This window comes from Salvelinus alpinus, chromosome 25 (assembly GCF_045679555.1).
Source record: "Salvelinus alpinus chromosome 25, SLU_Salpinus.1, whole genome shotgun sequence".
Lineage (NCBI taxonomy): Eukaryota > Metazoa > Chordata > Actinopteri > Salmoniformes > Salmonidae > Salvelinus > Salvelinus alpinus.
This window is the reverse complement of record NC_092110.1, coordinates 22,503,865-22,625,760: the sequence shown is the minus strand read 5'-3', so window position 1 is coordinate 22,625,760 and position 121,896 is coordinate 22,503,865. Positions and strand designations below refer to the sequence as shown.

The following is a 121,896-nucleotide window of genomic DNA, read 5'->3' as shown; positions in this document are numbered from 1 at the left end:
GTCTCTTCTTCATGCGAATGACGGGGATTTGGGCCTTGTCGGGTGTCTGAAGAAAATCCTTCACGTCCGACTCATTAAAGAAAAAATCAGCGTCCAGTATGAGGTGAGTAATCACTGTCCTGATATCCAGAAGCTATTTTCGGTCATAAGAAATGGTGGCTTAATTTGTACTTATGTAAAAAATAAAAACACACACACACAATAGCACAATTGGTTATGAGCCCGTAAAACCTCAGCCATCTCTTCTGACTCCATCATTCTGTTACCCTTGTTTTACAGTTTTTTCAAATGTATGTTAATTAATATAATATATGCCATTTAGTAGACACTTTTATCCAATGCAACTTACAGTCATTTGGCAAACATTTCACGTTTCAAATGTATGTTAATATAATATATGCCATTTAGTAGACTTTTATCCAATGCAACTTACAGTAATTTGGCAAACATTTCACGTTCAGGTCGTCCCTGGAATCGAAACCAATATCCTGGCATTGCAAGCGCCATCTTCTACCAACTACCATACTGTACCAGACTGGCCAATATAATATTACTATAATGGCCAGTCTGGTACGGTTTACATATAACACATTGACTCCAAAAAGTTTATTTATTTTTTCATTATTTTCTAAATTTTCATATAACAATGATATCTGAAACTGATCACATTAAAGTCAGGAAAACTATTTGAATATACCAAACTAAAAAACATATAATCAAAATGCTTGCAAAGGTCAATACCTACAATTTTATTTCACAATTATCATTCAAGTCCGTAATAAATTGTTTAGTGCACTTTAACTACTCCTCCCATGATGCATTGTTTTCAGGAAGTGGATGCGTCAGAGTTGAAAGTTCAAAACGTCCAACCCAAATGCTACAACAACAAACATCTTCAGGACGTTGATATTACGTTTGTTTTGTTATTTTATTGTAAGAAATAAAGATAAAATGACAGGAAATAAGGCGAAAGACCTTTTGCAGATGGACCTGTATGGTCTACTGGGTATAGAAGGCACAGCGACGGCGAAAGAGGTGAGTGATAGCTAGCTAACTTGCTAAGATTCTAACTAGGCTAGCTAGCCAACGTTAGATTGCTTGCAAATTTTGACGCCTTGTAGCTTATGAGTAGTTTAGCTAGCTAGTTGCTTTGAAGTTGGTACAGTACAAATAAAATGTATTCGTTACATGCTTCGTAAAAAACAGGTGTAGACTACAGTGAAATGCTTACCTACGGGCCCTTCCCAACATTTCAGAGATATAAAATAGATAAATAATTGAAAGTAAAACACGTAACTACACGTTAATAATTATACACAATGAGTAAAACGATAACTTGGCTATATACACGGGGTTCCAGTACCGAGTCGATGTATATGGTCATAAAACTAGGAATAAAGTGACAGATAATGAACAGTAGCAGCAGTCAAAAAAGTTTGTGCAAAAATGGGTCGGTCAATGCAGATAGTCTGGGGTAGCTGTTTGGTTAACTGTTTAGCAGTCTTATGGCTTGGGGTAGAAGCTGTTCAGAGTCCTGTTGGTTCCAGATTTGGTGCATCGGTACAACTTGCCCTGTGTGTTCTACGAGTAAAATATCTTCAAATGGCCACTAAGTGGCAGCATAGTACCATTCACAATTCTATGTAATTTAGTAGTCCTATGAATGATGACGTTTTTTTTTCAGAGCAGTGGTGGAAAACGTACCCAATTGTCATACTTGAGTAAAAGTAAAGATATATTTTCTGTTAAGGTGACTCAAGTAAAAGTGAAAGTCACGCAGTAAAATACTAATTGAGTAAAAGTCTAAAAGTATTTGGTTTTAAATATACTTAAGTATCACAAGTAAATGTAATGACTAAAATATACTTAAGTATCAAAAGTAAAATTAAAAATAATTACAAATCCTTTATATTAAGCAAAACAGACGGCACTATTTTATTATATAGATTTATTTACGGATATCCAGGGGCACACTAACACTTAGACATCATTTACAAATTAAGCATTTGTGTTTAGTGAGTTCGCCAGATCAGAGGCAGGGATGCTCTCTTGATGTGTGAATTGGACCATTTTCCTGTCCTGCTGAGCATTAATTATGTAACAAGTAATTTTGGGTGTCAGGGAAAATGTATGGAGTAAAAAGCACATTATTTTCTTTAGGAATGTATTAAAGTAAAAAATATACCCCAAAAAACGACTTAAGTAGTACTTTAAAGTATTTTTACTTAAGTACTTTACTCCACTGATTGGGATGCTGCAGGGATCTATTCATCCCGCCGATTCTGTTGCAAAACGTTTCTCAAACGGAAGCAAACGGAACAGGGAGGGACTTTTGATAGGGCTGCGGCGGTCATAAAATTTTGTCTGCAGGTTATTGTCATGCAAAAGACTACCGGTCTCACGGTAATTGACCTTTAATTAACAAAAACACTTTTAGCATCTTCAGGCCTCCACACATACTAGCCGCTGATGTCCACCTTTGGAACATCTGCATTTAAAAAAAGTCTAATCTATTTAATATAAATCCATTATTTATTTCAGTCAGATCTAAAGAAACATGATATAAAGAAAATGTATTTCAGAAGAACAGAAAGAGTTTGCCTACTGTAGGCCTATGTTATCTGGCTATGCTCCCATGCCATAGGCTGTAGGCTTGTTAATTTAGCTGACAAGATATGCTTATAAGTGCTATTATTTTATCAGATTAAATAGTAAAAAGAATATAAATTAATTTAGCTTATTAAAATAGAAAGGATATTTTTCCCTTTACAGAGCGAGTGCGCATATGAAGTGGCTATGTTGATAATTTGACACAGGTCCTATATGCTGGATTTTGAGTTATTTAGCAACTTTAGTTGTGAATTATACAAACCTTAGAATGCCTTAGAAATTAAAACGTATATGGGCTGCATAATGCGACTATAGCCTATTGATGATTTGAGAAAGTAGCAACAAAAGCTTGCACTCTGCTTGCCTCAGGCGGACAGCTGTTCTCTTATCAAGTGATCATATTTTCACCCATCAAACTATTCTCAATTTAATCTTGTCTTTACTAATATGTAAAATAAGTTTGATGGGGTTGAGGTCAGGACTCTGTGCAGGCCAGTCAAGTTCTACCACACTGATCTCGACAAACCATTTCTGCATGGACCTTGCTTTGTGCATGGGGACATTGTTATGCATGCTGAAACAGGAAAGGGCCATCCCAAACTGTTGCCACAAAGTTGGAAGCACAGAATCGTCTAGAATGTCATTGTATGCTGTAGCATTAAGATTTCCCTTCATTGGAACTAAGGGGCCTATCCCAAACCATGAAAAACAGCCCCAGACCATTATTCTTCCTCTACCAAACTTTACCATTGGCACTATGTATTCGGGCAGGTAGCGTTCTCCTGGCATCTGCCAAACCCAGATTTGTCCATCGGACTGCCAGATGGTGACGCGTGATTCATCACTCCAGATAACGCGTTTCCACTGCTCCAGAGTTCAATGGCGGTGAGCTTTACAGCACTCCAGTCGACGCCTGCATTGCACATGGTAATCTTGGCGCTTGTGTGCGGCTGCTCAGCCATGGAAACCCATTTCATGAAGCTCCTGACAAAGTTCTTGTGTTGACGTTGCTTCGAGGCAGTTTGGAACTAGGTAGTGAGTGTTGAAACCGAGGAAAGATGATTTTTACGCACTCTGTGCTTCAGCACTTGGTGGTCCCTTTCTGTGAGCTTGTGTGGCCTATCACTTCACTTCACAGCACCTACAGTTGACCGGGACAGCTCTAGTACAGCAGAAATTTTACAAACTTACTTGTTGGAAAGGTGGCATAATATGACGGTGCCATGTTGAAAGTCACTGAGCTCTTCAGTAAGGTCATTCTGCTGTCAAAACAAATTTGATTGGTCACCTACATGTGATTAGCAGATGTTATTGTGGGTGTAGCGAAATGCTTGTGCTTCTAGCTCCGACAGTGCAGTAATATCTAACAAGTAATATCTAACAAATTACACAACATATACCCTATACACACATCTAAGTAGGAATGAATTAAGACTATATACATATGGACGGGCGATGTCAGAGCGGAACCAGACTAAGATACAGTTGAATAGAATACAGTATATACATATGAGATGAGTAATGCCAGACATGTAAACATTATTAAAGTGACTAGTGTTCCATTCCTTAAAGTGGCCAGTGATTTCTAGTGTATGCCTAATAGGCAGCAGCCTCTAATGTGCTAATGATGGCTGTTTAACAGTCTGATGGCCTTGATAGAAGCTGTTTTTCAGTCTCCTGGTCCCAGCTTTGATGCGCCTGTACTGACCTCGCCTTTTAGATGATAGCCAGGTGAACAGGCAGTGGCTCGGGTGGTTGATGTCCTTGATTATCTTTTTGGCCTTCCTGTGACATCGGGTGCTGTAGGTCTCCTGGAGGGTGAGTAGTTTCCCTCTGGTAATGCGTTGGTCAGACCACACAACCCTCTGGAGAGCCTTGCGGTTGCGGGGGGGGCAGTTGCCGTACCGGGCGGTGCAGTTGCCGTACCAGGCGGTGATACAGCCCGACAGGATGCTTTCAATTGTGCGTCTGTAAAAGTTTGAGGGTGTTAGGTGACAAGCCAAATTTCTTCAGCCTCCTGAGGTTGAAGAGGCTCTGTTGCACCTTCTTCACCACACTGTCTGTGTGGGTGGTCCATTTCAGTTTGTCAGTGATGTGTACGCCAAGGAATTTGAAGCTTTCCTTCTCCACTGCGGTCCCGTTGATGTAGATAGGGGGGTGCACCCTCTGCTGTTTCCTGAAGTCCACAATCATCTCCTTTGTTTTGTTGACGTTGAGTGAGAGGTTATTTTCCAGGCACCACACTCCCTGAGCCCTCACCTCCTCCCTGTAGGCTGTCTCGTCATTGTTGGTAATCAAGCCTACTACTGTTGTGTCATCTGGTAACTTGATGACTGAGTTAGAGGTGTGCTTGGCCACGCAGTCATGGTTGAACAGGGAGTACAGGAGGGGGCTGAGCACGCACCCTTGTGGGGCCCCAGTGTTGAGGATCAGCGGAGTGGAGGGGATGCTTCCTACCTTCACCACCTGGGGGTCGGCCCATCAGGAAGTCCAAGACCCAGTTGCACAGGGCCGGGTTCAGACCCAGGGCCTCAAGCTTAATGATGAGCTTGGAGGGTACTATGGTGTTGAATGCTGAGCTATAGTCAATAAACAGCATTCTTACATAGGTATTCCTCTTGTGCAGATGGAATAGGGCAGTTTGCAGAGTGATGGCGATTGCATCATCTGTGGATCTATTGGGGTGGTAAGAAAATCAAAGTGGGTCTAGGGTGGCAGGTAAGGTAGAGGTAATATGATCCTTGACTAGTCTCTCAAAGCACTTTGTGATGACAGAAGTGAGTGCTAGTCATTTAGTTCAGTTACCTTAGCTTTCTTGGGTACAATAACAATGGTGGCCATCTTGAAGCATGTGGGGACAACAGACTGGGATAGAGAGAGATTGAATATGTCCGTGAACACACCAGCCAGCTGGTCTGCACATGCTCTGAGGACGCGGCTAGAGATGCCGTCTGGGCCAGCAGCCTTGCGAGGGTTTTACTCACGTCTGCCACGGAGAAGGAGAGCCCACAGTCCTTGGTATCAGGCCGCGTCGGTGGCACTGTGCCATCCTCAAAGTGTGCAAAGAATGTGTTTAGCCTGTCCGTAAGCAAGACGTCGGTCTCGGCGATGTGGCTGGTTTTCCTTTTGTAGTCCGTGATTGTCTGTAGTCCCTGCCACATACGTCTCGTTTCTGAGCCGTTGAATTGCGACTCCACTTTATCTCTATACTGACGTTTAGCTTGTTTGATTGCCTTGCGGAGTGAATAACTACACTGTTTATATTCTGCCATATTACCAGTCACCTTGCCATGGTTAAATGCAGTGGTTCATGATTTCCGTTTCGTGCGAATGCTACCATCTATTCACGGTTTCTGGTTAGGGTAGGTTTTAATTGTCACAGTGGGTACTACATCTTCAATACACTTCCTTATAAACTCAGTCACCGTATCCGTGTATGCGTCTAGATTATTTTCGCAAGCTACATGGGACATATCCCAGTCCACGTGATCAAAACATTCTGAAGCGTGGATTCTGTTTGGTCAGACCAGTGTTGAATAGTTTGAAGCACGGGTACTTCCTGTTTGAGGTTCTGCCTATATGACGGGAGGAGCAAGATGGAGATGTGGTCAGATTTGCCGAAAGGAGGTCGGGGGAGGGCCTTGTAAGCATTCCGGAAGTTTGAATAGCAATGGTCGAGAGTCTTAGCAGCGCGAGTAGTACAGTCGATATGTTGATAGAGCTTCGGCAGCCTAGTCCTCAGATTTGCTTTGTTAAAATCCCCAGCTACAATAAATGCGTCCTCAGGATATGTGGTTTCCAGTTTGCATAAAGTCCAGTGAAGTTCTTTGAGGGCCGTTGAGGTGGGATGTCAACGGCCGTGGCAAAGTTTCCTGCAAAGTTTTCTAAGAGCTAGTCGCGAAGCTGCCATCTCCGTCGGCGCCATCTTCAAAGTTTGTCTATGGAGATTTCATGTCTGTGTGCTCGATTTTTATACACCAGTCAGCAACGGGTGTTGCAGAAATAGCCGAATCCACTAATTTGAATGGGTGTCCACATACTTTTCTATACAGTGGGGCAAAAAAGTATTTAGTCAGCCACCAATTGTGCAAGTTCTCCCACTTAAAAAGATGAGAGGCCTGTAATTTTCATCATAGGTACACTTCAACTATGACAGACAAAATGAGAGAAAAAAAATCCAGAAATTCACATTGTAGGATTTTTAATGAATTTATTTGAAAATTATGGTGGAAACACGACGAGTTGAGTTTTTACCAAAAAGTTCTATTTTGGTTTCATCTGACCATATGACATTCTCCCAATCTTCTTCTAGATCATCCAAATGCTCTCTAGCAAACTTCAGACAGGCCTGGACATGTACTGGCTTAAGCAGGGGGACACGTCTGGCACTGCAGGATTTGAGTCCCTGGCGGCGTAGTGTGTTACTGATGGTAGGCTTTGTTACTTTGGTCCCAGCTCTCTGCAGGTCATTCACTAGGTCCCCCCGTGTGGTTCTGGGATTTTTTGCTTGTGATCATTTTGACCCCACGGGGTGAGATCTTGCGTGGAGCTCCAGATCGAGGGAGATTATCAGTGGTCTTGTATGTCTTCCATTTCCTAATAATTGCGCCCACAGTTGATTTCTTCAAACCAAGCTGCTTACCTATTGCAGATTCAGTCTTCCCAGCCTGGTGCAGGTCTACAATTTTGTTTCTGGTGTCCTTTGACAGCTCTTTGGTCTTGGCCATAGTGGAGTTTGGAGTGTGACTGTTTGAGGTTGTGGACAGGTGTCTTTTATACTGATAACAAGTTCAAACAGGTGCCATTAATACAGGTAACGAGTGGAGGACAGAGGAGCCTCTTAAAGAAGAAGTTACAGGTCTGTGAGAGCCAGAAATCTTGCTTGTTTGTAGGTGACCAAATACTTATTTTCCACCATAATTTGCAAATAAATTAATAAAAAATCCTACAATGTGATTTTCTGGAATTGTTTTTCTCATTTTGTCTGTCATAGTTGAAGTGTACCTTTGATGAAAATTACAGGCCTCTCTCATTTTTTTAAGTGGGAGAACTTGCACAATTGGTGGCTGACTAAATACTTTTTTGCCCCACTGTATATAGTGTATAAGAACACTTTCACTCCACGTATCAAGCACTGTTTGAGGAGCATGGTCTCGCTGCCCGACTGTTGATATTCCGCCCAAACTCTGTATGTCATGGGCTTTCAAATCTTGTTCCTGAAGCTACCCAGTGCTTAGTTTGGGAAACCAAGTGAAATCTGTTCGGGAACATCAATAGTAACAAGTTTTCGTAACTAAACATATTTCACTAAACTGTTTACAATCCGTCTGCGCGCTGAAGAAGGGAATAAAGGAGCGAGAGGAGGAGATGGAAATGCATGGTGGTGAGATTCTGTATAGCTGAAGATAATGTGTCACTCAATTCATTCTGAAAATAAAATAAAAGTCCCTATTACTAGGCTACTCTAAATCAAATACAAATTCACTAATTGTAGTCTTAACAGTAAGCCACCCTGCATAATCAATAAACCAACAGCATCGCCTAGGGCTATGTCCTCTACCAGATCATGGATAGACATTTTGGTGCACAAGGTAACCAGTCCATTCAGTATGCATAATAATACAGTCCTCACTCAAAGGAGATGACTCAAATTTGTTTAATTTTGGAGTGTAGGCTAGACCAATTATGTACCAAACATTTCTTTAATCAATTTTGATTTATGTTTTTCTTCCATGTATAATGTGCGGTAGGCTATGTATTGTATAATGGCACAATCATAGTTTTAATTCAGTTTTTTTTCGGGCTTGGGCTCATAAGTCTTGCATATGCATAAGCTCTAATATGCATATGGATGTTTTTTTATGATTAATTATCACCTTAGAAAGCACTGTCTGTTGTGTTAGGCTTCGAAACAACATCCACAATAACCATGTTTTACACTGTTTCAACCTGTTGTTGAACTTATTTCTTCAACTTGATTATCACAGTGAGGTGAGTTTAAAAAGTATGATAGGCCTACTGTTTTGATGTGTTTCATGTGAATTTCCATTGCATTGATGTCAGAGTGCTTCCTTAGAGGTACAATAGAGCCCTGAGTACCAGACTTAGGACCTGATGGTAGTTAGCAAGTTGGGTACTACCAAAGCATGTCCATAGTGCGTAGTAGGAGATTATCGTGACTCAATGGTAACGTGCAATTTTACTGCGGTCATGACTGCCGATGTGGCGGTAATACGGTCTCCGCAACAGCCTAAGGGACCTACCTGAATTTGTCCAATAGAAACGCTTGTTCTGCTGTTTGCTTCCATTTGGTTCTTAAATGGTAAACTGTTTCCGTAATGAATACACCCCTGGCATAGCATATGAAGGAAACATGCAGATGCAGGGCAACACCACCTGGACCAGATGTCTTTTGAAATAATAAATCATGCTTATAAACCTAGCCAATACATCATGTTGCCACTGTCTCTGGCAGCACTATTCTCTCAAGTTATTTCAAAACAGAACTGGTTGAGCCAGCATTTGGATCAATTCAAGAAACAAATTATCTGCCTCAATATCTTTTGTTTGCAGATCATAAATTGTACTGCAATCTGCATGTTCAACAAGTATCATGTTTGATTGCTTGCTCAAGCAAAAAGCTGCTCCACCCAATTGAAACAGAATGTAACAGGTTAGTCTGATTGATTTTATGTGCAGACATGGGTATTGGGTTTACTCTGGGAAGATTCCCCTTCCCTTGTCCCATTTTACCTGCTCAGATTCATGCTCCATGGGTGATAGGCCTACATGTGTGTCCCTAAATCCAGTAATTTTCACAACCACCTTCTTGTTAAGTTTCCAGCTCTCAAAATCCGCAGGCCAGAAGGAAATTAACATTGCTGCCAAATTGAGGGAAGAACTTAATTTCTTAATTGGATTTCAAAGTCCCATCCGCCCCAGAGGAGTATGTTGGGGAAGTTGGTGGTTGTGGCTTTGACAGAAAGAGTCCCCGAAATGGCGAGTCAAGTTCTGTGAGGTCTACTGATGGTCAGGATAGATAGTTTGCTGTAGTGTGTACACAAGTGAGTGTGTGGAGACTGGAAGGCCTTAAAAACAAGTGGTGAAATCTATGAATACAGCTACTTTGTCACAGTTGTTTTTGCCCAATGCTACACCAGCAGGACTGCTGTTTATCATTGAGAGAGGAAATACCCCTCCAGGAACATGTTAATGTGGGCTTACCACAACTTGTAAACCATTCCCTGACGTATCCCGGCTTCCTGTTACTCCTCCTGGTTTGAATGATCTGTCGTTATCTCTGGTATCGAAATTCCTCTCATTTTGGGTTGCTGATATTATAGCCAGGGAGCTGGAGTTGGTAGCTCGGAACCTGTTGTTTATGCACGTCACCGAGTGACTCGTTATCTGGACCCAGATTTTCTTTTAAACGTTCTCCCTAGAATTGGTATATTACCCGTAATGTTCTTCTGTTTGAGTGTCCCGTTTTCTGAGTGTTAGGAGAATATTCCATCAATGTCCCACCAAACATACACAGAACGTGGTTGCCATGTTCTCAGAATGTAACATATTTATGTTCTAGACACGTTTCATGGGAATGATGCAAGAACATTTCTGTGTATCAGTTGTCAGGACGTTGCCTGATGGTCCCAAAGACACGCCCATTCCCCCCCCCCCCCCAAAAAAAATATAACTACATATCATACCTTATTATCGTTGCCAAGCCCATCAAGACCCTGGTTGGTGAAACACTGATCCATTCAAAGCTTTTTTTTTTGACTGTGCAAGGTTAGGGATATACACACACACACACACACACACACACACACACACACACACACACAAACAGTGCTTTTAACATAGTCTTTTCAACTTACATATTTGACCCTTTGACATGCATGATTACGTTGTGCATGTTAATTTATACAGTGTTGGTGGCCTGGGTTCGAGACCCGCTTGGGGAGTCACCATACTTTCACATTCTTAGCAATATACAGTACCAGTCAAAAGTTTGGACACACCTACACATTCAAGGGTTTTTCTTTATTTCTACTATTTTCTACATTGTAGAATAATAGTGATGACATCAAAACTATGAAATAACACATATGGAATCAAACTAATCAAAACATATTTTAGATTCTTCAAAGTAGCCACCCTTTGCCTTGATGACAGCTTTGCACACTCTTGGCATTCTCCCAACCAGCTTCATGAGGAATGCTTTTCCAACAGTCTTGAAGGAGTTCCTACATATGCTGAGTACTTGTTGGCTGCTTTTCCTTCACTCTGCAGTCCAACTCATCCCAAACCATCTCATTTGGGTTGAGGTCAGGTGATTGTGGAGGCCAGGTCATCTGACGCAACACTCCATCACTCCTTATTGGTCAAATAGCCCTACACAGCCTGGAGGTGTGTTTTGGGTCATTGTCCTGTTGATAAACAAATGATAGCCCCGCTAAGCGCAAACCAGATGGGATGGCGTATCGGTGCAGAATGCAAGCCTCTTATTCTTATTGGTGTCCCTTAGTAGTGGTTTCTATGCAGCAATTCGACCATGATTCATTCACCCAGTCTAATCTGAACAGTTGATGTTGAGATGTGTCTGTTACTTGAACTCTGTAAAGCATTTATTTGGGCTGCAATCTGAGTCAGAGGAGACTGCATGAATCAGGCCTTCGTGGTCGAATTGCTGCAAGGAAACCACTACTAAAGGACACCAATAAGAAGAAGATACTTGCTTGGGCCAAGAAACACGAGCAATGGACATTAGACCGGTGGTCCAAATTTTAGATTTTTGGTTCCAACTACTGTGTCTTTGTGAGACGCAGAGTAGGTGAACGGATGATCTCGGCATGTGTGGTTCCCACCTTGAAGCATGGAGGAAGAGGTGTGATGGTGTGGGGGTGCTTTGCTGGTGACACTGTCTGTGATTTATTTATAATTCAAGGCACACTTAACCAGCATGGCTACCACAGCATTCTGCAGTGATACGCCATCCCATCTGGTTTGCGCTTATTTGGACTATCATTTGTTTTTCAGCAGGACAATGAACCAACACACCTCCAGGCTGTGTAGGGCTATTTGACCAAGGGGAGTGATGGAGTGCTGCGTCAGATGACCTGGCAATCACCCGACCTCAACCCAATTGAGATGGTTTGGGATGAGTTGAACCGCAGAGTGAAGGAAAAGCAGCCAACAAGTGCTCAGCATATGTGGGAACTCTTTCTGTTGGAAAAGCATTCCAGGTGAAGCTGATTGAGAGGATGCCAAGAGTGTGTAAGGGTGGCTACTTTGTAGAATCTAAAATATATTTTGTTGAATAGCCTTCATTTCTCAGAACAAGAATAGACTGATGGGTTTCAGAAGAAAGTTATTTTGTTTCTTGTCCTTTTGAGCCTGTAATCAAACCCACAAATGCTGATGCTCAACTAGTCTAAAGAAGGCCAGTTTTATTGCTTCTTTAATCAGAAACAACAGTTTTCAGCTGTGCTAAAAAGGGTTTTCTAATGACCAATTAGCCTTTTAAAATTATAAACTTGGATTAGCTAACACAACGTGCCATTGGAACACAGGAGTGATGGTTGCTGATAATGGGCCTCTGTACGCCTATGTAGATATTCCATTAAAAAACAGCCGTTTCCAGCTTCAATAGTCATTTACAACATTAACAATGTCTACACTGTATTTCTGATCAGTTTGATGTTATTTTAATTGACAAAAAAATAGATTTTCTTTCAAAAAGAAGAATTTCTAAGTGACCCCAAACTTTTGAACGGTAGTGTATATTTTTTTATAAACATGCTTTTGCAACTTTCCCAAGAAACGTGTCTAGAATGTTAATATCTTATGTTTTGAGAACATGGCAACCATGTTCTGTGTGTGTTTGGTTGGACATTGATGGAATATTCTCCTAACCCACAGAACTGGACACATGAATGTTCTTGCAATATTCCCATGAAACGTGTCTAGATTTATTAGGATCCCCGTTAGCCGACGCCAATGGCGACAGCTAGTTAATATCTTAAGTTCTGAGAACATGTTAACCACGTTCTGGGTAATTTAAATTGGACATTAAGGGAATGGTCTCTTGTAAACATTCCTAGCACATCACTGGAACATTCCTATGAAATTGTTAATTAATAATCTAATGTGACTCTTAAGGGAACATTCTCTAAAGTTGTGGGAATGTTCGTTGTTAGCTTGGGAGTTCCTTTTGCGCAGTTAAACAGGCTAGCTATCACTTTTCAGCCACATTGTCATGCATATCAGCAGGGATAAACAAGTGGCTGTTTTACTTACTAAGAGCAGAAGAAGAGAAAAGACTGGACACAGTTTAGGCACAATCAAATTCAATAAGATTTAGCTACTGTATGTGGCTTGCTGGTGCTATTTCTGTTGGCTAATAAAGCACAATATAGCGTGACTGTTTTATATGTGGACACAATCTAGCTGTCTGAGTTCTGTGCAGACATTCACCAGCAGAAGTCTTTGTGGACGTTATCATGACACGCAGCGATTGCATGTGGAGCTCATTCCTCTCATTCCTATCGCTCTTCGTGTCTGGCGCCCTGACTGCAGTAACATTTGGGCTCCATGGCACAAACAGCTGTAACTCATGGTACTGTAGCGTAGCTAGCTGAGGGAGTGAGGGGGAATAGAGTGACACTTATCCTACCCTTGTGCTCTGTCGCCTGCATCCATGTAGAAGAAGACACTTTCCTTGGGTGGGTAACTCAGCTGGCCCTTGGCAGGCCCCACTCACGCTAATTGTATCACTGTCCCAAACAAATTTTCCTGTCAGGCGAGCATAGCTCAGTGCACATTTTGGGAGCTGAACTGCAATTATATCTTACTAGGCAGACGCACGCACACACACACAGTTTCCACTCTATACCCCCATGCTCTGTAGCTCTTATCGTTTTGTTTTGTTTTTCCCTTGTACTCCTTCTCCTTCTTACCCTCCCTTTATCTTTTTCTTTAGCTGATAATTTCCTATAAAGGCCAGATAAGTGTAATTAAGGAGGATGGCCCCATGGCAAAGCAGGCAGCTACCTAATCAACCACCCATGTGGGTCCTGTTGGGGCCCTGCTGGGGCAGTGCTGTGGTTGCTGGGGCCAGTTGTCAGCTGTAATAGTCACCACAGACTGGGGTAATGAGGACAAGGTGTGGGCATGCAGTAAAGACTGGCAGGCAGCGGGTGGCAGAGAGTGCTTGATTTCATCAGGCACCAACCATTGGGCTACGGTGTGCCTGCTGGTACTGCAAGTAAAGAACAGTAGCCCACTGCTTAGGAGTGAGGGATGGGCTTGATTCTAGCTTGGGCCTCATTAGTCTTATGGTTCATTGGATCCTTTAAGAGGTCTTTCTCTCATAATTGATTTAGGATATCCAGCACTGGAAAAAACTGTAATGAGCGGTAGGCTCGTAGTTGGCACAGTTATTGACCCTCCTCATTCAGGGAGGACCTGTCACTCAACCTGAGATTTCTACTCTCACTTAGCACTGAATTAGCAAACTCTAAACTTGGATCCTGGTTCTACCTCAATTAGGGCTTGCGTGTTACTGCATTGATGGGAGCAATCATGTATTATTTAACTAAATTCCGAGCTGGGGGAGCAGTATTCATGTGCCAGCAGTAGATGAGGGATAGAGAGATGAGGCGGGGGGAGGTACGCATTCACCAAATGGGCTGTTATTAACACAGAGGGGATCTCTTCCTCCCCCTCCCCCAGAGAGGTGAGGTAGCCACTCTCGGAGGGATTTGATTGACTGGCAGTGTTACAATTTCTAGCGTGAATGCTTTTCAGCACAGCGGCCTTGTTGACTGGTTGCACTTGTTTAAGAGCTCTTTAGATGTCGAGACAGCTGGAGAAACCTACTTTGACCTTACACAATGACAGAGACACGTAATCCTATTAAATTGGTCTGATGATGGCAAAATCCGCTATGTGAGTTGAAGACACGACCTGACCTCTTCAGCTGGCCGGGTGTTTCTCTTGGGCAGTGGCAGTGCTGTGTAACTCAGGAGCTCCTCATGTCGCTCATCTCACTGCTCAACAGGACATCTGCCGCTGACTCACTCCTCGGCTGAGGCAATGTGCTGGCCATGTGCTGAACTCTGTGAAACAGATTATGATGAGAGGAGGGGGTGGTCCAGGAGAGGGGATGAGACAAAAAAGGCAGCAGGGCAGAAAGTGACTGACTGATTAGTAGAGGAAAGGAAAGGGAATTGAGACTGGAAGTTAGAGCTGGGTGATATGGACGAAAATCTGTATCTCAATAAATTGTCTAAATTGATGAGATAATGATGAAGTGATGATAGAATAACTTTAAAAACATTAATTTGCATCTGTTTTTTAAATTGTATTATCCTTTAAACTACTACTAGTTTGACAGTTGTAGCCATCAATTGTCCCATTAACATCACCCACATTAGCAAACTTACTTAATTTCAAACTTCACATTTCTCTAGTATAGGCTACTTATTGTAATGAATGATATCAGCAAAAGGCCTGCGATAAGTGGTCGGTGTCGATCATTTTCAGTTTATCCCAGTTTCACTGGAAGTCCAGAGTCAGAGGAGAGGGTGTAGGAGGCTGAGGGGGAAGTGTTGCTGCTTGAAATAGTTCCACAGACCTGCATATTACTGTATGTAGTGTGCTCTCCTGAATGAAGGGCTGTAAGAATGTGTAGCTTCACAATGCCATCCTACTGAACTGGTTCAAAAGTCACCATTAGGAGAGAGATGCATGTATGCTGTTCACTCTGCCAGCTCTGCCCCCATCCACCCCTGGACTGAGGTCTTGTAGGCCTGTTGTAAGGCAGGTCCTCATCAGACATCACTGGCAACAACGACGCCTATGGGCACAAACCCACCGTCGCTGGACCAAACAGGACTGGCAAAAAGTGCTCTTCACTGACGAGTCGCGGTTTTGTCTCACCAGGGGTGATGGTCGGATTCGCGTTTTTCATCGAAGGAATGAACATTACACGAGGCCTATACTCTGGAGCGAGGTCGATTTGGAGGTGGAGCGTCCGTCATGGTCTTGGGCGGTGTGTCACAGCATCATTGGACTGAGCTTGTTGTCATTGCAAGCAATCTCAACGCTGTGCGTTACAGGGAAGACATCTTCTTCCCTCATGTGGTACCCTTCCTGTAGGCTCATCCTGACATGACCCTCCAGCATGACAAGCATGACTCTCCAGCCATACTGCTCGTTCTGTGCGTGATTTCCTGCAAGACAGGAATGTCAGTATTCTGCCATGGCCAGCCAAGAGCCCGGATCTCAATCCCATTGAGCATGCCTGGGACCTGTTGGATCGGAGGGTGAGGGCTAGGGCCATTTCCCCCAGAAATGTCCGGGAACTTGCAGGTGCCTTGGTGGAAGAGTGGGGTAACATCTCACAGCAAGAACTGGCAAATCTGGTGCAGTCCATGAGAAGGAGATGCACTGCAGTACTTAATGCAGCTGGTGGTCACACCTTATACTGACTGTTACTTTTGATTTTGACCCCCCCCCTTTGTTCAGGGACACATTTTTCCATTTCTGTTAGTCACATGTCTGTGGAACTTGTTCAGTTTATGTCTGTGGAACTTGTTCAGTTTATGTCTGTTGTTGAATCTTGTCATGTTCATACAAATATTTACACGTTAGGTTTGCTGAAAATAAATGCAGTTGACAGGGAGAGGACGTTTCTTTTTTTGCTGAGTTTATTACCATATCCTATTCAGTTCACTAACAGTCAGTCAGTTGGTCGGTCTGCACAGTATGTTCTGGCACATTCCTGTTACAATAGTGCAAAACAATAGACACACAGGGAAGCGTTGCATTTGCCGGAGTAGATGGCATCCAATGCAAAAGTTCCAGGCGTGCAGAACAGAAAGGAGTCCCTGATCTATCCAGTTCCAATTGACGGGATCTGATTGATTGGCAGCAAGGGTGAGAGGAGGAGGTGAAAGCATGCAGAATGCTGGCAGGGCTGATTACTACTGGGGGCTGTATTAAGGATAGAGGAGTGGTTTGAAAAGCTGGGCGCTCTGCACTTCCTGTCTCTTCAGAGAGCTGCTCTCTCTCAATGTGCCCTGCTTCCTCGTTGGTGGAGTAGACTTCGCCAAATGAAAAACATGTCATTAACTCGTGCAGAAGGGCCGAAGAAACGCGGTTAACATTCCAGAGAACAACAGAGTAAAAAAAAAAAAAGGACTAAAACCTCACTTAAGATTGCAATGCTCCAAAGTATTGTTTTGTTTCCTAATTTGGTCGCTCATATTTTTAAATGTTTTGTCTTGAGACCCAAGATATGAATGGCTGCCTTCCCAATTTCGTGATGACAATGGCACGCTGTTTGCATGTTATTGTAACTTTTTTTCTGGCCCCAATGAAGCTAATCTCATCTTCTCCTGCCGACACAGTCCACATTTATCCTTCTTGAAAAAGCATTGTCAGCATAAAGGTGACAGCAGTCAAGTCAATCTTTATTTAAAGTACATTATCACAAGCACAGCGAAGGATGGGTGCAGATATTGTTAGGCCCCCCCAGTGAAACTGAACCTAAACTCCCTATCAACCACTGAACACTTTTTCACCCCCTGTAGTTTTATCAATCTTTTACTATTTTTATTATGTTTCCAGGGGACCATCATTTTTATGCACATTTACGTTTCGTGCCAGTGATGGCATGCAAAAGAGTAATTGGTGTTGGAGATATATTTCAGCGATTCTAGATTGCCAAGCTGCATACAGCGGTTTAGAATATTCAGGAAAAACAACCCTGTAGGCGTTATTTTGAAACAACAACAGTATACAGTCGCTACCACAAAGTCCAACCAAGCTGAAAAAAATAAAGAACTAACTGTATGCATCTACAAAAATATTCATCCACTCTAGGGACAGTTTTTTTTGGCTGGAGGTTATTGGACAAGGGTGACTTGTTTTTTGGCTGGAAAATTCACCACAGATCAACATTTTTATAATTTCAATAGACTTCTGAACATAGTAGACTGGGACATAACAATGAGAATAGTAATGTGCTGACAAGTCCATGCATACTAAAAAAGTAAATACTCGATAACTCTGATTTCATTTTCCCGTTTTCTCCTGTAGATCAAGAAAGCCTACCGACAGAAAGCCTTGACATGCCATCCAGACAAGAACCCAGACAACCCAAAAGCAGGTTAGTGAAAAAGACATGGCACAAGTAAAGCCTAGGTACAATGTCCACTTCTCCTCACCTTGTATGTCGGCTTTCTTCCTCTGTAGATGATTGTAAAACCTGAACACCATCACCACCAGCCACATCCATGATTCTGACCAGACGCACATTGAGAGAATAGCGTGTGTTCAGCGTCTTGTATTACTAGGAGGTTAACATGGATATTCATGTCCTGTGTGCAGTGTCCCTATCAACAGGGACCATGCTGAAGTCTCCTCTTTAAAGCCTCACCCTCAAGGTGTCAGCAAGCTTCAGTTCGGCTGGCGCCTAGCCAAGCTCAGCTAACCGAACGACTCGTTTCCTTGCAGACTCCCTTAAAAGACCTTGCCTTGAAAAACGAGAAAAAATAAATAATAATATAATAAAAAATAATACTGTTTGTCCAGTTTCAGACGCCGTAGCCAGTATACACTTCCTCAAAATAGTCAGAATTAATAACTCAATAAATCTGTTATTAATCTTGACGTTTTTTGCCGAGGAGATCTTGGTCGCGAAATTTTGCATCCGACTAGGATGTTTCGTGCAATATTTCTCAAGTGAAAAAATGTGCATGAAGATGAGTTGTCTCCCATTGAATGACAACAAAGACTTAATTGAAGAATCCCTACCTTTTTATTTGTATATTTTTATTAATTTTTTTTAAAAATTATTATTATTTTAAAAATTGTATCCCCTTTTCTCCCCAATTTTCGTGGTATCCAATCGCTAGTAATTACTATCTTGTCTCATCGCTACAACTCCCGTACGGGCTCGGGAGAGACGAAGGTCGAAAGCCACGCGTCCTCCGAAGCACAACCCAACCAAGCCGCACTGCTTCTTAACACAGCGCGCCTCCAACCCGGAAGCCAGCCGCACCAATGTGTCGGAGGAAACACCGTGCACCTGGCCCCCTTGGTTAGCGCGCACTGCGCCCGGCCCGCCACAGGAGTCGCTGGAGCGCGATGAGACAAGGATATCCCTACCGGCCAAACCCTCCCTAACCCGGACGACGCTAGGCCAATTGTGCGTCGCCCCACGGACCTCCCGGTCGCGGCCGGCTGCGACAGAGCCTGGGCGCGAACCCAGAGACTCTGGTGGCGCAGCTAGCACTGCGATGCAGTGCCCTAGACCACTGCGCCACCCGGGAGGCGAATCCCTACCTTTTGACCAATCGCCGACAAGGGGGCTTAGACTTTGGCTACCGACTTTGGGGTAGCACAATAAAAAATGTAGTGTGCCCGAACGGCTGAAAAACCCTTTGTCGAAGTCCAAAACGAACAAAAACCACAAAATGTTGTCATAATATACAGTGCCTTCAGAAAGTATTCAGACCTCGACTTTTTCCACATTTTGTTAGGTTACAGTTTATTCTAAAATTGATTAAATTGTGTTTTCCCCTCATCAATCTACACACAATATCCCATAATATAAAAAAGAAAAACTGAAATATCACATTTACATAATTATTCAGACCCTTTACTCAGTACTTTGAAGCACCTTTGGCAGCAATTACAGCCTTGAGTCTTCTTGGGTATTACACTACAATCTGTATTTGGGGAGTTTCACCCATTGTTTGCTCCACAGCTATTTTCTGGTCTTTCCAGAGATGTTCGATCGGGTTCAAGTCCGGACTCAAGGACATGCAGAGACTTGTCCCGAAGCCACTCCTGCTTTGTCTTGGCTGTGTGCTTAGGGTCATTGTCCTGTTGGAAGGTGAACCTTCGCCCCAGTCTGAGGTCCTGAGCACTCTGGAGCAGGTTTTCATCAAGGATCTCTCTGTACTTTGCTCCGTTCATCTTTCCCTTGATCCTGACTAGTCTCCCAGTCCCTGCTGCTGAAAAATGTCCCCAAAACATGATGCTGCCACCACCAATCTTTACCATAGGGATGGTGTCAAATTTCCTCCAGACGTGACGCTTGGCATTCAGGCCAATAGTTAAATCTTGGTTTCATCAGACCAGAGAATCTTGTTTCTCATGGTCTGAGTGTCTTTAGGTGACTTTTGGTAAACCCCAAGCGGGCAGTCATGTGCCTTCTACTGAGGAGTAGCTTCCATCTGGCCACTCTAACATAAAGGCCTGATTGGTGGAGTGCTGCAGAGATGGTTGTCCTTCTGGAAGGTTCCCCCATCTCCACAGAGGAACTCTGGAGATCTGTCAGAGTGACCATCGGGTACTTGGTCACCTCCCTGACCAAGGCCCTTCTCCCCCGATTGCTCAGTTTGGCCGGGTGGTTGGTGGTTCCAAGCTTCTTCCATTTTAAGAATGATGGAGGCCACTGTGTTCTTGGGGACCTTCAATGCTGCAGACATTTTTTGGTACCCTTCCCCAGATCTGTGCCTCGACACGATCCTGTCTCTGAGCTCTACGGACAATTCCTTCGACCTCATGGCTTGGTTTTTGCTCTGACATGCACTGTCAAATGTGGGACCTTATATAGGCAGGCGTGTGCCTTTTCTAAATTATGTCCAATCAATTGAATTTACCACAGTTGGACACCAAGTTGTAGAAACATCTCAAAGATGATCAATGGAAACAGGATGCATCTGAGCTCAATTTCGTGTCTCATAGCAAAGGGTCTGAATACTTATGTAAATAAGTTATTTGTGTTTTCTAAAAACCTGTTTATGCTTTGTCAGTATGGGATATTGTGTGTAGACTGCTGAGGATTTTTAAATGTATCCATTTTAGAATATGTCTGTAACAAAATGTTAGTCAAGGGTCTGAATACTTTCCGAAGGCACTGTATGCACAAACTGTTCCGAACTGTTTCATTTGGGAAGCATGCGGACGCCTTATCCCTTGACTAGACTACCTGGGGCGGCAGGTAGTCTAGAGGTTAGAGCGTTGGACTTGTAACTGAAAGGTTGCAAGACCGAATCCCTGAGCTGACAAGGTAAAATTCTGTCGTTCTGCCCCTGAACAAGGCAGTTAACCCACTGTTCCTAGGCTGTCATTGAAAATAAGAATTTGTTCTTAACTTACTTGCCTAATAAAAACCCCTCTACAGTCTGCTCCCCTCTGTGCCATGCTGCCAGACAGGCCGGCCACAGGCCTCTACAGACTGGCTAAGCAGAGCAGAGCCTTCCCACAAGCCCTCCAGCCCCCTGGGCCAGTCCCAGCCAGACAGTATGACCAGTATGTTTGGGACGATATCCAATATCGTGATACTCGTTAGTTTTGTGACAAGGAAACAAAACACTTCGGATTTAACTTCTTTAGAAAAACAGCCCTAATGTTGGAAACAAACATCATTATGTTGTCATCCAAAGTCACATTTATTTTCCAAGCTATAGCACACTATTTTAAATACAGCAGGTTTTTAAAGGACCAAAAACTTTTTCATTTATGCCATGGAAGAAGTATCGCAATACTGGTATCGTCCCGGCCCTAATGACCACCGTTTCCCCTGTCAGCCCCCCTGGCCCATCGCGGCCTGTCACCAACAAACATGTCAACAATCAGTTTTGGAAATTTCTATATAATTCTGCGACAGGTGGAAAAAGGCCCATTTGTGAGGCATGTTTTCAAGTGAGGTTTGTGCGGTTGCTGGATTCCTTTTAACTCTTCCTGATTTAAGTAAGAAACGGGAAACAATGGGGTAGTAGGGGACTGAGTGGCATAAAATCGCTCTGTAATGAGAAGTAGATGGTGAGGAATATGCACTTCCACATCACATGCAGTGATTTATCCACTCACATGAGAGGGTAAGAGCCCTGAGACTATAGCCCGAAGTGGGATGGGGGGGTGTTGAGTTGAGGTGGGGGTCATCTTCCATCCCCACCCCTATATGCACCCTCTGTGCTGTGACAGTCTGAGCTGCACAAGCCAATGATTCAGCTAGCTCTATTCCATGTGCGTAGGTAAGTTGACCCGTCCACTTGCAGCTCTCTAGAGCCTGCTGTTTATGCTGCTTTCCTCACAGGGAGTAAAAGTATATGCCCGTTAGATAGAAGAAGAAAAAAACTCCCATAAGTGAATGATTAAGCTGGAGCAGTAGAGTGCGGTAATGGGGTCGGTTATGGGCTGGGGGTTTGCGGTTCTGGGTCTGGGGCTGGAAGGTTGGATAGAGGCGAGCACCGGAGGTTTGCGTGGTACTCTTGATTGGCCCTGTGTCCCTTTAGGGCTCCCTAATGGGAGATGGATTGAGAGGCCCGGGTGGGTTTGTGGGAAAAGTGCGGGTGGATCATTAGAGGAACCCGATTTCGTGAGACTCCAGGCACCTTTTAATGCAGGAAATGTCTCCGTTTATCTCAGCCCCGGGTCCCGCGTTGGCACAGAGACACCACACAGAGCACACGCCGGCTTGTTTCTTAACCCTGCCTCGTTTCCGTCCTTTCCTCCACACTCCACCAAGTCTCTTCCCTCCTGACCTCCCCCTGCGTGTTAGCAGCTCACTAAGATTGTATTGTTAGCCTTTGTTCCATTTGGTTGTTGTTTTTAAAGCTAACATTCTACACATACACTATGGTCCCCTCGCTCACATCTTACCATTACGTCCTCACTGAGCAGGAATTTGAGATTGTATATGTTTCTATGTACTGGTAACTGACAAAATAAAGGAAACACCAACAAATTGTTTATATAGGGTGTTGTGCCGCCACAAGCTGCCAGACCACATTCATTGTGCCTTGGCGTAGATTCTACAAGTGTCTGGAACTCTATTGGAGGGATGCGACACCATTTTTTTCACGAGAAATTCCATAATTTTGTGTTTTGGTGATGGAAAATGCTGTCTCAGGCGCTGCTTCAGAATCTCCCATCACACACACAAGCACACACTTTAATCCCACTATGCTCCTTTGAGACGCCTCTTTCAAAGTCAATGAGCTCTCTTTTTCTATCCAGTAATGGGTAACTAGCCATTTTTATACATTACCCTAAGCATGATGGGATGTTAATTACTTAATTCATTCAGAAACCACACCTGTGTGGAAGCACGTGCTTTTACTCATTTACTCAAGTGTTTCCTTTATTTTGGTAGTTATCTGTAAGTACAGTGCAGTATGTATAAATGAACATAGAAAGCAAAACAATCACTTATAAAAAGGCTAAAAAGGTGGCTTTTCGAAAGTGATTTATGACAGTGTCCTTGGTGTTTCCTCCCCAGCTGATCTCTTCCACCAGCTGTCCCAGGCCCTAGAGGTGCTGACTGATGCTGCTGCCAGGGTAAGACTTCTGTCCTTTCTGTCTGTCTGACACACACACACACACACACACACACACACACACACACACACACACACACACACTCCATACCACCACCAGACCCTCTTTCTCTCTTCTCTCCAACTGTTTATCACATCAAACTGTCCTCCTCTCCTCTGTGTCAGGCTGCTTACGATAAGATCTGCGCTGCCAAGAAACAAGCAGAGGAGAGAAACAACAAGCTAGATGCTAAGAGGAAGAAGATCAAGCTAGGTGATCAACCCTTCCCCTAAAAACACAAGACTGGCTATCAGGATGATGCTAACTGTGTGTGTGTGTGTGTGTGCGTGTGTGTGTGTGTGTGTGTGTGTGTGTGTGTGTGTGTGTGTGTGTGTGTGTGTGTGTGTGTGTGTGTGTGTGTGTGTGTGTGTGTGTGTGTGTGTGTGTGTGTGACTGTGTGTGTACGATTTCCACAGACTTGGAGGCCAGGGAACGCCAGGCGGAGGCACATAGTGCAGAGCAGTTCCAAAACACCAGAACACTAGAGGAGGAGGTAAGAAAGACGCAACTTCACAGCATCCTAGTTTCCTATTCTGACCCTAGAACAGATCATACAGGCACGGTTCACTTTCAATGTCAATAACTCAACCACACACATGGGCCTAGAGCAGTGAGGTGGATAAAACCATTCCAGGCATCCTGGAGAATGGATAAAGTAGAACCCTAACTCTGGAACGCTGCACCACACACACAGTCAGCCCTAGAGTACAGCTGTTCCAATCACTGCCTCAGAGAGAGAGAGAGAGAGAGAGAGAGAGAGAGAGAGAGAGAGAGAGAGAGAGAGAGAGAGAGAGAGAGAGAGAGAGAGAGAGAGAGAGAGAGAGAGAGAGAGAGAGAGAGAGAGAGAGAGAGAGAGAGAGAGAGAGAGAGAGAGAGAGAGAGAGAGAGAGAGAGAGAGAGAGAGAGAGAGAGAGAGAGAGAGAGAGAGAGAGAGAGAGAGAGAGAGAGAGAGAGAGAGAGAGAGAGAGAGAGAGAGAGAGAGAGAGAGAGAGAGAGAGAGAGAGAGAGAGAGAGAGAGAGAGAGAGAGAGAGAGAGAGAGAGAGAATCATATCATATCATAGGACCTACTGAAGAGATGAGTCTTCAATAAAGACTTAAAGGTTGAGACCGAGTCTGTGTCTCTCACATGGGTAGGCAGACCATTCCATAACAGTGGAGCTCGATAGGAGAAACCCTGCCTCCAGCTGTTTGCTTAAAAATTCTAGGGACAATTAGGAGGCCTGCGTCTTCTGACCGTAGCGTACGTGTAGGTATGTACGGCAGGACCAAATCGGAAAGATAGGTAGGAGCAAGCCCATGTAATGCTTTGTAGGTTAGCAGTAAAACCTTGAAATCAGCCCTTGCCTTAACAGGAAGCCAGTGTAGAGGCTAGCACTTTAGTAATATGATCAACTTTTTTTGGTTCTAGATTCATTGCCATATCATTATTGATACACTTTGCTCGTGAAGTCAATGATAAATAAAAGGTTTGGGATGCTTTTCATTTGAGTCATGATGACTTGCACTCAACCTGTTAAATGCATGCAATTATGGACCATGTGTTGTGACTGGCTGACTGGGAGTGATCACCAGTGGGTGGCAGTATTCTATTCTCAGTATAGTAATGAGCTAGTGGCACTGCACATTGGCTGGTGTTACTGCAGTTCATATGGTCGTGGATTAATGTCCAACCAAGTAAAAGACCACGATCCTTAATAGGCATAGTAAAAGCGCTGATTCATTATGATTTTAAAGGACAAAACTGATCCTAGATCACTACGCCTACTCTGAGACACTTTGTGAATATTGGCCCAGAACCTATCCTTGAGAGAAGGATGTTCCTTGTTGTTAACCATGAGGTAATTGTCCTGTCAGATTGCCCGTCTGCGAGAGGAGGGCTCCAGGCAGCTGCGGGAGGAACAGAGGCTGATCAAAGAACAGATCCAGAGGGAGAGAGAAGCACAGCTCCACCACACAGGCACAGCAGACTACACAGCTACAGGTACACTACACAACCACACCAGTCACTCAACATCCCAGTACATTTTACTACCTTGTTACCCACAGAGTCTGGATTACAATGTTCATTCTACTTCTATGGCTGGCACACTTACCATATAACCGTGTAACCGATGGTTATGGATGAAGACTGTCATGAAAATAAAATAACCATGATAACCGGGGAAAAAATGATAAAATCTATATTTTTGGAATGAATAGCTTACTGAAGACGGGACGGCCGAGCATTCGTGCCGTTGAGTCCGTTTCTGGAATAACATGGACTCTTATCAACATGATGAAACTTTGTTGCTCCTTGCTGAAACAAGCAAGGTGTTGTAGCAAATTATTAATAGAATGGGCTTGGAACCTCTCACCCTGGCAAGGGCCACCCACCAAAAAAGGCATTCCGTGACTAGGGCTGTTTCGGTGACCGTAATACCGCCACACCGGAGGTCACAAGTCATGAAGGCAGTCAAATTCCACATGACTGTTTAGTCACGGTAATTAGGCTTCTCCAAGCTCTGATGCTGCTGATGGTCATTGGTAGCCTACCAAACTTGCTAACTGCTTGGTACTCAGCACTCTATTGTCCCTCTAATCACTCTGACATCAACCCAAATGTAATATGAAATCTAATCAAACACTTCATGAGAGCCCATGAGTTCATATTGCACAACATTTATATAGGATATGTAATTGTGGGAGAAAACAGCGTGATGGCTGCTAATAAATAAACAAGGATCCCATCAGCTTTCTATAGGCTAGACCTACTATATTTATTTCTCAACTTTCCTAAAATTAAGCACATTGCTTATCTTTACAACATGAGTATAGCCTACCTGGCTAACATGAATATAAACCATGGGGGAAAGCTTCCTCCATTTGCTATTTAAGTGCATAGATGACATTTTTTCCCCGCTGCCCCTGTTTCGATACAGGTGCATGATAATGGTAAATTCTAAATCAAAACAAATGTCACACATATATATTGTTTAGTATATGTAAAGACTAGATTAAATCAAGAATAGTCTGATGGGTGACAATAATAGCCTATTACTTGTGAATGATATATTATCACTTGTGAATGATGCCCAGCATAAGAAACAAAGCCCTTTTTTCCCTTTTCTCTCCCCGAATAGTAGTCACACATCTCATGGAGCCTAGCACATAGGCCTATATTTTTTAATAAGGTTTGTATCACAACTAAAGTGGCCAAATAACTTAAGCAAATTAATCCGCTTTACAAAGGGCACGTGTGAGTTTCAAGTTTGGGGAAGATCATTTTCACCATAAATGTTCCTTTTATAATAAAAGCATTACATGCATAATTGCATTTGTGGTCACTTTTGATAATGGTGTGTTCCGCTAATGGAACATTCCCGCTTATAGCCTACTGCGCTTATATTGTGATGAAATAGCCGAATAGTTTATCAACATTTTATGCTAAATGTTCTGATCTGTTTCATCAACCACATTGCATAAAAACGTTTTTGTTGATGCTAGTGGTTGTATTAATTTGGGATCTATCACATCCTACAACTGTCCCAGACTATGTTTGAAATATTTATTTCTTGCACAAAATAGAATAGGTCGACGTTTGTACTATGGGGGATAGTAGATTGACATAGGCTAGTGCTTTTGGTGTTCTTTAGGCCTACTCATCTTGTTGACTGACAAAAAGTAAATGTGGACAGTTCTTCCAATATCTTCAATATGCACCTCAGAATTGGATAAAGACGTGTGCAGTTGCATCCCGGATGTGTCGGTCCTCACTTGTAGTCTGTGAGAAAGACCCGATCACATGACAGAGAGCCATGTGAGTGAGAGACGTGTCTGATTGTGCAGCACACTCAGGGAAAAGGGCAAAATGCAGCACCCTGGGCCGCAAAATGCATAGATTTTTTTAGGGTGCATTACGGCCACAAAGGGGATGCCGCCGTGAAATTCGAGGTATGATCAAGTGTTTGTCAAATTGAATGAGAGACTATTGGAGTGTGTACAGCCTGCGCAAAAAACTAAGCAGAGCTCATGCCTTTCAAGCAACTTTTTTCAAAATGTTTTTGCTATTTGAACGGGGTAAAAAAATAAATATATATATATATATATATATATATATATACAATTATTTAACTAGGCAAGTCAGTTTAAGAACAAATTCTTATTTGCAATGATGGCCTAGGAACAGTGGGGAAACTGCCGTGTTCAAGTGCAGAACGATATATATTTTTACCTTGTCAGCTCGGGGATTCGATCTAGAAACCTTTTGGTTACTAGTCCAACTCTCTCACCACTAAGCTACCTGCCATCAACCCCTTGAACGGCTATTACAGAGACCAAGGTCATTTGGCTGGCCAATTACTGTTCAATTCCATGACTATCACCGCCCTATCTACTACCTCTAATTATATGCTGTTGCACATGGTGCTGTCAATCAGACCCACTGCTAAGTCTGTCTACTGAACTAGTCCAGTCAACAGGGCAGTGAGCGGCCAGTTGGCCAGATATTACACAGTACACAGCTCGTCTGGACAGAACAACAATGGCATGTTCTTTGACTTTTAATATGTTATGTTGCTTAGGAACACAACTGTTTGGACTATTTGTAGGAAAGGCCTATTTTTGTTCATTAGCAAAGAAATAACCTGGCTGCATAATACAGATCTGACTGACGCATATAGCGCTTCATCATCTGGTCCACAAGGTATCCTTTTACATCTTAATATCATATGCATTTGGGGGAAAAAGATGCTTGTTCTGGGCTGGAGCCATGAGAAACCATGGATGGTCTAATAAAGGGTGATGGGAGTCAGCGTTGTGGGAGATGGGGTCTTGGCCTGGCCCCCCATTGCTGCTGCACATTAAGTCAGGCAAGTTCAGCACGTTGTCACTGAGATCTTCTCTGCTCACACGCTATTGGGCCTCTCCAGGCCTCTGCGGCGAGGCCTTCCTGGAACAACGCCCTGTTACAGCTCTGGAGGCACCCGGCAGGTCTGCAGGCTTGGGGTCGGGGCGAGTACAGTACTGTGGAGAGATGAACAACCCAAGACTGATCATGTATGACCTGCGGTGTTGCGAGACAACCGATCCTGTCCGTCTCCCAACGGAGAGACAACAATGTCTTGACCACTGTGACAGAGCCCTCCCCGTCCTCGACCAACTGCACGTCTCATTCGTCTTTTGAGATTTTTTGTCTGCTTGAATGAATCATTTTTTCTTTGTCTTTCTCTCTCTCCCTTTCCTTTGCTGTCTTCCAGACGCAGCAGTTGGAAGCCATTCCAAGAGCAATGTGACCCCCAAATTAAAAGTAAGTTCTAATATTGCTTTTAGTCAGGGGATTGGAAGAGGGGTCAGTATTTAGGGTTGAGATTCTTGGCGAAGGAACAAGAGTGGGGGGAGGAGAGGGAGAAGAGTCTTCATACTGGTTTCCTCCTGAGGAATCTCTGAAGTGAGTGGCTCGAATCTCTTAAGGTATTTAATTTGTAAGTGGTTTATGATAGAAACCAAAACATTTGAGATCTAATGGAGAGTACATACACTCCTCCTCCTCCGCCCTGTTCCTCTCCTGTACTGTAGGCCATCGTCAGGAGTGCTGTAACTATGTAAAAAGAGGGTTATTATATTTCCTCTGGAAACTATTCAATCCCCATCTATTAAAGGAAACTGGGGATGTTAGCTAATGTGTTTCTGTATTTAATATTGTTAAAACCTCTGATACCCATCAAGAGCAGTGTATCCCCCAAAGAAGTTTGTGTGTTCAGTTAGGAAAACAAACGTCAGGGCTGAGTGTTGAGTCTGGCTACGGTATTAAACAAATTGTATTCACGTACTGTGCATGTGAATATTATTCCATACATTACTCTGAGGGGCAGTTGTATCTGTTAGCTGGTAACGTGCAATAATGTCAATATCAAAGTCAGACTTCAGTTAGTAATTTTGTTATAGAACAATATTGATAGATGTAAATGAATGACATCTGTGTCTTTTTTAAGCTACAACATTCAAGCGGTATTGTTCCTGGCCCTAGAGCGTTTTTCTTTCCCTCAGTATTCTAATACAACAGGCTCAATGATGCCGATGTTATCAGTCCTTTATCTTTCAATCTGAGAGAAGAAAAAAAATTGCTTCATATTTAAAAAATGTAATAATTTTCACTAATATTTTTGTATTTTATTTTGGGGTAGAATAAAGTCCAAAACTACTGAGGGACATTGACTCTTACGTTTCTAACGGTCCTCAAAGAGTAGATTTCAACAGTGCTATTTGGAAGTTGACCATACACCATTCTTGTCCTCCCCAGTGTGGGGAGAGTGAAATATGACCTCTGATTATGCATTGTTGTTTTTTGTGTGAGGGTATTTGTTTTTGTTCTTACATCTTTAGTTATTTGCGGCTTGCAAGCGTGGGTATTAAATGTACCAGAGCAGTTGGGTACTGCCAGGGAACTCCAATCTCTTAAAAGTGGTTTAGAATGCCAGTAACGTACACCGTAGCAACTTGCTGGAGCAGCCTGAACATTTGGGTATCACCCAAGATCTGCTCTGCCTTGTTAGAAGATTAATGTGGTACAAGGTTATCGTTGGGTAGAGGAGATTGGCCTTGGAAGGAGAAAGCACATTTTGGAAATAATTGTTAAAAAAAGGTGTGGGGGTAGGGGGGAATTCCCAGAAAGGCTCTCCCTGACAGTGAACAGAGTTCTGCTCTGGACCTGGTCCGGTCACTCGCTGCTTGCCATTTATAATTCTGCTCCATTAGTTAGCGAGATACGGTTTTGACACTGCTGAGAATGGAATTAACCTGTTATGTAACATCTTACTCAGAGAGCTAGACGCTGGGAAGAAGAACCATTTACAATTTAAATGCTGTAGAGTTAACTTTCAGCTATCAGCCAACATTAGAGATCATGGCTTTATTACATGGTATTGGCTAATAATGACCAAAGCTAACCAGGAGTTTGCTCAGAATAACTCTCACATATTTCTGTGTGATTGAGTGACCCTCCGGTTAGCTGCGTGCCACACATATATGTCTAGCAGCAGGTGAGTCAGTCTGGTGTCTTCGGTCCAGATCCCAGTCTGACCTGTCTTAATTTTAGCCCTCCCCTAAGCACGTAAAGCTGACTGGAAATTGACTGCAGGTCTCCCAGGTGGTGGTGGTGGGTATGATCCAAGAGCTGAACAATGTCCCCCTGGAGCTCTGCTCTGCTCCTCGGCCTGGCACGGGCTCAGTCCTGCTTAATCTACGCTTGTCATCAGAACATACATTTAAAAAACATTTCTCCTGGGGGCTGCAGGAGTGTGTGCTACACCACTGACTATAAATTAAGTATAACTGTAAGAAATCTAAGATATATCGTGAGCCCCGGATATATACCGTATATATCCAGTTCAGGGCTCCAGCTATGCATTTGGTTTGCGTACGTGCTAGCTAAGTGGCTAGATGTAAAGAGCAAGCTTCTTGGTTACAGCAGAGATATTCAATCCCCTCTTGGATCAAGATCCCTGTTGCCCCAAAACAATCTTGTTTAAAATTGCGCCCCTTGTGTGCACTTCCGGTAATACCGTATACCCCGGTATGGTACAGAAACGATATAACAGTATGAAAATCTAGATACCGCCTATCCATAACCCAAAACTGGCAGCTGTGGGGAACATTAGTACAGACTCCATGTAAGTAGGATCCATAACCCAAGACTGGCAGCTTTGGAAAACATTAGTAAAGACCCCATGTAAGTAGGATCCATAACCCAAGACTGGCAGCTTTGGGGAACATTAGTACAGACCCCATGTAAATAGGATTCATAACCCAAAACTGGCAGCTGTGGGGAACATTAGTACAGACCCCATGTAAGTAGGATCCATAACCCAAGACTGGCAGCTTTGGAAAACATTAGTACAGACCCCATGTAAGTAAGATCATAACCAAAGGTGGGTTATCTGTCTCTCTCGGTTTTTCTTTCCTAAATGTTTTTTCTTCTCTCTTTTCAGTTGAAGTGGAAGTGTAAAAAAGAGGATGACACCAACGGAGGCTACTCTCAAGACTTTATTTTTAGCCTTCTATCAAAGGTGGGTGCCTTGAACGTGAATCACCAAGTATCACCATACGGCTATGATTCAAAAGGCCATCGCCATTAAGTTGGCACACAGTTATTTCTGAGAGCAACAGTTTCTCACACCTGCATCTCTTGGAAGGAGCTAAGACTCCTACTGTGTGTCTCCTATCAAATGTTCTTATTTGAATGTGTAATGTTGCAGAAGAGACACTGGTTATGTAATCATACTTGTAGAATATAGCTCTCAAGCTATGTCGTGTAAGACTGTCTGTGATGGCTTGTCTTCTGCTGCATCACATACCTGTATCTGTCTGTGATGGCTTGTCTTCTGCTGCATCACATACCTGTATCTGTCTGTGATGGCTTGTCTTCTGCTGCATCACAGACCTGTATCTGTCTGTGAGGGCTTGTCCCCTGCTGCATCACAGACCTGTATATGTCTGTGATGGCTTGTCTTCTGCTGCATCACATACCTGTATCTGTCTGTGATGGCTTGTCTTCTGCTGCATCACATACCTGTATCTGTCTGTGATGGCTTGTCTTCTGCTGCATCACATACCTGTATCTGTCTGTGATGGCTTGTCTTCTGCTGCATCACATACCTGTATCTGTCTGTGAGGGCTTGTCCCCTGCTGCATCACATACCTGTATCTGTCTGTGAGGGCTTGTCCCCTGCTGCATCACAGACCTGTATATGTCTGTGATGGCTTGTCTTCTGCTGCATCACATACCTGTATCTGTCTGTGATGGCTTGTCCCCTGCTGCATCACAGACCTGTATCTGTCTGTGATGGCTTGTCTTCTGCTGCATCACATACCTGTATCTGTCTGTGAGGGCTTGTCCCCTGCTGCATCACAGACCTGTATCTGTCTGTGAGGGCTTGTCCCCTGCTGCATCACAGACCTGTATATGTCTGTGATGGCTTGTCTTCTGCTGCATCACATACCTGTATCTGTCTGTGAGGGCTTGTCCCCTGCTGCATCACAGACCTGTATCTGTCTGTGAGGGCTTGTCCCCTGCTGCATCACAGACCTGTATATGTCTGTGATGGCTTGTCTTCTGCTGCATCACATACCTGTATCTGTCTGTGAGGGCTTGTCCCCTGCTGCATCACAGACCTGTATCTGTCTGTGAGGGCTTGTCCCCTGCTGCATCACAGACCTGTATATGTCTGTGATGGCTTGTCTTCTGCTGCATCACATACCTGTATCTGTCTGTGAGGGCTTGTCCCCTGCTGCATCACAGACCTGTATCTGTCTGTGAGGGCTTGTCCCCTGCTGCATCACAGACCTGTATCTGTCTGTGAGGGCTTGTCCCCTGCTGCATCACAGACCTGTATCTGTCTGTGAGGGCTTGTCCCCTGCTGCATCACAGACCTGTATCTGTCTGTGAGGGCTTGTCCCCTGCTGCATCACAGACCTGTATCTGTCTGTGAGGGCTTGTCCCCTGCTGCATCACAGACCTGTATCTGTCTGTGAGGGCTTGTCCCCTGCTGCATCACAGACCTGTATCTGTCTGTGAGGGCTTGTCCCCTGCTGCATCACAGACCTGTATCTGTCTGTGAGGGCTTGTCCCCTGCTGCATCACAGACCTGTATCTGTCTCCAACTCGCCTGTGATGAGAACTGCCTGGTGTCCAGCTCACTTTTGAGCTCTGCATGACATCAGTGTTTTATATGTTTTTATTTTTCCCTTTATACAAGCCCCATTAAGTTTTGTAGCAGTGAAAGGGCTTAGGGCAATGCAGTGCCCTCTTAAAAGTGGTGCACACCATTGTTAGTGTCCCTGCTACTGGGCGGTTTTAGCAGTGCCAGGGGAGTCGCTAGGAAATGTGCTCTTCTCATGCAACCGTGTACCACCTCGAACTGCAACCAGCTAATGGGAGTTTTGGTGGGGCGTAGGTAGTGCAGGAATGAGGATAGGTCAAGTCCAAGTGTCACTGACGTCAAACGGAAGGAAAAAAATGTCAAACTTTGAATTTCTCCTCCGCACGCACTCAATGTACAGTCAGGCGTGGGAGGCTGGGTCAGAGGATTGTGGGAAAAGGAGTGTTGTTGTTTTTGCTAAAGTAAAGAGTGACATTTAAAAAAACAACTTAACGCTATTTGCAATGGCGAGCTTCTCCGATGAGTGGCAGGTAATGCTTGAGTAGGAGTAGCCGCCCATGTGTGGGAAAGGGGACTGTGTGTGTGTTTTGGACTCACACAACCTTACGTCTGCTCTGGAGGGGAGAAAAAAATACATATTAAAATATTTGGATTTATGAAATAGGGGTCTACAGAGACTCCCGTTTGTCACTGTTGGCACGCTGTAGAGTGTCCACGTCCATTAGCATTCCTGGCCTGTCCTTTTCCCAGAGAAGCAGATTCCTGGTAATGGGATTCTCAGAGGCCTCCTTGCTGAGACTGCTCTCTAGAAGTGGGCTTAATGAGAGAGGCCCTGTATTTCAGGTGACATACTGTATCAGTCGTGGGCCCTGTCTCTTCTGCAGGCCTTTACCCAGAGGAGCCCAGCCTCCATCAACCTCAATCAGCCAAGAGCCTCTGTAATTATAAGTGCAGCTGAGAGAGTTCAGCTTTTACTGCTGTCAGAGACCTAGTCCAAGTCCTGTCTCCACTCTCCAGCTCCTCTCTCTGTCTCTGTCTGTCTCTCTGTGTGTGTGTCAGAGGTCAGTGGTTGACCCAGGCTGGACTGTTCCTCCCCTGTACTCCCCTGCATCTGACGTACTGGCAGGCAGCTGGACAAGGGCCTTGGCTAATTTCAGTTTATACCAAAACATGTTTTATAGAGTTTTCTCACCACACATAGAGTAGACTTACTGAAGAAGTCCAGGATACTGTCTTGATACTTGGAACATGCTAAAAGTCGTTTATGTTGACGTGTCCCAGACATTTCTGTTAGAAATGTTGAGGTTGATATTTTTCTGGAAATTAATCATTAAAAAAAGTTAATGTCATTTTTAAAATCACATTTAGGGATGATATGTTTCTCATTCTCTCTAACAGTATGGGTCCCTCCCACTATCTCTCAAGGGACCAAATCACAGGATGTCCTACGTATAGTTGTTATTGTGTAACTTGAAAACTCAGCCATTACAAGTGTATACTCTAACATTGTCATTGGAGGTGGTGGTCCATAAACTGATGTGATACACTGTGGAATTTAAGCTTTAGAGTCCTGTCTGGTCATCTGTTGGGTTTTTCTTGCTGATTTAATGATGCCCATTTTTCTGGTTCTGTGTTCTACTTTGAGAATACATTGGGTACTAACTGTCTCTGTTTCTGTGGCTCTTTCAGTATGGCAACGTTTTAAATGTTCTCATATCAAGGAAGAAGAGAGGAAGTGCTGTGGTAGAATTTGAAACCGTAAAAGCAGCTGTAAGTATTCTGGTTCATAAATTATACACACATCTCATTTCCTATTGAAAAGTCACTGAAATCAATCAATACCCACCAGCTTTTACTGATTGGCCATTTCTTTACCATTTGGTTTGCACTGAGCATTATGCGTCTCAACAACTTCCCAGCCCAAGGCCCCTAGTTTTCCACACACAGGATGACATTCTCATCATCTTGTAGTGTGTGTCTGTAACAGAACAGAGGAGTTGACAGAACAGAGTGTTCTGATGGGAACCAGGAGGATAGAAGGGCTGAGCTGCCTCATTGTTCAGACCACCTGAGTCCTCTGCCCCTTTGCTGTCACATGCTGTTTTGTTGTGGGCTCTGGTGCGATGTGTGGTTCCCCTCAACAGAACATTTCTGCTGTCCCCTGGGGAGCCAGACTCTGGGCCTGCAGTCGCCTTCTCGCTGTCTGGAGATCTCGGGGTCCCTACGCTGCTTGGGAGGGTTGGGGTATCTAAAGTTCACCCCACATGTGTGTTTCAAATGCACAAGGCAAAACCCCACACAATGGCTGGGGTGGAAGACACAACTAACTCTATAGAGCTGAGAGGAGTAGAGGTTGATGTAGCTCCATTAGTGGTGCTGGGGGAAAGAATGGCCTGTCAGCAGATCATGTCACACTAGGGTCTGACGTTACTCCGTTGTTTCTCTCCAGGAATTGGCATATAAGAACGAGAGTGGCCTTACAGCAAACCCACTGAAGATCTCTTGGCTTGAGGGACGACCTGAAGTCATCACCCCAGTGGTGTCGCAGGTTCAGCAAACATCTGGACAGTACTTCCCACCTAAACAGGTATGTAACCAGGGGCAACCGCCACCACAAGCAAGGCAACCTCTCCCCAATGTGCTTAGTCCTAATTCTCCTTCACTCCCATCAACGATAATGTAAGCCCTATGTTGCCAAATATCTCCACGTTGTTGGCTTCCAATCCAAATAACATTTCCTAAACACCATCCCGCAAAGAGAGGTATGTAAACTTCTGCGGTTTTATTTTTGTATCAGCGAGAAAATATTGCCCATGCACTTGCACTCTCCTTGTCTGGCCCAGAAAAATGTGTTTGGTTAAATGGTCTTAGGTTTGTTTGGCTTGGAGAAGCAGTGTGTTGGCCCGGCGCTGGCCCGATCCTCTGGCCTGTCCCGCCTCTCATTAAGGCCTGACCCACCCGGGAGACCAATGGAATGCCTCACTCCATGAGAATCACACGGTAACCCAACACGACCAGCGTGCAGGCTGGCACGAGAGGGCTTTCTCTCTACCCAGAGTGGTACTCACCCCAGTCTGCCCACCTTTTTGCTAACCTCCTGGTCGGCTTTCATAACACGCATACTGGCAGTTTGGAGGCCTTTTCCAATCAGAGTAAGGTTGTAGCACAGTTGGGAAATGTAGGTGGACGATGAAGGTGATCTGAGTCAGTTTGAGGAGTACAGGAAGTTTCAGCTTCTCTCTGTTCATGAGCTAGACATGACTCGGTCTGTCTGTGTCCATAATCACCATTACTTAGTTTCACTGCTGTGGTCATTTAGGCCTAATAATAATAATAACGCTGACTTTGTTTATAAAGAGCTTTTCCATACATTTGGGCTCGGGTCCACATGGTTTTAGACCAGCAGACTCTCCCTCCCCAGAGATGAGGATAGACTGTTTCACCACAGTAACTTAGGCCCCTCGTCAGGGTTAGCACGCCACGCAGGGTTCACAGCCCGGCCCGCGCATTGGGACTTGTCAGAGTAATGTTATTATGGTAACCGGTTTTACCGGTTAAAGCTATCTGACGCAGATTGCTTCATCTCTCGCAGAGCTTTTCAGGGCAGAGAACGAAAACAACATTTATGGCAGTGTAATTTTCACATTAGCCCTCAGTGAGAACGCTTCTCACTAAAGAGGCCCACATGACATAATGGGGATCCAGTGAATATTGGTAATATTGTCTCACATCTGGCCTGGGGTCAGTGGATACTGGGGAGAACCATGGAGGTCCTGGGCAGACTGTCTGGCCTGGGATCAGTGGATACCCCAGGCCATGTACTGTTATAATCTCTACCCGGCACAGCCAGAAGAGGCCTGCCCACCCCTCAGAGCCTGGTTCCTCTCTAGGTTTCTTCTTAGGTTCCTGCCTTTCTAGGGACTTTTTCTTAGCCACCGTGCTTCTACATCTGCATTGCTTGCTTTTTGGGGTTTTAGGCTGGGTTTCTGTATAGCACTTTGTGACATCAGCTGATGTAAGAAGGGCTTTATAAATACATTTGATTGATTGGGGAGAACCATGGAGGTCCTGGGGAGACTGTCTGGGATCCAGAACACTGCTTCTCCCTCTTTCTCCCTCTCTTTTTCACTCTGCTTCCTCTCCCTGTCTTTCTCCCTCTGCTGCCTCTTTCACCCTCCCCCTCATTTTCTCCTTTTCCCTCTCCCTCAGTGTGACCTGCTGCGATCACAGAGGAGCAGCAGTGCTGATACCTGCTTCTTTAACCTCCCATCAATCCAGTACCAGCAAAGCAGGGAACCCAGGGACGCACACGCCTGACTTCACACTATGCGCCACTCTGTTTAATAAGAGAATCTGCTTACACTGGTCTGGGACCTGCTGCTGCACCTGGGCCCCCAAGTCCCCACAGGCCCATGGAGGCCTCTAGTATCACACACTGTAGCAAAGTTGGAGAGACATGGATGAGCCCTGTTGTACTCCTGTGCTGAGTGATTCTCGAAGTTTGTGAATCAAATCAAACCATTTGTCATGTGCCGAATACAAGAGGTGTAGACCTTACCGTGAAATGCTTACTTACAAGCCCTTAACCAACAGTGCAGAGAAGAGTTAAGAAAATATTTACCAAACAAAAGTATAACAATAACGAGGCTTTATACAGGGGGTACCGAGTCAGTGTGCGGGGGTACAGGTTAGTTGAGGTAATTTGTATATGTAGGTAGGGGTGAAGTGACGATGAAATAGATAATAATCAGCGAGTAGCTGAACAAATGGGGGGGTTAATGTAAATAATCTGGTGGCCATTTGATTAATTGTTCAGCAGTCTTCAGGCTTGGGGGTAGAAGCTGTTAAGGAGCCTTTTGGTCCTAGACTTGGCGCTCCGGTACCGCTTGCCATGCGGTGGCAGAGAAAACAGTCTATGACTTGGGTGACTGGAGTCTCTGACAATTTTATGGGCTTTCCTCTGACACCGCCTATTATATAGGTCCTGGATGGCAGGAAGCCTGGCCCCAGTGATGTACTGGGCCGTACGCACTACCCTCTGTATCGTCTTATGGTCAGATGCCGAGCAGTTGCCATACCAGGCGGTGATGCAACCAGTCAGGATACTCTCGACAGTGCAGCTGTAGAACTTTTTGATGATACTCTGTCAGACATGGGTGTGTTGGGTCAGGCGTTTCACCAGTAGGGACACCATGCAGAGACAATACTGTAGGGGTGGTGGTCCATTCACAACGTTCTTCTAAACATATATAACCAAGCATGTCCCAGCCAGGCCATGGTGCAGAGATTTGCTACCCATGCTCCAGACTAAACTCCCTTGTATTTCGATAGGATCTAGTTTCACCTCCTGAGTGTGCTATGTTTTGTATCACTGCACTGTGCCATAATACATTATCATAATGAGAGGCTGTAAAATATGTATGGTAAATCATTCTGTGCTTGTGCTGTTTTTCAAACAGTCGGTCTCTGTTGACGTTTGATGTCAAGTTTTATTGAATGTCAGTGTGATGTACACAGTCAGCTGTGTGTCTGTTCCTGAAATACTGAGTGGATTACGTAATCTGTTAAGAACAGACTATACTGTCCCTACATAGATGGAATGGTGGTTTGCATGACAATGCGAAGTACATAGTTCAATTATGGTGGATGAGGTGTTCAAGCTGTCCCCCAGAACTCTTCACATTGCTGCCAGACTACAGGGATTCACACAGTGTCAATATGACTCATAGTTGTTAAGCCCTTACCTCCCAGAATCTCTTGAGTTTGGGGTCCACATCCAACCATCTGTATCCTCTCTATCAGAAGAACCTGTACCATAATCATGTCTTTGGAAGTCATAAATCATTGCATCCCCAATTTAGAACAATCGTTTAGCATATTGTCTTTTTAGAGTATTTATTCTGAGAAAGACGTATCGCAATACTTGATACGACTTTGTTTATTTAATCTTTGAGGAAACTTAGACTTGGAGCCTGTCACAACATGAACCAGATGTAGCTTGTCATCTGTTCTGGGATGTTTTTTTCCATCATATCGGACCGGCTAGCTTCCTTCTGCTAAAGAAAGAGCACGCTCACCTAAAATAGCCCCCGAGTCTGTCTGGGTCCTGGGATGCTGCGCATAGTCCTGCTACAGTTGGCAGCTGGCTGCAGCACTGTACTCTTTCTGGATGGAGATAACAACTCCTAGTGTTCTGACTTCCTGGAAGAGTCCGTTTAGCGAACAAAAGGACTAATGTAACAGATTGGTTAATTTACAGCTGTTGCCAGCTGTTATCGGCATCAATTCATTTAACTGGGCTTTAGCTTAGACGGGGAATAGAGAAAGTGGCGAGAGAACTGGACTACCTTAACACGAGGTCTGGGAGCAATGGAGACCACTGCATTTTTCTTCATGGGACAGTTAGAAGGAGCAAAAGGCCATGGGAGACTGTTATTACATTGCTGACTCAGTGTTTTTCCTCTGTGGACTAAAGTTGAATTGAATCTCCTCAGACTTTTGTGCTCCTCTTCGATCTACTGTAACACATTGCATATGAACTTGATCAAATAGCTTGCTAGTTTTAATCAGCGGATGTTAAACTTTTGAGATCTTTTGATGGTTTTGTTGTCTTCTCAAGGTTTTACGATGCCCAAGTGTATCATGGATATCATGCGAAGCAGTACTATTGTGAGCTACCTTGGCCCTAAATGTGTTTTTAAATGGGGGAGAAATGTGTGAACCGGTGGCTCTGTAATGTGTCCTGACACAATGTAGAGTTCCATAAACAATATCAGTTTCAGAAACGGAATGTCTCGGTTGTCAAAACAATATTTCCACCCCCCAAAAATGTCAGATTTATTTATATTTTTATAAAAGCCTCTGTCTTTTGTAAGATGGCTTTTGTGGTATTCTGTATGATGGTGAGTTTGGAATTTGAGGGAAAAGTGGTACCAGATATGATGCGGTACCTCAGTTTAAAATGTTTTGCCAGTTGGCACTGTGCCAAGATAATTTGTCTTCCAATTACTCTTCTCACATCAGCCTTGTGAGTTTGGGCGCTTGTTGAGAATAAATTTATGTGACTTCTCGTGTGGAGGAGCCCAGTGCAGACGATGGGGTGTCGTACGGTCCAAGGACAGTCTGCGTGTGTGTGTGGGTGCTCTGTAGTTCTATCTCTGAGCTGTGTCTGGGACAGTGGGACATTAGTCCGGGTAAGTCTGGGTAAGAGGTAATGTAGATTTAGTCTCCAGGTTTGACAATGAAGTTATGGATGCTGATGAAGCATACAAGGTGGCCTTTCATAGGATTAGGTGAAAGGTGGGAAAGGAAGAGCCATCTTATCTGAGGTTTGACAAGAATAAGAAACCATAATGTATGGTCCTCCTTTCCTGTCCTGAGCAAATTATATCAAGACTCGTTAACTTAGAAAGCCAAGATGTCAATCTGATAAGGCCCAGGAAAACTGTCCGTTATAACGTTCCTTATGAATGGATTACTTGTTCTGCTGGTTCAGGATAAGTGAGGAATAAAGGTTGACTTCATCAAGCCCAACTTCATCTATTCAATAACCTTGCTGTGATGCAGGTGTGGTCAACACTGTGCATCATAACCATTCAGTACTTCCCTTAAGCTCCAGTTCATTGTAATAACAGTAACTTTCAAAGTGAAACCTGTGAATGAGTAGATGGTTGATTTGGCTTGGAATGTCTGTCTGTACGTGCCCATGTGTAAGTATCTGACATGGACTACTTTACCTCCAGCTGTCTCATGTAATGTCAGGGTGTAATTTCTCTTCAAACAGTAAGTGTAAAGTGTGACAGACGGGGCTTTAATATGGCCTCTATGGCATCTTATGACTATTAGAAAACCAAACATACGTCAGTCCATCAAAGTGTGTAAGCAGTATTATACAAGCCATCTAAAATGTTGATGCGAACCACTGATCTTGGAATTTGACAAGAGTAAAAGAAGTTAGTGTACACACTGATCTAAAAGAGTGTTTCACAATGTGTCATTATTCTCATAAAACATACAATATACTGAAAGCCATAATTCGTTTTACTGAAAGATGCACAAAACATATGCAGTACAGATGTACCCACAAACATCAGTGACTCCATTAGATTGTTAACATGCTATTGCTAACGCTGTTTAACTGTTTGTTAGCAGCAGGAAACTCATGGCTAGTGAAGTTCTCTGTAACGCCTCAAGGATCCCTGGAATGTAACAGCTTTTAGCTTTGCCCCACCGCTTTCCTTTCCTGACAGCCCCCTGCTGTGGTGCTGGCTGTGACTCTCTCCCAGCTCCTCTTGCAGATGGGTAAGTGGGCCCAGGACTGGGGGTGGTGGGCGGCGCATCAGGCCCTGTTTGTTCAGCAGGTAGTGTTTAAACCCTCATCAGGAGCCTTGCTGGTAATGGATGGCTGTGGTCCCCAGCTTTCTTGGCTCCAGCAGCACGTGGAAGGATCACATTACCCCTCGCCACCTTCCCCTCTCGCGCCACTCACCAGAGCGAGGGACTCCGATTAACATTTAAGAAAACGGCGCTGGGGTTTTGGGGCACGGACCTGTGGCCTGAGTTGCAGCCCACCAACCACTGGCTTTATTGGAAGCAGAGCTAAGTGTTTGTTTTCATTGTGTTGTTGGAAAAGAGAGACGGGGCTGCCTTCGTGCACCTTCAAGTGGGGCCTCTGAGATGCGTGCGGAAGAGAGATTGCCCTCCCCACACAACGGAATGGCAAAGACGCCAAGTCGTCACAGCTTCAGGACCTTGGAAAACTAAGCCCTCGTTCTTTTTTCTTTCTTTAACATAACATTCTTAAATCTAACAATCCCCTCGAGAGCTCTGTAGGAAGGAACTGGGTTTAAACTAAGGTGAAATAGCAGCCAACTGAAAATGCCCACTTTGAACAGCTTGAGATGAAAAAAGTGCTAAATTATTAACTAGACTATGTAACATTTTATCTAATGCTGCAACGGGTAATGCTAGAAGAACATGAACTTTGCCCTTTTAAAGCGTATGCAGTTTAACCCTTCAGAGGGAAGAATTCCAACGTTAACTCTTAAACATCACAATAGATAATATACACTCATACTGATTCTATTGCTGTATAATAGAAACAACAGATGGATATGATCAAAAAATGTTCAACAAATTAGCATATAACTCAAACATGACGTTCTGAAATGATAATCTACTGTAAATGAGAGAAGGGATAAGTTGAAACAGAAGTCCACGTACTGCCTCTTATTGTCCATGGTTTAGATCAGTGTTTCCTAACCTTTTTTGGTTACTGTACCCCAAATCACATTTTGATCTGACTGGAGAATCCACAAAGTACCCCCTCGTGCATTTTACCAGTAGGCCAATGGTCTTTTCAGTCTTCCCCACGTACCCCCTGTGGATAGCCCAAGTACCCCGAGGGGTATACTGTGCATTCAAAGTATTCAGACCCCTTGACTTTTTCCACATTTTGTTACGTTACATCCTTATTCTAAAATGGATAACATTTTTAAAAAATGTCCTCATCAGTCTACACACAATACCCCATAATGACAAAGCGAAAACAGTTTTATAGATTTTTTGGGGGTGGCAAATTTATTAAAAATGAAAAACCTATCTTATTCACAAGTATTCAGGCCCTTTGCTATGCCACTCGAAATTGAGCTCCGGTGCATCCATGAGGTTGAAGGAATTATCCGTAGAGCTCAGAGACAGGGTGGTATCGAGGTACAGATCTGGGGAAGGCTACAACAAAAATTCTGCAGCTTTGAAGGTCCCCAAGAACACAGTGGCCTCCATCATTCTTAAATGGAAGAAGTTTGGAACCACCAAGACAGAGCTGGCCACAGTAAAAGGCATTGTGTGTTGGGGTATTGTGGGGTATTGTGTGTAAATTGAAGGGGGAACACGATTTAATCCATGTTAGAATAAGGCTGTAACGTAACAAAATGTGGGAAGAGTCAAGGGGTCTGAATACTTTCCGAAAGCACTACATACCCCAGGTTGGGAACCACTGTGTTAGATTACCTCTTTGTAGTTACAGTTCTGTCCACATCTCATCCATTACTTTTTGAGTCCATTGCATCTGATATAATTTAGCCACAGTCAGCTAATCCAAAGATTGAGATTATATCCCCATGGTGTTTCAAATGTTCTGACATTGTTTCTTTCAGTCAAGAGTTTTTTTTTAATGTCAGCTGTTCATATCCTAGGACAGTTTCGAGTGTTCTAATGCCAGTCACATATAATTATGTCAGTGAAGTCTCTTGCTGAGGACCCATGTTTGTCTGGCTGTTCCTCTAATGGAGCCTGTCCATGACCTGCAGCACGTCGTCCAGGATGGAGGGGCCCAGGTCCAGGCTGAAGGAGAAGCTGTTGTCCACCTCATCCAGCTGCAGTGTGTCCTCATGGCAGGTCTGAGTGGAATCTCCATCCCTGCCAGAGCTCAGACTGCCTTGGCCAGGACTGTAGCTACTGACCATGACCCCGTGGCTGGGGCTAACACTGGCCTCGATCGACCCCTCGCCCTCCTCACTGTCCAGCATGGGCAAGGAGCTGTACTCCTTCCTCCTCTCGGAGGCGCTGTGGCTCAAGTGGGCCCTGGTCCACTCTGGGATCTTTAGGGCCTCGGCCTCACCCAGGTTAAGTCGTGGGGGTTTAGGTGGAGGGTAGCAGGCCAGGAAGAGGTTATGTTCGCTCTGAGAGCTGTGCAGTATCAGGCTGTGGCCCCCCTTCAGAAAGGATAGGTCCCCAAAGCTGTCACTGCTGGCATTGTTCCCGATGTGGGCAACGTGGCAGAAGTCGGGCAATGGGAGGCTGATCATGTTGACAGAGAGCACCTCCCTGCGCTTCTGGGTCCTAGACCAGCGGGCCGAGGCTGGCTTACGGCACAGAGACGTCTTCAGTGGCATCTTACCTGGTCCTGTTGATGTCCTTTGGTTCACTTCTGAGATTAAGCCTAAATGCAGTCTACCATCTTAGAAAAAAAGCTCTGTTTTGGAAAAGATAAGAAAAAAAGATAAACAAAATAATTTATTTAAATAATTTCACTTTGAGGTTAGGTTCATGTCAGATCAAGTGGTTTCCCATCAAGAACATATCATACATCTCTGATCTAAATGTCCAGGTTTACTTTCATCATTCTGCAGCATACAGGATGTGTACTATTTGTTTCCCTCTGCTTTCCAACAACGGATGTAACCTTTGGATTATGTCAAGTTTGATGTGAAAAGGCAGCAGCTATTATTTAGAGAATGCACCTGCTCTGCTTGGTTTTGTATTAATACAATTCTTCAACATTTGGCTCCTGGGAAATAGTCCAACGTGCTTTGAAGTGTTTAATTTTAAATGTTTACTTTTCAAATCCAGTTTATTCCCATAAATGCAGGTGTGGTCTGCTGAATGCACTAAAGGAATGTCTTAGCCTGATTCTGACTTTCAGTAACTGTGCACCAAATATGCACATTTTAGAGCAGACCCAACATCCTGTATAGAACTCGCCAGCTTGTAGTCCTAAGAAACGGAAATGAGTTAGCCATGGCTCGTTGGTCAAAGCCTATGTGGAAATTAATGGTTTTTTTTTCGTAGAGTTTTTGGATAAACGTCCAAATTAAGGTCTGAGGTTAGCACAGGCTTAGGAGATCTGATACGTTTTGTTCTATGAGATAATATCATTCAGTTAACACCACCTTTATGAATTATTAACCTTTTAACGTGTTTTGTGTGAAGAGGCGACTCCGGGATGCTGGCCTTCTAGGCAGAGTTGCAAAGAAAAGGCCATATCTCAGACTGGCCAATAAAAACAATAGATTAAGATGGGCAAAGGAACACAGACACTGGACAGAGGAACTCTGCCTAGAAGGCCAGCATCCCGGAGTCGCCTCTTCACTGTTGACGTTGAGACTGGTGTTTTGCGGGTACTATTTAATGAAGCTGCCAGTTGAGGACTTGTGAGGCGACACTCTAAACACTCTAATGTACTTGTCCTCTTGCTCAGTTGTGCACCAGGGCCTCCCACTCCTCTTCTATTCTGGTTAGTGCCAGTTTGCGCTGTTCTGTAAAGGGAGTAGTACACAGCGTTGTACGACATCTTCAGTTTCTTGGCAATTTCTCGCATGGAATAGCCTTCAGGCAACCACAACTACAGGCTTCACTCTTACTTTTAATCAATAGTTATTTTACGAATGGGGTGGAATTTGCTACATGTTGAGACAAAACCCAGATTCTTTCAGACACAGTATGCAAATTCATCTTGTTTTATTTGTCTTTAACTTTGGATCTGTTGAGCTGGTTTACTGGTCACAGACAGTTAGTCAGCCTTTCCTGTTTAACATGCTGGATCCAGAAGAGATCACATTCCACAACTCTTATTTGAGAGAGGTGTGGCAATACCTGACATGATTTGTTATGATGTAGAATTTAACTGGAATATGACTTTCATATACTGTAACTGGTGTCAAACTGGTGTTTGTTTTGGTCATTTAGAAGTTAATCTGTACCGTTTCAATCTCAGTTAGCTGTAAATGTTGAGCCTTGAACAGCTACCACCCATTTAGAAAGCAAGGGCATAAAACCTTTTACATAAGACAACTGAACACACTGAGGAAAGTGTGGCTCTGAAAAGATTTTGTCCATTATAGTCCATGTAAGCTCTAGGCCCAAAGCGCAAAATAAAATGCTCCTTATTCTAATCTAGTTGAGTATGATTCCAGTAACTTAGTCATTTTATTGAGTAACACAGAATGCAGTTCATCATCTCTGGCTTGTCAAATGGACAATCTCAGTGGTCTCTGTGATTTTACGGCCTCCTAACAGCTTTGCCCATATAATATCTGTGTTCGTGACTTGAAACACTCACTCTGTAAATTTGTAAGGCACTACAGCAAACATGTTTTGTTGGCCCATAAAGGTTTTACTGGCACTTTAGTAGCAGCGGGAGATGGGGAGAGTGTGGACACAACAGCATTCCTTTCCAAACATGTCAGTTGGACGAGGGCGTGTTAGAATTGTAGCGGTCAGGATCACACTAAGGAAACACTTATCTTCCAAGTCCAAATTAAAGAAGTAAAATCTGCTTTGTCAAGACCATTTACAGTTACTAAATAATCTTCCTCGTCAAACTGCCTTTAGCCGAACACGTTTGATGGAGACTGTCAAATGAGTTGGCCACCTGTCAAAATGGAAATGCCTAAAGTATATTCTCAAGAGCAGGTGTTGGTTAAGTCTCTTAAAACTAATACTTTTGATAGGTTGATCGATAGAGTTTGTAACAACATGTATGATAGATCTGTTAGCTCTTACCTGTACTGCTGTGTACACAGGGCATCTGTATCCCACACCCACACGTCTGTCTCTATCAGGAAGCCAGGCTAGGGCTGATACCTGTAGACCGTGACACTGTTTCTCCTGACATGATGGGGCTTGTTCAACTGCAGCGGGAGAAGCACAGTGAACAACCTTGAGAGAGCAAACTGGTGCCACTTCCCCAGAATATTCTCTAAATCCCGGATTTAACAGCCTAGCCACTCTTGTCTCTTACCTGAGTCTTATAATCCTTATCAGTAGAGACCCTGTCAGGTTTGTTGGTTGAGAAAGTGTCCTCTGTAAGTAACCCAGGTGAGGTGAGTGTAGAAGAGGGTTAAGACAGGCAGGTGGGGTTTTGTGTTTTTTCTCCCTACCTAACGGCAGAGAGAGTGTTTGCCCTCTGGTGATGTAACTCTTCCTGCTGTGTGAGTCTGAATCATGGGCGTAAATCCCGCTGGCTGCACCCACTACCTGAGGGAGAGGGCAGAACAGGAGCTGTCGGAGTCCCCACTGATTTACTGCTTGTAACACGGATGGAATTGAACTAGGGAAAGAGCACAGCACATTCCTCACACAGACAGGGCCACAGTGACGTGTGTGTGTGTGTGTGTGTGTGTGTGTGTGTGTGTGTGTGTGTGTGTGTGTGTGTGTGTGTGTGTGTGTGTGTGTGTGTGTGTGTGTGTGTGTGTGTGTGTGTGTGTGTGTGTGTGTGTGTGTGTGTGTGTGTGTGTGTGTGTGTGTGTGTGTGTGTGTGTGTGTGTGTGTGTGTGTGTGTGTGTGTGTGTGTGTGTGTGTGTGTGTGTGTGTGAGAGAGATAGAGGGGGGTTACTCACACTCCGATGGGGTTAACCGATCACTAATCTCCATGGCATTGTCTCTACTCTACTGATTTCCTGTGCTCTGTTAGCTTGTGTAAAGCCCCGGGGCCAACGTAGGCCATTCTGGCTGAGTGGAGGCCAATAGGCAGTGATATCGGAGGAAGCCACTGACTAGCATACAGATATCTATGTGTAGAATGGCTGAGTTGCACAAGATAACTTGTTGCAGTTCCAATTCTCACGCCTCCAGCTGCATGCTTGTTTTTGTTATTGGAATGTTGTAGGAATACTGTAGTCATAGTAGAATATGAATTGGCTTCTCAGTATTGCTAGCCTCCAGTCAATGCCACTATAGGCCCAAATGTAAATGTCTTGTAGTGTCTGTGTGTGTTTTTGGCCTCCTTAGATGTTTTCTGTAATTTAACCATTAGGCTTATTGATAATCACTGTTTGTATATTGTGTGTTTATGCTATTGACAGACTTACTTTTCCCTTCAGAGATAAAGCTTTAGCAGTGGCCAGAGGCCTACATCCCACTCTGCTCAGCTTCTACTCTGCTCCAGGGTCTCTGAGATGAAACATCCTGTAAAACAACACATTTCACTGCACTTATCCAGTGTATGTGACAAAAATAATTATATATAGATAGATGGATATATACAGTGCCTTCGGAAAGTATTCACACCCCTTGACTTTTTCCACATTTTGTTACGTTATAGCCTTATTCTAAAATGGATAAAACAAACAAATCCTCAGCAATCTACACACAATACCCCATAATGACAAAGCGAAAATTGTGCAACTCATCCCAAACCATTTCAATTGGGTTGAGTTTGTGTGATTGTGGAGGCCAGGTCATCTGATGCAGCACCATCACTCTCCTTTTTGGTCAAATAGCACTTACCCAGCCTGGAGGTGTTGGGTCATTGGCCTGTTGAAAAACAAATGATAGCGCAAACCAGATGGGATGGCGTATCGCTGCAGAATGCTGTGGTAGCCATGCTGGTTAAGTGTGCCTTGAATTCTAAATAAATCACGGACAGTGTCACCAGCAAAGAACCCCGACACCATCACACCTCCTCCATGCTTCACGGTGGGAACCACACATGCGGAGATCATCCGTTCACCTACTCTGCATCTCACAAAGACACGGTGGTTGGAACCAAAAATCTCAAATTTGGACTCATCAGACCAAAGGACAGATTTCCACTGTTCTAATGTCCATTGCTAGTGTGTGTTGGTCCAAGCAAGTCTCTTCTTCTTATTGGTGTCCTTTAATAGTGGTTTCTTTGCAGCAATTCGACCATGAAGGCCTGATTTCACGCAGTCTCCTCTGAACAGTTGATGTTGAGATGTGTCTGTTACTTGAACTCTGAAGCATTTATTTGGGCTGGAATCTGAGGCTGGTAACTCTAATGAACGTATCCTCTGCAGCAGAGGTAACTCTGGGTATTCCTTTCCTGTGGCGGTCCTCATGAGAGCCTGTTTCATCATAGCACTTGATGGTTTTTGTGACTGCACGCACTTGAAGAAACTTTCAAAGTTCTTGACATTTTCTTGGTTGACTGACCTTCATGTCTTAAAGTAATGATGGACTGTTGTTTCTCTTTGCACTGTTGTTTCTCTTTGCTTATTTGAGCTGTTCTTGCCATAATATGGACTTGGTCTTTTACCAAATAGGGCTATCTTCTGTATACCACCCCTACCTTGTCACAACACAACTGATAGGCTCAAACGCATTAAGAAGGAAATAAATTCCACAAATTAACTTTTAAGAAGGCACACCTGTTAATTGAAATGCATTCCAGGTGACTACCTCATGAAGCTGGTCGAGAGAATGGCAATAATGTGCAAAGCTGTCATCAAGGCAAAGGGTGGCTACTTTGAAGAATCTCAAATATAAAATATATTTTCATTTGTTTAATACTTTATTGGTTACTACATGATTCCATATTTGCTATTTCATAGTTTTGATGTCTTCGCTATTATTCTACAATGTAGAAAATAGTCAAAGAAAGAAAAACCCTTGAATGATTATGTGTGTCCAAACTTTTGACTCGTACTGTATATACTGAATTTGGTCTCTAAGATTATTTTACTGATCAGATCTTTTAAAATGGCTCCAATAAACAAATTCCTGCCACCCTTCCTTCCCCATTCACTCCCTAACGCCAGAACAGACCTTTAACAGATGCAATTACTCCCGCAAATGTACTAACTGCCTTATCATAACATTTATCCAAGACTGGAACTGAGCATTTCAATAACTCCCAATTCAGTATTTTTTTTCTCCACCCCTACCCCATCCACTATTTTGTTTTGTTGGGAAGCCATGGTTTCATGCTAGCAGAGCGTCAAGGGAGAGGATAGCGTGCTTTATCTGTGGTGATGTGGTCACACAGGGCTAGGGTTGCATAATTCTGGGAACTTTCAATAAATTCCCTGGGGTTCCAGGAAACCTGGTTGGAGGTTTACAGATTTTCTGCTTGTTCCCTCCTGATTCTGGGATCCCCCAACCAAGATTTTGTGAATACCTGGGAATTTATTGAAAGTTACAGGAATTTTGCAACCCTACACAGAGCTCACCATTAGACCAGGGGTTTGAGGTGTGTTTATTCTCATGTTTGTGTTAGTACATTGTCCAGACTGGGGTGATTACATTGTCCCTTGACCCTGACCATAAGAGCAGCATGGGTGTCTGACTGCCTTCTTCTCCATCTCTCCCTTCTCAGAGCAGTGTTGGTACTGTGGTCTTTCTGGGACGACTATGTTCTCCCTCAAACCTAGGATGCTACTTGTTTTTGTAATAGGAAAAAGTGCTTACAGATACTGCTTTGACTGGCTCTATAAAGCCAAATTGAGGCTTTTGTGGATATTCATTTGGGCCTTTTGTTGTGTGTTCTTGTCTTGTGAAACACAGACAGAGCAGTGTTTCACTGTGTTAAGATGTTTCCTCTCACATGGAATACACAGCAGTCCGGTTGTGGCCCTGATAGTGTATGATGAAGATCTGTACAGGATTGAAACAATGGATGCAAACCAGTGAAATCCATCACTAGACGGTGAGAGAGCCTGTGTCGTAACTGTCGCTCTACAATGATGAGTGAGTCAGATAGACAGTGATGAGCTTTGTGGCAGAGCTCCAACTGAAACTCACCTGACTGAATGGATAGACCTCTGTCCCTCAGGATAGGCAGTTTAGTTGCATCTGAAGAAGTTTAATTGTGTAACATGACAAAGTTTTCTTGTCTTCATGTATAGTTGTGGACCAAATTCCAGGGGTGGTCTTATACCATCCCATACATTTTACCTAGGCAATCTTAACAGATAAGTGATGTGAATTACATCATGTCCTCTAATAAAACAGTCTGTGTGTTCCATTTCAAATCCTTGTGTATTGTTATGATTGGAACACACACTGACTTCTTCCCCACTGTGAGATTTGTAGAAGTAATGCTTCATTGCCGTGTTTGCAGACTAGCAGACCAGACGTGTGCGTGCGTGCGTGCGTGCGTGCGTGCGTGCTGTTCTCCGTGGGAGGTCAGGGAAGTCTGAGAATGTTTACCTGCTTGTGTCTCCTGGCACCGAATTATTTGTAATTATGAAATGAAGGGTTTGATATTTAGGGTTCTTTGAACGTCTGGGCTCGGAAGTCAACAGTTTGTGGACCGCTGCATTCCAGTTGCTGTTTGTTCAGCACATTAAGCAGATAAGGAACCATAACACATGCTCAAAGCAGCAGTACAGACCTCTCATCAGGCGGCACACCAGACACACACAAACCACCAGCTTGTTCAGACTCACGCACACACACAGTAGAAATGTTTTATGTGTATTTGTACTTTAACCTTCGTTTCACTTAATTTTTTTGTCATGTCTCTTTTGGGATATTGAGGGTTTCAATTCTACATTCTTGCTGGTTCAGTGGCCCCAGTGTTTTAAAATCAAATCTGTTGCAATCAGAGGGCTTTTCCTGGAAGGCCCTGATGTGAAAGACATAATTCTGGTATTACAAAGATGTATTGTTGGATATTACATAGCTGAACAGCCCTCTTCCCCATCTCTCTGTCATAGAAACCCCCAACACATCCATCATACAGGGAAATGCCAGAGCACAGGGAGTTCACGTCTCAACTTCCATTTCTCTTTCATTTTGTTTATTTCCTTTACGGGTTTCCAAATGCACCTTCTCTATCCAGCAGGCTCAAATCCAGCCCTATACAGCCCCCCCCCCCCCCCCCCCCAGAATCCAGTGCTGACTAGCTCTTCCTTCACATTTTACACTACTCACGGACCAGAGCTTTCACCTAGACACCAGTACCTCTTCATGTAGCTTACGACCACCTGTACACAGCTTACTCAGTCAGTTGTCACATGCTGCTAGAGTAGGTTTTAGGAGTTATTGCGTGGTTTGGCCCTGTCAAAGCTGTTAAACCTCATTCAGAGAAGTTAGGGACCTATTACATAAATACAGTATGTTCCTGTTTCTATAGGTTAGCTTTCCTTCTCAGGGAAAAGGGGCCTTTGCCTGTGAATGGCATCCATAAACCAGGTGTTCAGGACTAATTCTGGAAATTACTGAACAACACAGGAAGTAGACTTGGAGCCTATTTCAATAGCTGTTATTGCAGTATTATGAGTTAGTGTTTATTCCATCATTACAAAGAGTCTGTCTGTAGACCAGGATCCTTTTGGTTCGTTTTGTCTGTCCTCAAAAAAATTATTGATCTTCTCCCATTTATAAAGCCTGAATTTACTCTTGTGAGGAATCTTAGTTTGGCTGTGGCATATGCGATCCTCCTGCCCAGTGTGTGTTTGTTTGAGTTAGCGGGAGCGTCTGGGCATACACTCGCACATATCACACACACCCCTAATGATCTCTAAATAAGTGTTTGGCTCCTATAAATCACCGGCTCCATAACCCACTGACACACGCACACACATGCACACACACTGCAGAGAAATGGCCCCTTGATTAGTTTCAACAGACTGCAGTACCATCTGTATTATTGTACCCTTTTTTTCTCTCTCTTTTAAAAAAAATAAAAAATCCACATCTAGACCTAGCAGTAATTTACCTGGACAACCACTATGGTTTGGTAGAAGTGCCGTAGTCTATAGGAGGAGCTGTTGTAAAGAAGATAGGTTTAAACGCTACGTGTGCACTATTTGTCTCAGACACCTTGGAGCAGACACCGTGCAGACCAGCTCCGTCTCAGGTTCATGACACATAATAGGCCTTCTTGACATCATCAGGTCCTCATAGCCCCCGGGAGACATACTTCTGTCATGAGCTGGGGAGAGAGCGATTTTATGAGGGGGAGCTGGAAGTCTCTCTCTCTCTCTTATCACCCCCATGCTAGCTGTGCATTGGCCATCTGACTGGGGATGTAGATAAAGGGCCTCATTGCCAAAATATTGAACTATCCCTTTAAGGAAGGAATACAGTCCTTGTATGATCATTTGCCAGATCAGATACCACTTTTCAACAAGAGTTACACACAGTTCTCTCACTTAAGACACACACACACACACACACACACACACACACACACACACACACACACACACACACACACACACACACACACACACACACAGTGACAGGTGGGGCTAATGTAGAGCAGATCTCCTGATCCCATCTGTCTGTGGGGGGAAATACTGTGCCTGGCCACCTGTAGCATAGCCTGCCGTCTCCTGTGGAGCACCCTGACTCACCGCCCTGCCTGGCGTATGGTGATGATGTTACGGCTGGCCTGGTGTCAGGTTGTAGCATGCTGTTGGGAGGCCCCGGGCCGTGAGTGATATCAGTGCTGTTAGTCAGCCCTGAGCGAGCGAACATGGAATGGAGCAGTGTGTGTGTGTGTGTGTGTGTGTGTGTGTGTGTGTGTGTGTGTGTGTGTGTGTGTGTGTGTGTGTGTGTGTGTGTGTGTGTGTGTGTGTGTGTGTTTATGTCATCCTGCCTCTGTGCTGGCCTGGTCCTCTTTGTTGTGGGCCCCATTGTTTATCTTATGTGGTTTCCCTAGTCTCTCTCCAGCCCCTGGTGTGTTTATGGAGCAACACACACACACACACACAAACACACCTCCCCAAGTGTTTAGTTAGTCAGGGATGCACAGGCTAAGCGCGTACGTTGAGTGTGAGCCCACCAGACAAGGAAACGGCTCTCAGCTAGGGAGAACTGTGTCACTCTCCTTAGACCTTTGTTTGTGTTCAGAGCTCACTCCTACATGGGAAGTGAACCAATAGAATCTCTATTGACCTTACATGGGAAATAAATAGAGACATACAGTATCACTGTCCATATAAGCATTTCAGAGAATAGCCAGTAGAGGTCTGTGTGGAGTGAAGGTGTATGGTGGGTGGAAGGGGGGGACTGCATTCCCTCCGGCCCACAGTTACACCCTTTGTTTTGTTTAATTGAAGATGCAACAGTTGTTTATTTACTAAAGTGAGCTTGCGTGATATTTCATGGTTACATCTTAGACAAGGACTTGATCTCACATTACTGGAATGATAATCACAGCTGTCTATCCAACAGCATGGAGAGGGAGCCTGTCTCCCCACGCCATCTCCTCCTCTCTTCCTTCCCCTCTCTCTCATACACATGGGTGGATGCTGGAGTCCCAGTGATCTCTTCCAGATGGTTTACCTCACCGAGCCACTCTCTAACCCTCCGTCATTCTCTTCACTTTCTCTCTCTCCCCCTTTTTCTTCTGTGACCCACTCTGTCTCTCACACACTCACTTCTCTCCGCTCACTGTCTTGTTAGGGAGACACTTCCTTGGCACAGCAGACTTCCTTCATCTAATCCTATAAAACAGGTTTATTCTGTGGACGCTCCGCCTCCCCCCTCCATTCAGGATTAGGGGCAGTGTGTGTGTCTGACTGACTGTGTGTGTGCACATGTATCAAATTGTATTTGTCACATCCGCCAAACACCACTGGTAAGCGTGTGTCTTTGCATACTTGTGTGTGTGTCAGCCCCTAGTGCTTACCGTGCAGCCTAGTGCTTACCGTGCAGCCTAGTGCTTACCGTGCAGCCTAGTGCTTATCGTGCAGCCTAGTGCTTACTGTGTGTGTGTGTGTGTGTCTGTCTGTCTGTGAGAGACTGATCAACAACTACAGGAAGCATTTGGTTGGAGTCATTGCAGCTAAAGGTGGCACAACCAGTTATTGAGTGTAAGGGGACAAATACTTTTTTCACACAGGGGAACTGGATGTTGCATAATTGATTAAATAAATAAAATAAGTATCTTTTTGGGGGTAAACTCAGGTTTTGGTTGAAGATCTGATAACATTCAGTATCAAAAATAGAGATCAGAGAGGGGTCAAACTTTTTGGCACTGTATGCCTGTCCTCTCCTCCCTTCCCCTTACCTGTCCTCTCCTCCCTTCCCCTTACCTGTCCTCTCCTCCCTTCCCCTTACCTGTCCTCTCCTCCCTTCCCCTTACCTGTCCTCTCCTCCCTTCCCCTTACCTGTCCTCTCCTCCCTTCCCCTTACCTGTCCTCTCCTCCCTTCCCCTTACCTGTCCTCTCCTCCCTTCCCCTTACCTGTCCTCTCCTCCCTTCCCCTTACCTGTCCTCTCCTCCCCTCACCCGTCCTGTCCTCCCTCTCTTCCCCTCACCTGTCCTCTCCTCCCTTCCCCTCACCCATCCTGTCCTCCCCTCACCTGTCCTGTCCTGTCCTCTCCTCCCTTACCCTCACCTGTCCTCTCCTCCCTTACCCTCACCTGTCCTCTCCTCCCTTACCCTCACCTGTCCTCTCCTCCCTTACCCTCACCCGTCCTGTCCACTCCTCCCTTACCCCTACCTGTCATGTCCTCTCCTCCTTTCCCCTCACCTGTCCTGTGCTCCCTTCCCCTCATCTGTCCTCTCCTCCCTTCCCCTCACCTCTCCTCTCCTCCCCCTCACCCGTCCTCTCTCTCACCCGTCCTCTCCTCTCTCTGGTCCTGTCCTGAAAAAAAACAGACCGCAGTGACGGACAGTTATCATTTGGTCCATGCGCTGTTGCACACTTATGTCACATGTAGAGCTTGTTTTTGTATTTGCACTGTGTTATCCCATTATTAATGCAATGGCTTAGCATGGTTTGCTTCTTCATATGGACCGTTTTACACTGGTAAAGGTGGTGAAATGACTATGGTAAAAATCACAGGTTGTAAATGCTTTGTACCTGTCCTTTGTCTGCCTGCCTGTCCCTGTTGATCTGACTGTTTGTCTACCCCTACAGGGCGCCCTGAGCAGTGAACGGGACTATGAAAGCGTGGTGCTGATGAATATGAGACAGGCATCAGAGAGACAGAGACTCATAGAGGAGATGCAGAGAGAGGACGAGGAGGATGCAGCATAGTACCAGCCCAGATCCAGTCTGACCCAGGCCAGGATTCAATCCAAGGTGTGTTTTCTGTAAGCGTGCGGTGCTTGACATTTGAAGGTAATTTCCGTTTGAACTGACATCTGCACCCTATACCGTGAATGCGATCTCTGCGCTTCAATGTGCCTTTGAATGAATCCTGGCCCCAGACCCAGTCAGGCTCTTCCCAGCCACAACCCAACTACACTTTGCTATACACCTGATGCTTTAGTTTCATAAAGCACATCGTCTGTGTTAAATAAAAAACAATTTTCTGTTGAATAAACATATTTTTTCAAAGAACGGGTTTCTGGTTTGTCATTTACTGAATTACTACCAGCTACTATTGTAATGTAAACTCAACCAGTGTACTTTTTCATCCAAACCACTTGTAAAACGAACAGGGGAACAAGAAGTTTATACTAACAAGGGATGTTATCATAACGTATTGCAAAAGACCCCAAAGAGATGGGCCATCCAACACTACTATACCACATCTAAATGATGCAATCATGTCATTTGCATCTGTCAGTATCACTTTCTCAAACTGTAAAACGTTTGTTCATTACCCTATCTTTGCAGCAAAGAGACTGAGTCACTTCCCTTTAATGCAATTTGAAGTTGTCTTCCAACAGTGTAAACCACAGACCATGTGATCAGAGGATGGGTAAATCATGGCTATTACATTTTTAACTGTCAATCAGTCTGGGATGGGAGTGGTAGTACTGTAGGCATGTTTTTAAGGGAATGTTTGTGGGCCCACGTGATGAAAAGGGAATATACTCTAGAGGCCCTTTATTACAGCAGTGGTGGTTATGATGATTGTTTGAGTTTTGTATATCTAAGGCTTTGCATCAAATTACAGAGGCCCCATGTACTGTACAACTTCAAGGCTGTAACTTGATCTGAAGACTTTAGTACCACCCTGCACTGAACTTTTACATTGTAGTTAGCGTTTAAAATATGCCTATTCTAAGTGCGATTCACCCTTGTCTCCTTTGTCAAATCCTGTTTACTGGTTGTGCTATAATAAATACATCTGTTCCTTGAAAGTATCATGAAGAGATAATCTGATGACTAGTTGGTCATCCCAGTGAAAACAACTTAACTGAAGATCAAATGTACACGTCCCTTAAGTCGTTGGCATTCATGAAAGATATATTCATACAGTATCATGACCGTTCGTCTCTTGCCTGAATGTTGTGGTTTCAGATGAGTTTTCCCAATAGAGGCTGTTAAAGGAGTTGCTCATGGGGGAAGAGGTCTCCTGATGTCACAGCCGAATGCTGGGATGTCTGGTCCACTTCCATTTAGGACCTGACACACTGAGCTAGACTACAGTCACTCTGACGGAGAAACAAACATTTGTAACGGTGTCCTCTCTCCGTGGGACATCCAAAAACAAAATAGATGTATGTTGTCCCTCAGGGGACTATGGTATAATGTAGTCTCTATTCCTGGGGCTGTGTGAAGTTTCCTCCTGTCATCGTGTTATTTTGGAGACTCATAGCCAGCTGGTTGGTCCAACCCAGTGATCCATCTCCCCGGCACTCCCAGCCTGCCGCAGCTCTCTTACACAACGGCCAGCTGTGGTGTGGTGTGAGCCATCTTGTCCCTACACTTCTCGCCCCACACTCCTACTGCAATATACACTAATCAGATGGTTCTGTTTATGCATTTGGTGGACGGCCTGTCATACCCCTGAGAGAAAAAAGCTGAACATTGAGTCCAAATTACAAGAGGGAATACAATTACAGTTCCAGAAACACATCCTGACCGTGACCTGTGCCAGCGGATTGTGCTGCATGCAAATGAAACGGGAAGACGTGGCGTCCCAACAAAAGCCATCCAATCAACAGGAGAAGCCTCCGGCGGCATCTTCACAGCATCTTCCTCTTCCTCAGATCCTCTGTCCGTGTGGAAGCTGGCAGCTCCTCAGATGCCAGCAGAACCTGGAACCGACCACAGTTGCGCCCACATGGAGAAATTAGGGGCCTTTTGATATTTGGGTGTAAATTGTGGCCAAGCCACGGCAGCAGGCCTGGCGAAGGCTTAGCCTCAGACAGGCGCTGGCAGCCCAGAGACTAATGAAACCACCCAGTAGCAGCAGAAGTGCTGGCTCACATGGTCTCCACCAGGCATGTCTGCAGCACACTCGTCACACTTACAGGACCCGACTAACTTGCCCCTATGTACTGAGGTCTCACTGGCCCATTTTTAGTCTAAAAACCACCTATATGCTGCAGACATGCCATATTTCCCCTCAACCTGAGGCGGGAAGGCACAGTTCCAATGGCTTGTTTAGAGCTTCTTCTTTTTAAGAGAGCATGATGCTCATTTGTCCAACAAATGTAATGCTTACCATATTGTACTGACAGATGGCAGACAGGAAGATCAGACTTCCAACCTGTCCTTTTAAGTATACTCTACTTCCTTGAGAGTTGGGACATGCCACGGAAAAAATTACATCAAATCACCTTTATTATAATTTCTTCACATGCATCTAATTATATTACCAATGATATGAAAACTAACATTCTCACTACATCAATAGCTCCCTTTTGCACCAACTTTTGACAGTTTTATCTGTCACTTATTTCTTAGTTATATGTACATATCTACCTCATAACCCTGTACATTGTCTCTGTACTGGTACCCTGTGTATATATCCAAGTTATTATTACTCATTGTGTATTTATTACGTGTTATTTTCTTTCTCTCTGCATTGTTGGGAATGGCCCATAATTAAGCAGTTCACTTAAATCTACACCTGTTTACAGAGCATGTGAGAAAATGGAATAGGATTCAGGGTAGAGGAATATTTGCATGCTAGTAAAAGTAATATTTGCTTGGCCTAAAGGCAATGTAAAACTTTGGAACTGATTCATCATCATACTCTTGACATTCAGATTCAGTTAGTAATGAAGTGAACTACATTCCATACTCATGGAAAATTAATCTTGAGGATTTGGTCATTTGTGCTGTAATCCTCTCTGGAATGTACTTTTCTTGACATCGTCCTATTTCCCTGAAGTCTGTAAACCCATTGCTATGATAGATTATGAACAAGCCACTACACACATTTGGTAGCTGCTCCATCACATTGGAGTGAGTTTGAAAGAGTACAACAGATTTTGGACAAGTAGTGTCATTATACAAATTCACACATTTGCTAACGGCGCAAATAACGAGCTGGAGAATTGATCATTCAAAATTCAGTAATCTGTACCCCTTGCTAAAAAAAATTAATGGAAGACAAAGGACCATTACATCACAAAGAACAGTAGCAAAATGAATGTATAGAATCCATCCTTGATTTGTGATGTAATACGTACAATATAGGTTTTAGCTCTGGCTCCTCATTGGACAGAACACTACCACCACAACCTTGTGGCCCAAGACACACTATCAGTGTCATTGATCCACAGTCAGGTCACTCAGTCTCCTTGTGCATGCACCACACCAGCGTTTGTCCCACGCCTGTCATCGTCACCATGCGGAAGCCAATCTTCTCCAACTTGTCCAACACCAACCGCGGAGGTTCGTCCACGTGGTACTCCGAGCTGCAAGGGGCACAAAGTTTTGTTTTTTCTCAGATGTAAAATGTCAAACTCATTCTGTGAACTCTGTCAGGAGTGCGAACACACGCAGGAGAACTCAGCTAAATGAGCCAGGATTGTGTTTATGTGATTATTCCCTGCACACCTTGGTTCATTTCCCAAAAGCACTTGTGGCAGATCCGCAATGACAACACTTCCCTGTTCTGTGTTCGATCAGCTCAGCTTGTCTGCTCCCAAACTACAGAGCAACAGCCTTTGTACCACTACTACACCATTCTTCTGTGGCTCAGAGGTTTGTCATAATCTTGGCCGTAAGGATGGAGACATACAATGAGATATGCTCAACACTCACAAATTGTTCCCCAGCATGGTGGTTTTCCTGGCTCCCAGGTAGTTCATTATTGCTAGGTCAGAGTATACATCTCCTACCATGGTTGGCCCAGTCTCCTGAAAAACAGATATTCAGGTGTGTGCACAAATGCTATACGCAGAGTGTACAAAACATTAACACATTACTAATATTGATACACAATATTAGGAAGGACTTTTCTTGATACACACAGGAAACTGTTGAGTGTGAAAAACCCAGCAGCGTTGCAGTTCTTGACACAAACCTGTGTACCTATTACCATACCCGCTCAAAGTCACTTAAATCTTTTGTCTTGCCCATTCACCCTCTGAATGGCACACACACACAATCCATGTCTCAATATTTAAAAATCATTCTTTAACCTGTCTCCACCCCTTCATCTACACTGATTGAAGTGGAATTAACAAGTGACATCAATAAGGTATCATAGCTTTCACCTAGATTCACCTAGTCAGTTTGTCATGGAAAGAGCATCTGTTCTTAATGTTTTGTACACTCCGTTGCATTCTTGAAATAAACAAACCCCGAAAATATGCATGCCATGCCATCCACAATCTCGATAACAATTGACCAATTATGCACAGAAATAGGCCTACATACTTTATTTGACTGAGCAGTGAACATGTTTTTAATTTGGTGCACTGTAGAAAAAACGAGACGCGAGTTGCTTTGCACTAGTTCGAATTTGTATCGCTTCCATGTTTGCAAATGTTACAATGTTGCAAACATGGACATAGGTTTCAGCTATGTAATAAGCTACACGTCAAAATCGGCGACATTGTTGCAGAACCTTCCTTTACAAAATCTTTAGTTTCTATAACATTTCGACGCGCGCGTCAACCGCAAGGATGCAGTCTGTATGCTATGACGGGAAGAGGAATACTAACCAGCCGGATCTGAGTACTAACGAGTACATAGGGCATCCTGGATCTCAACCGTTTAACGGGTAGTCCCCCGGGAATGGATGATAAGACAGTTACTTAACAGACACGACAGTGCCCTTTCCAAGTTTCACTCGCACTGACAGCTCACAACAGAATGCGGAAACACCCATCGCAATGGACCAATCATAGCTCTCTCAGCAACTTGTCAACAATGCTGGTGCATGCACAGTGCGCGTGCTTGTCCAATATTATAGTAAAAGAAAAAGCTATTCATTTAGGCACACAATATTGCTTATTTTACGCATCAAACTGGAAAGAATGTGAACATGTTTTATATTAAAGGCATATCTGATGTCATATGTATGGCGTTTTAAAACCTATTAAAATCAGGGCCACTCATAAATGTAGCAGCACTATTTGTTTAAAGATTATACACTCCCCTCTATATGTATTTGGACAGTAAAACTAACCTTTTTAATTTGCCTCTATACTCCAGATTTTTTTTGTGGATAAAATGTTACAAATGAGGCGAGAGTACAGAATGTCACCTTTATTTGAGGGTATTTTCATATCTGTTTTACCGCTTAGAAAGCACTTTATGCATATTGTCCCCCCATTTTAAGAAGTCATATGTATTTGGACTAGTTCACTTATAGTGTATTAAAGTAGTCAAAAGTTTAGTATTTGGTCCCATAATCCTTGCACACAATGACGTTATCAAGCTTGTGACTGCAAATTTGTTGGATGCATTTGCAGTTTTTGGTTGTGTTTCAGAGGATGTTTTGCCCGATAGGAACTAAATGGTGAATAATATATTGTCATTTTGGAGTCACTTTTATTGTAAGTAAGAATAGAAGATGTCTCTGAACACTTCTACATTAAGCTGGATGCTACCATGATTATGGATAATCATGAATGAATCATGAGAAAGTTAGAGGCACAAAGATCATACTTCACCCAAAATGCTAACCTTCCCTGTTATTGGTAATGGTGAGAGGTTAGCATGTTTTGTTTTAGTAATTTTCTCACTCATTATCCGGATTAATTTAGAAGTGTTCAGAAACGTCTTATCTGCTCACTTAGAAAGAAAATGACTCCAGTCATCATTCACCATTCAGTTAAATTTGGGCAAATCATAACCCAAAACACTTTGGCTACTTTAATACACTATAAGTGAATTTCTACAAATACATGGGGGGGTTGCTTTCATTTCTGAAAAGTGCTTTCATTTCTGAACAGTAAAACATATGTATGATAAATACCCTCAAAGAAAAGCTGACATGCTGTTGTTTTGCCTCATATTCATAATTTCATCTCAAATGTAAACTGTTGGAGTACAGAGCCAAAAGTAAAGAAAATCCTTTACTGTCCAATCACATATAGTGGGGAGTGTAGGTCGGTTTACGTTTCATGCGGATGTTATCTGTGAAGTGAATTTAGGTGATGTTGAAATCAGAGAACCCAGGCTCTCCATTGCGTATAGTGGCCTGAACATTTGCCATGTTCATGGTTTTCTCGGTTCGGCTCAGGTTTATCTTTGAAATGGTACATTATGTCTACTGTGGTTTCAGCCAAAACACGGATGTGTAACAATCTTACATATGTGAAGAGCTTCTTTAGGCTACAAGTAAGTTATCTCGAATAACTAAAATAAAAACCTTGTCTGTCAAACTTGTAAGCGGTTGACAGAGTTCTTCTGTTTGTTTTTTTCCCCCTCTGTCTCCCGTGATGATTTGCTTTGTTATATTGGGAAACATTCCATGGTCAAACACTCATTATCGCGATAGCCTACTTCAAAGATAGACTTTGCTGCTTTCAGTATCCCATCACTGTATTGATGAATGGTGACAGTATTTCCAGGTGCTAAATATGGGCTATTATGTTGCCTTTCCAGTTTTGTTACAAATTACTTTTAGATTCAATCTACATCACGTGTTAATACACAGTCCTATAGCATATACTGTGATGTTGTATGCATACAGAACTCAACCATATTTTTACAGTCTGGAACTATGATTTCCTTTTCTAAGATTTATTTTATTTCCCTTTCAGTGCAGCAAAAACTAATTTGGATTAGTCTTTTGAGGCTGTAGGGGAAATGAAAGACATAACCCATATCCTAACAACAATGGAGGGGACATTGATTAAATCAGCAATATGAATGTAATGTCCTTTTGATGCCAAAGAGGACTTGACAGACAATCAGTTTGGCTTTGCATGTCATGCTCAGTGGGGCTGGTAATTTATAGTGTGATCACAGCTTGATATTGCTCTGATGGGAAGAGATATGGGAGTAAACCAGACCTTACTCATGGTACACAAAACCCATTCCATGCACTTTGATACAGCAGAGTTGCAGACAATTTGTTTATGTGTTTTGGAAGTTGTTATTGTGAAACACATACATACATTCAATTGATCAGATAACTAATTTTGGTTTCTGATTTTATGTGATTCTTGGAACTACATTTTATTAGCATGTGTCACTTGTATGGTACATCAAACCCAAATTATAACCTTGCTGTTAAATAACGACTGCCTTTCTCAAGCGTAATTTATGTCTTTATCAAATAATGTTTTCTACGCTGCATTACACAGTCATACAAACTCTAACAAGCTGATAAGTACAGGCTATGCGTTCCCATTGACACAGGTGGGAGGTTTGGTGAGAAGATTGCCACCTGCTGGCTTTGTAGACCAATGTCACCAGTAGGCTTCTTACCCACTCATCTGCACAAAGGAAGTAATAAAAAAAAAAAAAAAAACGTAAGGGTAGTTTCCCAGAAAGTGTCTTTTTCGTATTTTTATCGCCACCCAAAGAGCACAGGAGACCTGATTCAGGAAGGAAAACAGGAAACCAGTGGGGCTGTCGCTGCTGTACTCCAAAAACAAATGAAATACAACTTCTGCCAAAAAACACTCTCTTAGAATGTATTCCTGGGGCCCTCGGAATGTCCTGTGGTCCTCTGAGGAACTTCCTGATCTAGCTCATCTGCTGTGCATTATTAGAGCCCCGGGTCGCCTTTACAGTGACCTGGAGGGACAGCAGGGCTCATCCCTGGAGCAGCCTACCCAGCCACAGGAAGCAGTTTGCTGCTGTGACAAGGGCCTCTCCTTCACCTCACCACTGAGAATTAGTGATGAGGGGAGAGATACTATTTACTGTCTGAAGAGTACTTCCCCACAGACAGCAGTAAGAACACATACTGCCACATGATGGGAAATGCAAGGCTGCCCTTGACCCTGTCGGGCTTCAGCAACAGGGAGTTTAATTTATCAAAACAGCAGTAGCTCAGTCAATCTTTGAATACTACACACTCACACACACACATTCTCACTCACACACACTCAATTATTTTTTATTTGCTGAATGCACTGGAAATCCATATGCCACCTACAGTTCCAGTTTCTAAATATGTGCCTGTGCTATGGTCGCAAAACACACATTTATGTTTTCCACCACAAAAAAATACACCTCTGTCCTTTGCGGAAGTGTGATTTATACACAAGGCATTGCAATGATAATCGGTTGATTGTTGATTGTCTGCCGTTTTATAGTGTGCGGTTATTAGTATTGTATTGAATTAGCTAAACAGCCACTCATACCCAATTTATCATTAGATTGTTATCGCTATGTAAAATGATTGTAATAAATGCCTATTAGAATGCTCCTTCAGATTCCTGCTTTGCCTTGGACGATAAGACGTCTCCAAATGAAAAGTCACAAGGATTAGATTTAGGGAGCACTTCTATAGTTTCTGAACCTACCCTACAGACCTAACACAAAGGAATGTTGTTTCTTTCAGAAGCCTTCACTGATTATTGTTCACCAGTCTAGGAGACATGGAGGAATAGTACTCTTTTGTATGAGTTTAACAGTTCTCTTTAATTGATTTGCTTCATCCTGGCATCTTCCTTTGGACAGAGGTCCCAGCAACCCACACAAGGTATTGAGCAATGCATGAAGTCAATGGCTGATGGATTTATTTGCTGTGAGGATCAGTGGGAGAGGACCAGAGACGAAGGTAACATACTAGAATTAGCTGCTAAAGCAATCTCTTTAAATCATGGATGTATAGTGTGGGCTGGATGAATTATGTTCTTACAGAAAGAGAAATCAAATAGTAAGCAATAAGTATCGAGCTGCCAGATCAGATATTCAGTTATGGTTGAATCAACTATGTTACCATGTCATTTCAACAACAAATATCTATGTGATGATGTTGAATCAACATGGAAAACTCATTGGGTTTGCAAAAAGTCATCAACGTAAGAGAATTTCATATTTACTTCACCCAACTTTTAACCTACATTTTTTGTTAATTTCACTTTTAATTCACGTTAGTTGACAACTCAACCAAGTGTTAATCAAAATGAAATGTTTAATTGACATCTGTGCCCAGTGGGGAGAGTATATAAGCAGGCAAACCTCCAGATGTATGGTGATACTCCCGTAATTGGAGTAAAATAATGGACAACAATACTTAGGCTTATATTGACAGCTAATACATACTACAGTTGAAGTCGGAAGTTTACATACACCTTAGCCAAATACATTTAAACTCCGTTTTTTTTTTTTTTTTTTTTTTTTACAATTCCTGACATTTAATCCTAGTAAAAATGCCCTGTCTTAGGTCAGTTAGGATCACCACTTTATTTTAAGAATGTGAAATGTCAGAATAATAGTAGAGAGCTTTTATTTCTTTCATCACATTCCCAGTGGGTCAGAAGTTTACATACACTCAATTAGTATTTGGTAGCATTGCCTTTTAATTTGTTTAACTTGGGTCAAACGTTTCGGGTAGCCTTCCACAAGCTTCCCACAATAAGTTGGGTGAATTTTGGCCCATTCCTCCTGACAGCTTGTGTAACCGAGTCAGGTTTGTAGGCCTCCTTGCTCTCACACGCTTTTCCATTTCTGCCCACATATTTTCTATAGGATTGAGGTCAGGGCTTTGTGATGGCCACTCCAATACCTTGACTTTGTTGTTCTTAAGCCATTTTGCCACAAATTTGGACGTATGCTTGGGGTCATTGTCCATTTGGAAGACCCATTTGTGACCAAGCTTTAACTTCCTGACTGATGTCTTGAGATGTTGCTTCAATATATCCACATAATTTCCCCCCCTCATGATGCCATCTATTTTGTGAAGTTCACCAGTCCCTCCTGCAGCAAAGCACACCCACAACATGATGCTGCCACCCCCATGCTACATGGTTGGGATGGTGTTCTTTGGCTTGCAAGCCTCCCCCTTTTTCCTCCAAACATAACGATGGTCATTATGGCCAAACAGTTCTATTTTTGTTTCATCAGACCAGAGGACATTTCTCCAAAAAGTACGATCTTTGTACCCATGTGCAGTTGCAAACCGTAGTCTGGATTTTTTTATGGCGGTTTTGGAGCAGTGGATTCTTCCTTGCTGAGCGCCCTTTCGGGTTATGTCGATACAGGACTCGTTTTACTGTGAATATAGATACTTTTGTACCTGTTTCCTCCAGAATCTTCACAAGGTCCTTTGCTGATGTTCTGGGATTGATTTGCACTTTTCGCACCAAAGTATGTTCATCTGTAGGAGACAGAACGCGTCTCCTTCCTGAGCAGTATGACGGCTGCGTGGTCCCATGGTGTTTATACTTGCGCACTATTGTTTGTACAGATGAACGTGGTCCCTTCAGGTGTATGGAAATTGCTTCCAAGGAAGAACCAGACTTGTGGAGGTCTACAGTTTTATTTCTGAGATCTTGGCTGATTTCTTTAGATTTTCCCATGATGTCAAGCAAAGTGGCACTGAGTTTGAAGGTAGGCCTTGAAGTTCATCCAGAGGTACACCTCCAATTGACTGAAATTATGTCAATTAGCCTATCAAAAGCCATGAAATCATTTTCTGGAATTTCCCAACCTGTTTAAAGGCACAGTCAACTTAGTGTATGTAAACTTCTGACCTACTGGAATTGTGATACAGTGAATTATAAGTGAAATAATCTGTCTGTAAACAATAGTTGGAAAAATGACTTGTGTCATGCACAAAGTAGATGTTCTAACCGACTTGCCAAAATTAGAAAAATTAGTTTTAATGACTCCAACCTAAGTGTATGTAAACTTCCGACTTCAACTGTATATACATTTTATATTAGTTTTCTATTCTTGTTTTTTTGATTTTATTTGTTTTTAGTCTCACCCTACAGCTACCCTCAACCACTCCCATTTATTTCTGAAAACCATCCAGTTTTGATTTCTAATTAAGTGATAATGCCTGAGAAGCCGGTGTTTGGAGGATATATTGTCCCAGTTGTTGTTAAGCCCGAGACGAAGTCAATATATCCTCCAAAAACTGGCTTTGAAGGCATTATCACTTTTATACAACAGGTTACTAACATATTCAAATAGTGATTTATATATTTTAATTAAAAACTTTATTTTGATGAATTATTTTTACAATTTCATCCTTACACAAGATATAGTCCCGATATGAATCTAGGGTTGCCACCCAAGTCGGCTGGTCATTCGTTCTATTGGTTCAGTTGCTAGAGATGCGACCCAGTCATTCAGTCTTTTTGTTCTGTATCTATGGACGCGACCTAGTAGTTAGTTCTAAATGTACCATTACCATACTGGCTGGCAACGTTCTTATCCCTTGCTTGTTATCTAGCCAACTAATAACAGCAAAGTAGCTGCATTTGCATTTGTTTAAGCTGTTTTCTCGTGACATTTATTTGGATACATCCGTAACAATGAGCTAATGATGCACGATTTCGCCTGGCATGGAAAATGTGCTCACTCGTCAGGACACTGTTGTTCAGAGGAGCTAGCCAACAACACAGCTAACACAATCCCTTAAAACTGAAGCTGGAAAGACAGCAAACTTGCTGCACTTCGTTTAGTTTTACCTCTTTGCAATTGACATTTCTTTGTATATATCCATAAAAATGATGGCAGCTGATTCATGATTTCTGAGAAACGCTGCCTGTCTGTCTCCTCCCGATTCCCGACATGTTCATTACCATGAGACAGCTGGAGATCGAATTTGAATATTGAAACAATGTTGGAGAGACAGACAGCAAGGTTCTTCCAAATCTCCGCTGTTGAAAACAAAATGTTAGTCTAAAAGAAATGTGAGATAATGTCTAGATGCTTTTTATAGTGGAGATCAAGATTATAAAGTGCCTGGCTGAGCTGATGAAACAGTGGATTGCGCAGTCAGATGGAACAGAGTAAATAGGCATTTTAAGATCATACATTTAAGATTTAGCTGGTGGTAACTTGTGGAATAGACACCGTTTGGAATGTGGTTTTAACCAATCGACATTTGGGATTATACCCGTTGTATAATAGCATATATCTTTCAACTGTGCTCTAATGTTTCACAAAAGTTCTGAACCTTTCTATTCTCATAGTTTCTACAGATTGTAAATGAAAGATTAATATTTTTACTAGAAGTATTATTAAATTATTGATAGATTGACTATGGCTTTTCAAGTCACCCAGCAGTTCTTTTTGCAGAGTTAGCTCCAGGTAAATGTTGCAATTCTTGAACATTCCATATGCAGCCAAAAACAAGCTGCATATGGGCAGTACCAAAACAAGTGATCTAATGATTCTGTCTCTTCGCAGCAAATGTGGATGTTGTATCCCCCATATACATGCAGTGCCTTCAGAAAGTATTTAGACCCCTTGACTTTTTGTTACATTATAGCCTTATTCTAAAAATATATTTAAAAAAGAATCCTCAGCAATCTATGTACAATACCCCATAATGACAAAGTGAAAACAGTTTTTTTGAGTTTTTGCTAATTTATACCTGACAGAACTTGAGAGGATCTGCTGAGAAGAATGGGAGAAAGTACCCAAATACAGGTGTGCCATACCCAAGAAGAATCAAGGCTGTAGTCGCTGTCAAAGGTGTTTCAACAAAGTACTGAGAAAAGGGTCTGAATATTTATTAGCAAAAATGTCTAAAAATCTGTTTTTGCTTTGTCATTATGGCGTATTGTGTGCAGATTGATGAGGAAAAAAATACAATTTAATCCATTTTAGAATAAGGCTGTAACATAACAAAATGTGGAAAAAGTCAAGGGGTCTGAATACTTTCCGAAGTCACTGTAACATTCTATTGGTTGCAATAATTTTGTATAATAATTTAAATGGAAAAACTACATTTTGAATCCGGCGTTGTTTTGTGTATCAGTTCCATGTGCCATGGAATCTGTCACGTTCCTGACCTTATTTTCCTTTGTTTAACTTTGTTTAGTTGGTCAGGACGTGAGCTGGGTGGGTAGTCTATGTTATGTGTTTCTATGTTGGGTTCAATGTGTTGCCTGATATGGTTCTCAATTAGGGGCAGGTGTTTGACGTTTCCTCTGATTGAGAACCATATTAAGGTAGGCTGTTCACACTGTTTGTTTGTGGGTGATTGTCTTCCGTGTCAGTGTTTGTACCACACGGGACTGTTTCGTTTGTCTAGTCTGTACCTGTTCGTGCATTCTTCGTTTTATGTAAGTTCTCATGTTCAGGTCTGTCTACGTCGTTTTGTTATTTTGTAATTTCTCAAGTGTGTTACGTGTTCGTCTTGTTTCAATAAATCAACATGTCTTCATACCTCGCTGCGTTTTGGTCCGATCCCTGCTCCTCCTCAGACTGCTCCTCCTCAGACGAGGAGGAGAACAACCGTGACAGAATCGGCACATGGGAAATCTCTTCCAAACTATTTTGCAACCTGTATGGCGCAGCTGTCAATTTTTTTGACCTTAAATTAAACTGATATACTTTTTCATTTATCATAATTTTCTTTAACCAATTTTGGTCTTTAATATAGGGCCAACAGGCAAGTTCCTTACCTTCTTCCACTTCCACTTGCCTCTTCCATTTTTTGTCGTAATGCTGCCATCAGTTGGTTGTAATTTTGGATAGAGGAGGCATTTCCATATATTTTTGTTAGCTGCATGTGTGACATAACTCCGCCAGTCATACTTATGATATCATTAATTAACAAAGCTTAAACCATAAAAAATAACATATATTTTTAATGAATTCGTATATTTGAGTTTAACCATAACATTTGAGTTCGCGGCCCCAGCTCTGGGTGTAGTTAATCCGACCCTCTCTGCCGAGTCATCGCCATTTTACCTGCTGTTGTTGTGTTAGCTGATAAGCTGTTGTTGTCTCACCTGTTGTCTTAGCTAGCTCTCCCAATCAATACCTGCGATTACTTTATGCCTCGCTGTATGTCTCTCTCAAATGTCAATATGCCTTGTATACTGTTGTTCAGGTTAGTTATCATTGTTTTAGTTTACAAGGGAGCCCCTAGTTCCACTCTTCATACCTCTGACACCTCCTTTCTCTGATACCTCCTTTGTCCCACCTCCCACACATGCAGTGACCTCACCCATTATAACCAGCATGTCCAGAGATACAATCTCTCTTATCATCACCCGGTGCCTGGGCTTACCTCCGCTGTACCCGCATCCCACCATACCCCTGTCTGCACATTATGCCCTGAATCTATTCTACCGCGCCCAGAAATCTGCTCCTTTTATTCTTTGTCCCCAACGCTCTAGACGACCAGTTTTGATAGCCTTTAGCCGCACCCTCATCCTACTCCTCCTCTGTTCCTCGGGTGATGTGGAGGTAAACCCAGGCACTGCATGTCCCCAGGCACCCTCATTTGTTGACTTCTGTGATCGAAAAAGCCTTGGTTTCATGCATGTCAACATCAGAAGCCTCCTCCCTAAGTTTGTTTTACTCACTGCTTTAGCACACTCTGCCAACCCTGATGTCCTTGCCGTGTCTGAATCCTGGCTTAGGAAGGCCACCAAAAATTCTGAGATTTCCATACCCAACTATAACATTTTCCGTCAAGATAGAACTGCCAAAGGGGGAGGAGTTGCAATCTACTGCAGAGATAGCCTGCAAAGTAATGTCATACTTTCCAGGTCCATACCCAAACAGTTCGAACTTCTAATTTTAAAAATTAATCTCTCCAGAAATAGGTCTCTCACTGTTGCCGCCTGCTACCGACCCCCTCAGCTCCCAGCTGTGCCCTGGACACCATTTGTGAATTGATCGCCCCCCATCTAGCTTCAGAGTTTGTTCTGTTAGGTGACCTAAACTGGGATATGCTTAACACCCCGGCAGTTCTACAATCTAAGCTAGATGCCCTCAATCTCACACAAATCATCAAGGAACCCACCAGGTACAACCCTAAATCCGGAAACATGGGCACCCTCATAGACATTATCCTGACCAACTTGCCCTCCAAATACACCTCTGCTGTCTTCAATCAGGATCTCAGCGATCACTGCCTCATTGCCTGTATCCGCTACGGGTCCGCGGTCAAACGACCACCCCTCATCACTGTCAAACGCTCCCTAAAACACTTCTGCGAGCAGGCCTTTCAAATTGACCTGGCCCGGGTATCCTGGAAGGATATTGACCTCATCCCGTCAGTTGAGGATGCCTGGTCATTCTTTAAAAGTAACTTCCTCACCATCTTAGATAAGCATGCCCCGTTCAAAAAATGTAGAACTAAGAACAGATATAGCCCTTGGTTCACTCCAGACCTGACTGCCCTCGACCAGCACAATAACATCCTGTGGCGTACTGCAATAGCATCGAATAGTCCCCGCGATATGCAACTGTTCAGGGAAGTCCGGAACCAATACACACAGTCAGTCAGGAAAGCAAAGGCTAGCTTTTTCAAGCAGAAATTTGCATCCTGTAGCTCTAACTCCAAAAAGTTCTGGGACACTGTAAAGTCCATGGAGAACAAGAGCACCTCCTCCAAGCTGCCCACTGCACTGAGGCTAGGTAACACGGTCACCACCGATAAATCCATGATAATCGAAAACTTCAACAAGCATTTCTCAACGGCTGGCCATGCCTTCCACCTGGCTACTCCAACCTCGGCTAACAGCTCCGCCCCCCCCCCCCCGCAGCTACTCGCCCAAGCGTCCCCAGCTTCCTTTTACCCAAATCCAGATAGCAGATGTTCTGAAAGAGCTGCAAAACCTGGACCCATACAAATCAGCTGCGCTTGACAATCTAGACCCTCTATTTCTGAAACTATCCGCCGCCATTGTCGCAACCCCTATTACCAGCCTGTTCAACCTCTCTTTCATATCGTCTGAGATCCCCAAGGATTGGAAAGCTGCCGCGGTCATCCCCCTCTTCAAAGGGGGAGACACCCTGGACCCAAACTGTTACAGACCTATATCCATCCTGCCCTGCCTATCTAAGGTCTTCGAAAGCTAAGTTAATAAACAGATCACTGACCATCTCGAATCCCACCGTACATTCTCTGCTGTGCAATCCGGTTTCCAAGCCGGTCACGGGTGCACCTCAGCCACGCTCAAGGTACTAAACGATATCATAACCGCCATCGATAAAAGACAGTACTGTGCAGCTGTCTTCATCGATCTGGCCAAGGCTTTCGACTCTGTCAATCACCATATTCTTATCGGCAGACTCAGTAGCCTCGGTTTTTCTGATGACTGCCTTGCCTGGTTCACCAACTACTTTGCAGACAGAGTTCAGTGTGTCAAATCGGAGGGCATGTTGTCCGGTACTCTGGCAGTCTCTATGGGGGTACCACAGGGTTCAATTCTCGGGCCGACTCTTTTCTCTGTATATATCAATGATGTTGCTCTTGCTGCGGGCGATTCCCTGATCCACCTCTACGCAGACGACACCATTCTGTATACTTCTGGCCCTTCCTTGGATACTGTGCTATCTAACCTCCAAACGAGCTTCAATGGCATACAACACTCCTTCCTTGGCCTCCAACTGCTCTTAAACGCTAGTAAAACCAAATGCATGCTTTTCAACCGTTCGCTGCCTGCACCCGCCTGCCCGACTAGCATCACCACCCTGGACGGTTCCGACCTAGAATATGTGGACATCTATAAATACCTAGGTGTCTGGCTAGACTGTAAACTCTCCTTCCAGACTCATATTAAACATCTCCAATCCAAAATCAAATCAAGAATCGGCTTTCTATTTCGCAACAAAGCCTCCTTCACTCACGCCGCCAAACTTACCCTAGTAAAACTGACTATCCTACCGATCCTCGACTTCTGCGATGTCATCTACAAAATAGCTTCCAATACTCTACTCAACAAACTAGATGCAGTTTATCATAGTGCCATCCGTTTTGTTACTAAAACACCTTATACCACCCACCACTGCGACCTGTATGCTCTAGTTGGCTGGCCCTCGCTACCTATTCGTCGCCAGACCCACTGGCTCCAGGTCATCTATAAGTCCATGCTAGGTAAAGCTCCGCCTTATCTCAGTTAACTGGTCACGATAACAACACCCACCCGTAGCACGCGCTCCAGCAGGTATATCTCACTGATCATCCCAAAAGCCAACATCTCATTTGGCCGCCTTTCCTTCCAGTTCTCTGCTGCCTGTGACTGGAACGAATTGCAAAAATCGCTGAAGCTGGAGACTTTTATTTCCCTCACCAACTTTAAACATCTGCTATCTGAGCAGCTAAACGATCGCTGCAGCTGTACATAGTCCATCTGTAAACAGCCCACCCAATTTACCTACCTCATCCCCTTACTTTATTTATTTACTTTTCTGCTCTTTTGCACACCAGTATCTCTACTTGCACATGATCATCTGATGATTTATCACTCCAGTGTTAATCTGCTAAATTGTAATTATTCGCTCCTATGGCCTATTTATTGCCTACCTCCTCATGCCTTTCGCACACAATGTATATAGACTCATTTTTTCCCCCCTACTGTGTTATTGACTTGTTTATTGTTTACTCCATGTGTAACTCTGTGTTGTTGTTTGTTCACACTGCTATGCTTTATCTTGGCCAGGTCGCAGTTGTAATTGAGAACTTGTTCTCAACTAGCCTACCTGGTTAAATAAAGGTGAAATAAAAAATAAATAAAAATAAAAATTTGTTGTAATATGTGTTCTGTCTTTTCTGGTGAATTAAACTGAATTTGCAACCAGCTTTCTATAGTTTGTTAAAAAAAAATAGAGAGAGAGATTGGAGATTATTTCATTTTCAAATAACCGAACGTGAGGGGTTGTGATCTGAATAAATGGGAAAAGGACATCTTTGAACATGGGGTGAGACATTTTTACTAATATGTTGGATCACCAATTTCGGATTTAAGTAACATTTTTGTATGACTGAAGCCTTTAGTGAGAGGTTCAATGCTTTAATATTTAACCATGTCAGCCCTACGAATTCATATTCATTATATAAATAGGTCAGTTTAATGTTGTTCCAAATAAAGAGGAATATTTTTTGCTCATATTTCTTTTTACAAACAAGTCATTCGGTGTAGGCAGGGCCATAAGTAAATAGATAAACTGGGATATGACTAAAGAATAAATCAGGGTGATTTTGACACAAATAGGCAGGTATTTACCTTTCCATGGTAGCAAGATCTTATTTATTAAAATGTATTGTATTGAGAGTTTCTTTCTTTCGGGATATGAATACTGAGTATGTGCACTTCACCGTCAGACCATTTTATTGGTAAAATACACGGTAATGTAAAAGTATTTTTCTGTGATCCATTAGGTAATATCATAGTTTGGTTGTAATTCAAAGAGGTTAGAGAAATTACTTAGATCCTCTATGAGGTTGTGCAGGGATCCAAATTGTGGATTTAACAGAACATGAGTCGTCAGCGTACAATGACACCTTTGTTTTTAAGCCCCGGATTTCTAGCCCCTTGATGTTATTGTTGAATCTGATTTCAATACCTAACATTTCGATGGCCATGATAAATAGATATGCTTATAGTGAACAACCTTGTTTCACGCTACTGTCTTTCCTTAAACCCCACATTGTGTTAGTGTCTGCTTGATTCAGTGGTTGTTATAATTCATAACTAAAAGTAAGCTCATTGTAGCTGTGATATAAATGAATTGTTACTTGATGGCATGGGAAAATCAGTTTATTGAGATTGCTTCTGCTTACTTCGCAAAGCCTCAGAGTGAGTGTCCAACTGCTTTAATTTGAACCACACTGAAGTGGAGAGATGAGAAAGAGTGGTGAACTTTATACTGTACAGTGACAGCATTGCTTTAAAAAAATCTGACCAATAACCAGTGTGTGTATAAGTGTGTGTGCCTGTGTGTGTGTGGTTCCCTTCAGGCCTGCGCCACAATCCATGTGCTGTCCAGTGGTTCCTCCTACCCGGCATGTGGAGCGACTCTGAGAGGAGATTAATCCTTGACCTTATTTCTGCTCATACACACATAATATGCACATACACTGAGTGTACAAAACATTAAGAACACCTTCCTAATATTGAGTTGCACACCACCATTTTGCCATCAGAACAGCCTCAATTCATCGGGGCATGGACTCTACAAAGTGTCGAAAGCTTTCCATAGGGATGCTGACCCATGTTGACTCCAATGCTTCCCACAGTTGTGTCAAGTTGGCTGGATGTCCTTTGGGTGGTGGACCTTTCTTGATACACATCGGAAACTGTTGGGCGTGAAAAACCCAGCAGCGTTGCAGTTCTTGACACAAACCGGTGTGCCTGGCACCTACTACCATACCCCGTTCAAAGGCACTTAAGTATTTTGTCTTGCCCATTCACCATCTGAATGGCACATATACACAATCTGTCTCAATTGTCTCAAAGCTTAAAAATCCTTATTTAACCTGTCTCCTGCCCTTCATCTACACTGATTGAAGTGGATTTAACAAGTGACCACAATAAAGGATCATAGCTTTCACCTAGATTCACCTGGTCAGTTTATGTCATGGAAAGAGCAGGTGTCCTTAATATTTTGTACACTCAGTGTACACTCAGTGTACACTCAGTGTACATCAGTGGCGGTCGGTGTAGTTTAAGATGAGGGAGGATGATAATTTTTTTAATGAACATGGTATTATTTCTATTACAGCATATTGGATGACTGGCATTCATATTCCATTCACCCAGTTCAATGTAACATCGATAAGTTTAGGCTACTACATGATACTCTAATTATCCCTATACCCATCATGAGGTTGCTACAACCTGGCCTTTGAATGAAAGTTTACAACGTAGGTGCACAGGTCAAGAGAATTTTGAGTAATTAAGGTGACAGACAGTGACACATTCAATACCGCCTTGCAAACTCTTGCCTGCATCTAGCTGATCTAGGGTGTAATCATTAGTCCAACAGTTGCAAATTAGTTTAGTAGAGTTTTTATTGGATAAATTCAGGTATGTTTATCCCCACTTAGTTTTCCCTTCACTTGTGGACTTCAGTGCACAACACATCAGCCGTCTGTGACCAGGCGATAAAACCTTTCCAAGCCAAACCTTCATATCATGACCACTAACCGCTACACACAGCCTACCTCATCAACATACTAGAACTAACATGTTAGTAAACTCATGCAGTACAGTTTACAGTCAGAAAGCAGTTTAGCAGTTACACCGGCAGGCCAGTGGCAATAAGTTAGTAAAACCAAAAGCTTACCTTCACTTTGAAGAGTTCCACGTGTTGGATGGCCATAGCCAGCTAGCTAACATAACATCCCTCTTTGTTTGAGCTGGGTGTTTGAGTAGGCTAGACTAGCTAGCTGAATTCAGTAGCTAAGTGAAATTGAAAGTTTCGCTACAAAGATACAGTCTGGCCATGACCAGATTCAAACCATTTGAGCTCCTCCCTTCCATCCACCGTATGGCCTGACCAATCAGCGTCCTCTTATAATCTGTGGGGGTGGTTTAATTGATCATGACAACGAGAAGCGCATGTACTGTGCTCAGAAGTAAAACATTAAGCAGCAGCTACATTATTAGAGGGCATAACTTTATTGAAAGAACAGCAAATAACTGCATTGAAGTCTTTTCTCAAAGGAGAAGATGTTTTCGCTCTTTTCATGACTGAGGTTCGCCAAAGAGCCTGATTTACCAGATGGCTCCGCTGGTAGTCAAAAAAATGGGAAGGATCTAGTGTCGCCGTTGGTCGCCGTCATGGAGTTTCACGTGACATACACATGGTAATATAACAAAAAATCTGCCTAACATTACAACGTTACGGACAGTAATGGACAGTATGGTGACTTCTGTTTGCAAGTCCATAACTATGGATGTTATTGTTGCAGTATACTTTCTGATCTAGACTCTTATATTGGATCTTATTTTCTTTCAACCAGGGGAGAGGGGGCAGAAGGGGAGCAAGTCAGAGAGAGTTTTGCAAAGTTGGGAGAAGTCCGATCCATTGCCAAAGAGGGTGAGTAAACATTGTCTTGTCACCGAATAAAACCAGTGTCAGTTCATATCCTGGGCCTATATTCATAAAGCATCTTAGAGTAGTGCTGATCGAGGATCAGGTCCCCCCTGTTTGTAACTTCCTAAATATGGGCCATGGTAATTTTCACTTCCTTCCTAACCCTATCCTGTTGCACTTAAATTCAAGAGGAAGCCTAACCAGCTGATTTCCCATAATTGAACAGGACAATATCTTTGTCATGCTGGGTTGAGAGCCTCTAGGTCTGTGTGAGTGTTACAAACTGGCTTATAGCCCGTAACAAAGAGGGAGATAAAGAAATGACAAACATATTTATGAAATAAAGTAAACTATATCCAAGTAACAATGGTGTGTGTAGTCATTAGTGTAAGTGAGTCGATGCATGCGTAGATGATGATAATGAGGGGTGTTGGGAGGTGCCAAAACAAATTAACACAAACCCCAAAATGCAACAACAAAAATCAACAGTGTGTCTGCATGGGAGTGTCTCCTCAATGTATGGGGGGAAAGGTGTATTTATCCCCGGGACACACCCGAGCCCAGGTGTGTCCCATTTCGCTGACGACCCTTCCGGCTCCGCCCACCGATATCGTTTTAAGGAAAACAAGAGTGAAGAGAGAATTTGGCAGACAGAGTGGGAGGGTCATCACAGTGAGGGATATGAAAGAACACATTTATGTGCACTTTTGATATGAATGGTGTTAGCTAAGATGATGGATGAAGCAATTTCGTATATATGCTTCGCACATAGACCCCTGTAAAGACATCTGTTAACACAGCATTGTGTCTATAATATTTTTAGAAAACATCCGAAATGACGCAGGTTTTCCTTTGATAACTTTAGGCTATTATAAAGGCTAATATTACCGATGAATTGGTACATGTATTTGTCATTCAGGTACACCAGTGTTGGCGCTGACATCAGTGCTTATGTTGTCAACAACCTTCCAGTTTTCAGATTACAACATGCAAGGGAATTTCTGCACATCATCAGTGAAATATTTTATTGTTGGGGGGGGGGTGGAATTAAGAATATATAAATACTTGGGCGAGCAATGTCAGAGCGGCATAGACTAAGATACAGTAGAATAGGATAGAATACAGTATATACATATGAGATGACTAATGCAAAATATGTAAACATTATTAAAGTGGCCAGTGATGATTTCAAGTCTATGTATATAGTGATGGCTATTTAACAGTCTGATGGCCTAGAGATAGAAGCTGTTTTTCAGTCTCTCGGTCCCAGCTTTGATGCATCTGTACTGACCTCGCCTTCTGGATGGTAGCGGGGTGAACAGGCAGTGGCTCGGGTGGTTGTTGTCCTTGATGATCTTTTTGGCCTTCCTGTGACATCGGGTGCTGTAGGTGTCCTGGAGGACAGGTAGTTTGCCCCCGGTGATGCGTTGGGCAGACTGCACCACCCTCTGGTGAGCCCTGCGGTTGCGGGCAGTGCAGTTGCCGTTCCAGGCAGTGATACAGCCAGACAGGATGCTCTCAATTGTGCATCTGTAAAACTTTGTGTGGGTTTTAGGTGCCAAGCCAAATTTCTTCAGCCTTCTGAGGTTGGTGAGGCGCTGCACCATTTCAGTTTGTCAGTGATGTGTATGCAGTGATGTGTATCCACCTTCTCCACTGCGGTCCAGTCGATGTGGATAGGGGGGTGCTTCCTCTGCTGTTTCCTCAAGTCCACGATCAGCTCCTTTGTTTTGTTGACGTTAGGTGAGAGGTTATTTTCTTGGCACTACACTCCCTAGGCCCTCACCTCCTCCCTGTAGGCTGCCTCGTCATTGTTGGTAATCTTGCCTACATCAGTCTGCAAACTTTATTGAGTTGGAGGCGTGCGTGGCCACGCAGTCATGGGTAAACAGGGAGTACAAGAGGGGGCTGAGCACGCATCCTTGTGGGGCCCCAGTGTTGAGGATCAGCAAAGTGGAGGTGGCTTTTCCTACCTTCATCACCTTGGGGGCGGCCCGTCGGGAAGTCCAGGACCCAGTTGCACAGGGCGGGGTTCAGACTCAGAGCCTCGAGCTTAATGATGAGCTTGGAGTGTACTATGGTGTTGAATGCTGAGCTACAGTCAATGAACAGCATTCTTACATTCTTTGCTTTCTTGGGTACAGGAACAACAGTGGACAGTTAGTTAAATGATTGCTCAGAAATGACACTTTGTTACTATCTGTATGTTGTTACTTGTACAAGTGCAACTGATTAAAACGGTCATAACTGTTGCTCAAAACTGTCGGTGGTGTTTTATTTCAACTGTTAACATTATGGATTTTCTTCAAATGATGAATTGATCAAGAAGCATAAATCACAGTAGACAACAAATTGTAACAAATTGTTACAGTAGACAACAGAACAATAATACATGGAAAGTTAAAGGCCGATAAAAGTTGTACTGATAAATACAGATCAATGACAAATATTTACAGTGACAACATTAGTTGATTTAGCCTACTCCTGCTCTTTAACCTCAACATTTCCCTCCTTCACTGCATCCTACATGTTGGACACGAAGAAGCCATAGCAGAGTCTTGCCTCAGTATGTTGTTTGTTGTGGTCCCAAACGGAATCCGTTTACCGTTAAAGAACCAAACAGAATTAATCGGGGTGGGAGCTACCTGAATTTGTCCAATTGTTTGCGTTTTTTGTTTGGAGTAAATGGTTTGTTGCAAAATGTTTTGGAAAAGACTCAACATTTTGCAACAGAATTGGAGTGGTGACACCCCTGGTTTTCTCTGTCACTGAATCTACCACCAAGTCATTATGTTTTTTCTCATGGTTCTTATTTTGCTTTGCTGTATGTGTAGACATTTCAGAAACCTGGCATACGGCATGGAAGATGATCCCTCTATAGAGGTTGGCCCCTGGACCTATTTCTGATGCAGGTTGCAATGTCAGTGATGTCACCAAACATGATGAATCTGTCCACGATTTCTGACACAGAGGCATGCAGACAGCTCCCTCACAGCAGGTGAACCGCTACTGATGTGGGCTAATTGAGTGACTGACATAACAAGAGAAACAGTATACTTGTAATGAACACGATGGGAGACAGAGCTGGTTTTAAGCACAGAGCGCAGCAGGTGTTTATTTGTAAAGGACCACAGGAGGAGGAAGGTAGCTGGGTCCAGGGGCAGGTAGAAGGTCATACACAGGGGTCCTAAAAGGCAACAGTACAGGCAGGGAAAAGGCTAGTAAAGTCATCCAGGAGATCAGGCAATAGGTTGATAACAGGAAATCTGATAGGCTAAGGTACAGGCTAAGGTACAGGCAGTGAATAAGCAAAAAGCATCGTTAGTGAGGCAGGCAAAAACTATCATACACAGGAGGATTAAATTACGGAAAAAACAGAGCTCCAAATAGAAGTGTGTCACAAAACAAACAATACCTCACAATGATGGGGTGCAAAGAACTGAACTAAATAGTGTGTGATAATGACATACAGATGTGTGAACATCAGAATTCAGGTGATTGGGATCTGGAGAGTGAGCTGCATTCAGGGGATCTATGTGTTGGAGAGTGTGAGTTGGAAGCAGACATTAAAATACTTTTCTACTATATAACCCTCAACAGTAAGTTCAGACCCTGACTGAGTTCCTAAATTTTTTTAATAATAATAATATATACAGTATTTATACCTATTCTTTTTTATGTTAATTTTTTGGGGTCGGGGGCCCTATGGGACCAATTATGTCGCATATGCTTAGGTAAATAATGTCAGTTTTCATAAAATCAATCCTCCTTCATTGGAATACCGTTACGGTATTGGAAATAATGGCTGGCTTAGCTACTGTATTTGGAGAACTGGTGAAGGTGTATAGTATCATTCTCTTCCTTCAGAATCTGGTCCATCAGTATTCTGTGCCTATGTCTGACAACGAGTCTGGTCTGCATTCAGCAGGATTAATTATCAACAGTCTGCTGGCCCGAGGTGGTTCTGGATGCTTCTGAGAGCACAGAGCACTGCTAAGATCCTCTTTATTATTTAAACACAACAGTCCCAGCAACCACTTCCTACTAATTCATTAGTTTTTATTTCCCCTCAAAAGTACAGAATGAGGGAGTTGCTTCGCAGAAGGCAATTAATAAACACAAAGGACACATTTTAAAGCAAGACAGATTTTTTGCAATGATATTTTGAAAAAAAGGGGGAAATTAAACAAAAAATAGGCCAAGCATTTATGGACAAGTACACATTTCCCTTTCCTTAATTGCCTTAAAATCACAGGACATTTTTATTTAAAGGCTTTATTAGGAACAGTTGGTTTCCTTGAAGGCTAGGAAGTGGACTCAGTCTGTCCTCCACATTTGACAGTTGAGGATTGTGAATGGGTGTTAGTATAATACATTTAACAAGCTGATTAGCCTAAAGTACCTCTTCAACACCTCAGCATGCCCAAGAGGAGATAAAAAACAAGTGCCACTAAGTGGTGAAGTCTTTATTCAAAGTTACTTAGCCACCACAGGATATTGGCTTTGGGCTTCAGTTTGTTGAAGAGAGGAAAAAATTGCTTCTCAGAGGAAGCCTTTGATTCAGGAAATACCAGGGAGCACATGACCGTTTGACAGGTGTGTGTTGACAGCGGGAAACGGTCCAGGCCTCTCAGCCCCTTGGTGAAGTTCTGACCCTGTAGCGCTCTAGTTTAGCTTCTCCTCCATCAAGGAGCAGATGAGACAGAGGGACAGAGGAGGAAGCCGGTCAACCTGGACACATAAAGTGCTGGGGTTAACATCATGGTTTTAATTACGGTGCAGCATTCGGTTGTTGTTTATGAACAACCCTGCAGAGTTAATCTGTTAAGTGTATCGTCTCTGGATAGAAAATAGACACTCTTAAACAACAACAACAACAATCTGTAGAAAAACCCATAGCGACAGCTTGATTTTGTTAAACGTATAACAACAACAAGACAGCAAAATAGTTGTCCAGATACCCGCCCTTCCACAGCACAGGAAGCAGGGAGAGGTCCAATGGTTTACAGTAAAATATAGCTGGCTGGCCACTATGTCCAACACTTGAGAGTATGTGAGGTGTTTTTACATGATGCCATTTTGGACAACAGCTGGAGCAGCTCTGCTCCAACACAGCGTGAGAAGAGGAACAGTAGTTTGAACAGAGGACCAAATAAATAGAGGTTAAAGAGGCAAAAGGGGGATAAAAAGTATTCTATCTTTGTGGGAAACCTCTTGATCTGGGGACGTCACCCGACCAAATGGTGTAATAGTCTAGTTACTTATGTCTGTGATAAAGTCTAGCTTCCCCTTGCGAGAGTCATGTAAGTGTTTGTGATTTATTAAGACAGATAAACCCTGAACTGATCTGCCAGCTACAGAGGCTGACATAAAATGGTTCTGCTTAATATGGCCTGCCCTTATTTTCCTTTAATAAATCATTGCTATCTGGAGCCCATTTAAATAATTGGCCTCTGGTTCATCTTCACTTAACAAAGACACCATTCAGTCTAAAAGTGACCTCATGGGAAAACAGTGGTGGTTGGTGAACCTAGATACCTGTGGCCCTGCACTGCGTGACAAATCAGATCTGTACAGAGAGTGAGAGAGAAGCTCACAGCAGCAGACTGTATTATGAGGTGAAAAAAGGCTTTCTAACTTCAGCTCTCCACTTAGATGCAGAGAGGATGAGGTGAGATTCAATTATATGACAATGATGTCATTGGACTACTGGCTTTAATGAAGTCCATATGTCTGGGGGGTTCCCATGGAGTTAGTTCTCTCTGGTACCTTTCAAATAAAACATATGTTCTTCCCCATCTAGAGAGAGCCAAGAGAATGTGACCACAGCACAACTGGAGAGAACCAACAGAACATTACCATAACCTCTGACCTCTGACCTCTCAACATGATACATGTCTTTATGAGATTAGGTTAGAATATGCAGATGGTAGAATTTCATAGACGTGAGATGTTTAGATTGCGCTACTACAATGTGCAGAATAGAGGTTCCATTCTGCATTACGCAATACCGTAGGCTGGGATTACCGACAATGACAATCTGTAAATCTGGTTCATTAAATTTTTGTGGTGGGTAGTGTCGTGTTTTTGGCTATGCCGGATTAAGTGATATGACATGCTATTCTATAAAACCATTTCTCTGTAATTAATATTACCTGATTAAGCTACTCAGGTAAATAATTAACTAGAAAGTCGGGGTACCACGAAAGAATGTTTATAGAGCTGTTATCTTCCGAATAAACTCTTAAAGACCTGGTAATCTTTTACGTCAGTAGCAGTCAATATTTAATCCTCACCTTATTTACAAAAGGCAGAGAATTTACCAATTACTGGGAATTTATCCCTTCACACGGTAAATTTAGGGATTTAGGGGTCTCATCTGAAAGTTGTAAATTCTTGGTTATCTTCACGAACCCTGGCTAACAAGTTGAATCAGCAATACAACATTTGGTTTCATTATTTATTTACTAAATACCTAACTAATCACACAGAATTACATATACACAGAATGAATCATACATTGATGGACCTGGTGAACGGAGCCGATATAGCGGCTGGTTACACAAAGAAAAGGGGGGGGGGGTTTGAGTGAAAGAGCGGGAAGACTGAGGAACAAAGGGAGAAGCTATGCTATCGTAAATACAGTATCTTATGCATTCTAAATTACTGCCCATTTGAAAAAGGTATGCAAAAAATATTTACTCTGAGCTGCGCTTAGGTAGATTGGTTGTCGATGGAAGGCCGGTTTGTCCTTTGAAGAATGTCTCTTGGTGAACTGGAGCGTGGTAGAATGGATACTCTGTCCGTCCTCTCCTAGCCCACATTTAGTGGGCGGAGGGGGTAGCACTTCTTTAGTGAATAAGAGTTCAAAGTTCAGACCAAGTTGCAATACTTTTAAGCTCATGCTATATTCTGGCTGGTATAGTCGAAATTCATCCTTCCGGCGTGTAGGTCGGCACCTTCACATTGACATTCGATGCCAATTTCGTTAGGTTCTTGCTGAGGTTGGCTTAGTTCTGTAGGTGGTCTTTGTCCTTTCAACGTGGGGATGGTAAGTCCTCACGTCCTTGGAACAGAAAGTTACATTTTCATCAAGGGGCTTATGTAGGATTGGGAGAGAGGGCCGTGTTTCATAGTTTACACCCAGTGTCTGTTCACATGGGCGGGGCCTCTGAGTGAGCAGAGTGTTCTTCTGACAAACCGTTCTCTCATTAAGAATCTAAAATTACATTTAATCTTTTCACAAATAGTTTCATTTTTAAACATTTCAATTGCACAACAATTCCATGTGAATCTGATGACTAGAATGTGTCGACTTTCCAAGATACAGTTTATGTCATCCTGTCATTAGTAATAATGTATCAGACAACAACTGATCTGAGATCATATTCATTAAGTACCAACGCATATTTTCAACTGGTTGGATTACCGAAATATGGTTCCGTTTCCCATGTTTTGATGTCACCAGACTCTCCATGTTAACAAAGAGATTTTCAATAGTCACATCGGTAGAGTAGAGAGAGGAAAAAGGGGAAAGGTATTTATGGGGTCATAAACCTCCCCCATCAAGCCAACGTCATGACAGTAGATATGATTTATTGTTGCAATATTGTTGTGACAAACACATTTGCGATCTGACCATTAAAACACCCTAGAGTCAATGTCCACACCCCCGTGAAAATCTAATTAGCATAATTAAAAAATCCCCATAAAAATATGTCAGTTTAAGATAGGAATATATATTTTTTGCATTAGATGCATCTCAATCCACCGCATCCCTCAAGGTGACAGAGCTAGAGCGGTGTTTGTCAGACCATGAGACATCCCAAAAATCGGTCTTCTCACAAAATTGTATGTAGTGTCCAAACGGTTTGACCTACACACTAATATTGTCACGTTCTGACCATAGTTCTTGTGTGTTTTGCTTATTTTAGTGTTGGTCAGGACATGAGCTGGGTGGGCATTCTATGTTGTGTGTCTAGTTTGTCTGTTTCTATGTTTGGCCTAATATGGTTCTCAATCAGAGGCAGGTGTTTTGTGTTGTCTCTGATTGGGAATCATATATAGGTGGCTTGTTTTGTGTTGGGGTTTGTGAGTGGTTGTTTCCTGTCTTTGTGTTTTCTCTGCACCAGATAGGGCTGTATCGGTTTGCCACATTTGTTATTTTGTATCGTGTTAAGTGTTCACTGTTTATCGTTTTATTAAACATGTTGAGCACTGGCTACGCTGCGTGTTGGTCCGATCCCTGTTACACCCTCTCTTCTCGTGAAGAGGAGGAAGGCTGCCGTTACAGAACCACCCACCAATCTCGGACCAAGCAGCGTAGCAACGGGCAGCAGCGGCAGCAGCAGCGGTACCAGGAGGAATGGACTTGGGAAGAGGTGTTGGACGGAAAGGGTTGCTACACATGGGAGGAGATCCTGGCTGGTAAGGATCGCCTTCCATGGGAACAGGTGGAGGCAGCTAGGAGAGCGGAAGCAGCCGCGAAGGGGAACCGGTGTTATGAGGGAACACGGCTGGCCAGGAAGCCCGAGAAGAAACCCCCCAAAAAATTTTGGGGGGAGGCTAAAGGGGGGCGTGGCGAAGTCAGGTAGGAGACCTGCGCCAACTTCCCGGGCTTGCCGTGGAGAGCGAGAGTACGGGCAGACACCGTGTTGTGCGGAAAGGCGCACGGTGTCTCCTGTACGTATGTATAGCCCGGTGCGGTACATCCCAGCTCCACGTATCGGCCGGGCTAGAGTGGGCATCGAGCCAGGTGCCATGAAGCCGGCTCAACATATCTGGTCTCCAGTACGTCTCCTCGGGCCGGTGTACATGGCACCAGCCTTACGCATGGTGTCCCCGGTTCGCCAGCACAGCCCAGTGCGGGCTATTCCACCTCGCCGCACTGGCCTGGCTACGGGGAGCATTAAACCAGGTAAGGTTGGGCAGGCTCGGTGCTTAAGAGCTCCTGTACGCCTTCACGGTCCGGTATATCCGGCGCCACCTCCTCGCCCCAGCCCAGTAACACCAGTGACTACACCACGCACCAGGCTTCCTGTGCGTCTCCAGAACTCTGTTCCTCCTCCACGCACTTTCCCTGTGGTGCGTGTCTCCAGCCCGGTACCACCAGTTCCGGCACCACGCACCAAGCTTACTGTGCGTATCCAGAGCCCTGTACGCACTGTTCCTTCTCCCCGCACTCGCCCTGAGGTGCGTGCCCTCAGCCCGGTACCACCAGTGCCGGTACCACGCACCAGGTGTATAGTGCGCCTCGAGAGTCCAGTGTGCCCTGTTCCTGCTCCTCGCACTAGCCTTGAGGTGCGTGTCTACAAACCGGTACCACCAGTTCCGGCAACATGCACCAGGCCTACTGTGCGCCTCAGCAGGTCTGAGCTGAGTGCCTGCCCAGCGCCGTCTGAGCTGCCTGCCTGCCCAGCGCCGTCTGAGCTGCCTGCCTGCCCAGCGCCGTCTGAGCTGCCTGCCTGCCCAGCGCCATCTGAGCTGCCTGCCTGCCCAGCGCCATCTGAGCCATCCGTCTGCCCAGCGCCATCTGTTTCATCCGTCTGCCCAGCGCCATCTGTTCCATCCGTCTGCCCAGCGCCATCTGCGCCATCCGTCTGCCCAGCGCCATCTGAGCCGCCCGTCTGTCCCCAACCGTCAGAGCCGCCCGTCTGTCCCGAACCGTCAGAGCCGCCCGTCTGTCCCGAGCCATTAGAGCCGCCCGTCTGTCCCGAGCCATTAGAGCCGCCAGCCAGTCAGGAGCCGCCAGAGCCGCCAGCCAGTCAGGAGCCGCCAGAGCCGCCAGCCAGTCAGGAGCCGCCAGCCAGTCAGGAGCCGCCAGAGCCGCCAGTCAGGAGCCGCCAGAGCCGCCAGCCAGTCAGGAGCCGCCAGAGCCGCCAGCCAGTCAGGAGCCGCCAGAGCCACCAGCCAGTCAGGAGCCGCCAGAGCCGCCAGCCAGTCAGGAGCCGCCAGAGCTGCCAGCCAGTCAGGAGCCGCCAGAGCCGCCCGCCAGTCATGAGCTGCCTTCCAGTCATGAGCTGCCTTCCAGTCATGAGCTGCCTTCCAGTCATGAGCTGCCCTCCAGTCATGAGCTGCCCTCCAGTCATGAGCTGCCCTCCAGTCATGAGCTGCCTTCCAGTCATGAGCTGCCCTCCAGTCATGAGCTGCCCTCCAGTACGGAGCTGCCCTCCAGTCCGGAGCTGCCATTCAGTCCGGAGCTACCTCTCTGTCCTGAGCTACCTCTCTGTCCTGAGCTACCTCTCTGTCCTGAGGTACCTCTCTGTCCTGAGCTACCTCTCGGTTCGGAGCTGTCTCCTCAGTCTGATGGGGCCCTTTGTGAGGGTTCCTAGGCCAAGGTCGGTGGCGAGGGTCGCCACTCAAAGGACGCTAAGGAGGGGGACAAAGACAATGGTGGAGTGGTGTCCTCGTCCAGCGCCGGAGCCGCCACCGCGGACAGATGCCCACCCAGACCCTCCCCTAGAGTTTTAGGGGGTGCGTTCGGAGTCCGCACCTCAGGAGAGGGGTACTGTCACGTTCTGACCATAGTTCTTGTGTGTTTTGCTTATTTTAGTTTTGGTCAGGACGTGAGCTGGGTGGGCATTCTATGTTGTGTGTCTAGTTTGTCTGTTTCTATGTTTGGCCTAATATGGTTCTCAATCAGAGGCAGGTGTTTTGTGTTGTCTCTGATTGGGAATCATATATAGGTGGCTTGTTTTGTGTTGGGGTTTGTGGGTGGTTGTTTCCTGTCTTTGTGTTTTCTCTGCACCAGATAGGGCTGTATCGGTTTGCCACATTTGTTATTTTGTATCGTGTTAAGTGTTCACTGTTTATCGTTTTATTAAACATGTTGAGCACTGGCTACGCTGCGTGTTGGTCCGATCCCTGTTACACCCTCTCTTCTCGTGAAGAGGAGGAAGGCTGCCGTTACAAATATGACCCCTCTGTGGAAAGGTGAGAAGTACGTATTTATGGAGACTCTTTAGTGCCAAAAATAAGGGATTAAATACATGTAAAAAACAAACAAAAAATTCTGATCTTTCTTTTATCTCTCAGATATAGGACAGACACTTCAGAACAAACGCCCTTTAGATTTTTGGGGGGACTGTCTGTTATTCCATGCAGAAAAAATATGTTATTCAATGTGTTTGTCTCGACTAATAGCAGTAAAGCTATTTAATTAAATACTTTTTTGTATTTACTTTTTTTTAAATAAATCAAATAGCTAAATTATCCTTGGTATAAAATAATTCCATACAGTTTATTAGAATCCACCACCCCCCCTCCCCGGCTTACACAGGTTTAGACTGTTATGGGTTACCACGTTGGGACACTGGAGGTATATAACTCAGGTATATAACTGAGTTAGTACTGTCATTCCAGGAATGACAGTACTAATGTGATTTTACAAAATGATGCATGCTGTTGAGGCCAGAGTCACATTCTCAGATAACAGTGTTGGGAGGACTGCGCTGTCCCAACTGATCCAAGACCTATACCTCACTGACACTTATCTAGTTCACAATTTGCTCCCATTTTACAAGCTCTAAGTGAGGTGCAAGGTCATGGAGAACACACGCACGCACACGCACACGCACACACACACACACTATTGTAATGTGTAGAGACTGGGGAGGTTGAGTAATGAAGATCACACTATTTAACCTCCATTTCTTATCTCAGCCTGTCCTCCTCTTTACTCTCTCTTTCCTCGCTGGTATCACCTTCCACATTTCACTCATGGGAGAGACCACTTTGTCTTTAACACATAATAGTCCTCTTGTTGTTTCAGACAGCAATGCATTCCATTGTGTCATCATTCAAATGCTACTCCTTGTCCTTACTCCATTTCAGTGCATGCTGTCTGAGGTGAGCAAGTACACAAGTATTCACACACGCCCACACCCTTTATAACGGGAACCTATGGTTGATTAAATAACTCCACCATGCCTCCACAAAGCCTAAAGCCAGAAATTGCTTTGGCCTACAGTATCTGTTGTCCTGACCAGCAACAACTGTGGGCCCATGGGCCATAGAGCCTGAAGTTCTTCCTGATCAGATAATGTGGTGAGGTAAAACTCCTGTTCCTGTGTTAATGCAGCATGCTGAGTATTCCTGTGGTTTTCCAGGAAAGACGAGTCTGTCCCTGAGCGTGGAGAGAGCTGTTATGTAGTTGACTCAGCGCCATAGTGGCCCCCTCCCCTCCTTTCCATTCCTCTTTCCTCTATCCCTCACTTCCCATCCACTCGTCACAGAACACACGCTCCACATGCACCAGCCTGGGGTGAGCGGCTGGTTCTGATTCTTAGTAATGGCGATCCAAACTAGGCCACAGCCTAATGAATCATTTCCTCCAACATACGGTGAGAAAATCACTTTCAGAGTTGTCGGTTAGGGGACTGATTCAGCGTGTAGCGCTCTCCTCTCTTCTCCTCCTCCTCGCCTTCCTGTGAGGATTAGCCAATCAGCTAATCATGTGGTGAGATGCAATACAGTTCCAACAAAGCAGAGGAGGTCATCTAATGTCCTTTCGTGTGCTGTGTTGTCCCTTTGATGGCACAAACTTGTTAAATACGGTACTCAAAAACCAAATGAGCATGCGAGTGTGAATGTCATTTTTTCCCTTCTGTCCTCTCTAATGGTGTGCCCCCCCACCCCCTCCCCCAACAAACACACATGCACCCTCCCTCCCTCCCTCCCTCCCTCCCTCCCTCCCTCCCTCCCTCCCTGCCTCCCTCTCCCTCCCTCCCACACACACACCTCTCCCCCCTCCCTCCCTCCCTGCCTCCCTCACACACACACACACACACACACACACACACACACACACACACACACACACACACACACACACACACACACACACACACACACACACACACACACACACACACACACACACACACACACACACACACACACACACATGCGCACACATGCGCAGCAGCAGCCTGCTTTCTGTCACGTACCATCTCCCCCTGGGCTCCTGGACCTCCCTGCTGCTCAAGCTGTGTGACTTGGCAGCTCTCTCTCTCTCCACAGCACAGCACATTACACAGCACCCGGGAGGTCACCATGTGTGTGCGTGAGTGGTGGTGGTGGGGGGGGGGGGAGAGATGGTGGGGCTACACGCTATAAAGGATGCCCCCGAAATGCGTACGTTTGTTTTGACCTCTGCTGCTAAAAAATAAGATATAAAAACATATTAATATTTCAGTGAGTGCGGGTTTTTCCTTTCTTCCAGTATAAGCCCTTTGAACCCAGCACCCAAAGATCTTTTGGGACTACAAATATTATGAGCTGAGCACGCCAATTTCTCTTTCTATGGCTACACGCCACAGCACAGCTCCATGACACAGGTGGCCGTATGCTGTACATCAGTGTGTAAGCAGGCTCTAACTCCCAGTGCTGGGGAATATTCCTGAACATTCTGATTCCCTCCTCAGATTCTCATTAATGCTGTAGTGGTCCCTGTTCCCCTATTGTCCATGTTAACTCCCCTCCACAGCCATGTATTGATTCCTCACACACAGTCCCTCACAGGGGCCTTGTCCTCTGCCTCTCTGGGCTGTTTGGCTTGGCAGCCTGCGCTGATCTGTGCAGTTGTGTCCCAGTCATCACAGTAAATTGTTAGGACTATTTTCATGCATGTTGTATGTTGATGCTCTGGAACCCCTCATTTACAACCCCCAGCCCACTTTTCTAACTCTGTCTCAATGTAGTCTATGGCAGGCAGCTGCGCCTAATGGATGAGGCAAATGTGAAACTGAATCCCACAACAAGAGATTTGCTTAATCCTGCTGTCCTGTTGCTTACCCTGGCCAGGACCTGTACCCTACTGCTCCAGTCAGAGCGTCAATGTCATCATGGTCCACCAGTAAAATGGGCCAGTACTTATCGCACTTCAGTCCAACAACCAACCAGATGACTTAATCTTATCAAGTAACTGACACATATTTATGTATCTGTTTCAGTAGAAAAAAGGCAAGCATATTTTCCTCTACATTTGTATGACTATATCAAAATTATAGCATTTTTGACTAAAAACTTGAAAGTAAGTATATGGCTGTATTCAAGGCATTTGGGATTTTGATCCAAACACAACAGCAGACCAGCAAAACCTCCTGGAATTTGCTGTGCAATTGTTGACTTAACTGCCAGCTACTGAAGATCACTGCATATTTCTGCTGCTTTTTGAGCATTCCTACATTACCAATATGAAGATCTGCCAACATGTGTGCTTCAAGTTTCTTTATTTTCCCCCTTGCAAGCGAGCGTTCCTCCCATGCCCTATGCCACAATTCGCTGCCTAGCCAATTACTAGTTTTGGCACCACACTCCTGTTCTGGCAGCGAACTTACCTTGTATTCAGCCTGGTCACCTCCAATAGTAAATGTCCTCAGCACACATGGATGACCATCAATAACAGGGCCATTTCCTCAATCTGGGTGTACCATTTACCACGGGGGCTGGCACAGCTGACAGATAGCTCTCCTTACTTCAAATTAGCACCCAGAGGCTTTGTTATAAACTAGGGTCAATCACAGCCCTCCCTAGTGAGGGTGTGTCATTTCTGGATGCAGGCCCAGCTGTGGATTGTGCTCTCTCTCTTTCTCTTTCTCTCTCTCTCTCTCTCTCTCTCTCTCTCTCTCTCTCTCTCTCTCTCTCTCTCTCTCTCTCTCTCTCTCTCTCTCTCTCTCTCTCTCTCTCTCTCTCTCTCTCTCTCTCTCTCTCTCTCTCTCTCTCTCTCTCTCTCTAACAAGTTGAACCCATCTCATTCTCTGGCCAACACACAGTTATTATAAAATGTCTGTGTTTTTCTTTGATTGATTGTCCCCATGCCCATATTCCACTATATTTCACTCTCAGATCCTTCTTTATCCAGGAATCAGTCCTTGTAAAGAACGTTTCTCATGTGGTCCTGTTGGAAACGTCTCCAGAACTAACAGAGAGAAGGCCATCAGTCTAGATGATGAAAATATTGAGCACCCTCTACTCTGAAGGAGCCTTTGTTGCTAGAATGTTTTTTGATTGGTCAACACCATTATGGGTTAAGTAAGTGTTCATATTCCCTTGTAGGGGCCCTAAACTGCCATCTAACCATGTCTTTTACTCTTTCTCCTCCTCCTCTTCTCTCTCTTGTAGGGGCCCTAAACTGTACCATCTCTTTTTATCCATATCTCTACTACTCTTCTCTCTTACATCTCCCTTTCTCTCATTTATCTTGTATTCTCTCTCTCCTCATATCTCTATTCTCTCTGTGGCCAGGGACAGCAGCTGGCTGCACTTTGCTCTTAAGCGACCATGAGTGTGGATGGGTGACATCACTGGGCTTCCGGGGGAGATATCTTTGAACAAGATCAGCAGGCGAAACATTACAGGCTTAATGCCCTCATTACCATGCACGTGGGATCACGATGCAGTCAGGGTCACTCAGAGGTCTTTTGTGTCTTTTATCTACCTCTTCTTTTCCGTTATCCTCCGTTATCATCTAATCCCCCTAACTATGTTCCCTGCAGTCCAAACCTTGGATTTCTACCACAATTCTGGACATGGAGCAACAATCAGGCGGGTGCTGGGTGATTCTGTGTGTGTGTGTGTGTGTGTGTGTGTGTGTGTGTGTGTGTGTGTGTGTGTGTGTGTGTGTGTGTGTGTGTGTGTGTGTGTGTGTGTGTGTGTGTGTGTGTGTGTGTGTGTGTGTGTGTGTGTGTGTGTGTGTGTGTGTGTGTGTGTGTGTGTGTGTGTGTGTGTGTGTGTGTGTGTGTGTGTGTGTGCATGTGCGCGTGTGTGGGCGCATGTAAGCTGCATTTATGTGTGTGAATAGGTTGGTCCAGGGCTCCAATGTAACTTTTACTCTCTAATCTTTATTGTCTTCAAATCTTTTCCCCTAATTTTGTGTACATTTACAGTATGAGCTTCACTTCTAATTGACAAAGTTTGGGATAGGAATGCGTAGACAACTTGATCTCACTAAAGACATTGGATTACTGTAGATTGGATATAACAGTAGCCACCAAGAGGAAGATGGTTCCGTTTTCTTATATAGTCACAGAGATCTCTCTTTCCTCTTTGTTCAAGTATCCTCCACATGCTACAGGTGTTACTGTGTGAATTACCTTCCACCCCAGTGTCATGACTGTCCTGTGAGGATCCAAATAGGTCAGATCAGCTTTGCAATAAATAACTTCAACCAGACCCCATCTCACCCACAGTGATTCATGTGGAACTATTCTACTACTCTTTTCAAACCATTGCATTCCGCTACTCTCATCACCCCTGGGAACCATCGACACGGCTGGCTAGCCTGTCTTCAAAGAAGCATCTTCCAGAGCAAATGGAAATAGAATAAACTCTGTAGTTCTGTTCAGGACTACACGACAAGTCACCGGATACCGGACGACGGCAGAGGAGAACAACAGTAGAAGACGGACAATCAGTGTCTTTTGGACAATCAGTGTCTTACAAGCGTGCTGCGAAAAGGCCCAACACCCTTTCCAAGAAGGTCCTGTCTACCGAGAGAAACCTATGATTTTCACGTAAATACATTCATGATTTCTTACTCAAAGCGGGTGGCGCTTCGTGTGCAAAGTATAAGTGAGAGTAGTCTCTTAATGTACCAACGTTAAGTGACTCTGTCCCTCTCTCTTTCTCGCCCTCTCCATGTCTTTTTGTAACAAGCAGCCATATTGTTGTCAGTCCGCTAGGGACCTGTTTCTAATGTATTAAGTGTGAATGTTTATCCTGTGTTACCATTTAGTTAGCTAGTAAATCAATTATTAAACTCATTTGTATAGTACTGAATCATAAGTAAGGCTTCGGGTTTTGCAGATGCAATGTTACGACTGTTCAGAATGATGATATGATACGAGGTTATGATTAATAAGTTGACTGTTTATAGATGTGATAGGTAAAGACCTTTAGAGTTTAATTCGGGAGATGGTAACTCTTTAAAGAACCACTCTTGTGGTGCCCCAAATCCTAATGAGTTAATTGTTACATGATTCATTTAATCGGGTAATAATTACACATAGTAAGTTGATTAGATAAATAACAGTCATCAGATTAATGAAAGTAAAGTCACGACACCAGGTATAGTTTGCTTCCTGTGAAACCACTGCACGTATTCCCCAGTCCGTCACATTTCTATTGACCTCTCAAGGTCAGTTTGACCACACGTTAACCATGCTAGATCAGCCATAGCCCACAGTACTAAAGCCAATGACTTGTCATATATCATACAATGCTATATTACATACTTAAACACAGCCCCCAGAGGGTTGCGTGAGGAAGGTGTGATGTCAACTTAAGGCCATGCCAAACCGAAGGAGTGCTGTGGGATATGAGCTCTAGGGCTCCATCCATGTTTGGAAATGCTGCTGTTCGGAGACGGATGCGCATCACGCAGTGGAGCGTCAGGAGTGTTTTCTCAGCTGTTTGAGTCAGGAGGAGGATGCCGCTAGCGCTCTCTGCACTCTGAGATCCGCACGTTCTCTATAATGGGTCAGGTTTCACATGAACGCCACTAAGCCTCTCCAAACAGACAGTACTGGCGGTATACACATAGCCTGCTACAGGCACACACACACATCCATGCACACCTACACACACACACTAGCTTACATGCAAGCGAATCCTCTAAACCAGATCAAAGCACGTACAGTGTGCTCTGTGTGCAAACACACTGTTCTAAGCACGCTCCTCATTTTCAGTGTCTTGCACAAATCAGGCACATAGAGACAGTAAAGTAGTGAAGCATGGCTCTTCAAGAGACTAGGAGGTAAACTGTCTGTATGCAACCAAACATCTTTCATAGGCCTTTTACAATGATGCAACTTCATATGCCAGATTTGTAAGTGGATTTTGCCCTTTTTAATAGTAAAGTTACTCAGTCGATATAAAAGTCTATAAAGTTTACAGGCCTTAAAAAGCCAAACATTATGTTGAAGTAATGATAGATCAGTGATTGAGCTCATGGTTAGAGTCTTAGTAATGCTGATAAACTGGTTGGGTAGCAGGATTCCAGATACCAAACAGTAACAGCCATCCATCCAAAAACCATCATGTTACTATGAAAGCATGCCACAGGGGTGTGTTGTGTGTGTATATGGGGGGGGGGGGGGGACGACGACGACTGAGCAAGGACACCCCAGAGCCCATTTAAATCCAAATTTCCAACGAAAGAACAATAAACGCAACAAGTGGTCTGCTCCAGTGTGTACATAGTAACCTATCTTGGTGTGCACACATTTCCTCTAAAACTGGCATAAATGTTCTTGGGTAAAGTAAATCTTGGCCTGAGAGGACAAAACAGAGTGTAGCTGTTGGCAGTAGCCCCTGGCAGGCCATGATGCAGGTCGGCTTTAGTAGAAGAGAGAGAGAGAGGGAAGGGGCTAGCTGGGTTTATTTATACTGGCATAGAGGAGAAGTTCTACCTTGGAGGTGGTGGGCTGCAGTGGCCTATACATCCTGGCAGCCAAGCTTGCGGGGGATGCAGTGCTGTATAGGGGGAGACCGGTGAGAGAGGAGGGAGGTGTGGTGGAGTTAGTGGGGGGTATGCTGAAGGGAAAGGGGCCTACTCTGCTGGGGAGTCAGCCAAAGTGCAGGCCTCCCTTAATGGGTTCTCCACTGCTATGTGATCCCAGCTCAGAGAATTGGAGCAGACACCCTGACTCCTGTCTTCCCTGCTCTCTCTATGGAGCGATGGGCTGGACTGTGTGTGAGAGAGGGGGCATCCTTGGCTTCTGGTGACTCCGACGTGAGGAAAGGTGATGGTGACTAAACCACAGCCACCAGTGGTTCTTCAGTGTGATTGAAGTCACACACTTAGTATAGCATACTCACAGAACAAGTAGGGAGGGCTTCTTGATCATTGGAACAATCTTCTCAGTGAGAAAACTGACCTGTGAGTCACTTTAACTGGATTTGCACCTGAGCCTGAAACGTCCTGATAAAAGACAAGCACAGTCAGTATTGGGGTAATGCTCACCATCTCTCTCGTCTTTAACTCGGTCAGAGAAAAGTACTGTAGTTCTTGTGCCATATAGCTCTGTCGTGTCAGAGAAAGAACTGTTCATGCAATTTCTGGAAGTGGAAATATGGTAAAATTGTTTTATCATAAATTCCCTTTAAATGGTTTCCACTCCGGGCTGACGAGGTTCTGGACCCCCCCAAGTTACTCTCTGGTTCAGACAGAGGTAGCAGACTGAACTGCAGACAGATAAGTTGTTAACCCCTTCTCTGCTTGTCTGCCCTGAGTGATTACATAGTCAAGTAAAAGTGCTGCTGATGAGCAATATTGTTTCCATGAGATTTTCAGGTTTTGATGTAAAATGTTGGTGCTCTTCAGCCATCAAAATGTTGATTTGATTTTGTGTCACACACACACACACACACACACACACACACACACACACACACACACACACACACACACACACACACACACACACACACACACACACACACACACACACACACACACACACACACACACACACACACACACACACACACACACACACACAGTACATACATACAGTACATACATACAGTTGAAGTCGGAAGTTTACATACACTTAGGTTGGAGTCATTATAACTCGTTTTTCAACCACTTCACAAATTTCTTGTTAACAAACTATAGTTTTAGCAAGTCGGTTAGGACATCTACTTGGTGCATGACACAAGTAATTTTTCCAACAATTGTTTACAGACAGATTATTTCACTTATAATTCACTGTATCACAATTCCAGTGGGTCAGACGTTTACATACACTAAGTTGACTGTGCCTTTAAACAGCTTGGAAAATTCCAGAAAATGATGTCATGGCTTTAGAAGCTTCTGATAGGCTAATTAACATAATTTGAGTCAATTGGAGGTGTACCTGTGGATGTATTTCAAGGCCTACCTTCAAACTCAGTGCCTCATCATGGGAAATCAAAAAGAAGTCAGCCAAGACCTCAGAAAAACAATTCTGGTTCAAGTCTGGTTCATCCTTGGGAGCAATTTCCAAACGCCTGAAGGTACCACGTTCATCTATACACACAATAGTACGCAAGTATAAACACCATGGGACAACGCAGCTGTCATACCGCTCAGGAAGGAGACGCGTTCTGTCTCCTAGAGACCCAGAACAACAGCAAAGGACCTTGTGAAGATGCTGCAGGAAACAGGTACAAAAGTATTTATATCCACAGTAAAACGAGTCCTATATCGACATAACCTGAAAGGCTGCGCAGCAAGGAAGAAGCCACTGCTCCAAAACCGCCATAGAAAAGCCAGACTTACAGTTTGCAACTGCACATGGGGATAAAGATCATACTTTTTGGAGAAATGTCTTCTGGTCTGATGAAACAAAAATAGAACTGTCTGGCAATAACAACCATTGTTATATTTGGAGGAAAAAGGGGGAGGCTTGCAAGCCGAATAACACCATCCCAATCGTGAAGCACGGGGCTGGCAGCATCATGTTGTGGGGGTGCTTTGCTGCAGGAGGGACTGGTGCACTTAACAAAATAGATTGTATCATGAGGAAGGAAAATTATGTGGATATATTGAAGCTACTTCTCAAGACTTCAGTCAGGAAGTTGAAGCTTGGTCGCAAATAGGTCTTCCAAATGGACAATGACACCAAGCATACTTCCAAAGTTGTGGCAAAATATCTTAAGGACAACAAAGTCAAGGTATTGGAGTGGCCATCACAAAGCCCTGACCTCAATCCTATAGAAAATGTGTGGGCAGAACTGAAAAAGCGTGTGCGAGCAAGGAGGCCTACAAAGCTGATTCAGTTACACCAGCTCTGTCAGGAGGAATGGGTCAAAATTCACCCAACTTATTGTGGGAAGCTTGTGGAAGGCTACCTGAAACATTTGACACAAGTTAAACAATTTAAAGGCAATGCTACCAAATACTAATTGAGTGTATGTAAACTTCTGACCCACTGGGAATGTGATGAATGAAGTTAAAACTGAAATAAATAATTATCTCTTCTATTATTCTGACATTTCACATTCTTAAAATAAAGTGGTGATCCTAACTGACCTAAGACAGGGAATTTTTACTAGGATTAAATGTCAGGAATTGTGAAAAACTGAGTGTAAATGTTTTTGGCTAAGGTGTATGTAAACTTCAGACTTCAACTGTACATACACACATACACACACATGCACTGCATGCACTGTTTATTATTCGTTTGATCAGGGTAAACTCAGAAGCAGCCAGCTCCAGTATCTTATAGCAGTGAGGGCTGCGTGAGGAGTTGCATGCACCTGGCTGTCTCACATGCACTCTTGCTAAGGTCTGGCACAGGGATAACTGTCTTATGCAAACCTATGAGATCACTCAGAAACAGTAATGCTGAAATAGGTGTTTGTTGTCATCAGATGTGTAATAGTTTTTTTTATTTCTTACCCAAATTACGGCGTGCCGTGTAAAGGCACAGGGACGAAGACAAAACAAACACTATACAAAACACAGGGTACAAACCCAAACAAAAGAGCGAGGAGTCCCTCGAATAAATAACACAAGCGCTGTCACATCTGCTCCTGCAATGCCCTCTACTGCTCATCCTGTGTCTCTTTGACCTGCTGCTTCCCCCAGTGCTCTTTCCCTCTCTCTGTGTGTGTGATTGTGTGGGCAGAAACAGGTGTGCTGGAGTCAGAGCAGATCCCCACCAGCTGCAACCTGTTCCATAATAAAGACCTCTACAAATACTCAGTCCTGCCACTTCCACACTGCCAGATTGTAATCTCTGCTCAGTCAGTCTACGCTTCTAGCTATTTGTTACTATTCAGATCCTGTTACCCTGCTGTGCCTGTTTCCCTACCTGACGCTGTTTTCCTCTCCGCTACAGTCTGTCCGCTCTGGTCCCTGTCTCCTGTTCCACGTCTCTGTCCTGGATTCCCCACTCTACTAGTCTCTTGGATTCCTCCACGGACCTGCTTACCCTGTCTCAACCCCTCTCGCTCCAGCCTCAGCCTCCGCACCTGGTCTCCAGCAACCCGACAGAGCTTCCCCTTAACTGCACTCCATCTTCCCCAGGTGTGTGAAAATAAATACCTTGGTTACTTCATCCCTGTCTCCTTGTCTGAGTCTGCTCTTGGGTTCACCCGTTCTGCTCCGCCTAACAGAACGATCTGGCCCGAGAGATGAATCCAGCAGACTCTGCTACTCTCCACCAAACCCTCGTCGGCCAAGGCACCTTGCTCGAGCAACATGACCAAGCCCTGAAGACCCTTCTGGAGCACATCAATGAGTTTTCACAGAGCCTGTCTGGCTTACAGGGCCGACCCCTCACTTAGAGCTCACAACCAGTTCCTAGTCCTTCTCCTCCGCTCCGGGAGCCGTTTGTTCCGACTCCCGAGCGTTACGATGGCAACCTCGGAGCTTGTGGAGCCTTTTGGTACAATGTTCACTAGTATTTGAGCAACAGCCCCACTCTTATGCTAGCGAACGGGCCAAGATTTATTTTCTGATTGGCTGCCTCCGTGGAGCAGCGCTTTCCTGTGCCACGGCGGTGTGGGAGAGACAGTCCCCCATCTGCTTCTCCTATTCCAGATTCACGGAGGAGATGAAGAAGGTCTTTGACCACCCGGTCTGCGGTAAGGATGCCGCTAAACGACTCCTGTCCCTCCGTCAAGGCCCCGATAGTGTTGCTGAGATGGCATGTGAGTTTCGCACCCTTGCCGCTGAGAGCGGCTGGAATGAGGAGGCCCTTCAGGGAGCATTCCGGAACGCACTCACTGAGACCCTCAAGGACGAGTTGGTTTCCAGGAATGAGCTTGATGGATTTGATGAATTCATCTCTCTCGCTATCCGCATTGACAACCGTCTCCGTGAGCATCAGAGGGAGAGGGTTGCATGTCCCATAACATCTGCTTCAGTGCCTTGCCCTCCTTCTCCGACTGCATCCCATCCCTAGGCATGTCCAGATCCTGAACCCATGCAGCTCAGCTGGGCCCGTCTCTCTCCAGAGGAGAGGCAACGATGAATCGGCGCTAGGAGCTGCCTATACTGTGGCCAGGTTGGTCACTTTGTCTCCACTTGTTCCCTGCGTCCAGCAAAAGAGGGGGCTCGGCAGTAGTGGGGGATATACTTTTGAGCCAAACCGCCTGCCCATCTTCCCCCAGACCCCTGCTTGAAGGCCACCTTGTGTGGCAGAGCCAGGCTTTTCCTCTGTCTGCTCTCATCAATTCGGCGCCGACGAGAGCTTCCTGGACTGAGGTGTCGTTACCCAGTTGTGCCTGGAAACTGTTCCACTCGATTCACTCCTTGATGCCAACTCTCTCAATGGAATGTTCCTTGCCTGTGTCTGTGAGAGAACCGTCCCTGTCATCCTGCGTCTCTCTGGAAATCACCAGGAAAAGATCAGTTTCCACTTAATCGACTGTCCTTACTCTCCGCTGGTTCTTGGCCATGGTATTTATTGGAACACAGGACGAAGATGAAGTGCAGGTCAGGGGAAGCTCGGGCGGGTCGCGAGGCTGGAGCGAGAGGGGTTGAGACAGGAAAACAGCGTCAGGCAGGGAAACAGGCACAGCAGGGTAACAGAATCTGAATAGTACGCTAGCGTCCCACCTTGTGAGGTTAACTGCCAGGAATTCTCGGTTACTGATGTCAAAATACCTCTCTGCAGGTGAGAGCTTATGGGAAAATAATGCACAGAGGGGGAACGTTGAGACAGAACAGCACCTACCCCGGTGTCTGAGGCGTCCATCTCCACGATGAACTGGAGTTCCTGGTCGGGCTGAGTGGCGACATCAGACGGCCCAGTTGCAGCTGCCGAAGTTGCGGCGGCGCCGGACAGACAAGTCGCAGCGTCGTCGGACGGGCCATTCCCGCTGTCTCCCTTAATGGTCGATTATTCTGTCACGTTTGCATAATGGATTCGGGAGATAGACGCAGGAATGTGTAATAGGGTTTTTTATTTAGCCCAAATTACGCGTGCCGTGTAAAGGCACGGGGATGAAGACCAAACAAACACGTAACAAAGGAGTACCTCGAATAAATAACACAAGCGCACAATGATTAACACATGGGAACGAGACCCGAAATCATCTGCGCAATCCACAATGGCACAAAAGCCCAAAACACACAGCACAGGTACTCACACTCACCAACAGACATTGTAACAATAATTGACAGCACCATGGTGAACAAAGTGCACATATATACAAATACAATTAGTGGGAATATGGGCCAGGAGTGCGCAATGAAAGTTCCAGAGGGATCCGTGACATTCCTGTGTCAGATCAGCTTCTACTTCTCCTCTGCATCCCACTCATTCCCTGTATGACACAGTGACTCCTACAGTATTATCATGGAGAGGAACTGCAGTCCAAGTCCCCTAAGGCCGGCAAGCTGAGTAAACTGTGTCTCCGGAACCCTGTGTTAGCCAGGGCTGTTCCCGTAGGCACCCTTCATCCCGCACTGTTCTTCTTTACCATCTGCACCTCCGCAAAGGCTCAGCCTGTCTTCGGGGGCCGCCTCTCTGTCCCCAGGAAACCAGGCCTTCGAGGGCCCCCCTCTCTGTCCCCAGGCGACCCCTGGATTCACTCAGACCCTTTATTACAGCAGCACCCCTCGATGTCCGCCGCACGTAGGCTTACCTTACTTACTGTACACTAAAACACTACACTACACAATATTACACTACACTACAATACATTATACTATACTACACTACACTACACTCAAACACACTGTCCTATACTACACTACGCTATACTACACCACTCTATACTACACCACACTATACTACACTGCACTACACTATACTATACTGCATTACACTATACTACACTATGCTACGCTATACTATACTATACTACACTAAAACACACTACACTACACTAGCTTGCTAATGTAGCACATACTCATAGAGCTACACTATACTAGTACAAGCAGACATGTAATTAACTACACACTCATAAATGTACATTCACCCACTGACTGACTGACTGACTGACAGACAGCTTGTGTTGATGTTGACCCCACCTGTTCCATGTCACCTGGTTGTCAGGCTAAGCGGTGGGCCCTGCTGGCACACAGTGTGCTGTCATAAAGCTAATGAGTGTTGAATAAAGCATGGGGCACATTGTGTCCCTAAATGGGGACAGAGCTGCCTGAAAAGAAGCGAAAAGAAAACACCAGGTACTGTACACTGCACTGACTCCGGCTGACATGACATAAATATTAATCTGCTGCTGCCGGCCCAGCCAAATTAACAAAGTGTTGACTTGCTGAAATTTTTATCTGACCTGTAGCCAATGTTCACCAGGGAGTTTGTGTTTGCAAAACAAACCCTAGACTGAACCTTGAAGAAGAAAGAGGGTTGACAGCATGGGCTCTACTGTGAAACAGATTGCTTGACTCTGTACACAACAGCACAGGGATGGAGTGACTATGGACCAAGTACATGTCTGTAAAAAATCACTCAACACACTTGAATGTTCAGAACCCCAAATAGAATGTCAAAAATAATATTTTTCAGTGTTTAGTGATCAGTTCAAGAGACTAGACTTAGGGTTAGTTGTGTTTAAATAGAACTAGGAGGGAGTCAGTCCCTGACAGGAGCAATCAGACCCACCTACAAACAGAGAATGTAAAAATAACTGAAAATGAATCCCTGCGAACACAAATCCCTGCGAACACAAATGTATTGCTAAATTTTACCATTGCCAAGAAAATAAATGGCTTGAAGTGGGATGGAGGGTGGGGTGAGGGAGGGGAGGGTGGTGCAGTTCATGGGGCAGTGCAGGGGAGAGATGAAACCGTTGGCCTCTTGTTACAATCAGACACGTGGCTGGTCATTGTTACTGAGAAAATGACCTGCTATCCTGAGCAGAGGACTGCCAAAACATGCAAGTACAGTACAGAAAGTCTGTGGATGAATGTCTGGAAGACAAATATACACTCTTAAAAAAAGGTGCTACAGTATCTAGAACCTTAAAGGGTTCTTCGGCTGTCCCCATAGGAGAACCCTTTGAAGAACCCTTTTGGTTCCAGTTACAACCCTTTTGTGATCCATGCAGAACCCTTTCTACAGAGGGTTCTACATGGAACCGAAAAGGGTTCGACCTGGAATAAAAAAGGGTTCTCCTATGGGGACAGCCGTAGAACCTTTTTGAAAGCGTTTCTGTAGTGTAGACCGAGGTTGGTTGTTTCACGGGTGGGTTGTCACAGTGCTAATTACGCCCAATCTAAATGGCCCTATGTCATTTTCTCAAGGTTAAAACGTGTGAGTTCTTCGAAAGAACTCATCCTCCCGGTTAATTCATGTTAGCATGACAAATCATTGAGGTGAGGGGAATATATGTTTTTCATAGTTGGAAGTAAAACATGTATTATTGGTATTTTTCTTGTAAATGTTTGAATTATGGGAGTATCCATGAATAAATATGTTTGTTGAAAAGAGGAAAGAGAGATGGTTGTCACAGAATGTGAGGTTGGTTGTCAGTATCAACATTGCCACTGCCAGTATTAAAATAAATCCCAAGCTATTTTGTGCTTGTGCTATAAAGAGCTCTCTTCGTTGCCTCTCTCACACACATATATTACACACGCATACACGCACAACTTTACTCAAAATGTCATATGATATTAACAAGGCATAAAATGCGGAATTTTGTTACGATTTGTTTCACTTCCGGTTACAAAAGGAATACGCTACTAGCAAATATTGTGACCATCAACCCAATACCAACCCCGCAATGGAGCTGGTTGTCACAAGTGGACAGAGTGTGTTTGATGGCTAATAACTCCGTGTTGGAATAAGATATGAGGATAAAAAGGGTCTCCATTTTAATCCAATACCTTGGTATTTCTCCTAATATTGAAAAGTCTTGTAAGATAGATATACTGTTTCTGAGTAAAAGGTGTGACAACCAACCCTGGTCTCCCCTACATTCTATTCTATGGTTATGCAACAAAACAACATTTCTGTAGTTTCCCTTTACTACAATTCACTGTGTTTTACTGTGTAGAAAAGCATGAGACTGCATTCACATCATTCCCACTTTCAGAAGACTGTGTGGTCATCAGCAGTCTTTCTGATGAATCTCCTAACCCTAAAAAGCAACCACTTGAGGTCATTCTCTGAAAAGGTACATTTAAACTTCTCTCTCTCACAACAGTGACATGTTCCTTGGCTTCTGGCTTCACCATTGACCATACACCTATGACGTACTTCCCAATGATTAAGGTGATTGCCCTGTCTAACACCACGGACACTCCAGGAGACTGACCGCTGGCAGCGACTCTGCCATGTTAGTCTGAAAAGAGGTTATTTGTTAGGTGACTGGATGCATGTGATGAGGCAATGTACAGTACCTCCCTTTGATTTAGGTGTTATCTTCAAACTCACTGAGACGGATCAGAGACATTTAAAGGAGCCTAAATAAAATCTCTTACCTGTTGATGCTGCTTTTCTAACATGGTACCATTGATATGCTCCAATGTTCCCCACGGCTGTGAGGTGTGACATATTGTAAGTCATTGTTTCCTCTCTGGATGGGATGTGTACAGAAGGACTAGCTGGTACTAACCCAGCTAACAATTCTAGGGAGAGAGAACGTTTTTGTAATGTTACCCGTAATGTTCCCCTAATGTTTGAGTGTCCAGTTTTCTGTTAGTCAGGGGAACAGTCTATCTATGTTAACAAAAACCTTCTAAGAATCTTTTTAGCGTGTTTTGGTGTTAAAGTTAGAAGAACATTCCCTTAATGTCAAGCAGAACTTATCTAGAACGTGGTTACAATGTTCTCAGAATATACAACATTAATGTTCCAGATGTGTTTTATGGGATGTTGCAAGAACATTCATGTGTCCAGTTTTCTGAGGGGTTAGGAGAATGTTCCATCAATCAAACATACAGAGGACAGACATGGTTCCACGTTCTCAGAATGTAAGATGCTCATGCTTTAGACACGTTTTATAGGAACGTTGCAAGAACATTTATGTGCATCAGTTGTCAGGACGTCGCCTGCTGGTCCCCCCCCCCTCCCCCAAAAAAGTAATTACATATAACGCCTTGTTACTGTTGCCAAGCCCATCAAGGCCCTAATTTGTGAACCACTAATCCATTCACAGCTCTTTAGGATAATCACACCCTGAAGAAGACACAGTGATGCCAAAATATTGGTGTTTTACCCAATAAATTACTGGGAGTTTATATATATAGAGTGTGCAACTCTCTTTATTTATGTTTATAGCTTACAGTTTATTCGTAGTTAGTCAGCACCTCTACACAAAATCATTTTCTCTGGGTGTGCTCTAGCTTTTTATCAGGGTCATCACACACACCGTGCTTTTCACATACAGTGTTTCCAACTTGCATATTTCACATACTGTACATTGTGCATGTTCATTTATACAGTATTTTTTATTCAACATGTCTTCACAGGGGATTTGAGCTCACAACCTCATAGTACACGGCATTCAGATCTTCCTGCTACGCCAACATGTCTGTGTCAGTTACCAGTTATTTTGACTATTCTCTCAATAGTGATTTTATTGACTTATTTCAACAATTTAAGGGCATTCTGTATAGTTGTCTAATGTTGGTGGGGCATATTAACCTCTTTTAAGTATACTCCTGAATCACTATGACCAATAAAAGTTTTTTCTTTTGTGTACTTTTAACAGAGCTGAGATTTACTTCAAATTGTATTCACCCTTTTGCTTACAGCTATCAAGTTGTTTCAGATCTACACAAATGCCTAGGGAAGAAGGGGTTAGGGTTTGTTCTGGACAGTGCCTAGCTATACTGGCCTTAATAAGCACATGCCCTAGGGATATCCCTTATTGGGACAGTGGTTAGGGTAATTGGTCCTGGTGGCCTGGGTTTGAGACCCGGTGGGGAAGTCACCCTACTCTCATATTCTTAGCAATATATATTAATGCAATGATTTGGCAACAGTTACAACACACCTATCTGATCTAATTAAAATGAGTTTCTCATTGAACGATGGGAATCAGTAGAATTCTAGATAGCTGAGCATCTCAGAGAGAACTTGCTATGGTCTTTTTGTTATCCACACCACATATACCATGTCGAACAAACGTCTCTGATAAGCAATCACATCAGCTCTGGTCATTGCATTTGTATCTGGAACATTCCTAATGTATTGCTGAAACATGGCCCAGGTGGTAGTATTGCAAAAAGTCATTAACTTAAGCTCATTTCGTATGTTTTTCACCAAACTAAATGTACCTAAATCCAATGACATGATGACATTTTTTGTTGATTTCACGTTAGTTGAAAACTCAACCAAATGTAAATCAAAACTAGACGTTGAACTGATGTCTGTGCCCAGTTGGTTGTCTTATGCTAACGGATTTCATGCTGTAGGCTCAAAATCAGTGCCTGACCTCACTAATGCTCTTGTGGTTGAATGGAAGCAAGTCCCCGCAGCAATGTTCCAACATCTAGTGGAAAGCCTTCCCAGAAGAGTGGAGGCTGTTATAGCAGCAAAGGGGGGACCAACTCCAGATTAATGCCCATGATTTTGGAAATAGATGTTCGACAAGCAGGTGTCCACATACTTTAATATCACTCCAGAGAACGCATTTCCACAGCTCAAATCAAATCCAATTTTATTGGTCACATACACATGGTTAGCAGATGTTAATGCGAGTGTAGCGAAATGCTTGTGCTTCCTAATTTCCCGACAGTGCAGTAATATCTAACAAGTAATCTAACAATTTCCCAACAGCTACCTAATACACACAAATCTAAAGGGGTGAATGAGAATATGTACATATAAATATATGAATGAACAGTGTTGAGGGTCAGTGTTGAGGGTCAGAGTTGCTTGCAGAGACAGGGGAGTGTACACTATTTAAAGCTAACTCAAGAGAACTGGATATTCAACAATAATATTATATGGAAGGACAGTTCAGGTGTAGATACACACAAGTACAGATAACTGTAGCAACAGATTGTTACACCAGATAATGTGATTTACCCAAAGATTTTTGCAGACTTCTTGTCTATTTCAAGTCTTCACTCATTGAATGAGACAGGTGGGTGTCCACCCCAAAGTGCTGCATATCATGATGACAGAGAGAAGACTTGAATTAGACAAGATGGCAGCGTACACATTGTTGGATTACTTCATTGACCGAAAAAGTGTTTATTTTAATAACGTAGCATTTTATGAATTCAAACTGACCCCCTGCAACTGGACTTAGACATTTTATGAGACTCCTGTTTCCCTGAATCGAGGATGAAGACGGCTAAGGTTGGCCAAAAATATTCTGTACCTATCCTGTTACTCCCAGTAATGGATACCAAAAATCTTTGGTTAAATCACATTATCTGGTGTAACAATCTGTAGCTAAGAGAACTGGTGGTAATGAAATTGCCATTCACAAAGAAACATACAGTAAGAAAATAGACTATGATCTGTGTAGTTATTAAGTTTGGGGCATACTTGTAAACCTGTGGGAGGAGTGATGTCATGATCGAACTGCCATTCAGCTACTCATGAGTCATCTGCTTGAAATCCAACATAATGTCTAATCCGAGAGAGAGAGAGAGAGAGAGAGAGAGAGAGAGAGAGAGAGAGAGAGAGAGAGAGAGAGAGAGAGAGAGAGAGAGAGAGAGAGAGAGAGAGAGAGAGAGAGAGAGAGAGAGAGAGAGAGAGAGAGAGAGAGAGAGAGAGAGAGAGAGAGAGAGAGAGAGAGAGAGAGAGAGAGAGAGAGAGAGAGAGAGAGAGAGAGAGAGAGAGAGAGAGAGAAACAGTTCACGGGATACAGTTCTGCTACAATGACACACACAGGCAAATTAATTCTGTTTCTGTATCTAGAATCCACTCCAGGAAGAAGCCCAAGCACTACGGTATTGTCTGTAAGACAAACAAATGTAATAAATTATACTCTATTGTAGTTTGTATGACAGTTGAACTGTGCCAGCATAACATCAACATTCGGGTAGACTTGTTGAACATGCATACAGGTGCACAGGCACAGAGATTACATTTACAACAATATCTAACCTAATACAGACAAATATGGCATAACCCTCAACCTTTGCACAGTGACCAGACCGTACAAATGTACCTAGGTAGGTAGGCAGACAGTACAGTGCCTTCAGAAAGTATTCAGACCACTTGACTTTTTACACATTTTGTTATTTTACAGCCTTATTCTAAAATGGATTAAAAATAAATAAATCCTCAACAATCTACACACAATACCCCATAATGACAAAGTGAAAACAAGTTTTTAGAAATGTTTGCAAATGTATTAAAACTAAATGGAAGAAGTTTGGAACCACCAAGACTCTTCCTAGAACTGTCCGCCCGGCCAAACTGAGCAATCGGGGAGAAGGGCCTTGGTCAGGAAGGTTACCAAGAACCCGATGGTCACTCTGACAGAGCTCTAGAGTTCGTCTGTGGAGGACAACCATCTCTGCAGCTCTCCACCAATCAGTCCTTCATGGTAGAGTGGCCAGATGGAAGCCACTCCTCAGTAAAAGGCACATGACAGCCCTCTTGGAGTTTGCCAAAAGGCACCTAAAGACTCTCAGACCATGTGAAACAAGATTGAACTCTTTGTCCTGAATGCCAAGCGCCATGTCTGGAGGAAACATGGCACCATCCCTACGGTGGAGGCAGTGGCTGGGATTGGGAGACTAGTCAGGATCGACACAAAGATGAACGGCACAAAGTACAAAGAGATCCTTGATGAAAAACCTGCTCCAGAGCATTCAGGACCACAGACTGGGGGCAAAGGTTCACCTTCCAACAGGACAACGACTCTAAGCACACAGCTAAGACAAAGCAGGAGTGGCTTCGGAACAAGTCTCTGAAGGTCCTTGAGTGGCCCAGCCAGAGCCCGCACTTGAACTCGAACGAACATCCATCTGGAGAGACCTGAACATAGCTGTGCAGCAACACTCCCCATCCAAGCTGACAGAGCTTGAGAGGATCTGCAGAGATGAATGGTAGAAACTCCCCAAATACAGGTGTAGCGTAGCGTCATACCCCAGAAGACTCGATGCTGTAATTTCTGCCAAAGGTGCTTCAACAAAGTACTGAGTAAAGGGTCTGAATACTTATGGAAATGTGATGTTTCAGTTTTTTATTTGTAATAAATTAGCAACATTTCTAAAAACTTGTTTTTGCTTTGTCATTATGGGGTATTGTGTGTAGGTAGAAAACAATGTAACTTATTTGGGATAGGGGGCAGCATTTTCACTTTTGGATGAATTGGTGCCCATAGTGAACTGCCTCCTACTCTGTCCCAGATGATAATATATGCATATTATTATTACTATTGGATAGAAAACACTCTGAAGTTTCTAAAACGGTTTGAATTATGTCTGTGAGTATAACAGAACTCATATGGCAGGCAAACTTCCAAACAGGAAGTGAGAATTCTGAGAAGGGTCGATGTGAAAGTCATCGCCTATTCAATTCCCTGTAATATATGGATCTGTTAATCACTAACCTTTGATGATCTTCATCAGATGACACTCATAGGACATCATGTTACACAATACATGTATGTTTTGTTCGATAATGTGCATATTTATATCCAAAAATCTCAGTTTACATTGGCGCTATGTTCAGAAATGCCTCCAAAATACCCAGAGAAATTGCAGAGAGCCACATCAAATAACAGAAATACTCATCATAAACTTTGATGAAAGATACATGTTTTACATAGAATTAAAGATACACTTGTTGTTAATGCAACCGCTGTGTCAGATTTCAAAAAAACTTTACGGAAAAAGCAAACCATGCAATAATCTGAGACGGCGCTCAGATAGAAACAACATTTCTCCGCCATGTTGGAGTCAACAGAAATACGAAATTACATGATAAATATTCCCTTACCTTTGATGATCTTCATCAGAATGCACTCCCAGGAATCCTAGTTCCACAATAAATTGTTGTTTTGTTCGATAATGTCCATTATTTATGTCCAAGTAGCTACTTTTGTTAGCACGTTTAGTACGCATATCCAAAACGCTCGTGCAAGTCCAGGCGAACTTCGGACGAAAACTTCAAAAAGTTATATTACAGGTCGAATAAACTTGTCAAACTAACTATAGAATCAATCTTTAGGATGTTGTTATCATAAATATTCAATAACGTTCCAACCGGAGAATTCCTTTGTGTCCATAGAAGTAATGGAACGCAAGTCGATATCATGTGGAATGCGCATGACCAGGACCTGGCACTCTGCCAGACCACTGACTCAAACAGCTCCCATCCGACTCAACATCACAGTAGAAGCTTCATTCAACGTTCTACAGACTGTTGACATCTAGTGGAAGGCGTAGGAAGTGCAAACAGATCCATATCCCACTGGGATTTGAATAGGCGATGAGTTGAAAATCGACCAGCCTCAGAATTCTCACTTCCTGTTTGGATTGTTTCTCAGGTTTTTGCCTGCCATATGAGTTCTGTTATACTCACAGACATCATTCAAACAGTTTTAGAAACGTCAGAGTGTTTTATATCCAATAGTAATAATAAAATGCATATATTAGCATCTGGGACAGAGTAGGAGGCAGTTCACTCTGGGCACGCTATTCATCCAAAGTGAAAATGCTGCCCCCTATCCCTAAAAAGTTAAAGAAGTTTGGAACCACCAAGAGCTGGCCGCCCAGCCAAAATGAGCAATCGGGAAGAAGGTCCTTGGTCAGGGGGTTGATCAAGAACAGGATGGTCACTCTGACATACAGTTGAAGTCAGAAGTTTACATACAGCTTAGCCAAATACATTTAAAATCAGTTTTTCACAATTCCTGACATTTAATCAGAGTAAGAATTCCCTGTCTTAGGTCAGTTAGGATCACCAGTTTATTTTAAGAATGTGAAATGTCAGAATAATAGAAGAGAGAATTATTTATTTCAGCTTTTATTTCTTTCATCACATCCCAGTGGGTCAGAAGTTTACATTCACTCAATTAGTATTTGGTAACATTGCCTTCAAATTGTTTAACTTGGGTCAAACGTTTCGGGTAGCCTTCCACAGCTTCCCACAATAAATTGGGTGAATTTTGGCACATTTCTCCTGACAGAGCTGGTGTAACTGGGTCAGGTTTGTAGGCCTCCTTGCTTGCATGCACTTTCTCAGTTCTGCCCACAAATTTTCTATGGGATTGAGGTCAGGGCTTTGTGATGGCCACTCTAATACCATGACTTTGTTGTCCTTAAGCCATTTTCCCACAACTTTGGAAGTGTGCTTGGGGTCATTGTCCATTTGGAAGACCCATTTGTGACCAAGCTTTAACTTCCTGACTGATGTCTTGAGATGTTGCTTCAATATATCCACATAATTTTCCTGCCTCATAATGCCATCTATTTTGTGAAGAGCACCAGTCCCTCCTGCAGCAAAGCACCCCCACAACATGATGCTGCCACCCCTGTGCTTCACGGTTGGGATGGGGTTCTTCGGCTTGCAAGCCTCCCCCTTTTTCCTCCAAACATAACGATGGTCATTGTGGTCAAACAGTTCTATTTTTGTTTCATCAGACCAGAGCACATTTCCCCAAAAAGTATGATCTTCGTCCCCAGGCGCAGTTGCAAACCGTAGTCTGGCTTTTTTATGGCTGTTTTGGAGCAGTGGCTTCTTCCTTGCTGAGCAGCCTTTCAGGTTATGTTGATATAGGATCCGTTTTACTGTGGATATAGATACTTTTGTACCTGTTTCCTCCAGCATCTTCACAAGGTCCTTTGCTCTTGTTCTGGGATTGATTTGAACTTTTTGCACCAAAGTACGTTCTTCTCTAGGAGACAGAACGCGTCTCCTTCCTGAGCGGTATGACGGCTGCGTGGTCCCATGGTGTTTATACTTGCGCACTATTGTTTGTACAGATGAACGTGGTACCTTCAGGCGTTTGGAAATTGCTCCCAAGGATGAACCAGACTTGTGGAGGTCTACAGTTTTATTTCTGAGGTGTTGGCTGATTTCTTTTGATTTTCCCATGATGTCAAGCTAAGAGGCACTGAGTTTGAAGGTAGGCCTTGAAATACATCCACAGGTACACCTCCAATTGACTCAAATGATGTCAATTAGCCTATCAGATGCTTCTAAAGCCATGACATAATTTTCTTGAATTTTCCAAGCTGTTTAAAGGCACAGTCAACTTAGTGTATGTAAACTTCTGACCTACTGGAATTGTGATACAGTGAATTATATGTGAAATAATCTGTCTGCAAACAATTGTTGGAAAACTGACTTGTGTCATGCACCAAGTAGATGTCCTAACCGACTTGCCAAAACTATAGTTTGTTAACACGGAATCCAAACCGGCTGCGCGCGTGCGCCATCGTGCATAATTGTATTTTGCCCCCCTACACCAAACGTGATCATGACAAGCAGGTTAAAATATCAAAACAAACTCTGAACCAATTACATTAATTTGGGAACAGGTCAAAAAGCATTAAATATTTATGGCAATTTAGCTAGTTAGCTTGCACTTGCTAGCTAATTTGCTCTATTTAGCTAGCTTGCTGTTGCTAGCTAATTTGTCCTGGGATATAAACATTGAGTTGTTATTTTACCTGAAATAAACAAGGTCCTCTACTCCGACAATTAATCCACTCATAAAACGGTCAATCGAATCGTTTCTAGTCATCTCTCCTCCTTCCACGCTTTTTCATCTTTGAAATTATATGGTGATTGGTATCTAAACTTTCATAGTATTACTACACCGATCGGCAAGACAGTTCATCTTTCAATGGGTACCTGCTTCTATAAACCAATGAGGAGATGGGAGAGGCAGGACTTGCAGCGCAATCTGCGTCAGAAATAGAAAGGAGTTGTATTTTAGCCCTTGGCAACGCAGACGTGCGCAAGCAGTGTGGGTGCAATAATTGAATAACATAGATTTCGAAATTTATTTTGCAACGCTTGCGCATGCGATGCGAGCGGTGTGGTCAGCCTATAAGTGTATGTAAACTTCCGACTTCAACTGTAGCTCCAGAGTTCCTCTGTGGAGATGGGAGAACCTTCCACAAGAACAAGCATCTCTGCAGCATTCCACCAATCAGGCCTTTATGGTAGAGTGGCCAGACGGAAGCCACTCCTCATTAAAAGGCATATGACAGCCCGCTTGTAGTGCCAAAAGGCACCTATAGGACTCTGACTATGAGAAACAAGATTCTCTGGTCTGATGAAACCAAGATTGAACTATTTGGCCTGAATACCAAGCGTCATGTCTGTAAGAACCCTGGCACCATCCCTACGGTGAAGCATAATGGTGGCGGCATCATGCTGTGGGGATGTTTTTCAGCGGCAGGGACTGGGAGACTAGTCAGGATGGAGGGAAAGGTGAACGGATCAAAGTACCGAGAGATCCTTGATGAAAACCTGCTCCAGAGTGCTCAGGACGTTAGACTGGGGAGAAGGTTCCCCTTCCAACAGTACAATGACCCTAAGCACACAGCCAAGACAACGCAGGAGTGGCTTTGGCACAAGTCTCTTTGAGTGGCCCAGCCAGAGCCCGGACTTGAACCCACTCTAACATCTCTGGAGAGACTTGAAAATAGCTGTGCAGCGACGCTCCCAATCCAACATGACAGAGCTTGAGATTCGGAGAAACAAATGGGAGAAACAATTACAGGTGTGCCAAGCTCGTAGCTTCCTACCCAAGAAGAATCAAGGCTGTAATTGCTGCCAAAGGTGCTTCAACAAAGTAGTGAGTAAAGGGTCTGAATACTTATTTAAATGTGATATTTCCAATTTTTTTTTATACATTTGCACACATTTCTTAAAACATGTTTTTGCTTTGCCATTATGGGGTATTGTGTGTAGATTGATAAGGAATTCAACAAATTTTTATTTTAGAATAAGGCTGTAATCTAACAAAATCTCGAAAAAGTCAATGGGTGTGAATACTTTCCGAATGCACTGTATGGTTGAATGTAGCTCTGTAGCTAATAGTACATCAAAAACTCCTCCATGGTCGAATTCCTTAAAACCATTTCATCTGGTCAGTTCTTTCAACTTTGCCCAAAGGATTGTGTTGTTAGTGTCCGTCTCCTTTTGACCCTTGCGTGGTGTTCGGGTCTGTGGGACCCATTTTCAATGTTTACTAAAAGAAAAGACACAATGATTAATTTTTTCAACCTGAGACTCATTGGATTTGGCTCATTTTCTGTGAAGAATATTTAAAATAACACATTTTCATTGAGTGCGCACTGTGCACCCCCCTACACATTTATTTTACATATGTGGTGTTTGGGTCCACTGGACCCGAGGGTAATAAAAGTGTTGAAAAGTGTGTGTGTAGGTGAAAACAACTAAAAATTTAACAAAAAGGTTTGCTGTGTGCCTTCACTCTGTCTTCCTCCTCCCTGGACCTGCTGTTTCACAATAGCACCAAGAACCTGTCTGTTTCCCTACCCGTCTGCCTCTCTCCTGCTTTTCCTGCACTCTTTACCCTTTGTAGTGTGTGAAACTACACAATGTATTGCAGGAACCTGCACAATGTTATTACAATACATTATTTCGATACATTATTTCAATACATTGAAAAAATACTGTATTTTCCCACACTCTACACCAGCCAGGTGCAAATTGGGGGAGGGGCACAACAAATAAATTGGTTTGCATGTGTGGCTCCTTACCACAATCAATCAGTATGTCAAAAATCATTTCTACTCAGAGGGTCTAAGAAATAATTTTTGCAGAGAGAGAAGCTAGTGTGGAAGGAGCATCTTCTACTTTGGAAGATTAAGAATTTCCCGAATATAACGATCATGTCTCTGTCAATTCGGAGTCGGAAGAGTTGGAAGAAGAGGATGAGATTGACCATCAGCCAGCCCCAGAACCAGCCCGTCAGCAACCAGCTCATCAACAGCCTGCAGGAGGAGAAATATGGATGTCAAAAAATTGTCCAATTTAATCGTCTTCTTGCCCAAGGAATGAGCCACCCCACATGGCTGCCAATGTGATAAGGATGCAACCAGGGCCGACGCGGATGGCGATTACTCATGTGCAAGACATAAAGTCTTCTTTTTAAATGTTCCTCCCAGACACCATCCAGAAAATCATTCTGAACTGCACTAATTTGGAGAGAAGGTGTGTTTTTGGGGAGAGATGGAAGGAGATGGACCAAACCCATTTACATGCATACTTTGGGGTTCTCATCCTTGCTGGTGTTTTCAGATCCAATTGGGAATTCACAGAATCCCAGTGGGATGCAGAAACTGGTAGAGATCTTTTCCGTGCAACAATGTCTCTGGAAAACTTCAACATTATTTACAGGATTATCCTCTTCGAAGGACAGGAAGACACAGTAATCGAATAAAATAAAATAAAATGTTATTGGTCACATACACATGGTTAGCCGATGTTAATGCGAGTGATACACGTGCATCAAGTGCATCAAGTGCATCAAGTGCAAGAAATACATTTGCAACACGCACACACACACAGTACAACTCTGTCCCTCATATGGTGTGTAGACCGGCCTTAATTTGTGTTCAATGGGGTTCATTTATCATTTACATAAAATTCTGTAAAATATGTCCGGCCAATTTGTTCAGTTCGAAGCAATAAACATCAATAGTGATGAAAACCTTGTTTAATTTATATTTGTTCAAGATAAATATGATTTTTTCCCCACCCATGTCTTGATTACATTTTATAAAAAATAAACTAATAAACTAAACTGATCTAGCAGAGGTAAATAGCAAATATTAACCATGTATGCTGTCCAGATTGCTTGTAATTGATATGTCAACAACTAAGTCTTAAATATTAAGTATTTTTATGTAAATTGTTATGGCTGTATTTAAAAACCCAATAATGTTATGGATCCATAAGACCCGCAAACATTGGGTGAATAACAAAAACATGAACACCAGACAATGGTTCAAAAAAGGCCCCGCCTTGGGGGAGGGACAGGTGACAGTGCACAAAGCACCACCCAACATATGTTGTAGTCAATCAGAGACTGGAAAAATGTGTCTGCTTGTATATTTAGCAATGAATCCACTGATAGGAATATTGCTGAAAGATGTCCAATGGTTCTATCGAACAAGGATAAGCATATCTACATGCACAAAACATACAGTTCAATCAGTATAACATAGAGTTTTCGCGAAATGCCACAAAGCAGGAATACATTTATTTTAAGATCTTGTCCCCTCCATCAATACACCGGAAGCCGTCAAGGGTGTATCATTCAGCGCACGAAGCCCTGACTTGCCTTCCTCCTGGGCAATTATGTGTGAAACACATTTCACTGTCCTAGAAATGCCTGGGACATGATGAAAACGAACCCAGATTCCCCCATGGTGAAATTCCCCTTTAAGACAATAACTAAAGTAGGGCGGTTGGTCAGGGTGTATGGTGTTATAGACATATAGCACGAACGTCTAGCAACACAAAGATTGCGTGTTTGAATCTCATCACAGACAACTTTGCAACTACTTAGTACTTGTAAGATACTTTGCATGTTAGCTAACCCTAACCTTAACCCTTTAACATGACTCCTAACGTTAACCACTAGCCCCTAGCCTAGCTAACGTTAGCATTAGCCACCTAGTCACCTAGCTAATGTTGGAATTTGTAACATATACGTTTAGCAAATTCGTAACATGTTGTAAAAATTGCAATTCGTAACAAATTGTACAAATTGTCATTTTGTAACATGTCATACGAAACAGATGGTGGACATCCACAAATTAATACATACCATACGAAACATAACATACTAATTGGAGTGTCCCGGATTTACATTTACTATGTTACGTCTACCTCTGCTTAGATATGCAGAAAAATATACATATTTTTTTTTTACATAGAATTATGCATAAGGATAATGGCTCTAAATTGCATGAAAAAACTGTTTCAGGTGTTTAGTTTTTTTCAATTGGTTAAGCACAATTTTGAAAACAGGGCCCGGTTTGTCAAAACACTACACACAAGTAGCACAACTCTACACCAAAGTAGCACAACACTTCAGATCATTTGCAAAATGGAACACTTGTCAAAACAATACACGACTTCATAAAAATAATATTTTGTTACCATACGAAACACACACATTTCATATGACTTCAATCTTTTTGAACCAGTTACACACTGCTGTTGCTAACCTAAAACACTTTTAGCAAGTCTAATTGTCAGTGATTAGAGTACTGTAAATGAAGTACACAGAGAAAGTACAACTATACAAACACTACACAAGACCAATGCTGCAGACTGAGGAAAATATAATTTATTTCTCTCCATATACCCAAATCAGCCAACATGGAGAATCACAACAAAACATGTCCCAGTTTTCATGCTACTACAGTAGTGTGCATAACACTGTTAGCTCAGCAAACAGACAAACGTAAAATACTGTATCCAGTACAGGTTACAATTACAGTAAATAACAACAACAAACATAAAAAAGAATCTGAAAAAAACTGACAATATTGTACAGAAAATACTACAGTAAACATACTATACATTATCTCTTCGCCTAGCTGGATCTGGCCAGAGAATTTCATCATCACAAGCAATATCGTCATTAACAAGACAACGCGGGAAGAACTGTCTTGAATGTCGAATCCATCCTTGCACAGCTGCGGCGTCGACTTGGTCACAGGCGTCCTCCATGGCCTGAATGAGGGGTACCTGAGCCTGGGGCTGGAGATCGTAAACCTTCCACTGCCATGCAGAGAAAAACTCTTCGATAGGGTTTAGAAACGGAGAGTATGGTGGAAGGTATAGTACTGTCAACTGTGGTTGGTGTTGTAACCAGTTCTGGACCAAAGCAGAGCGGTGGAATGACACATTGTCCCAGATGACCGTGTATTGTATCTGGTGCATCTCATTACCTGTTGTGACGATGTGGTGCAATCGGTCCAAAAATGCGAGAATGTGAGGTGTGTTGTAAGGGCCCATTTTGGCATGACGGAGGACAACCCCATGCTGTGAAATGGCATCGCAAAGGGCAATGTTACCCCCACGTTGCCCTGGGACATTGATTATAGCCCTGTGGCCAATCATATTTATGCCTCTCCTTCTTGCTTTTGTGAGGTTGAACCCTGCCTCATCAATATATATGAATTCATGCAGGATTTCCTCAGCATCCATCTGCAAAACTCCCTGAAATACAGTGAAAGACAAGATTGTGTAGTTCAGGATAGGTCTAGTATACAGTCAATGTATAAAAAGTTGTGCAGTATGCAACATCACAGTGCTAAAGTGAACAATACAAACCTCCACATACTCATGCCGCAGCCGTTTGACCCTCTCTGAATTCCGCTCAAAAGGCACTCGATAAAGTTGTTTCATTTGAACCTGATGTCTTTTCAGGATGCGTGCCAGTGTTGACTGAGAGACCTGATGGACATTATTGAAAATGGCATAGTCACCGATAATGTTGGCTTGTAGTTCTCTGAGCCTGATAGCATTATTGGCCAAAACCATGTTTATTATCTCTCTCTTGTTCTTGCGTGAATATGGGCTCCCTTCCTCCTTGTCGTTCCCGACCCTCAATCCTATGTAGAGAATAATACATGTAACTTACTGTACAATGTCACAGGAAGGGGTATCACAAGTGCTGATATGGTGCATACAATAAGCGGCTGATTACTGTAACTGTAGACAGATCTTTTACCTGTTTTCCTGTCGAAAAGTCCTTATGACAGATGCCACTGTATATCTGCTAAGATTTGGCTGAACTCTCAGTCCAGCCTACCTCAGCGTCAATCCGTGGTTCACAACATGGTCCACTGGTGTTGCACGAATGTCATTTGATAAGTTTGGTCCTCTTCTTCTTTGTGCACGTTCTCCTCCTGCTTCAGGTCTTCCTCGACCTCTGGTTCGGCCTCTGGCTCGGCCTCTTCCTCTACCTCCTTCGTATACTCCTCCTCTCACCCTCACTCTTCTTCTGACTCCTTCCATTTTGGTTGAAGGCAGAGGAACCTACCTGCTGCATTTTTATAGTGCTTAAACCTGATTGGTGTGTCTACAATTTAGCAATCATGTGTTTGTGCACCTGATGGCTGTGTTTAACAGATTGGCTCATAGGTGTGGTAATTTGACAGTCAGTGCTTTGGAATTGCAAGGAAGTGACATCATGATATACTTCTGTGTCTGATGTATACAAGTGTGTTTAGTGTTTTGCAAATCACTGTGTGTAATGTTTTGCAAATAGTGTGAAGCTGACAATGTGCTTACAGTTGTGCAAATCTAGCCTTGTGTTTTGCTCCTTGAGTGTAAGGTTTTGCTAATTGTGGGAAAAGTCAAATTTTAGTGTGTAAGCAATCGTAAAAAACTGTAAAAAATTCTAAAATCTCCAACTTCCCGACCACCCCCCAACCATCCTTATGTACGTTGTGCCCCCTCAGATTTTTGGGGTGCATGATGCCCCTGACTGTGTTGTTACCCCGCTTAACCTTTTCCTTGTGGAAATGCTCCCATTATTTTGAGTTATTTGACGAGAAAGAGATTAACAATTTAGTCAAATCGAGAGCTTGGGACTATAAGGTTCTATTTGCATTTTTGTCAAAATGTTGTTATTGACATAGCCTTATTCTGTTTAATGTTCTCTACCTATACTGTACTTTTAATATCCCAATTTGTGTTGTTAAGTTCATAAGAATACTAGATACAATTAAACAATTCAAACCAATGAGGTTTCAGAACTTTAAAGTAAATTATCTCAGAATCATCTTTTTGCACAGAGAACCTTATAGTCCAAGCTCTCAAAGTGCAAACTCTGCAAAGGCAGTATTGTTCTCTTTGCCCAGAAGCACCAAATGAAACATGAAAAGCATCTAGAACATTAATATCTTATGTTCCGAGAACATGGCAACCATGTTATTTGTATGTTTGGCAGGAATATTCTCCTAACCCACAGAACTGGACACATGAATGTTCTTGTAAAGTTCTCATTTAACGTGTCTATATTGTATATTCTGTATATTGTATATTCTGAAAACATGGCAACCATGTTCTGTGTATGTTTGGTGCACAGGAGGTTGGTGGCACCTTAATTAGGGAGGACGGGCTCAGGGTACTGGCTGGAGCAGCATACCACCCTGCATCACACTGCTGGCCTGCTTCTGAAGCTAAGCAAGGTTGGTCCTGGTTGGTCCCTGAATGGGAGACCAGATGCTGCTGGAAGTGGTGTTGGAGGGCCAGTAGGAGGCACCCTTTCCTCTGGTCAAAAAAAAATAAACATCCCAATACCCCAGAGCAGTGATTGGGGACATTTCTCTTTGTAGGGTGCTACCTTTTGGATGGGATGTTAAAAGGGTGTCCTGACTCTCTGTTGTCACTAAAGATCACATTTATTGTAAGATTAGTGGTGTTAACCCCGGTGTCCTGGCTAAATTCCCATCACAGTCACCTAATCATCCCCAGCTTACAATTGGCTCATTCATCTCCTCTCACCTGTAACTATTCCCCAGGTTGTTGTTGTAAATGAGAATGTGTTCTCAGTCAACCTACCTGGTAAAATAATGGTTAAAAAAAATTGGTGATGTGGTATCAAACACAGTTTCCATGTGTTTGATGCTATTCCATTCGCTCTGTTCCGGCCATTATTATGAGCCGTCCTCCCCTCAGCAACTTCCTGTGATTTGGTGGAACGTTGACGGAATATTCTCATAACCAACAGAAAACTGGACACAAATGTTTTTGCCATGTTCCCATGAAATGTGTCAAGAACATTAATATCTTATGTTCTGAGAACACGGAAACCATGTTCTGTGTATGTTTGGTGGGACATTGATGGAATATTTTCCTAACATACAGAAAACTAGACACATGAATGTTCTTGCAACCTTCTCATTTAATGTGTCTAGTACATTCATATCTTAAGTTCTGAGAACATTGCAACCATGTTCTTTGTAAGTTTGGTGGGACAGTTAGAGATATTCTCCTAACCCACAGAAAACTGGACACATGAATGTTTTTGCAATGTTCCCATGAAACGTGTCTAGGACATTCATATCTTAAGTTTTGAGAACACGGTAACCACGTTCTGGGTAAATTCTATTTGACATTAAGGGAATTGATTCTTGGAAACATTCCTTGCACATCACAGGAGCATTCCTATGAAAATGTTAGTTAATGACCTAATGAGACTCTTAAGGGAACGTTCTCTAAAGTTTTGGGAACGTTTGTTGTTAGCTGGGAAGCACCTCTCAATGCCCCTCAGTTGTAGGCCACAATCAATCAGCAGAACTGTGGACCAGGGCTTTGTGGCCTGGTTTATTAGGACATGCTCAGTTGGGAAAGTGCATAATGCTAACAAGCTAATGATGGTTTTCCCTTTAATTCCAGGAACATCCTTAATCTGCCTGTGTTTATATTGTTGTTATGATTTTCCATGCAAGCCGAGGAGTTAAGCCCATGCTTCTACCAGACGCAGAGGCTTTACATCACCATAGTAACAGGCTAGTTTGCTCAATGGGCCTAATTATATGAATAGCTGCCATGCGTGCATCCACGCTAAACATAGTGTGTCTCTTGCCAAGAGCGCATGGCTGGGCAAGGTCTGCCACAGCATGTGCCATCTCCTTTTCTGTTTTTCTCTCTTCCCATAGCACCAAGGGCCGGGCTGGAAGTTTAGGGAGGGTTCAATGTTATGGAGTAGGCTGAGGATAGTTATTTTCAATCCACACAAATGGGGTACATTACGCTACAGTATGTCACGTTACATTATATTATTCCCAAGCATCTGTGCTTATGATGAATCTCCTCCTCCATTTGTGACTGTCACTGTCTTGTCAAGGGCAACGCAGTATCAGCTATCGACAGATTGAGCTATAGCGCCTAAAAACTAAGCAATATGCTTCTGTATTCCTTTTAGTTGTGTTTTTGCAGTAAAAGGCAATCCTTTAATTCAATTTGAAGATCTGTGCGTTTGATATCTGAGAAGCTATTGTTTTTTCCCTCTGATATCTTACCCATATGTGGGATAGCACACTCTCTTGTGCTTCCAACCTTCCCTTGTTACTTGAAAAAATATACACAGCAATAATACAATTTATTTCCCCATTAAAAAACATAACAGATCTGTCTGCTTCTCCAAGACAGTTCCATTTGGGTGCTTAAGAGTGGTGCCAGCGGATTGTTTTGTCTGAGCAGTTATGTCCTGTGAGACTGCTTGACGCTTCTATATCTGACACTACACAAGTTTTATAGTCTCCTGGGGCCGCCTGACTTACAGCATGAATTACCCAGCTCTCCCTCTTCCTGAGAAGTTACATGGGGACACACATCCATCATGACACAACACAGTCCAGAAAACAACAGTTAAAATACTCTGTTCTAAACTTGGCAATAGTCTCTTTACTTCCTCCAGTTTATTGAGTTTTATCCCTACTGTACAACTTTTTGAAACTACAATTTATTTGTCATTAGAGTTCATTTGCACAAGACCACCATGACAACAGCATGGTCATTCCTATAAAATAGTCAGTGGTTGGCCATCTGGGTAGTGATGATCTCGTGTGAATGGTCCCTCTATGGTGTGCTGGCCTAACCTTCACAGCCGCCCGCGCCACACGTCACCGTCTGCCTACTGGGGAAATGCACTGGGGAGGGTCTATGTAGTAAATCCTGACAGAACTTCTGCCTTTTCTTTTGACAGACCTCTATGATGTAAAGAATGTCTGCAATAGTCTGGAGGAAGCATTAGAAGCACCAAAAAACTGCAGGACTGAAGGTCCAATGGTTCTGGGGGAAACAATTGAGACACGCACATGGGAGAAGTCTGGACTTTGTCAAATCAGAGACTAGACTGTTACCTCAGCTTCCACAGTCTTCACCTAGAAACCCCTGTATGTGTGTGCATGTGTGTATATCTTGAATATTT

The 121,896-nt window shown here is 43.6% G+C and overlaps 3 protein-coding genes across 7 annotated transcripts; 1 reads left to right on the top strand and 2 right to left on the bottom strand.

Annotated features, from left to right (window-relative positions):
• The first annotated feature begins 830 nt into the window (after nucleotides 1-830).
• On the top strand, nucleotides 831-55,410 carry LOC139553640 (dnaJ homolog subfamily C member 17-like). 4 transcript variants are annotated; one of them, XR_011670693.1, is made up of 12 exons: nucleotides 831-1,035; nucleotides 17,716-17,785; nucleotides 22,913-22,971; nucleotides 23,136-23,223; nucleotides 23,427-23,503; nucleotides 24,866-24,992; nucleotides 28,246-28,295; nucleotides 30,976-31,053; nucleotides 34,336-34,416; nucleotides 35,096-35,233; nucleotides 35,518-35,646; nucleotides 54,985-55,110. XR_011670693.1 is itself a non-coding variant. In XM_071366186.1 (11 exons), the coding sequence occupies exons 1-11, from the start codon at nucleotides 952-954 to the stop codon at nucleotides 55,102-55,104; spliced, it is 972 nt and encodes a 323-aa protein (XP_071222287.1). In that variant the 5' UTR covers nucleotides 832-951; the 3' UTR covers nucleotides 55,105-55,410. The 4 variants fall into 4 exon arrangements, 3 of the variants coding, with proteins under 3 accessions (XP_071222287.1, XP_071222289.1, XP_071222288.1); XM_071366186.1 differs by lacking the exon at nucleotides 35,518-35,646 and having other exon boundaries at nucleotides 832-1,035; nucleotides 54,985-55,410; XM_071366187.1 differs by lacking the exons at nucleotides 831-1,035; nucleotides 35,518-35,646 and adding an exon at nucleotides 6,934-7,040 and having other exon boundaries at nucleotides 54,985-55,410.
• LOC139553642 (cdc42 effector protein 3-like) lies at nucleotides 40,669-46,394 on the bottom strand. 2 transcript variants are annotated; one of them, XM_071366189.1, is made up of 3 exons: nucleotides 46,169-46,394; nucleotides 45,931-46,058; nucleotides 40,669-43,621 (listed from the first exon to the last, which is right to left on the bottom strand). In XM_071366189.1, exon 3 carries the CDS (start codon nucleotides 43,539-43,541, stop codon nucleotides 42,930-42,932), a length of 612 nt encoding a protein of 203 aa, XP_071222290.1. In that variant the 5' UTR covers nucleotides 43,542-43,621; nucleotides 45,931-46,058; nucleotides 46,169-46,394; the 3' UTR covers nucleotides 40,669-42,929. The 2 variants fall into 2 exon arrangements, with proteins under 2 accessions (XP_071222290.1, XP_071222291.1); XM_071366190.1 differs by having other exon boundaries at nucleotides 45,931-46,394.
• A 2,160-nt stretch (nucleotides 55,411-57,570) lies between the features above and the next one.
• LOC139553639 (GTP cyclohydrolase 1 feedback regulatory protein) lies at nucleotides 57,571-60,142 on the bottom strand. The gene is made up of 3 exons (XM_071366185.1): nucleotides 59,925-60,142; nucleotides 59,020-59,114; nucleotides 57,571-58,670 (listed from the first exon to the last, which is right to left on the bottom strand). Exons 1-3 carry the CDS (start codon nucleotides 59,958-59,960, stop codon nucleotides 58,541-58,543), a joined length of 261 nt encoding a protein of 86 aa, XP_071222286.1. The 5' UTR covers nucleotides 59,961-60,142; the 3' UTR covers nucleotides 57,571-58,540.
• Between the last annotated feature and the right edge of the window lie 61,754 nt (nucleotides 60,143-121,896).

What these genes read in the sequence shown, in the direction of transcription:
- LOC139553639 (XM_071366185.1), bottom strand. Translation starts at nt 59,960, where the DNA reads ATGCCCTATGTACTCGTTAGTACTCAGATCCGGCTG. An exon ending in TTAGTACTCAGATCCGGCTG is followed by an intron (nt 59,115 to 59,924) that starts GTTAGTATTCCT and finishes TCTGTTTTTCAG; the next exon opens with GAGACTGGGCCAACCATGGT. An exon ending in ACCATGCTGGGGAACAATTT is followed by an intron (nt 58,671 to 59,019) that starts GTGAGTGTTGAG and finishes TGCCCCTTGCAG; the next exon opens with CTCGGAGTACCACGTGGACG.
- LOC139553642 (XM_071366190.1), bottom strand. Translation starts at nt 43,541, where the DNA reads ATGCCACTGAAGACGTCTCTGTGCCGTAAGCCAGCCTCGGCCCGCTGG.
- LOC139553640 (XM_071366186.1), top strand. Translation starts at nt 952, where the DNA reads ATGACAGGAAATAAGGCGAAAGACCTTTTGCAGATGGACCTGTATGGT. An exon ending in TGACTGATGCTGCTGCCAGG is followed by an intron (nt 22,972 to 23,135) that starts GTAAGACTTCTG and finishes CCTCTGTGTCAG; the next exon opens with GCTGCTTACGATAAGATCTG. An exon ending in ATGTGACCCCCAAATTAAAA is followed by an intron (nt 28,296 to 30,975) that starts GTAAGTTCTAAT and finishes CTCTCTTTTCAG; the next exon opens with TTGAAGTGGAAGTGTAAAAA.